The sequence below is a fragment of the Polyodon spathula genome, chromosome 31 (genome assembly GCF_017654505.1).
Source record: "Polyodon spathula isolate WHYD16114869_AA chromosome 31, ASM1765450v1, whole genome shotgun sequence".
NCBI classification, from domain to species: domain Eukaryota; kingdom Metazoa; phylum Chordata; class Actinopteri; order Acipenseriformes; family Polyodontidae; genus Polyodon; species Polyodon spathula.
In genome coordinates, this window is record NC_054564.1 from 63,517 (window position 1) to 181,040 (window position 117,524).

At 46.2% G+C, this 117,524-nt stretch overlaps 7 protein-coding genes across 18 annotated transcripts; 4 read left to right on the forward strand and 3 right to left on the reverse strand.

Annotated features, from left to right (window-relative positions):
* The first annotated feature begins 1,579 nt into the window (after window positions 1–1,579).
* On the forward strand, window positions 1,580–20,695 carry LOC121303213 (cGMP-dependent protein kinase 1-like). Of its 2 annotated transcripts, none has more exons than XM_041233769.1 (18): window positions 1,580–1,881; window positions 2,380–2,546; window positions 4,727–4,840; window positions 9,080–9,185; window positions 11,004–11,067; window positions 11,201–11,278; window positions 11,858–11,952; window positions 12,114–12,179; window positions 12,323–12,397; window positions 14,387–14,488; window positions 15,952–16,104; window positions 16,361–16,450; window positions 16,699–16,840; window positions 16,956–17,119; window positions 18,216–18,338; window positions 19,055–19,117; window positions 19,317–19,383; window positions 20,236–20,695. In XM_041233769.1, exons 1-18 carry the CDS (start codon window positions 1,580–1,582, stop codon window positions 20,332–20,334), a joined length of 2,070 nt encoding a protein of 689 aa, XP_041089703.1. In that variant the 3' UTR covers window positions 20,335–20,695. The 2 variants fall into 2 exon arrangements, with proteins under 2 accessions (XP_041089703.1, XP_041089704.1); XM_041233770.1 differs by having other exon boundaries at window positions 14,387–14,483; window positions 15,965–16,104.
* A 2,012-nt stretch (window positions 20,696–22,707) lies between these two features.
* Window positions 22,708–38,077, forward strand: LOC121303185 (long-chain-fatty-acid--CoA ligase 1-like). Of its 3 annotated transcripts, none has more exons than XM_041233709.1 (21): window positions 22,708–22,813; window positions 29,866–30,086; window positions 30,325–30,439; window positions 30,842–30,906; window positions 31,086–31,187; window positions 32,014–32,113; window positions 32,541–32,719; window positions 32,877–32,909; window positions 33,226–33,277; window positions 33,406–33,479; window positions 33,563–33,640; window positions 33,823–33,957; window positions 34,063–34,197; window positions 34,368–34,463; window positions 34,709–34,781; window positions 35,000–35,088; window positions 35,639–35,755; window positions 35,950–36,093; window positions 36,418–36,519; window positions 36,724–36,795; window positions 36,909–38,077. In XM_041233709.1, exons 2-21 carry the CDS (start codon window positions 29,874–29,876, stop codon window positions 37,047–37,049), a joined length of 2,115 nt encoding a protein of 704 aa, XP_041089643.1. In that variant the 5' UTR covers window positions 22,708–22,813; window positions 29,866–29,873; the 3' UTR covers window positions 37,050–38,077. The 3 variants fall into 3 exon arrangements, with proteins under 3 accessions (XP_041089643.1, XP_041089642.1, XP_041089644.1); XM_041233708.1 differs by lacking the exon at window positions 22,708–22,813 and adding an exon at window positions 23,896–23,980; XM_041233710.1 differs by lacking the exons at window positions 22,708–22,813; window positions 36,418–36,519 and adding an exon at window positions 23,896–23,980.
* Window positions 38,078–43,191: 5,114 nt separating this feature from the next.
* LOC121302999 (dickkopf-related protein 4-like) lies at window positions 43,192–50,066 on the forward strand. The gene is made up of 4 exons (XM_041233390.1): window positions 43,192–43,887; window positions 45,716–45,866; window positions 47,045–47,164; window positions 49,405–50,066. The coding sequence occupies exons 1-4, from the start codon at window positions 43,774–43,776 to the stop codon at window positions 49,707–49,709; spliced, it is 690 nt and encodes a 229-aa protein (XP_041089324.1). The 5' UTR covers window positions 43,192–43,773; the 3' UTR covers window positions 49,710–50,066.
* A 1,077-nt stretch (window positions 50,067–51,143) lies between these two features.
* On the reverse strand, window positions 51,144–66,922 carry LOC121303203 (DNA polymerase beta-like). Its single transcript, XM_041233759.1, has 14 exons — window positions 66,708–66,922; window positions 65,759–65,816; window positions 64,973–65,039; window positions 64,605–64,679; window positions 64,384–64,442; window positions 63,615–63,664; window positions 63,059–63,110; window positions 62,312–62,366; window positions 61,937–62,009; window positions 61,226–61,262; window positions 59,990–60,110; window positions 53,143–53,207; window positions 52,818–52,957; window positions 51,144–51,859 (listed from the first exon to the last, which is right to left on the reverse strand). The coding sequence occupies exons 1-14, from the start codon at window positions 66,766–66,768 to the stop codon at window positions 51,765–51,767; spliced, it is 1,008 nt and encodes a 335-aa protein (XP_041089693.1). The 5' UTR covers window positions 66,769–66,922; the 3' UTR covers window positions 51,144–51,764.
* A 1,029-nt stretch (window positions 66,923–67,951) lies between these two features.
* Window positions 67,952–75,374, reverse strand: enkd1 (enkurin domain containing 1). 4 transcript variants are annotated; one of them, XM_041233780.1, is made up of 9 exons: window positions 74,957–75,374; window positions 72,570–72,686; window positions 72,239–72,460; window positions 71,591–71,763; window positions 71,286–71,318; window positions 70,332–70,469; window positions 69,690–69,859; window positions 68,875–69,011; window positions 67,952–68,315 (listed from the first exon to the last, which is right to left on the reverse strand). In XM_041233780.1, the coding sequence occupies exons 2-9, from the start codon at window positions 72,652–72,654 to the stop codon at window positions 68,155–68,157; spliced, it is 1,119 nt and encodes a 372-aa protein (XP_041089714.1). In that variant the 5' UTR covers window positions 72,655–72,686; window positions 74,957–75,374; the 3' UTR covers window positions 67,952–68,154. The 4 variants fall into 4 exon arrangements, with proteins under 4 accessions (XP_041089714.1, XP_041089715.1, XP_041089713.1 ...); XM_041233781.1 differs by lacking the exon at window positions 74,957–75,374 and adding an exon at window positions 73,360–73,462 and having other exon boundaries at window positions 71,286–71,315; XM_041233779.1 differs by lacking the exon at window positions 74,957–75,374 and adding an exon at window positions 73,360–73,462.
* Window positions 74,032–81,291, forward strand: LOC121303215 (voltage-dependent anion-selective channel protein 2-like). 4 transcript variants are annotated; one of them, XM_041233775.1, is made up of 11 exons: window positions 74,044–74,204; window positions 75,386–75,552; window positions 76,020–76,091; window positions 77,005–77,054; window positions 77,794–77,796; window positions 78,891–79,043; window positions 79,410–79,462; window positions 79,691–79,918; window positions 80,197–80,347; window positions 80,473–80,530; window positions 80,829–81,291. In XM_041233775.1, exons 3-11 carry the CDS (start codon window positions 76,025–76,027, stop codon window positions 80,918–80,920), a joined length of 855 nt encoding a protein of 284 aa, XP_041089709.1. In that variant the 5' UTR covers window positions 74,044–74,204; window positions 75,386–75,552; window positions 76,020–76,024; the 3' UTR covers window positions 80,921–81,291. The 4 variants fall into 4 exon arrangements, with proteins under 4 accessions (XP_041089711.1, XP_041089709.1, XP_041089710.1 ...); XM_041233777.1 differs by lacking the exon at window positions 75,386–75,552 and having other exon boundaries at window positions 74,032–74,131; XM_041233776.1 differs by lacking the exon at window positions 77,794–77,796 and having other exon boundaries at window positions 74,045–74,204.
* Window positions 81,292–82,540: 1,249 nt separating this feature from the next.
* On the reverse strand, window positions 82,541–102,157 carry LOC121303214 (inhibitor of nuclear factor kappa-B kinase subunit beta-like). 3 transcript variants are annotated; one of them, XM_041233771.1, is made up of 21 exons: window positions 101,914–102,157; window positions 100,645–100,777; window positions 100,360–100,524; window positions 99,850–99,944; window positions 95,537–95,654; window positions 94,875–94,944; window positions 93,083–93,171; window positions 91,993–92,082; window positions 91,547–91,671; window positions 90,099–90,206; window positions 89,602–89,731; window positions 89,131–89,325; window positions 88,637–88,751; window positions 87,642–87,765; window positions 87,181–87,332; window positions 86,708–86,769; window positions 86,415–86,524; window positions 85,899–85,948; window positions 84,618–84,717; window positions 82,986–83,095; window positions 82,541–82,576 (listed from the first exon to the last, which is right to left on the reverse strand). In XM_041233771.1, exons 3-20 carry the CDS (start codon window positions 100,462–100,464, stop codon window positions 83,074–83,076), a joined length of 1,860 nt encoding a protein of 619 aa, XP_041089705.1. In that variant the 5' UTR covers window positions 100,465–100,524; window positions 100,645–100,777; window positions 101,914–102,157; the 3' UTR covers window positions 82,541–82,576; window positions 82,986–83,073. The 3 variants fall into 3 exon arrangements, with proteins under 3 accessions (XP_041089705.1, XP_041089706.1, XP_041089707.1); XM_041233772.1 differs by lacking the exons at window positions 82,541–82,576; window positions 82,986–83,095 and having other exon boundaries at window positions 84,368–84,717; XM_041233773.1 differs by lacking the exons at window positions 82,541–82,576; window positions 82,986–83,095; window positions 86,708–86,769 and having other exon boundaries at window positions 84,368–84,717.
* Between the last annotated feature and the right edge of the window lie 15,367 nt (window positions 102,158–117,524).

Below are 117,524 nucleotides of genomic sequence, written 5' to 3' on the forward strand. Positions count from 1 at the left end.
GAAAACAAATAAAACTTTCTCGACTGAAATGATAAAGCAACGCTAGGCAGCAACGCGAGTCTCATTTCTAATGAATACAGAGAAGCATCGTTATCTTAAACGTGTTCCAGAATCGGCTGTGGGAGGTATCCCTGCAGCTCAATATATAGTTGCCTGAGGCTGTATTTAAAACACGCCCCCGTTCGTGTCTCTTTTTTCTGTGTCTAAATAAGTTCAGAAGCTGGCTTGTTTGTGAAATAGAAATTAAATACATTCGATATGAGGACGGCAACGAACGCTTTGAAAGCGAACCTCATCTAAATTCTTCTGAGCTCACAGCGAAACGTACACGTGTGTGGAGAAGACGTGACAACAGCTGATCATTTCAATTCACCTGCGTGTACTCTTGCAGCGTAGCTGAAATGTGCCGTTTGTTCCGCAGACAGCAGAGCTGTAGCTATTCAATACGATTTGAAGTGCAAGCTGAGTGTGCACAGTGACACACGCCAGCCTGGACCGAAGAAACTGCATGGTTTGAATCTGATGAGAAACCACAGCCGCGGAAGCACTGAACTCCGTTCTTCCAACGCCGTGATACATAATGAGTGTTAATACGGGTCTGTGTCAGCTTCAATTCAGCAGCCTGGAATAAAACACCGAGGGATTTCTATTCCTGATCATCAGAAGTCTACATTGTAAGATGCACTGTGTTATACTGCATGCTGTATATTGTGATAGGTCGTTTTCAACTGAACATAATTTAACCTAAAATTAAATATATAATAAATGGTAAAAAAAAAAAAAAAAAAAAATATGCACAAACAATCATGCATTTATTACAGTATAGCTTCAGATTCATATTATTTTACACATATTAACTAGTCTAATCTTTCAGGTTTTCAATACTATCATTTTTAATCTGAGGTTTCAGTCAAATGTTTATATTTTCAAATTCAACTGAATATTTAGCATGTGTGAGAGAGAACACATAAAAAAGTGGATTAGTTAGAAACCTGGATTCATCAATCTGTTTTTTTTTTTTTTGCATTTGTGTGGCCAGTAGCTGTCAAGCCTGTTGTGATTTTTGAGATGTGTTAAATAATACAATATCTGGGTGTGTTAAACAACACTGCGCAGACCCCAGAGCACAGGGAGGTGTTGAACAGCGCTGTGTCTCTGGCAGGTGAAAGATCCCAGAGCACGGGGAGGTGTTGAACAGCGCTGTGTCTCTGGCAGGTGAAAGACCCCAGAGCACAGGGAGCTGTTGAACAGCACTGTGTCTCTGGCAGGTGAAAGATCCCAGAGCACAGGGAGCTGTTGAACAGCGCTGTGTCTCTGGCAGGTGAAAGATCCCAGAGCACAGGGAGGTGTTGAACAGCGCTGTGTCTCTGGCAGGTGAAAGATCCCAGAGCACAGGGTTGAACAGGCTGTGTCTCTGGCAGGTGAAAGATCCCAGAGCACTGTTGAACAGCGCTGTGTCTCTGGCAGGTGAAAGATCCCAGAGCACAGGGAGCTGTTGAACAGCGCTGTGTCTCTGGCAGGTGAAAGATCCCAGAGCACGGGGAGGTGTTGAACAGCGCTGTGTCTCTGGCAGGTGAAGATGGGGACACTGCGGGATCTTCAGTATGCACTCCAGGAGAAGATCGAGGAGTTGAGGCAGCGTGATGCTCTGATTGATGAGCTGGAATTGGAGCTGGACCAGAAGGATGAGCTGATCCAGAAATTACAGACGGAGCTGGACAAGTACCGGGCAGTGGTGCGGCCAACCCCGTCCCCGCCGGGCCAGCCAGAGCTGCAGGAGCAGCAGAGGACCAAGCGCCAGGCCATTTCAGCAGAGCCCACTGCACTTGACATTCAGGACATCAGCCACGTGACACTCGCCTGCTACTCCAAGAGCGAACAGTAAGATGCCAGCATGTTGTGTTAGTTTGGTTAGGGCACCTATTTAATAATGGACGTCTCACCAGGAGAAATCCCAGTCATTTCGGGTCAGATGTAGTTTATTTTATATTTTTGTCAAAAGTTTGCCCCACTTTTAGTTTTTGTCTTTGCAAACTTTGTGCAGAAGCAAACCCTTAGTAAATCTACTCATAGCAGCACCTTTAGCAGAGAGGGGTGTGTTTTCCTGCAGGTATTACAGGGCAATACAAAGACAGCCACCAATGTACAATAATATGAAATGAATTACTCATGATGTTAAAATGTATAATAATCTAAGCCCAGTGCACGGGAGTTTCAGCTGGGGCCTTAGTCAGTGTAATAACTTGCTTGTTAGCTGCGAGAAAGAAATGTGTAAAAGGTCTGAAGTGATGCTTGTGAAATGAAAGCAGCACAAACAGAAACGCGCAGCAAATGGGTTCAGCCACTGCTGTGTTCTCATCAGTCTCCCTGGACTCTCAGGTCCCGGCTGCTGATTAAAGGCGCGATCCTGGAGAACGACTTCATGAAGAACCTGGAGCTGTCTCAGATCCTGGAGATTGTAGATTGCATGTACCCGGTGGAGTACAGCAATGGCAGCTGCATCATCAAGGAGGGCGATGTCAGCTCGCTTGTGTACGTCATGGAAGGTAGAACCACTGCACCACAGGGCAGAACAGCCTGCGTGTGTGCTTTCGAATACAAATAGAATGTGCACATCCATTGGAAGAGGGAATTAAAGGAATACACTCCATCTTTCATGTTTCATAAAAAAGAGGGGTCTGGTCATTGCAAAGGTTTGAGCACGGGGCATTCAGAAAGCTACAGGGTCAAGGTATTGCTAGGAGTTTGCAGTCAGGGGTCAGTGAAAATAATGCTGTGGTGTTAATTGCCATTGCAGTTCAGTAGTTAAACTGCAGTCTATCTGAGTCGCATCCCTATCTGTTCATTCATTTACCTGTTAATTCATTGCCAGTTAAATTGCTTTGAAAAAGTAACAAGAAAAGCTTTTAATGCTAGAGAATGGCAAATTGATAGTGAATTACTAGTACCTTCTAGTCTGGTTTTTAATGCAACGTTCCTTTATTCACACGCACAAAAATACACAAGCACCCATATGCACACATCTCAACACACATATACACCGATGCACAAACAGACATGAACTGAAGTCTGCTGAATATGCAAGACTGTTCTTAAGGAAATCAATTGTTTGGGTCAAACAGGCTTTTAATCATTGGTCCAATTTGAAGCTGAGAAGTGGTGCATTCAATAGAAATCTGCAGTTGGATCTGTCATCCGCACATTGCCCTATTCAGAGCTTCACGTTGTCAAGGCCAGTGGCTGCCTGTCCTCGACACCCCCGTTGTTTTCTAAAAGCTGCTGATTTGGATTGTCACTTACAGCTGTCCCTGATGCTCCCTGACTCTCTATTACTTTCTCCCTTTTTATCCGCAGTTCTATCTTTTTAGAAGCATTTGAAAGAGAAACAGCAATTGCTTTTGTCACCTGTCCCTGACCTGATTTTAGAGTGAAATGCACAATTGAAGCATTGGATAATTACTTTCCAAGTCATGCTGCCTGTAAGGGGAACTTATATGAGTTTGTCAGCCCGTCGTCGTCACACCTACTACCGCTAACATCTCAGAAACCATCCAATATTATAGAAACCCGTCAGACTAAATCTGTTACTGACCATGAAACTGACCTCTGACCTTACAGGGCTGCTATATTGAGGTCATGTGATTGTAGAAGTGTCTGCTGCATCGAGACAGCACACTTTAGTTATTGTCTGAAGGTATTTCTGATTCTTTTACCAGTTAAAACACACCCATTCACTGCAGCACTGCTTAAGCGCGGGCCATATCAGTAAAACAGATCACATGGTTGAAATGAATGGTTTTTAGTGCTCTGCACTGTTTAATGGAAAACCAGGCACTTTGTGACTTTATGGGAAATGCAAATGTAAAGAGGTTTTGTCAATGGAGAAATCCTGGCATTGATTAAACCCATGAGTTATCTGTGGCAGTAATGTACTCAGGTAATGGAGTATTCATCAAAGTGTGATATTCTCATAACAGCTGACTGCTGTACATTCAACTGAAACCTCTTAATTAATTCCAATGGGATTCCTATTGGTCATTTAACTGAAACGTGAGCCCTTCAAATTCTCAGTGATTTCAACCTCGCTACATTGTTTATTCACATGCTGTCCTGGGCTGAAGCCAGACAAAGCTTTTCATTTACAGAAAAAACATGATAAAGCTTGGCTATTGGAATATGTGCTCTGAGTAATAAAGAGCTTCTCAATTCATTTCTGAATTAATGCTTTGCCTTTTTTTTTTATGCCTTTGCTGTCCTCAATTGAAAACATTGAAAAAGACTTCTACAGCTATTGACAAAAGTGTTACATCACCTAGAATTTCAGAACATAATAATAAAAAACAAAAACTATATGAACACAATTTAGATCTTTTATTTAACATCATGTAATCAAAGAAACTACAAAATGAGATCGCAAGTGTCTACCGTCTAATAGAGGCCATAATAGTAGTACAGTAGTATTTCATGTCAGATTTAGAAAGGTCACGTTTTTCCATTTTTATCAGTTTTTTGTTAAGGAAATGGAAAACTGCAATGCAGTGTGTAATTAAATATTTCAGTGTAACACTATTCAAGAGGTTTCATTCGACTTTAAGAAGCATAATTGGTTCATTCTATAGGGTGGTACTAAGACTTGTGGCCACAGCTGTAGTCGAAACATTTGTAATTGAATACATTTTGTTTTTTAGCATTTCTAAAGTTCTCTTTCTCTGCTGTCTGGTTTGAGAGGGGAAGGTGGAGGTGACCAAGGATGGGCTGAAGCTGTGCACAATGGGGCCTGGCAAGGTGTTTGGAGAGCTGGCCATTCTCTACAACTGCACGCGGACAGCCACAGTGAAAGGTAAGGAGAGGAGTAAGAGGCTTTGTGTGCACCACAGCAGATTGAAATCACAGCCTGGTGTTGCTAGGATGCCACTATTATAACTATACGGAAATAAGGGTGTGGATAGCAGTTTTTTAAATAACACTGTACATGCTGTGGTTTACAGGCTAGTACCATGCTGGGTATTTAATGATGCAGTCAGGGGGTGTTTCCCAAAGCAACACACTATGAAAGTGTTTGGACTAAGTAAAAAGTGCCATGATTCAAGGAAGAGAGCCCCTTTTGAGAATGACAGATGTCAATAGTGTTGAGATTCTTTACAGTAGTAATTTAGGAGCTTGTAAACACCGTGGTACATTTACTCCTTTCCTGGCTGCTTCAGGATTCTTCATTCCTCAAGCAGCCTCTCTCAGGTGGCTCTGAGCTGATATCAAAGGCTGGACCTCCAGCGGGAGAGAGCAGATTCTATCTCTAACTGAGGAGACTGCACATTGTGTCTAATGAGCTGGTGCATAGTGTGAACACATAGCGAGGGGGCAGTCGAGCGGGGTAGCAAAATGGAGAGAAAAACATTTCTGTAGCTCTGCTACATCTTTAACGTTAACTGCTATGATCCAGGTCTACCTCTCTACAGTGCAGGATCATTGACAGACATCATTGCTTCTCTTATAAAAATATATTGAAATAATTAGGCAGTATTAGTACAATAAACTGCAATGGTGGTGTGTCTATGTACAGTCACAATAACAATACAGCAAGGGACAGGCCAGGGTTAACTCTTTCACTGCGTTTCTCGAATCCCCAAAACAGGTTTGAGTAGCTGTGGGTAATTTTTTAGTAACAGTACCAAAAGATCGGACCTTTTCCAAGCTCTCCACACTTCCCAAACTTTTCAGCAAATCTCTAACGTTCAGAGTGAGGTGGAGAGGGAGGTGAAGAGTTAAATGCGTTTGTGTTTGCAGCAGCAGGCCGCCTCAGAACTCTCCTTTTCGCTCGGTGCAGATTGCTGCTGCTGTCTGCCCTGCAGTCCTGTTCAAGCAGCTTGTACAGAATAACCACTGAAGGTTCAAACTCCTGAACTGCACTTTCAAACCCACGCTCATCAGAAGCAGGGTAAACAGTAGCATATGGAGCAGGCTTTGCGGTTGAAACCAACAAGCTGCACAACAAGCCTGGTTTTACAATAGTGCTGCTGGCCACAGCTGGAGTCTCTAGCAGGGCTTCAGAGTAACAGCATTTCTAGGGACAGGCAGAGTTTGAAGCCCATTGTCTCACCCCCACTTCAGAGTGGGTCTCTGTTTCAGCTGCTGTTCTTTACCTCCCTCGCACCTGCATTCCCACAAGTGCTGCTGGTTAATGGGCTTATATAATACCTCACATGCACCAACACTTGCCACTGCAAAATGGTTTTACAAAAAAAAAAAAAAATCATCCCATGAAATTATTCTGAAGGAGATAGCCATCATTGTGGATGTTGCTCTGTGTGGGTGTACCCCAGATAACTGTTTCAAGTCTTTTTTTATCTCAGTGGTTTTAATATGCAGTGACTTGCATTAACCCACATTCACCATGGCAATTGAAATCTCCAGTTATAGTGCCACTGCCCTATACATGATTTGGCCTGAGATAATTTAACAGGATATTCAAGAATAGATATTTGTTTACATGAATTAAAAGGGTACCTTACTAATGAAGTTCATAGATGAGAAGTGACTTCAATCACCATGTTCGGCTTTTAATGTTTCTGTAGATCTCATGTATTAAGAATGCATGTTGGTGCCTCCGGTCCAAACAGTTTACAGGGACCCTTGTTGCTCTCATTAGGATTCTGTCTGCGTATCCACCAAAAAAAAGATGTATGCAGAACCCAGTCTGTTTCATTTTCAAACTGCTAATACTGCATGCCTGAGCCAGCCAATGTATTCCATTATTAATTGAAAAACATTTCTGCAGCAGAGAATCAGTGAGAAGAAACCATCTAATTTTCAACAGTGTTCTGAGAGATGTGAGACATGAAGCAGCCGGGCTGAGTCAAGCCGTTACTTGTTCTTGCAACAGCATCTGTTAACTGCATTGACATGAAATAAACAGCAAGATCAGATGCTGCACGGGCCACTTCAAGAGAGGCATCTGGCTCTAGTTTGCAAATAAGTGAATATCAAGTGAAATGAACAGAGCAGCATAGGTTCTGTGCTTCAGCTTTGATGCTACTCTCATACAGTGCGTATAAGAGCTCTCAAATTGCCTTGGGAGTTCTAAGCAACCCAGAGGTGCTGTACTGCTTTCATAATCACTTCATCCTAAAGGTTGCTTTACAGGACTGCACTGTAGGAATGCATCACAATAATGATATCCCAGCCACGGCAAACGCAGCAGCAGGGTTTCAGCGGGCAGTTGGAATAAATTCAGCTTCATAAGTAACTACTTCTGAATCTGAAGTAGAGGCTTTTGAATGCTGTTTATTGTGTGATTCCCTGCAAGGCGTAACTATCGGAGCAATACTAATGGCACATTAGTTAAAATAGAGCAGAGCACAGAACGTTTACACTCTTTCACTGAGTCTGAGTTGGTGCTTTTGATTATAGATTCCAGCAAGCCTCTCTCTCCTTTCCTCTCCTGAATGAATATAACACATTCAGGCCTCCCAAAGGCACTGGGAATCAGATGATAAGGCCAGCAGACAGCAGAGCAGAAATTCAGTAGTTTAGCAGCAGGATGAGCTGCCTGCTAACATTGGTGCTGGGTTGGAGAGACAGCGGTTGGGGTAAGAGGAGTGGGGTTGCTCCTATAGCACTATAAAAACATGGGCAGAGAAACCCATGTGCACTTCCATCTGATTCATTGTACGGAGCAATGGAGTCAGTATTCTAATCATGGTGTAGGAGACTGAGGGGCAGGGAGGGCAGCAGGTGGCCAACAGAAACAGGTCCACTTTAATCTGACTCTCTGCTCTCTGCTCTCTCTGATACAAGACTGTGGCTCGATTGATCTCTACTAGCGCTGAGAATTGTCCTTTAGGGTTGGTTCACTCCTACGTGATCTGGATGTCCAAGTATAGTAACAAGTAACAAAGTTGTGCAGCTCAAGCCCCTTGCGTTCCCTGTTTTTAGAGATAATGTTAATCATTTATTGAAGCTGGAGATGAGTCTGAGTGACTCTATGCTTAACCAATGGCTCGGGTGCAGTGATTGAGGAGATTAAACACATCCCCTTCCTGCAGGATTAGAGCATTCAGAGAGCCTGGGCTGTGCTGACAGAACCCCCTTGCAGGATTAGTGCATTCAGAGAGCCTGGGCTGTGCTGTCAGGATTAGAGCCAGAGAGCCTGGGCTGTGCAGGAACCCTTAGAGCATTCAGAGAGCCTGGGCTGTGCTGACAGAACCCCCTTGCAGAACCCCTGGGCTTGCTGACAGGATTAGAGCATTCAGAGAGCCTGGGCTGTGCTGACAGAACCCCCTTGCAGGATTAGAGCATTCAGAGAGCCTGGGCTGTGCTGACAGAACCCCCTTGCAGGATTAGAGCATTCAGAGAGCCTGGGCTGTGCTGACAGAACCCCCTTGCAGGATTAGAGCATTCAGAGAGCCTGGGCTGTGCTGACAGAACCCCCTTGCAGGATTAGAGCATTCAGAGAGCCTGGGCTGTGCTGACAGAACCCCCTTGCAGGATTAGAGCGTTCAGGGAATCTCTCGATACCTTTCATCTAAGCATCTTTGCTTCCAGAGGCTGATAAATGAAATCAGAGTGCCAGAATAGTGCAGGATCCCAGATCACTGCAGCTACTCAAGGGGAGTGGGCCTTATCAGGGTTAAAAATGATTCTCACTCAAACTCAAGTTTTACTCCTCTGACACTAGCATATTATTTTTCAATGACATGTGATGTGTTTATTGTAAACTTGTGTGTTAATCGGGGGCATGAACGAGGGCTCCTCCCCCTACAGCCCCCCTATATATATATATTAACAAAAGGTGCTTGTTAGAGCCATGTCACGGGATACATCATACCCATGCCATGAAGAAAGTACACTGTCAACCAAATGTTTAAGAATTGACCAGAATTCTTATGCAACCGATTTTGAACGCATTTTAGTATTTATATACTTTACACAGTGAAGTTTTTTAAAACATTTTTATTTCAAGTCTAAAGCAACACAAATAAACACAAATATGTGTCTTAAATCTGTTGCAAGATGTTAGTGTTCAGCATTTGGTTTCACAGTGAGGTTAACCTGCTGTCTCCCTCTCTCTCTCCCCGCATAGCCCTGACTCACACCAAGCTGTGGGCGATCGACCGGCAGTGCTTTCAGACCATCATGATGAAGACTGGCCTCATTAAGCACGCAGAGCATATGGAGTTCCTGCGGAGGTGAGTCTCCGCTGCCCTTCCTTTCATTCAGCAGGACTGCATCGGTCCAGACATGGGCAACTCACTTTTTAAACAGGAGAGTCCTGCACATCCACTTTTAACAGTGAAAGCCAGAAGAATATATATATATATATTATATATATATATATATATATATATATATATGTGTGTGTGTGTATATATATTAATACCTTGAATCTCATCATTCTTCCAAAACACAGTGATACAGATAAATCTAATAAATAGAATCTAATAAACCTAGCTCCATAGGCTATAAAGACAAACAAATACTGTTTAATATAGACAGCTGTTTAACATTCTTTATCAATGTATTCTTTATGGTCATTTCCTTTTTTTTTGTTGTTTTACAAAACAAATATTTCATTTATTTTGCAGTAAATTAAACAGTGTTTGTGGGATACCAGCTCACTACCCAGCAAGCTCATTATTATTAGTAGTCATTGTACTAGTGTGGCAGAATTGTTGTTGCAAACTTTAAATAACCAGTAGACTATAAATATATAATCTGCTTCAATATTTGACATAGTTATTAAATTGGATTCATTTATCCATAGAAATACTTCATGCCAAACCGCCCACCAGCTTTTAGAAAGGCTCGGATGCCCTTGGTCCCAGACTTTGGTCTCAGCTTGGTGCGCTCTTCAAGAGACTGGTTTACAGGGGAGTTAAAGCAGGGAACACACTTTGAATGTGTTTATGACCCAGGGAGCCCGAATATCCTGGGAGAGTATTTCACTTTTAAAGTGTTCTTGTTTGCTGTTGATTCGAGTCATTTTCAACCCCGCTCCTCCAGGTTTTTGCTTCAGCTCGTTCTCTTTTTTTATTTTGTACTGCGGATTGCGGATGAACACACACGAAATGCAATCACTGTAGCTGCATGCTGTTTAAAGTCGTAGAGGCTGTGTGTCTGGAAGTGCTGTCTTACTGTCATCCATGACCCTTGAAGTATCTACACAAACTGATGTCTCGTGGCACTACCTGCTCTTCAGCTATTGCAATTTTCTCTCTTAGCAGGAGATCATTCAGAAATCTGCTCATAAATTCAATAGCAAATATATTGCCAGGTCAGCCAAGCCTTGCATTTTTCAACATTAAACTTGGGAATGTTTTGTAACTTTCTGTTTGAGATCCTCTGTATTTAAAGTGATGCTTGCTTTGTGTGACTGTGATTAGAGACGATATCCATGCTGTAGACAGGTTTTCAATGCTGGGGCTGGCACCCCCATCCTCTCCCTCGGGTCAGTATTCACAGATCTGACAGCTCATTGTCATGGTGACCTATACAGGTCGTAGTTTATGTAAAGCAGGCTCGAGCTGCACCTTCCCAAGGGGCAGGATCAATGTCCCTATTTTACACACAGTGAACAGGATGCATATCTCAATCAGAAGTGCTTTAAAGAATTGTTCTGACTTTGTCTAGAACTTAACAGCTTGACATTTCGATTGGGGAGTCTTCATGAGGAAAAGGTCTTCCGTTAAAAGGATCGCTCATGTTTATGCCAGCCACATTTTCATAATGTTTTCTATCCCAGGTGAGATTCCTGCTGAGAGCATTGCTTACTGTTAACCCTACTGTGGGTACAATTCTTACCTCTCTCTCTGCCTATCTCACTCTGATCACACTGAGTGAAGCTGCTGTTTGAAATGTGGCAAGGCAGAACAGGTGTGCATTACAAAATTCATGAAAGATATTGAACACATATCAAGTAATATTATGAAAGAATCCCTTTTTCTAGCAGACCAGTTCCCAGTATATATGTGCTGTACCCAGTGTGTCTTGTCTTGCCTCTCCCACAGTGTCCCCTCACTGCAGGAGCTGCAGGAGGATGTTCTGAGTAAACTGGCTGATGTCTTGGAAGAGGTAATCTATTTTCTGATCCTCCATACCATCCCTTCTGGCATCTAGCATTTATAAATAACGTTTCGCACACAGCGTGTCCTCAGTAGGCTCTTTGTTTGTTTTATTTTTTTCTTTGTGATTTTCATGCTTGAAGACTCATTATGATGAGGGAGATTACATCATCAGGCAGGGAGCCAGTGGTGACACGTTCTTCATCATCAGCAAGGGGAAGGTGAGGAAGACAAGTGTTTTATCAGCTTCGAACCACACCTCATGAGTGCTGCTGAATCCCAGAGCTCGGTAGCAAATATGAATTTAACAAACTCCTTGAATGGATGTCTCTCTATATCTTCTTATCAAATCTAAGATGGATACAGCAGTCCCTCACTAGCTTAGTATTCTCCGATTACTGGCTCTCATTACCTGTTTTGTTTTACTGTGAGCATGTAGAGGCTCCCAGGAGGAAAGGAAATTGAATATTTTATTACTGCAGAAGCTTCCTCACAGACTAACTGCATGCAAAGCACAGTTCTCCACAGAGTCACAGTAATGTGATAAAGTGATTCCTTCAGATTACAGTGCTTCTAATTCTGGTGATCAGTGTATTAGCTTGGAGACCAGAAATAATTCAGTCTCAAGTTGCACAGAGCAGACTGTATCCCTTTACCTTTCGTGGTATTACATCACAGGTTACATTGTGAATATAGATGAAGTGCTATTTAATTGTAAGCATACTCTATCTCTTGCTTTCCACTTTGTTGGAGGAGAACATTGTTGCTCATGTTCCTGTTTCTAATGTCCCTCCCTGCAGGTGAGCGTCACCCAGCAAAAAGTGGCCAATGAGGAGCCTGTGTTCCTCTGTACTCTGACCCGAGGGGACTGGTTTGGGGAGCAGGCACTCAAGGGGTAAGGAGCCAACGCCAACCCTACAGGGCTCATCTATGGGTAAAGAGTGTTAGAGCAATGTGATTTAATTAACATCTGCTAATCCCTTCTAAACATCTGCTACCTTCCCCATCCCTAAGTAGCTTTGAAAACATGTAATTAACTTCCTGCTTTTTTTTAAGAGAGGACGTGAGAACGGTGAACGTTGTTGCTGCAGATGACGTGACGTGTCTGGTGATCGACAGAGAGTGAGTAGAGCGAGTGTGATCGAGGACAGATCAATGGGAAATTATACCTTGCAGTGGAGTCAGTGACAGGCAGCCGTGGTTATCCAGAATTAGGGCACTGTGCCGATGTGTCTCAGTGAGAAATATCTTCTCCTGTTTTCCAGGTCATTCAAGCAGCTGATTGGTGCACTGGAAGACGTCAACAGCCGAGTTTATGAGAGCACTGAGGCAAAAGCCAAGTGAGTGGGACTGATTGCATTCTCACTGCACAGCAACATGAAGTTCACGATGACTGGAAAATTGCTTCTAAAAGAAAGTCTGTTGAGCAAGGCAGAGGGGATGGCTGGGTAGTAAAAGAGGCAGCTATTCTCTTGTCTGAAGTTTTTTTTTTTTTACATCAATTAGATGTGTTGTTTCTCAGTTAGACAGCTTATGTCAACACAGCTGAACTGCCATTCCTACTGCCCAGTGTATCAGTGTCTCAGCCCACCTTACTATTAAACAAAAATAATAATCACACGCTAATTCCATTGTGGGCCTGTGTTTATTGTACAGGGAGGCCATGCAGTACCTCTGCACACTGGGGCCTCTCCACTCCCACCCATCTGCACACTGGGGCCTCTCCACTCTCACCCCTCTGCACACTGGGGCCTCTCCACTCCCACCCATCTGCACACTGGGGCCTCTCCACTCCCACCCATCTGCACACTGGGGCCTCTCCACTCCCACCCATCTGCACACTGGGGCCTCTCCACTCCCACCCATCTGCACACTGGGGCCTCTCCACTCCCACCCCCTGCACACTGGGGCCTCTCCACTCTCACCCCTCTGCACACTGGGGCCTCTCCACTCTCACCCCTCTGCACACTGGGGCCTCTCCACTCCCACCCCCCTGCACACTGGGGCCTCTCCACTCTCACCCCTCTGCACACTGGGGCCTCTCCACTCTCACCCCTCTGCACACTGGGGCCTCTCCACTCCCACCCATCTGCACACTGGGGCCTCTCCACTCCCACCCATCTGCACACTGGGGCCTCTCCACTCCCACCCATCTGCACACTGGGGCCTCTCCACTCCCACCCCTCTGCACACTGGGGCCTCTCCACTCTCACCCCCCTGCACACTGGGGCCTCTCCACTCCCACCCCTCTGCACACTGGGGCCTCTCCACTCCCACCCCTCTGCACACTGGGGCCTCTCCACTCTCACCCCTCTGCACACTGGGGCCTCTCCACTCCCACCCCTCTGCACACTGGGGCCTCTCCACTCCCACCCCTGCACACTGGGGCCTCTCCACTCCCACCCATCTGCACACTGGGGCCTCTCCACTCCCACCCATCTGCACACTGGGGCCTCTCCACTCTCACCCCTCTGCACACTGGGGCCTCTCCACTCTCACCCCTTTGCACACTGGGGCCTCTCCACTCCCACCCCTGGGGCTGCACACTGGGGCCTCTCCACTCCCACCCACTCTCTCACTCCCACTGGGGCCTCTCCACTCCCACCCCTCTGCACACTGGGGCCTCTCCACTCCCACCCATCTGCACACTGGGGCCTCTCCACTCCCACCCCTCTGCACACTGGGGCCTCTCCACTCCCACCCCCCTGCACACTGGGGCCTCTCCACTCCCACCCCTCTTCATACTGGGGCCTCTCCTCCACTCCCACCCCTCTGCACACTGGGGCCTCTCCTCCACTCCCACCCCCCTGCATACTGGGGCCTCTCCACTACCACCCCTCTTCATACTGGGGACTCTCCTCCACTCCCATCCCTGTGCACACTGGGGCCTCTCCTCCACTCCCACCCCTCTGCACACTGGGGCCTCTCCTCCACTCCCACCCCTCTGCACACTGGGGCCTCTCCTCCACTCCCACCCCTCTGCACACTGGGGCCTCTCCTCCACTCCCTCCCCTCTGCATACTGGGGCCTCTCCACTACCACCCCTCTTCATACTGGGGACTCTCCTCCACTCCCATCCCTGTGCACACTGGGGCCTCTCCTCCACTCCCACCCTTCTGCACACTGGGGCCTCTCCTCCACTCCCACACCTCTGCACACTGGGGCCTCTCCTCCACTCCCACCCCTCTGCACACTGGGGCCTCTCCTCCACTCCCACCCCTCTGCACACTGGGGCCTCTCCTCCACTCCTACCCCTCTGCACACTGGGACCTGTCCACTCCCACCCCTCTGCACACTGGGGCCTCTCCACCTCTCGTTTCTCATTCCAGGTTCGAGGCAGAAGCAGCTTTCTTCTCCAACCTGGATTTCTCTGATTTCCAGATTGTCAACACGCTCGGGGTCGGGGGTTTTGGCCGAGTTGAACTGGTAAGATTGCCACAAGGGGGCAGATTTATCAATGTCTGCAGCTGCAGTGCCGTTTGCTGTGAAAGAAAAAGCATGCAGCTAATTGATAGACCTTGATAACGCTGCAAAGCCAGCTCCTAACAATGGCACACTGCATCGTGTTCTTTATCTTTGTTGCTGCTATGCCAGTCTTGTCTGATGCTTCCCTGCAGTTTAATGCAGATGAGGAGGATTCATTAGGAGTAGGAATACATGGTTCTCTTCAACATATATGTTTCACATGATGTTGACACTAACAGCTTCAGCATGTGTCTGTGTAAGATTGCAATGCAGACGTCACTGTTATATCACAACTGCAGATATGTTCAGGTTTATTTATACTCGGCTCGGGACTGGATTAACCCATCACTGGCCCTAGGCAAGCATGCCCCCTATTCCTGAACAAACAGCCACACACACATATACATACACACAATGTTATATACAAACATACCTATGGTATACACAAACACATGTGGCCTCACACACACATGCACACGCACACACACACACACACACACACACACACACACACACACAGATATTAGTGTGATATATGTTGATATAAACACATTGGGAAACTTTATGAACTAGCCTTTGGGAACCCTTTACCTCTAATACAGGTATAAACCGGACATATGAAAATTAGATCAACCTTTTTAAGGTATTATGATACATTAAACGTTTGAGAAAAACCCCTAAATAAATCGTTACAGAATAAAAAACTCCAGGGGGTGTGCTAAATACATTTCAGAATAAAACCGGAAAAAAACTGAAGCCTACGTTAACTCCTGTAGCACATCTTGACAACAACTTTTAACCCCTTAAATACAATGTTACTTATTCAACTATAATACATACCGTTTTGGCCCCCCCCCCTTGAGTTCGGGCCCTAGGCACATGCCTAGTTTGCCTGTGCTTTAATCTGGCCCTGACTCTGCTCCAAGAGCCAACAGACGTTTGCAAGCTCTCTGTCAAATAACTTGAAACAAATGCCAAAGAGAGGTAAGATTATCAGGAAAATATTCAGTTTTGTGTTTGCAAAAGACAAACAAGCCACTTTAAAACTAAGTGGATAAACTTAGCAATAAGTTTAGACATGAATTTCCTAAATAATAATATAAGACATGGCACACGAAGAGGTAACAGTAAGGATTGTGTAAATGTGGAATAAGCAGAGTGAACTCTCATGGATTTCCACAGTTGAGGAGAGCTGGCTAACTCGCTGGGTTGTATACGACTGTCTCCATGAGTTAAACGACCACAGGAGTCGTTGGACTTTTTATATAACGAGTTGTATGGAAAAGAAGAATGTTTTCAAGGTAGATTCACCAGCTGAATTTGAAGATTGATTTTCCTTGCTTTCTGTCATTGCATTGGAAGGAGTGCTGGAATATGAAACGTTGTCGGATGATAGATCTCTCCATTCGTTATCTAATTATATGCCTACATGTCTTTTTCAGGTGCAGCTGAAGAGCGATGAGTCCCAGACCTTCGCCATGAAGATCCTGAAGAAGCAGCACATCCTGGACACCAGGCAGCAGGGCCACATCCTGTCAGAGAAGCACATCATGCAGGAGACGCACTGCGGCTTTATTGTCAGGTCAGAACCGGCCCCTCCGCTGTGCCCAGGCTTTTACAGATCCTTTATTATAATCAGCTCCCAGGGGTCTGATTTCCTTAATATTGAGTTAATATTGAGAACTGTTTAAAACATTGTGGAGTGATGAATTATAACCTGTACACAATTCATGGGCAGATCCCATGCATATGACTAGAAGAATCTTGTTCAGTATTAATTGTGAAGTGAGGAGAGGTAGCTTCTAACCTCTGGAATTAAACATCTTTACTATCTACAGGCTGTACCGCACCTTTCGAGACAGGAAATATCTTTACATGCTGATGGAGGCATGTCTGGGGGGCGAGCTGTGGACAATCCTGAGGGACAGGTACTGTCTCTGTCTATTATTATTATTATTATTATTTATTATTATTATTATTATTATTATTATTTTTATTTTTATTATTATTATTGTTATTATTGTTGATAAACTGGTTTGAGTGTAGACTGCACTGTTGATTGAGCTTACATTACTGTGCTGCTCTCTGTTGTAAAAGCAGTTTCAGATCGCTTTAGAACCCATTTATCTGCAGCTGTTTCCCCCGTGCGTGAGTTTCTCACCCCTATCTGCTTCAGGGGATCGTTTGATGATGTGACAACGCGCTTCTACACGGCTTGTGTGGTCGAGGCGTTATCCTACCTGCACTGTCGCAGCATCATCTACCGGGATCTGAAACCAGAGAATATCATCCTGGACCAAAGGGGCTGTGCCAAACTAGTAAAGAGGAACCTTTTCAATGTTTCGTTATTTAAAATTTATACTAGCAGTATCTAAAGCCGGACAGAAAAGGCTTTCCACAAATGACTTGACAGCCATCTTTGTGCTTCTGTAGGTTGACTTTGGCTTTGCAAAGAAGATTGGTTATGGAAAGAAAACGTGGACTTTCTGTGGCACCCCAGAGTACGTGGCCCCGGAAATCATCCTAAACAAGGGCCACGACATCTCTGCAGATTACTGGTCCCTGGGGATCTTGATGTACGAGCTGCTAAGCGGCAGGTGAGAGGAGGCTTGGTGTGGGAATCTGTGTGGGTGTGATTGGGTTTAAGTTAACATGTAAGAGGTGTGACAAAACTGCAATTCATAGTAAAGAAACTGCAATGGCTTCTGAGCCTTTTAAAATGACATCGACTGTAAGTAAAACATTATAAAAACAGGTTTAAAGCAAGGTAAATTCAGGGACCCTTCAAGGGTGTGTAATGTGTTCTCTATTGGTACTCCCTGAGTAACTGCATTGTGTCTGCATGTGGCAAAGTGGCTGGTAAGGGGAACAAGTGTAGCGGTGATGCGATGCAGGAGTGACAGGCAGACAACGGTATTAGAGTGAGAGAAAAAGGGTTCTTTAATTATAATCCAGGTCTGGTGACCGTAAAATAATAAATCCCAGTCTATACACAACAATGTGTAAAGCGCGGGGATAACAAAAACAGGGCACAGTCCCGAACCAAAACACAAGACGCGGTCACCAGTCCTGGGTGCGTGCAGACGTGCAGGTGCTCGGTGCAGACACAGCTTGTGTGGTGTGTAGTGGTGCTCCGGATCGTGCTGACCGTGGCGACAGCTCCGGAGGTGTGCTTAACTGTCTAGTGCTGAAAACAAAAACAGACAGTTACACGGACAGACACAACAATACAAAACACGAACACAATCCACTCTGAGAGCTCCTCTCTCAGTCCTTCTCTCTCTCCACTCTCGTTTAACCCAAACGAAGGAAAAGATCAGCGTTACCCTGGCCCCTATATGTAATCCTGCATGATATCTAGGTAAACAGTTGCAGCTGCCTTATTACTTGCAGCTGCTTCTCGTTTACCTTTCATATCAATATGGTCTTACAACAGAGTCGCGCTTCTTTCCAGGCTGACCCACTTCCCTGACCCAGAAATGAACTGTCAGGCCAGCCCTTCCAGATACTTCTCCTCTCGTTCTTTAGCGCCCTCACAGGTCGGGAGGAAGATTTACCACCAGAACTCATCTTTCCGTCACAGTGCAGGATGAGATTCTTGTGAAAGAAAAGACAGTCAGCCCACACTTCTCCTGCTCTGCAGAACGTTCATGTGCACAACTTTAAAAAACCTGCTTGTCTTGTTCCCGTCAGTCCTCCTTTTTCAGAGTCAGACCCAATGAAAACCTACAATATCATCCTCCGCGGGATTGACATGGTGGAGTTTCCAAAGAAAATCACAAAGAACGCAGCGAATCTCATCAAGAGACTGTGCAGGTGAGCAGACACTGGAACAGGACATAGACATTGCACTAGACGCTTTATCAAATCTCATAGAGACAGCAGACACTGGAACAGGACATAGACATTGCACTAGACGCTTTATCAAATCTCATAGAGACAGCAGACACTGGAACAGGACATAGACATCGCACTAGACGCTTTATCAAATCTCATAGAGACAGCAGACACTGGAACAGGACATAGACATCGCACTAGACGCTTTATCAAATCTCATAGAGACAGCAGACACTGGAACAGGACATAGACATTGCACTAGACGCTTTATCAAATCATAGAGACAGCAGACACTGGAACAGGACATAGACATTGCACTAGACGTTTTAATGCTAGCTCTTTATTCCACTCCAGCAATGTAAAGCATGGAATTTTCTATTTGTAACTGCTATGATAATCTCCTATGATTTTGCTTCCTTGCAAAGTCCCATTCCGTTTAGGAAAACTCACTGTTCATATTTTTAAACTAGCAAGGAACTGAGTAGGTACATGACCATTACATTTACATTCTGAGTATCCACTGCAGGGTTTGTGAGAATGTTGTTTTACTAATGAGAGGTAAGAAAATGTTCTTTAAACTTTGGAACGATATAAACAAGGCTGGTTTTGTGCAAGGTTCTTTCCTGCTAGTTAAAAGAAGCCCTCCTAATGCAGGTGAGCGTCTCACGGTGTCCGCGTCTGTGTTTGATTCACAGGGATAATCCCTCTGAGAGGCTGGGGAACCAGAAGAATGGAGTCAAGGACATCCAGAAACACAAGTATGGACGTGCATCAGCAGCCACAGTGTGGTGCCTTTCTAGTTAAAAAAACTTTGTTGAGTTTTTAACACAACAGTAATAGAGATGCAAGTGTGCAAATATGACAGTATATAATATGATACATGGCAGTAAGATCTGACAATATGGTAACATTACTGATGTCACACAAGCATCAGTTCTGCTGTCTGCTCTCTTTCAGGTGGTTTGAAGGGTTTAACTGGGAGGGACTGAGAAAGGGCACGCTGACGGCCCCCATCATCCCGAGTGTAAGGACCCTCAGCTCTTTATGTGTCATTAGCAGCGTTAGATCATGTAATGTGCAATTGTGAGTAGAGAGAGTGGGAGTGTTGTCAGGGTAACCCTGTGTCCTCATAGTGAATGTTTTAGTGGCTTGTCATCAGTTTGCAGTGCAGTTCAGTGCACAGTGGAGCCGCAGCCTACCCATGTGCAGTGCAGTTCAGTGCACAGTGGAGCTGCAGCCTGTCCATGTGCAGTGCAGTGCACAGTGGAGCTGCAGCCTGTCCATGTGCAGTGCAGTGCACAGTGGAGCTACAGCCTGTCCATGTGCAGTGCAATGCAGTGCACAGCGGAGCTGCAACCCGCCCATGTGCAGAGCAGTGCAGTTCAGTGCACAGTGGAGCCGCAGCCTGCCCATGTGCAGTGCAGTTCAGTGCACAGTGGAGCTGCAGCCTGTCCATGTGCAGTTCAGTGCACAGTGGAGCCGCAGCCTACCCATGTGCAGTGCAGTTCAGTGCACAGTGGAGCTGCAGCCTGTCCATGTGCAGTGCAGTGCACAGTGGAGCCGCAGCCTACCCATGTGCAGTGTGCAGCCGCAGCCTGCAGTGCAGTTCAGTGCACAGTGGAGCCGCAGCCTGCCCATGTGCAGTGCAGTTCAGTGCACAGTGGAGCTGCAGCCTGTCCATGTGCAGTTCAGTGCACAGTGGAGCCGCAGCCTACCCATGTGCAGTGCAGTTCAGTGCACAGTGGAGCTGCAGCCTGTCCATGTGCAGTGCAATGCAGTGCACAACGGAGCTGCAACCCGCCCATGTGCAGCGCAGTGCAGTTCAGTGCACAGTGGAGCTGCAGCCTGTCCATGCTTACTCTTGTTCCTCGTGCAGGTCAGCAGCCCTCTTGATACAAGCAATTTCGACTGCTTCCCTGAGGACAGCGAGGACCCACCCCCTGACGAGGACTCGGGATGGGACGCAGAATTCTGATTGGCCAGTACAAACCAACGCAGGAGAGCGGACATAGTGAACACAAAGCATGAAGCTGAATTCTGATTGGCCAGCAAGCACCCAGGAGACCAATCTGTTCCTGACTTCTGATTTGCTAGCAGGAATCACGCAGGGATGTGGGTCACAGAAACTATGGAGGATGCTGTCCGATTGGCTATCGGAAGAACGTGGGAAACAATCGTTGATTTCTAACCATTATTCAGAAAAAAAAACTCAGGTGGTAGATGCTTCTGCTCTGTTGCACTAAAATGATGGAGTGACCTGCCCAGTACTGTAAGGGAAGCTCCCTTGGCTGATGTTTTTAAATCTTGATTAAAACCACATTTTTATACTGTGGTGTATCCAGTTATCTAAAATGATATTCTGTTGTCTCTATGTGGCTTGTTTTATTATTTTTACTAGTTAGCATTATTTGACTTTATTTTATTTTAATCTTGTTCTTGTTGTTGTTACATTTACTACTTCATTTGTTTTTTATTTTGCTTTTTTCTTCATGTAAAGTGCTTGTGGCGGCCCTTGCTAAAGGCACCATATAAAATAAAGATCCATTGTTTGATTGATTAATTGATTGATATGATTGCTCCTGAAAAAAACATGCTTGGAGGGGTTAGAGACTTTTCATTAGACTGTGAGAATCTCTGAGCTGGATGCTGCTGTATTAAAAACTGGCAAGACAGTTTTGTAAATATAGGATGAATTTACAGTAAGTGTAAAAAACACACATTGCATTAATTAAACAATTACAATTGTAATAGAGTACCTGGGCTTTAAAAAATGCATGCTGAATTAAACACACTAAACCTTTATTGTGCTGCCAGGAGCTGCAACATGTTTGTATTGTGCTGTGAGGAGATGCAACATGTTTGTATTGTACTGTGAGGAGATGCAACATGTTTGTATTGTACTGTGAGGAGATGCAACATGTTTGTATTGTGCTGTGAGGAGATGCAACATGTTTGTATTGTGCTGTGAGGAGATGCAACATGTTTGTATTGTGCTGTGAGGAGATGCAACATGTTTGTATTGTGCTGTGAGGAGATGCAACATGTTTGTATTGTACTGTGAGGAGCTGCAACACATAGGTCTTATTTTTCAATGTTCTAATAAGAGAGATAGACTTGAAGCCAGAACGTGTAAGGAGCAGAGGTCTTCAATTCAGTGCACATTGCACCTTTGCTTTGAATAGGAAATGAAACTCGTAATGTTACAATTTCAAAGGTGTGCCTCAGTGTTTGCTACTAGTTTTGTGACCATTATTTTTAAGCAAATTTACTTTTACTTGAAGACAATTAAAAATATGTCACATGCTGTGAATTATAATGTGTTTGTTTGTAAGCTGATTGAAATGTGTCCGGTGGGGGGCTGCAGTTTAAAGTAAATATATTTTAAAGGTACATGCATTGATGCTGATCTTTCAAACACTCTGTGTGATGACAGCTCTTCAATTCTTGATTGCTCTCTGTGCCATTTTAAACTAGTTTAGCATTAAACAGGATTGATGTTTTATTTGGAATGCAGTATGTATGTCTGTACAGGCGCACATCAATAAAATCACTGAAGACCATTGTGATTACTTTGTGTAACTGTGAGCAGGGTGAGATTGTATTGCAATTGCAGGGGTAGTCTACCTGGCAATGGTAATACAGGGTGTATGATCTGATTAACGCCTAGGAACGACACCTTGAACACAATGAGAGCGGTCGAAGCATAAAAGAACACAATTACAGTTTTCAGCCACCAGAGGGAGCTGTGTGTCTAGTACAATTGTGAATTGAAGCGAGAGGTTCACACCGAGTCCTTCTATAGCTGTCTCTGGGAACTTTGTTAACACAAAATAAATACAGAAAAAAGATTATGCGGGCAAACAGATTACACATGTTCAGTATAGTTTCATCTGTGTTTCTTTGGCAGTGGTTCATCTTGAATGAATATTAGATTGCCATATTAGCAGAACTGTGTTTAATTCAGACGAGACCACTTCTCTCTGTTGGTTCTGCAGATTCTATTAAACCAGGTTCAGTAGCTGTCTGTATTTGTAAATCACATGTTGCTGACACTGTCACAGCTCTTACACCGAGACACAGCACGCCTGGGGACTGTTTTTTCATTCCATAAATGCGCACTGGTAGTTGCTGCCTTCTCCCATGCTCTTAAGTAAATGTCTCACTGCGGAGCGCACACAGTATCCTAGCATATGGCTATGTGTGGGAAAGAATGCGTTTTAGCGGAACTCCAAACTAAGCCTATCATCTGTTCTTCCCTAAACAAAATTGGGAATCAACAGTACTTCAGTACCGTGCTGCAGTTACGCGACGTCACAAGGAGGTGGTCTTTTCTTAGGTGACGTAACGTGGGCGGCAGGCGTTCTCTGCTGCACAGGGTTTTTTTTTCTTGTAAAGTTCTTTGCAAAGTTTGGCGCTGCGGCAGCTCGTGCGCGGTGTGTTGTATTGTCAGTCAGGTAAGTTGTTTTTTTCTTTGCTTTCATGACAAAAACAATTTGAGACACACGCAACAGAACAGTAATTGGGTTTTACATACAGTTAATCTCATTGTGTACTGTGTCTACAAAAAACAAAAAACAAAAAAAAAATGCATGTGTTGAGACCCCTAAGTGAGACCTGCGGGGTTCGCGTTGTTGTTGTGGGGAACTCAAAGTGAATGTTGATGCGGAGTAATTATGGCTTCAATTACATAAGTAGCCTTTTTTTATGGCAAACTAAAAAGGGGTCAATGCAAAATAAATCTTGAATAGGAAAAGAGCCCAATTAGCAAGTAAGCAGGCTGCTGCTTTGAATTGGGATTGCTGAAAATACTGGGAGTCGCCCCCCCCTCTCTTAATGCTCTGATAAAGTAGTTTGTTTTTTTCAAAGTTAAATATTTTTCGTTGTCAGTAAATGTGGAAAGCTCGCTGTTGGCGTTTATAGAAGGTGTTTGATTTTGACATTCATCACGCGTTGGCCGTATTGTTTAACATTCTGGAAGGAGCTTGATGCATAAACTATAATCCATCCACAAAAACAGGCTTTTCAAAATGGTTGGTTGTTCAAATTTCTCCTCAAGCAAAGCGTTGCTCACAGTGTTAAAGTTCAGATCCTACGCGGAGAGGTTTACAATTGAATGATGAATGACATCAAGCAGTGCTTTTTTGTTGCTGTTGTTTACCGAACAGTAGTCCGGTGTGTGCGCCTGTCCGTGTTGCTGAAGTGTTTGGCAGTTCTCTGTTTTCAGCCAGTCGATTATTCGCTTGTAACCTTGTAATAACATTTATCGTTTTTGGGTGGACTTCTTTTGCCACCAGCTGAATTCACGTAAACACTATAATGAATTTAAATGAACAGTGGAATACTTCTATTAATACCAAACGAACGACGTTTTCAATACCAGCCCCTTGGACATTCGCCGCATTAAGTAACACAAATTCTGTCCCACCTTGATTTAAGAGAGCGGGAGTTTGGAGCTTGTGTATTTGTGTTGGCTTGTGTGTTTCTGTTGGCTTGTCGAGTGTCTGTCTGCAGGTTTGCGTTCTCTTCTTCGCTCTGAGGTTACAATGACCTGATGAAGCCTAATACAATTCCAGTTGGATCACGTGGTCTGGAACCAAACCAAGGAGAATGTCCTGGGGACGGTAATCTGATTGCATTTTTATTTGCAGTGACTCGCCCTGGAGAGGGCTCAGTGTAGCAGCATTATAACTGCAAGTGTTCGTTCAGCTTGTCAATCCATTGGCCAGCAAGTTTGAACAAACCTGCATAATTGGTGCTTGTGTCCTCGGGAAGAACCCCTTCGAGTTTAGGGAATAATAATAATAATAATAATAATAATAATAATAATAATAATAATAATTCAATGTGGGGCAATGTATTTCTGAATGGTTGGGCTCTCAGTTCTCTCTGAGGTTGTATTTCTGAATGGTTGGGCTCTCAGTTCTCTCTGAGGTTGTATTTCTGAATGGTTGGGCTCTCGGTTCTCTCTGAGGTTGTATTTCTGAATGGTTGGGCTCTCGGTTCTCTCTGAGGTTGTATTTCTGAATGGTTGGGCTCTCGGTTCTCTCTGAGGTCGTATTTCTGAATGGTTGGGCTCTCGGTTCTCTCTGAGGTCGTATTTCTGAATGGTTGGGCTCTCGGTTCTCTCTGAGGTCGTATTTCTGAATGGTTGGGCTCTCGGTTCTCTGTGAGGTCGTATTTCTGAATGGTTGGGCTCTCGGTTCTCTCTGAGGTCGTATTTCTGAATGGTTGGGCTCTCGGTTCTCTCTGAGGTCGTATTTCTGAATGGTTGGGCTCTCGGTTCTCTCTGAGGTCGTATTTCTGAATGGTTGGGCTCTCGGTTCTCTGTGAGGTCGTATTTCTGAATGGTTGGGCTCTCGGTTCTCTCTGAGGTCGTATTTCTGAATGGTTGGGCTCTCGGTTCTCTCTGAGGTCGTATTTCTGAATGGTTGGGCTCTCGGTTCTCTCTGAGGTCGTATTTCTGAATGGTTGGGCTCTCGGTTCTCTGTGAGGTCGTATTTCTGAATGGTTGGGCTCTCGGTTCTCTCTGAGGTCGTATTTCTGAATGGTTGGGCTCTCGGTTCTCTCTGAGGTCGTATTTCTGAATGGTTGGGCTCTCGGTTCTCTGTGAGGTCGTATTTCTGAATGGTTGGGCTCTCGGTTCTCTGTGAGGTCGTATTTCTGAATGGTTGGGCTCTCGGTTCTCTCTGAGGTCGTATTTCTGAATGGTTGGGCTCTCGGTTCTCTCTGAGGTCGTATTTCTGAATGGTTGGGCTCTCGGTTCTCTGTGAGGTCGTATTTCTGAATGGTTGGGCTCTCGGTTCTCTGTGAGGTCGTATTTCTGAATGGTTGGGCTCTCGGTTCTCTCTGAGGTCGTATTTCTGAATGGTTGGGCTCTCGGTTCTCTGTGAGGTCGTATTTCTGAATGGTTGGGCTCTCGGTTCTCTGTGAGGTTGTATTTCTGAATGGTTGGGCTCTCGGTTCTCTGTGAGGTTGTATTTCTGAATGGTTGGGCTCTCGGTTCTCTGTATTTCTTCACAGAAGCCTGTGTCCTGAGGTTATATGGGTTTGTCTGCAGTGCAGCCCTGTTTAATTGCTGTGTGTGGAAAGAAAACCGGTCCTGCTAGTCACGTGTGTGCTAAGGGATTAAAGGGAAAGTGTGGTTCTATATTGCAGTGCATTATTTGTAGAGAATGCTGGAGAGATTGTGGCAAGCACAGAAACGCTGTCTCATTGGAGTAACACTAGCTGCTCTGCTATTGCACACGTCTTCATAATTTTAGATGCATGGTCTGTAAAGAGAAATACATTTAAACAGATGACCATGCACTGATCTTATACTGTACCTTTTAGTAATTCATATATCTTACGTATTTGTTAGCACAAAAAGGAACTTTCTTGTCTTGTTTTTAGAAAGCGTTTTCTGTAGCTGTTCTGCATTGTGTGTGAGCTGTGCCACCTGCTTATGCAGGAATTATCAGAGAGGAATGGTTTCTTGGCTAATTCTCTGTCACCTGGGTTTTGAATCTGTGCAAACGAAGCTGTCCAGACAGAGCGGAGTGTCACAGTAGCATGCCTCCTCCTCTGCTCGGATCATTTCTACTGATGCTGAGATTAGCATGCACACGTACTTACATTTATAGTTTGCAACACTGTGCAGAGTCATTGATAAGCTGTTAGTGAGAGGTGTTGGTTTGGTCTCAAACAGGGTAGCTCTGAATCACATGACCAGTTTGCAACAGTAATACTTTGAAATCACTTTAACCACAATACCTTTGCACCCCATACTTTCTGTGTGAGCGAGGCCCCTTAGTCCTCAAGAGAGCAGTGGGATCCTTGCTGTATCAGTGTGTGTTTAGGGGGTTCAGGGGCGGTGGGATCCTTGCTGTGTTTAGTGGGTGCAGGGGCAGTGGGGTCCTCGCTGTGTTTAGGGGGTTCAGGGGCGGTGGGATCCTTGCTGTGTTTAGGGGGTGCAGGGGCAGTGGGGTCCTCGCTATGTTTAGGGGGTGCAGGGGCAGTGGGATCCTTGCTGCGTTTAGGGGGTGCAGGGGCAGTGGGATCCTTGCTGCGTTTAGGGGGTGCAGGGGCAGTGGGATCCTTGCTGCGTTTAGGGGGTGCAGGGGCAGTGGGATCCTTGCTGTGTGTTTTGGGGGTGCAGGGGCAGTGGGATCCTTGCTGTGTTTAGGGGGTGCAGGGGCAGTGGGATCCTTGCTGTGTGTTTAGGGGGTGCAGGGGCAGTGGGGTCCTTGCTGTGTGTTTTGGGGGTGCAGGGGCAGTGGGGTCCTTGCTGTGTGTTTTGGGGGTGCAGGGGCAGTGGGGTCCTTGCTGTGTGTTTTGGGGGTGCAGGGGCAGTGGGGTCCTTGCTGTGTGTTTTGGGGGTGCAGGGGCAGTGGGATCCTTGCTGTGTGTGCAGGGGCAGTTCCTTGGGGGTGCAGGGGCAGTGGGATCCTTGCTGTGTGTTTTGGGGGTGCAGGGGCAGTGGGATCCTTGCTGTGTGTTTTGGGGGTGCAGGGGCAGTGGGATCCTTGCTGTGTGTTTTGGGGGTGCAGGGGCAGTGGGATCCTTGCTGTGTGTTTAGGGGGTGCAGGGGCAGTGGGGTCCTCGCTGTGTGTTTTGGGGGTGCAGGGGCAGTGGGGTCCTCGCTGTGTGTTTTGGGGGTGCAGGGGCAGTGGGGTCCTCGCTGTGTTTAGGGGGTGCAGGGGCAGTGGGATCCTTGCTGTGTGTTTTGGGGGTGCAGGGGCAGTGGGGTCCTTGCTGTGTGTTTTGGGGGTGCAGGGGCAGTGGGATCCTTGCTGTGTGTTTTGGGGGTGCAGGGGCAGTGGGATCCTTGCTGTGTGTTTAGGGGGTGCAGGGGCAGTGGGATCCTTGCTGTGTGTTTTGGGGGTGCAGGGGCAGTGGGATCCTTGCTGTGTTTTTGGGGGTGCAGGGGCAGTGGGATCCTTGCTGTGTGTTTTGGGGGTGCAGGGGCAGTGGGATCCTTGCTGTGTGTTTTGGGGGTGCAGGGGCAGTGGGATCCTTGCTGTGTGTTTTGGGGGTGCAGGGGCAGTGGGATCCTTGCTGTGTGTTTTGGGGGTGCAGGGGCAGTGGGATCCTTGCTGTGTGTTTTGGGGGTGCAGGGGCAGTGGGATCCTCGCTGTGTGTTTTGGGGGTGCAGTGGGATCCTTGCTGTGTGTTTTGGGGGTGCAGGGGCAGTGGGATCCTTGCTGTGTGTTTAGGGGGTGCAGGGGCAGTGGGGTCCTCGCTGTGTGTTTTGGGGGTGCAGGGGCAGTGGGATCCTTGCTGTGTGTTTTGGGGGTGCAGGGGCAGTGGGATCCTTGCTGTGTGTTTTGGGGGTGCAGGAGCAGTGGGATCCTTGCTGTGTGTTTTGGGGGTGCAGGGGCAGTGGGGTCCTCGCTGTGTTTAGGGGGTGCAGGGGCAGTGGGGTCCTCGCTGTGTTTAGGGGGTGCAGGGGCAGTGGGATCCTTGCTGTGTGTTTTGGGGGTGCAGGGGCAGTGGGATCCTCGCTGTGTGTTTTGGGGGTGCAGTGATTCAGCTGTGTGCTTCCACAATAGACTCTCTTTTGCAGAGAGTGCAATCCACCAGCGAGGGACAGGGCGGAATGCATTGAAACTCTACTCTTTACTAGCACACTGTGGGACTGGTCTGCTATGGCCAGAAAGAATCTTGCAGCATCTCTTAAAACCTGTTTTTAGTTTTTTGGGTGGGGTGCAGCGTGAATCATGTTTGCACTGCAAAAGAACCAATGAGAGATTCCTCAGCACTCGAGCCATCACCTTTATTTATTCAGCTTGTACTTTTGTACACAGTGAAAAATGAAGCTGATAATGGAACTAGATTTGTAACATTGTTTGTTGTTGTTGTTGCCGCCTTTTGAAAGTGTTCCGTTTCAGTGGCATTTACCTGATCGTGTTTAAAACCATGGTCTGACACTTTCTCCTGTCCACCTGATGCTCACTTCTGGAGTCGAAGCTTTTCTGCTCTTAATTATGAGGAATTCTTCAATCACTTAATGATTTGTCAATATTCTCCTGTGTTCAGGACCAATCAGGTCGTCTCTTTTTCACATGTGACGGTGCAGATCCACCTTCACTGTGTAGCTGGATAGCTGTGTGTGTTTCACTGTGTAGCTGGATAGCTGTGTGTGTTTCACTGTATAGCTGCATCTGTGTGTTTTTCATAGCCCTTTCTGAACAGGCTGCAGTTGTGTGTAAGTGATATTGAGCTGTGTATAATCTGATCTTCGGCTTGCAAAGGCTTTCTTCAGATTCCTGTGGTCATGTCACTAGAGTAGAGTTCTAGGGTATTGCATCATCCTCTTTTCATCCGTCTCCCTCCTTTCTTTTGAGCTGGCGGCTCTGCACCCCATTGTCCCAGCTGCCTGGCCCCCTTTGGGAAGTGGGTAAGAGGTCAGGCCATGCTGCGGAGAGACTTGGGAGTATTTGCAGGGAATGAAAGGGCCTGGAACTCATTCAGGGCTGGGATTTCAGGAGCCTGGGATCACACTGCCTTTTTACTACAGCCCATTTGAAGAGACAGAGCCCTATTCAGGTCTGCAGGATGATAAGTGGGAAACGATAGATCACGCTGGAAATGAAGCAAGCAAGCACTGTGGCCTGAATCCCACTCTTTAACATGCTTTCTGGGGTTATTACCGGGCACAGTGTTACACAATAGAGCATGCAAATATTTGAATGGATTCTGATCCCTTCAGATCTTCTAGTAAAGTCAGTAGTTGGATTAAAGACGGTGGTGAAATGTGACTCTGGTCAGTCACAAGGGGAAAGGATGTTTTGGAGAATTTTGCACAGTATGCATTTTGCAACAAGCTGCAATCCTGCTGAATGGTGATGCTGTGAGAACCTTCCTGAGTGTCGGCTGTTCACTGAGCCTCCTGCAGAGTGACAAAGAAAGCCCTCGCTTGCCAGTCCAGGCTGAACACCAGTGGTTTTGTTGATGGGGATCTGCCCTCTCATTGACAGCTGCTTGTTTACCTTCTTCCTGAAGACAAAGAATTCTCAGATCTGAGGATAAAGCCCTGCCTCTGCGGGTACCAGCGCTTAACAAACTTGTTTTTGCTTATTTGCCAGCTGATGATGGCAAGCGTTTGGTTGCTTGGACCAGAACACCAGTTTTTTCTCAGCCAGTAACTTTCTCTCTCCCTCCAGCTGCCTGCCCCTTCCCCTACAATAGTTGCAGTTCATCTGGAACAAGCTAGGTGTCAGTGTGGAGGCAGTGCAATCCCTCCGAATTGAACTGGCTGAGTACTCCATGATCAGTGGCCATAGCTCTTGTTCTGTGATCATGCTGGTGGATGGACAGTGCTGAGGCTCAATGTAGTGCCAGTATATAATGTCCCAAGTTGCTTAAATGCGATGCGTAGTCAGAGCTGAGATTTTGTATCAAAGCAGTATATGTAACGTGACTTGCTCCATGGTTGGGATTTCGGACTCCAGCATGTCTGGACACTAGATGGTTGGACTTCTTGTTCAGTGCTGTAGATGTAATCTCCTGTTATTTTATTCCCCAGTCGGCAGCATGCAGATCCAGGAGTTGCTGAAGAGCCTGGGGGCCCAGGGCTGCCTGTGTTTCCCAGACTTTGAGGAGATCCGAAAGTACGTCCACAGCCTGTCCACGCCGTCCCTGATCGGGCTGGGTGCTTTCGCCACTCTCGCTGCTTACTGGCTGGCCACACGACCACGACCCATCCGGCCGCCATGCGACCTGGAGCACCAGTCTGTACCAGTGCAGGTGAGAGGAGGAGTGGGGAGGGAACAGCCTGGATTTATGCAGGGGAAGGGGGAGGGAACAGCCTGACCTGTGCAGGAGGGGGGGAAGGAACAGCCTGGTCTGTTTGGGAGGGGAGAGGTAGATGGGACATTCTGATCTGTTTGGGGCACCATTGGGGGAGGTTGTGGGAATGGTTGAACTCCATGGTTACTCAGCGGTGCAGTCACTCAATCCTTGTGTTATTTTGTCTGTGCTGCAGGGGGACCCCAGCTGCCGGAGGTCGGCTCTTCTGAAGAACGAGACTCTGTTGGACTTTTACTACAAGGACACGAAGACGGCCTACGAGATGTTCCAGAGGGGGCTCCGGATCTCAGGTTGGGCAGATTTCTACAGACCTGTGCTGGTGTTTGTAGAGCCAGGCTGGTTCCCTTCAGAGGTAGCAGTGCAGACAAGGCCCATTCACACTCCTTCACGTTTTGATCACTTAAAAACACCAGCATGTCATTGCCCTGAATGTGGCAAGAGTTTCCGTCACATTGGACTCGCTGTCCATAAAAAGAAGTGCAGAGTGTGGAAATAATTAGGAATCCAGGATATTCCTGCTGGAAAGAAATGAACTGAATGTGGGAATGTTTCAGGCCTTTGTGTTCTTTGATGCTGACCTTGACAGAAGAAACAGCTCCATCTCCAGACAATGTGGGGACAGTAACTCTTTCAAGCCAGACAGACACAGAGTCTGCTGTCCTACAGTTTAATATCTATCTTTGTGTCTCCAGGTGAAGGACCCTGCCTCGGGTTCAGGAAACCCAAAGGTCCCTATGAGTGGATCTCCTACAAAGAGGTAAGAGCACCTCCCTGCCCCAGTGTGGTTGCCCGTGAAAACTGTGGAGACATCAATAGACTGCCTGCAAGAGGCCTTGCAGAGGGGATTCAGAATTGGCAGTCCTTGGTGTGGCGTGTGTTTCGTCCCCTGTGAGATTAATGCTGTCTGTTGTGTGATTGGTTGCTTCTTCTGTTCAGGTTTCGGACCAGGCTGAGTTCTTGGGCTCTGGGCTCCTGCACCGAGGCTGTCTGCCTTCACCAAACCAGTTCATCGGGGTCTTTGCACAGAACCGACCTGAGGTACCTAACTGTAACCTTCCCCCTTCTCTGTGCAAGCTGCTGCTCGCATGACTAATGAGAGCAGTTTTCAAACCATTATTATGAAACAGCTGGCACACTTTTTAGAGACACCAAAGTCTGCCCACAGCATTGTGCAAACATGATAAAATATTTGTCCTATGTCTCGTCTCTCCTCTGCTCCCTCCTCTCATTGCCCTGTGTCTCCTGTCATTGCCCTGTGTCTCGTCTCTCCTCTGTTCCCTCCTCTCATTGCCCTGTGTCTCATCTCTCCTCTGTTCCCTCCTCTCATTGCCCTGTGTCTCGTCTCTCTCCTCTGTTCCCTCCTCTCATTGCCCTGTGTCTGCTCTCATTGCCCTGTGTCTCATCTCTCTCCTCTGTTCCCTCCTCTCATTGCCCTGTGTCTGCTCTCATTGCCCTGTGTCTCATCTCTCCTCTGTTCCCTCCTCTCATTGCCCTGTCTCTCCTCTCATTGCCCTGTATCTCGTCTCTCCTCTGTTCCCTCCTCTCATTGCCCTGTGCTGCTCTCATTGCCCTGTGTCTCGTCTCTCCTCTGTTCCCTCCTCTCATTGCCCTGTGTCTCCTCTCATTGCCCTGTATCTCGTCTCTCCTCTGTTCCCTCCTCTCATTGCCCTGTATCTCGTCTCTCCTCTGTTCCCTCCTCTCATTGCCCTGTGTCTCGTCTCTCCTCTGTTCCCTCCTCTCATTGCCCTGTGTCTCCTCTCATTGCCCTGTATCTCGTCCTCCTCTGTGTGTGTCTCGTCTCTCCTCTGTTCCCTCCTCTCATTGCCCCGTGTCTCCTCTCCTCTCGTCCTGTGTCTCGTCTCAGTGGGTGATTGCTGAGCTGGCCTGCTACACGTATTCCATGGCTGTGGTCCCTCTGTATGACACTCTGGGTGAAGAGGCGATGGTGCACATTCTCAATATCGGTGAGTGACTGGAAAGGAGCTCCAGGTTTGTGTGCAGTCCTTCACCTCCTCATTCATTCGGCATCTCCCATAGAAACCAATGAACTGAGCATGCATTGTACATGAAGAAAACTGAAAAAAGACATGGATTTCAGCAATGTTGCAGCTGGAAAAACAAAAAAGCAAATATGAGAAATTCATAACATTCTTCTGGTACAATACAGGAATCGTCACACATTGTAGAAGGTAGGTCAAAATTCATAAGGGACCTTGGCTCAATTGTAGCTTCAGTTTGGCTTGTAATGGTCTCTTAGGCATCTATTATTTGGAAGAGATTTTTTTAAATGTATTTTATTTACTAGTATTTAAAGCTGACGTCTAGACTGCTCTATGACTCAGAAAGGCTGTCTGTCTGTCACTGTCCTGGTTTCACATGTTCCGTTTCTAGCGGAGATCTCCATGGTGATCTGTGACAAGCCTGAGAAGGCGGCGACTCTGCTGGTCAATGTGGAGCAGTCTCTGACCCCTGGCCTCAAAACCGTCATCCTCATGAACTCATGCAATACTGCCCTGCTGGAGAGGGGGAGGAACTGCGGGGTGGAGATACTGCAGTTCCGAGACATCATGGTGGGTCTGGCTGGGACACGGGCACAGTGTCTGCTGGAGTGTGTACTGTATTTGTCTTTGTGTACCTCCTCTCTCTCTCACACACATATATACAGGGCCTCACTTTATAAAAATCTTTCAGAAGTCCTTATTTGTCTCATTTTTTTCTTTTTCTTAGGAACAAGGTCGTCAGAATCACAAAGCCCCAGTTGTAAGTGTTTCTGCGAGATCTTGTATAATTTCTGCACGGCTTGCATGTGCGGGTCCTCCTGTTATATTGTTTGAATTTACAGCTTTACTGAAACAAACTGATTTAGAGGATGACAAGAGGCAGTGAAAATAATCTCAATCCCTTTATTGGAGAGAACTGTTTGGTTTGTTTTTTGTACGGGGGGGGTGCGGGACGGACGGACGGACGGACGGACGGGGGGGGGGGGGGGGCAGATTACTCAGATTTGCTATTTCTCTTTTGAATAGTTTTTATGGCAGCTTCTTTAAATGGAAATTAAACCTGGTTTTGTTTCCAGCCCCCAAGCCCCGATGATCTAGCTGTGGTGTGCTTTACAAGTGGAACCACAGGTACGTTCCCTACATTCTGAGTGAATCTTCCAAAATGCAGTATGGACACGCTGCCCCCAAGGCAGTGAGAGACATGTGTGTGTGAGATTGAGAGCAAGGTAATGAGGTCTCTCTCTCCCTTTTGACAGGGAAACCCAAAGGGGCGATGATCACTCACGGGAACATTGCCTCCAACACCTCGTCTGTGATCAAGATCCTGGAGGTGGGTGTGCGTTGCTGGGAGTTCTTGTACCCAGCCAGCCTCCTGAGTGACTCCAGCGCTTTGTTTGTGTTTCTCTCTCTCAGGGTTCATTTGTGATCCGCCAGGAAGACGTCACCATTTCATACCTGCCGCTCGCTCACATGTTTGAAAGGATGATCCAGGTAGGAGCTCTGCTTTCCTACACGTGAAACAGTGCTCTTCCAGCCTGTAGAGCGGTGCCAGGGCGCTTTGCTCCGTCCTTCAAGACTAACTCCTCTCCTCACTGATAGTCTCGGTGTCTGGGTGGGAATGTTCCCGGCTGCTTCCTGGGTTCTGACCCGTGCTGCTCTACCCTTCTTGGCAGGTCTCCATGTTCTGCCACGGCGCCCGGGTCGGGTTCTATCAGGGCGATATCCAGCTTCTCATGGACGACATCAAGACCCTCAAGCCAACCTTCTTCCCCGTGGTGCCTCGGCTTCTCAACAGGATCTATGACAAGGTTTTTTTTTTTTCGTTCTTGTGTTTCTTCTGTCTCGGTCCCTGCTTCCTTTGTTTTGGAAGGAATGCAGAGTCACGGCTCACTGTCCTGTCGTCTCACTCTCAGATCCTGGGAAGCGTCGCCTCCCCTTTGAGGAGGGCTGTCCTGCAGTATGCTGTGCGGTGGAAGCAGGCAGAGCTGAGCAGCGGCATTGTGAGGAACAACAGCTTCTGGGACCTGTTGCTTTTCAACAGGATCCAGGTGAGCCTTCGGACTCTCAGACCTCACTGTGCCAACCACAGAACTGTGAGGAGCACCAGCATCGGACTTTTCCAGTTGGAGCTCAGTGAGACTGCTTCATCTGGAGAAGAATACGGCAAGTGTTAACTGCAATGTCTAACTCCCTTTCCCGATGGTCCTCTCTTTTCCAGGCCAGTCTGGGTGGAAACCTGAGGTTTATATTAACCGCGTCGGCGCCCATCTCCCCCAGTGTGCTCACCTTCCTCCGGGCTGTGCTGGGCTGCTTGGTAAGACCACAGAGAGTGTGGGTTGTTTAATTTGCAATAATTTGCAGGCAGGTTCTGTGGTGACAAATGTAAATGTGTGTGTATGTGTATATAGTGTATGTATGTGTATATATATATATATATATATATATATATATATATATATATATAAAAATTTTATTTTACACACACACACATTCTTACTTGCTAAAGAACTCCAGCTGTGCCTCACCCCAGACCCTGTGTGGTTTGTCTTCTCCCCGCAGATATTCGAAGGTTACGGGCAGACTGAGTGCACTGCCGGCTGCACCTTCTCCATGCCAGGAGACTGGACTGCAGGTAAGGACACACCCAGCGCAGAAACGCAGTGCATGAGAGAGCAAGTCTCTGTGCATATTCTCTACATTTTACTCTGTCCAGTCTGTGCTATTTTAAGGACACTGAAAGCAGTACAATATGAGAATGGGGACCCATGCTGCATGTCTGTCTCGGGGTCTGTCTCTTTTATTGTTGTGTGTTTGTATGCTCTCCATATTGATCTGTGCTCTGACTCTGAGGTCACGTCGGAGCCCCGCTGCCCTGTGCCTTGGTGAAAGTGGTGGATATCGAGGACATGAACTACCTGGCATCAAACGGAGAGGGGGAGGTGAGAGGGGCAGATGCTCAGTGGGGCTCTAGCCTGGGCCACTCTTGCCCAGCGTGGATATCGGGGATACAAATTATCCCTCCTCGGCAGCCCAGGTTATTGATCCATAAAGGTCCAAGATGGACATTTAAAGTTTACATTGCTTTACCGTACAGATGAAAGATCATTTTAAATAGCAGACGATCGTAGCTTCTAATACAGAACATCCCTCTCCAGTCTCAGTCCTCGGCACACTTGGTTGGCTGCGAGTGTTTGATGAATTTAAATGCTCTGATGTGTCCCTGCAGAATGAACGTTTCTGAATGCCTCTATTTAGTTTTTTGTGTTTTATTCTCTAACCTAAGAGTGCCTGTGTTTTGTGTTGTGAATTCTAATAAGGGATGAATTTATTGTAAATTGTCTCTTGTCTCTATGATCATGCTTCTGAGAGGTGTTCCTTCTTCAGTAGATTAAAATGTGATTGATTTAATTAAACACAGCGAGACATTGTCACAGAGCGAAACCGATACACTTGCTTATCGCTCCCTCGTTCCTGCCTCTCTGTTTGCAGATCTGTATTAAAGGGCCCAGCGTGTTTCAGGGCTATCTGAAGGATGCAGAGAAAACGTCCGAGGCGCTGGACTCGCAGGGCTGGCTGCACACGGGGGACGTGGGGAAGTGGTTACCGGTGAGGCATGCTTTTATATATTCAAACTGCAGAGTCACAAGAGTCATTATCTGGGCTGATCCGGTATGTAATTCAATATGTTAACCTAACATTATTCAGCAGAATTGAGTTCCTTCTATAGGGTGATGCAAAACTTTTGTCAGTAGCGGCATGTTGCTGACCCGCCTGTTTGTTTAATTGCCCGTCTCCTTCAGAACGGAGCCTTGAAGATCATTGATCGGAAGAAGCACATGTTCAAGCTGTCGCAGGGAGAGTACATCGCCCCCGAGAAGATCGAGAACGTGTACCTGCGGAGCGCAGCCCTGCTGCAGGTGTTTGTGCATGGAGACAGTCTGCAGGTAGCGTGAGCCAAAGCACCACCCCTTTAATACTCTCCTGAGAATGAAACAAAGTGTAACGTTGGGTTGTGAAGGGAGGCTGATCTGTGCTTCGACCAGTATTGCACATTGAGATCTGATTTCAAATTTACTAAAACTAGAATAAACATGGATGGATTCACTTGAATTGTTCCCTAATTTAATTGCTGTTTTATTCTAGCTTTGGTACTACAGATACAATTTATTTCATGTTGCCGAGAAGAATGTGTTGCAAACTGTGAGGTAAGCATTTCGATTCTCTGGATCATTCAGGGTAACCTGATCCCATTTCATCCCGTTTCTCAGTCTCATCTCATCGGAATAGTTGTTCCTGACCCAGAAGTGTTTCCTGGCTGGGCTCAGGAAAAGGGAATTGTGGGATCGTATGATGAGCTCTGCAGCAATCAGGTAACTAACCCTACAGCCACTCTGGACTCTGGTTTCCGCGCCTGTGTTCAGATTGAACGCAGTGCTTCTCTGAACCGCGATCTGTCTTTCTCTGCTTTCCCTATTGGATCTCTCCTCACAATGCAATAAGGAGCATGTGATTCCACAGCAGCATACTGTGCCTTCACTGCTGTGCTAATGAGTTTCCTCCCTCTGCCACTGCAGGAGGTGAAGGAGGCAATCCTGGAGGACATGACAAGGCTTGGGAAGGAAGCCGGGCTCAAGTCCTTCGAACAGGTAGAGTGAACCCTCTGTCATTAGTGCTTTTCATTTGAGAGATGCATTGTGTAGTTCAGCTTGTAATCTGCAGTAAGGCTGATTTGAAATGTCGTTGTTCCCCTCCCCTCCAGGTGAAAGATCTCTACATTCATCCAGAAATGTTCAGCATCTTCAACGGGCTTCTCACCCCGACCATGAAAGCCAGACGGGCCGACATCCGGAAGCGGTTCCAGGGTGAGATCAGCAGGCTGTACTCCAAGTCTGCCCTTTAACCCAGCCTGGGATCAGACACTGGGGACGGGAGGGGCAGCTGCAGCAGCCCCTTTCCTGCCTGTTGGATTCAGTTAAAGAGAAGCTGCACAGCCTGGACTGCACTAGAAACCAGCAACATGAGCAAAATAGGAACGAGAGCCAGACAAGTGAAAACCTGAACACACCTAGAGCTGCCTCTTATTTAACTTGAAGCCTCTTTGGAATTTGAAAAGCTCCGGGACACTCTTTGTCAGGGAAGGGTGGTCACGTGTGTAAAAGTTGTGGAGGCTTCTCTGAGGGTGGCTTGCCCTGGTACGTTGAAAAATGTGCAATCCTGTTTCCAACCAGCCAGGGTTTTTTTTTTTTTTTTGCAGAACAGATCTGAACTAATCACAGTTTTTCTTTTTTTTTTCTAATGTGTTCTTGTGCAATGGAATTGTATGTTCACTAGTGTGCTTGCATGACCCCTCTGTCGTTTGGAAACGGCTGCTTGTGTTGCATCATTGCGTAGCCTGTACTATTGGGACTCTGTTAGCGGTCACTTTCTTGAGTTCAAGTTCAAAATCATTTTTGTGGACCAATTAAGTCTTCAAGTTCTCTGAAGGGAGAACAATCTGCAGTGAGTATGGGCGTGCCTTTGAGCTGCAGCTGTCCCGGGTCTGAGGTGACAGCTCCTGATTGTCTTGGTGTTTCAGAGAACTGCTGCTAGCGGCACCCTGTTGATAACCCACTGTGCTGCCGCAGCACCTGTATTAGGACTGAATTACACTGGGTGGCAGAGCCCTGGATCAGGCATAGGAAGTAGGATGCTCTTCCAAATTGTCCTGGAGCCCTTTAAGTTATTACCATGAACAAGGAGATTAACTGTTTACATGTGGCAGAGACATAGCCCCCTGACCATTTTCAATTATACATCTGTTTACCAGTTAATACCATATAGATTAGTAAATACACCTGCACAGGGGCCCCTACACGCGCACGCACATGGACCCCTGCACACACACACACACGCGCACGCACAGGGACCCCTGCACACACACACACACACGCGCACAGCAACGTGGCGTACGTAGTCCCTGCTGCCGACCACGTGTGTGGGTGTGCCGCACGTGGGACCCTGGGGACACACACACACGTGTGTGCACAGGAGCGGACGCAATACACAACACACACCACACACGTGGCGCGCGCGCAGCGCACGGACGGGAGGACTGCACACACACACACACACGAACGCACATGTTCCTGAACAGTGGCACCAGTAGATATTCACACTTCATACATTTCAATCCTGTCCTGAGTATCGTCTCATAAATGCTGATCTATATGCATGTATGTATGTTTGTTTAAATGGGAGGCAATGCTTTTTGATTGTAGTGTTTTGTTTTTTAATGGTCTAAAGCACGGCTTCTCAAACCTTTGTCCTGGATCCCTGCGTTTTCATTCCAGCTGAGCTGTCAGTTACTTAACCAGACTCTTAATTGAACTGGTCATTTGCTTAATTAAACCTTTTCACTTGTTTTCCCACTCTTAAACAATTGCACTAACTTGAAATCTGCAACTGTTTAAGAGCTGAAAACAAGTAAAAAGGTTTAAGCAAATGGTTAGTTAAATTAAGAGTCTGGTAGAGTAATTGAGAGCTCGGAAAACCAACCTGGGAGCGGGGTTGAGAAGCCCTGTTACAGATGGTGATTGACAGCAATTTTGAGGAAACCTGGAAAATAACACTTGCATTGCACAAGTCTGACCACAAGGGGGCAATGTTGTTCCATTAACAGGCCAGCTGTGAAATGTGCTGAATATGCATCGTCTCAGTGTGTGACAAAACTCACTGCTGAAAATCGCTACAATTGGTCCACTGTTAATATATGGTACTGCTTTAATGTTAGGAATTGCTGCTGTGAAGTTAATGGCATAGCCTTGACTAACCTCAGCGAGCAAGGTTCATCTTTCCACCCCAGTGAAGTCTGGATTGTATAAGTCATGGCAGCTTGTATTAATTGAATTATGTATTTTATGATATTTGTGAAATGACAGGAATACAGTATGTCTGTATGTAGGAATCCTGCTAGGGGATTTTAGGAAAGGGTTTCTCTGGGCTGTGGGTCACTGGTGTGAAGGGCTGGAATCTGAAGCGCTGCTAATGCAACAGGCTGCCACTGTCGATATATCGGGTAGAGGGTGTGTGAAGGTTTTAGTCAATAACAAATAATCAGTTGTAACAAAAGAAGCTATTCTACATAATTAGGCGTGCTATGCTATTGGGTTTCTCGCAGAGCCCCGCGACAGCGCCTCTGGTTGTAATTTCAGTGTAGGGTCTGTGTGTGCTGTATCACAGTCAGTCGCTGTTTTGTTGAAAATCTGTTGTCGCTTCTTTTCACTTTGTCTCTTGTGAATTTCAAAAGTAAAACAATGCAGAACTGGAAAGGTTTTCTTCAGCATCTTGTTTTGTGTCTGTACTGTGTCAATGTTTTATAGTAAACTCAATCCAGTTGGTCTGATCAACAAAACATTTAGGGGTAGATGTACAAAAGTGTTGCGTCTGTCGCAATCGATGCAAACCAGTCGCAGTGTAGTGTGAAATGCACTAAACAAACGCAGCGCTGTCAGCATCATTTTAATGAATGCTTTGCAACCGCAGTTCTTATGTGTGCTTTAGCCTTAAATGAATTCTGGGTGTTCCTGCAGAAATTTGCAAAAACAGGGTGGAGAAATGAGGGATCAAAAATATTGCCATGAGATGTACTAAAGCTGCAGGCAATTGCGATGCTTACAAATTGCATTCGTTTGTTAAGAACTTTTGAAAGCATGTTTTAAACAGTCGCAATTGTTGCTGGCCGTTCCCAGTCCATTTTTTCTTGTGTGTTGCCAGTTGTGCTCAATGCATTTCAGATGAACACCCAAGTACCTAATTTTCAGTAGTCAGGGTGTGCTTACAAGCCTTGAAAACACATTTCTATGTCATTTCTGGTTTTCCCAGCATATTGGGAGCAACAGACTGCAGTACACATGGATGTATTGACTCCTACTAGCAGCGCTGACGAGTAACTGTAACTAGGACCGTCGCGTATCTACTGGGTGTTAATTGGCCTAGGAACTAGATGACCAAGTTAATAATAATCCGAGTAATTCAAAATGGTTCAATTTAAAATTATCATTGTTTAAATTAAATTTTTTGTAACAAATGTACAATGCCATTAGCAAACGGATTTATTGTGTTACCAGTAGGCTGAAGGTTACGACAGAAGTCATCGCGGTTTTCATGCTGTTTTACACGCTGCAAAAGTACACTGTATAGGCCTACTGTACATTTACATATCCCCGGTTACATAATGTAATAAATGTAGTATACATTACAAATCACATGGGCGTATACCGCAGTATATCCACACACACACACACACACACATATATATATATATATACATATGAAGATTTTACTTCTGCCTTGTCTACCGTAACACATCTACGGCAAATGTAAATTGTTTTATATAATAATAAACCTAAGCCCTTTGCATGTGTAGACGTTATCCTTCGGGCACCCTCTGCTGCAGCAAACCACAACTCAGCTCCCGCTATTGCATTTGAAAAAAATGTCGCACAATTCTCGCTAAGATGACGCAAGTAATATTTAAATTAGTATATTGCGGCTCTCTTCATTAACATATTTTTTTCTTGGTACATACGACAAAATGTGCACTTTGCGAACTGGCCTAACGAAAATGCAAACTGCGGTATCTACCCCTTAGTGTGTCACTTCTTTGCAGGTGAACTCCACTACTTGCACTACCGCGTTCTGGCCACACGAGGGATCCCTCTTCAGAATCCATCTGGGCACACGCATGGTTAGACTAGGCTTCATGTAGCCAATACTTGGAGAATTACCAGGGTGTATATATTGCACTTTCCAAACTAGAATGTGAATTGCCAGGGTGTATATATTGCACTTTCCAAACTAGAATGTGAATTGCCAGGGTGTATATATTGCACTTTCCAAACTAGAATGTGAATTGCCAGGGTGTATATATTGCACTTTCCAAACTAGAATGTGAATTGCCAGGGTGTATATATTGCACTTTCCAAACTAGAATGTGAATTGCCAGGGTGTATATATTGCACTTTCCAAACTAGAATGTGAATTGCCAGGGTATATATATTGCACTTTCCAAACCCGAATGTGAATTTAACGCTGTTTGTAAATCTCGCTCTCAGCCCGCGGCCACGCCCCCTTCACCTGTGCCGCAGGTAATTCTGCAGAATGGTGGCGAGTCCCGTTTGGGCAGCTCTGCTTCACCAGGCCACATCAACCCTAAACCTGGACTGCCAACACTCCTAAATGAATCGATTTGCGGTACTAATTTGTCTGGTTTTTAAGACCTATTGGGTAACCAAAGAAACCTTTCAAATTCCAGTTCCCAAGATGACGCTGGCCGCCGCCTCAGCCCTATTTACAGGCATTGTAAGTTTTGTTTTTACAGGTGAAGAAAATTGGCGATCGAAATTGAGAATAATACGCTAGATTTATTACTAGAAATAGGTGGAAGTTGTACACAAAGGGAGCTCGCGTCTTGTTCAGTGAAAACGTTCCTGTGCTTGCGCTTGTGTTTGAAGATGTCGCGTTTCATCTTCTTGGCTGCTCTCCTCTGATCTCTCGCCAGAGCCCTGCTAATGAAGTCGAGCTGTGTCTTCTCGTGACAGGTGTTGTATAAACACGATTAAACCTTTTTTTAAATGACATTTCCCATTGAGTGGGTGAAGCGGAGGCTTCGTTTAATCCAGCGGTCTATGATTGAAGTTGAAAATCATTAGAATTTATTAAAAGACAGCTCAGAGCAATCGGATGTAACGCTTGTATATGTAATTTAAAAGAGGAACCGCTTTCTGTAATGTTTCATGTTTAACAACAAAGACGGATAATTAGTTCTGTCTTTTCACGCGGTCGAATGTGCGCAACGACTCCCTGGACAGCTGCCAGAGACTCTGTTGTATTGGTGATCGCATTCTGCACCTTTACATAAGCGAGGTGTAGGAGGCTTGTTTACGGATCACAAGAGGAAGGTATAAACCCGTTCAGCGATACTGATTCTCTCAGAGCTCGGATCAGCAAGCCCGAGTCTGGTCTGACTGAACGCATCCCCTCTGTCAAGTTAACGTGGCGATTTGTCTGCCTCATTAACAGGTGTGATAATGACTCCTTTTCTCGCTGTGTTTTGCGTTAGGATGAAGTCGAAAGGAATTTTCGGTTGCACTTTGTTGGAACTGCTCGTGTTTAAAAGGGATAAACAAAGATAAAATATTTCAAGCGCCCTTAGCCAGGAGGAACAGTAGATTTTAAGTTCTTACTAATTCAACACTTTGAGTTGTTTATTGTGTGAATTAACATTTCTTCCTAATTGATACTTGTTCGATAATGAGTTAATTAGATTAATTGTTCCATTATATTAATGTATAATTGTATTACTTTTTGCAAACCAACTGAAACCTTTTCTCCAAGTGTTATGTTTGAAATGTGTAATACTAAAATTAACTAATGGTTGAAATGATTTCCGCTTTTCTGTCGAATTGGTTTTGTTGACAGATCGACAGTTTTCTGTGGATTCGTTAGTCAGTAATATATCTGCCCGCACCCCCCTTCTCTCCAGCCGCTTACAGTCACATAATCGACCGAAACATCCAAGGGTGACGCCACAAAGGTTTTAAAGACACAGTTGTATCTGTACAGGTGCCATCAGTGTTGTATTAATTTAGGTCTTTCTAATTAGTGTCTACATGTCAAAATAAAGAGAGAGTTCCTTACTATGTATTGTTTATTATTTCCACGATTTAAATGGGATTTACAATGGAAGTCGTTAATTGGGGCTCTGTCGTTAGATAAAGGCTGCAGCGCTTGCGGTTGTTGGAAGGAATTTGCCCATACCTGAAGCAGGTACAGGAGGTAAGGAGCGGAAAGTAACAGAGCCGAGTGCAGGGTGGGGCTTCCCTGCAGGATGTTTACATGGATCTCTTTTAGTACTGAATACATCTCTACAGCATCCCCGCCTGTGCTGTGCGCCCCCGGGGGTCCTGATTGTATTGCGCTGTTATTAATCTGCTTTGGCAGGTTCGGTGAAGAAATAACAAACCCGTGACTGTGAAGGTTGCGCTGCAGGGCGGATTCCAGCCGGGCTGACGGCGCGCCGGTGTAGTGCTGCTGCGCAAGCATCGGTACCGCGGGCTGCGGCTTGAGGGGAAGCAGGCGATTAGGACAGTCTGCTCCCAGCCACGCACATCCTCGAGAGATTTTCACCAGCTGGTAAACTCTGCCTGCATCCCTCTTAAAAGACGATGATGAGGTAATCGGTGCGAGGAGACTCGCCGGCCCAGGCTGTGGTCCTTTCACAGTGGTTCAGGAGGAATGTATACATGGTAAATAATCACACTGTGTGAAGTCTGCTCGGGCTCCGTGTCTCATGAGCAGGGGGGGTCTCGGCGTCACAGGAAGGAGGGGCTCGAGTCGTAAGTTTGGTATATAAATACGGGTCACCGAGAACAGCCTCGAACAAACTAGGCTGTCTTCCTAGCTGGACGACCGCTCTTATTAGAAAAAAACGACGTATCAGAGAGAGAGAGAGGGGAATACATATATTTCAGAAACTAAAGTATTATCATTTTATCTAAAATCGTTTAATCGTATCAGCGGGTTCTGTTTCTTTAAAGTAGAGCACCTTGCACTTGTTTCTTTGTTTGGTTTTTGTGTTTTAAAGGATGGGGTTGGAGGGGGTGTTGGTGCTGTCCGTCCTGTGCTGTCGTGTCCATTCCCTCGTCTTGGATTACAACACCATCCGAGGGTCTGCGGAGGTGGGAGTGAGGAGCGAGACGGTAAGACCCGGGATGGAAGGCTGGGGGTCAGGTCTAGAATCACGTGGCTGTACCGCTGAGATTGCTAACTCTTATTTTACAAACAGATCAGATCTGTGGAGGCATTTGCTACCGGTAGAGGGTTAAAGTTGTTGTGAGTTTTAGTTTTTAACCCAACTATATTTAACAGGGCATGAGGCGTTAAGAGAATCGCATTCATGACGATCTCTACTGTCCAGCATGCGGTATGCCTGCATTTTAACACACTTTTATTTCAAACGTCCCTTAAAATTGCCACAGTAATTATGAATAGTATTCTTTGAAATAAAGTACACCTGTCAATGAGTAAAGTTGCTCAAAGGTTAGAAGAACTGGCTGCTGTGTTTGTGTTTTATAAAGCGGTTCACAAACTTGCCTTGCTGAGTCCAAGCTCCTGTAATGTTATAACTTACGCATAACGACCGCGGATGGAGGAACATCAACAAGGAGGTTTCTGGCCGCTCTGCTCTTGAGTCGAGTGAAAATAATTACGTATCTGATAGCATGCTGTACTATCTATCTATCTCTATCTATCTCTCTATATATCTAATGCTCGCAAAAAGATGATTAAACGGCATTGCTAATCTTAACCATTTCCATATATGTTTAGTTCCATACTATTATATGGTGTTCATCACAAGCTACCCGATTCACATCGCTTTAAAACTTTTTTTAAAAACATTTTTCTTTTCGAGATATTCCTTTTCAAGTATGATAAATACAATTAAATAAAATGTACACATTTGGCGCAGGTTTAAAAGCTGGAATAATCACTTTTTGTAAATTATGTCAACACGGGAGCAGTATTTGGCAGCCGAAGGGAGGTAATCTACATCGGTTCAAACGCTGTGGGACTCGTGAAGCCGTGTCGGCATCTATGACTTCTCCGAATGAACAGATATCAAACAAACCCTACCCGCGCAGCAAATACCCGGGTAGACCTGCTGAGCCAGGCGGGGGTTAGTGAAGTGTTCAGTGGAGTTCAGGCGCAGTAAGACGGGCAGTACGCAACAGAACGGCGCTCTGAGGCTTACATTCACTCTAAAATGAAAGGTAACTCAAAGTAATTTAGACACACACCCACTCACACTCAATCTATTAATACATCTCGTGGCGTCCCAGAAGACAATCTTCTATTCTTCATTTGCGTTCCTGCAATTGTAACTGTCAGGACGGGTATCACATTTAACGCCGACACCAGAAAAGCACAAAACAAAACTCCCACTCAGACACTCTGCCTCGGCAGTAACCTGATAGCAGGGTGGCGCTGCACCTGAGAGTCTTTGCTTATTAAAATTCAACCATTTTTTTCCCTGTTTTTGCAGAGCGGTTGCTTTTTATGTTCAGAGTACCAAGACAATAAGAAAGCGAGGGTTCTGAGTGGGGTGAATGGGGTCAACGGCCACCAAATATCTCCACCTCTGCACTTCATCACCCCGGAAAAAAACAACAACAAAACACTGGGTAGCGCTCCTGGCAAGTTTGCGAGACTCCGTTTCTTTGGAATCTCTTCCAAACACGAACAGGTCTCCCTGCCGCTAGCAGTGAAGAGGTGATGCAGTTAGACCGGTAGCGCTCTTGCTTGGGTGAGGTGGGGCGGGCTGAGCAGCCAGTCTGATTTGAATGTATTGCGCTGTGATCTGGAGCCCCGTGCTTCCCTGATAGAAGTCTATCTTTCAGGTGTTCTGGTTTTATTTTCGATACCAGCCGCACTGTCATTTAGAACTTGCAGGACCGGGTAATTGTTTTTCATGTTCTGTTTTTAAGGGCTTATGGTTCTGATTCTAAAGCATGTCTTATTCTATCGCAGCTGGACCGCTGCCTGACAGACAGCGACTGCGAATCCAAGAAGTTCTGCCAGAACACAGGCGGCGGAGAGTCGGTTTGTGCCGCCTGCCGGCCGCTCCGCCGCCGCTGCCAGCGCAATGCTACGTGCTGCCCGGGGACGCTGTGCATTAACGGTAGGTGGCGGGGATAATGCCCATTGCTGAGCCGCAAAGGATACAATGCTTATCCACGCATCTATATTATTACTCACAAGCCCGAATCTGTCATATGCAGTATTGTGTTGCCGGAGTGAGGGCTTCCTGCAGGATGTAATCGATTATATTCTCATGCAGTCTGTACACATTCTTAGCAGCTTTGTATCTGCATTTGTTATTAATATGTTAACATTTTCAAACAAGCCATATGTTGCATAGCGTTTTATATACTGATTCAACATGTAACTCGTGTCAGAGACTTTACTTACTGTAAGCACAAATGTGATGTATTAAAATATATTTATATATTTAGGTATATAAAATGTAAAGACGTGATAGACTACTATGTCTGCGGTTATAAAGAAGGAATTGAGTGGATTGAAAAGCCGGAGTTCTCCCTGAAATCAGTTTCTTGACCACAGACAGCCACGGGCTTGTCCGCCTGTAATGCGCTGCTCCCGTGTGTCACTGTTTCGCTAGCGTGGGTCCTGTTTCATGCTTGCTGGGTTGTTGGTGCCGAGCAGAGCGGGGAGGGCTTTGCAAGGCTGCCACCTGTCTTCGATTCCAGAGGTGTGAAACCGGGTCTGCCAAGAAGAAATGGGACTTTAGGGACTTCAGAAAGACAGACAACCTTCACAGCTCCAGACAGACAGACAGATGCGTGCTTGCAGAAAGGATTTCATGTTCCCATTGCATTTCTCATTGTCACCAAATAAGTGTAACCGTTAGAGCACCAAAAAGCGAATGAAGAATCAACAGCTCTGTCCAAAAGTTTAGCATCGCCAAGTATTTTAGGATCGAGATATGATTAAAAATCAATATATATCAACATCATTTTGATCTTTTATTTAACACCATGTAATCAAATGAAACTACAAACTGATATTGCAAAAGTCTACCAGAACCCTTAATAATGGTACAGTATTTAATGTTAGATTTAGAAATGTCTTAATTGGTCAATTTGAGGTTAAATATATGGAAAACTATAAAGCGGAATGCAATTCAATATGTTAACATAACATTATTCTGCGGGTTTCATTCGACTTTATGAAGCACAATGAGTTCATTCTATAGGGGATGCAAAACTTTTGGCCACAGTTGTAGTTCAGCATTGTGAGCCTGTATGTTTTATTTTATTTTCCGTTCGTTTGTCCCAGACGTGTGCACTCAGCCTGAAGAGGGTGGCGTGACGACCGGACTGGTCCCTCCCGTGACGCGAGGGAGGAGCGGACACCACACCCTGGAAAGCAAACCCAAAAAGCAGACCAATGGCAAAGGTAAGGGCAGACCCGGTAAACTCCTTACAGGCAGCTTGAGTACTTTGCTGCGATTGGGTTGCAACCCCTGGGGGTTCATGCTGTCCCCATGCAACTCCACCCCATCCCCTCCCCCCGGCCCCCAAAGTGGCGACGGTGTGAATCCAGGACAAACAAATCCTCGCCTGTGGACACAAACCGCCAGCCACCAAACCGAGCCGACATGCAAGAAATGTGCTGAGCAGCCGGGAAGGTATATTGTTAGCAGGGAGAGGGAATGGAAATTGGCTGGTAATTACAGGCTGCAGTTTGTGGTTCTGGAGCTGGGGTTGTTACAGGTTTTTTTGCAGCACAAGGTCCTTATTTTGGTCAGTGCTGAACTGAGGAATTTCAAAACAGTTTTTGATTTGATACTGTGTGCAGGAGCTGTTCACATACCTGCCAGTTAATTACTCACGTCATGTTTTTCTTTATCCTGTGATTTATTTTAGAGCAAGTATGAACTTGGTTGTACGCTTAGTGTTTTAGAAATTCAACACAAAATGAAATGTCTTTTTTTCAATTGTTTTAGTAAATGGGATACACGGGTAAGCGCAGCTCCGATGTTGTTGCCCTGGATTCTGTAAGGCTGTTTAGAGAGTGAGAAGCTTCTCCTCCAATCCAGACCGCAGCCAGCAGAGGGCGCAGAAGTGTCCCCCTCGACGAGGCGGTCCACTTTTGCCCTTTGGGAAACAGGTCTTATGTGACTTGCGGATTCAGATCTCTAGGACTGTTCTTAAAAGCACATCCAATGGAGGACACAAGTAGCCTGCGGACATTGATCTCCGGTGTAACGTCAACTTTTGCTACTTAATCAAAATTTGCTACCTTGTCAAACTCTGCTACCAGGTCAAAATCAGAATCAAAATTGCATGTGTAGAGCGCACTGTACCACCCTGACCAGTACGCATCGCTCCGGGATGAACCATCTGACCAGAGCCTGCAAACCCGCTTCGTACCCTTTCAGAGACTCCTTTGATCCGGCAACAAACCCCCACCCCGCTCTGCAGCGCACAGATCTGGGGCGAGGCGGGCTGCGTGATTTTATAGGTGGACTGAGAGCTAGCGATGCGCTTTTCAAACCGAGCGTTTCATTTCCAACCCATTTGAACCAACGGCACAGCCGCATCAATCAGTCGTTATGATTCATTTTCTATTGTTTGCACTTGATTTAAAGCATGCTTTAAATGAGTGAAGGGTTTGGTTATCGATAAGGCGCTAAATGCTGCATCAGTAATTCACATGTTTTGTGAAGGCAGTGTGTATTCTCTGTGCCGCTGTTCCACAGCATTCTTGTGTGTTCTCACCTCACGGCCCCCCTGACAAGCCTACGGCAGCATCCAGCATGAACTGCTAAAAGACTGAAGGCTCAGATTCTTGTGGCTGTTCTCAGATAAAACCGCAGAAATGTCTGTGGTCCCTGAGGCAGACCATAATGATTTCTAAAGCAACTTTTTTTCTGAACCAATCGTTCCCCAGACCTATAATTTCCTCGCTTGAAATAACATGTTTGGGGAGGAACCAACCACCTCAAAACATGCAGCCCCAGGGAACAGTAACAGTGCTGCACAGAGACCCCTTTCAACTACCTGCCTGTCGCCATCTCCTTGTAAGTTAAACACCAGCACAAAACATATACGGTGTCATTTTAAACAAGAGTACATATTAAATGGGGTTTCCTTCCTGTAACTGCCTTCATTAAAGGGACCAATGTAAGCAGCTGAAGCTCACTGGTAACAGCACAGGACAGCAGCCTACAAGGGACTGGACTCAAGTTCAACCAGTAGCTTAGCTGTGAGTACTGGAGTGCACTCCTGTATTGAAAGAAGCACATTTAAGAAACTCCTGTAGCCTATACCTTCCAGAGGAAAACGGTTTCATGAGATTCAAGTTTCAAACTTTGACACTGGTCTCATTCTGCTGTTATACACAGGCAGTCCAGCTCCAGCCAGGACAGTGTTTAATCCGCTGTGGACGCCTGACCTGTCTCTGTTGAACCCTGTCCTCTCTGTTTCAGGACAGTGTTGAACCTTGCTGTGGATGCCTGTCCTCTCTGTTTCAGGACAGTGTTGAACCTTGCTGTGGATGCCTGTCCTCTCTGTTTCAGGACAGTGTTTAACCTCGCTGTGGACGCCTGACCTGCCTCTGTTGAACCCTGTCCTCTCTGTTTCAGGACAGTGTTTAACCTTGCTGTGTTTAATCCTCCCCTCTCTGTGTTGCAGGGCTGGAGGGGGAGTCTTGCCTGCGCACTGCGGACTGCGCAGTTGGCTTGTGCTGCGCTCGGCACTTCTGGGAGAAGATCTGCAAGCCCATGCTGAAGGAGGGGGAGGTGTGCTCAAAACGGGGGCGCAAGGAGGCCCCCCAGGGTCGCGAGCTCTTCCAACGCTGCGACTGCATGGTTGGGCTCGCCTGTCGCCCCCAAAACAAGGGCGAGGAGAGCCGCAAGTCCCGCCTGCGCGTCTGCCAGGGACCCACAGGACAGGGCAACAGCGGTGCCAAGAGGCCCAACAGGAAGAGACGGCACTGAGCAGAATTCCAGGGACAAACCCCCCCCCTATGAACTGGATTCCTGACCTTAACGGCTTACTGTTTTTAAAATCAGGAACACTCATTTGAAAGTGGAATCATATATATTTGTTTTTGTTTTATTATTTTGATTTACAATTGTCACTTATTTCTCTCCTACTCTCCTAATTAAAATTTAAAAAATCATTGTTTAAATTTAAAATAATCGTTTGCCAATGTGTACAATGCAGCAGCGTGATTTATTGTGTTACCAGTAGGCTGAAGTACGACAGAAGTGCGCTCGGTTTTCATTTGATTTTACTGCTGTACTGTACACTGTATAGGCCTACTGTACAGATTTATATTGTTACATAATGGAATGTGTAGCCTACCCAAAACACATTGGCGTCATATAGGTGTGTGTGTGTGTGTGTGTGTATGTATATATATATATACATACATACATACATACAAATTTGTGTTTATTTTTTTGTTAAATCCATGCAAGTTGTAAGTAGCACTAGAGATTTCACTGTGATGTGTTTTGTTATTTCTGTACCTTGTATATTTTTCAATAGAAGAGAGGTGATTGTACCAAATGGCTTTTAAACGGCTGACATACAAGCTGCATTTCCAAAGGCTGGTGCTGCTGAGCTATTCACTTTTCTGTCTAGTATACACAGAATGCTGCACCGCGTCCTCTGTCCACACACTTTATTTTTTGTGAGTCTTGAACTCTGCTCTGTACTCATGTTTGTTTCCCCCACTCAGTGGTGCCCTGCGACTCTGCTTCGAACATTCCCAGCCACACCGAGTGACCCGGTCTGTTTAGCAGCACAGGCAGGGAACGTGGCTTCGCCAGTCTCTCTTGTATATTGTGTAAAAACTGTCTTGTTCACAGGGGGTTTCAAACAAGAGAGAATCATTGCAGCCCTTCCATGCACCATTCATTCCAGCCAGGCCCTGTTCACTGCAGCCCTGGTTCCTTTGGACCAGGCTGCTGTTTCTCAGCTGACCCCCAGTTGAAATGGCTCCTGGCTCCGAGGAGCTGTTGAGCCACCCAGTTGAATAGCGCTGTGATGGAGAAGCAGGCTGGAATGGTAGACAGAGCAGGAGGGAGCCTCGCATTCTGTTATGAAAACCTTACCGTTCCTGATAATGTCAAGTAACACTACATGGAATACAGACGCCATCATTGTAACACTGTTAACCACTTTACACATTTTAAAATGTGCCTTTTTAATATTGAAGTACCTATAAAAACAGCAAAAAGCGAGCAAAATCATTGCTGAATCAAGCAAAAGGGTCACAAACAGGCTTGACTGGCTTCGATGATGTAACTGCAGTCCGAGTCGCTGTGTACTCGGGCCCTTCCCTTTTCACTTCAAAGTTGTTTTTAATGTGTACATTTGTATTTAAATCCTTATTTTTCAATAAAACAATGACCCAAACGCTGTGTGTTGATGGAATTTTATTGGGGTGCCCCCTCAACTAACACCCAGTCTTCCTGCCTGTATCTTACTCAGAGCTGAGAGGAAGAGATGGAACTGAGAGGAAAGAGGCCAACTCTGAACACAAGAAGGGTTCCTAAATTCTGCCTGCCTTTCTTTCTTCATGGTAACTTGTTAAATAAATAAGATCACAATCCTAATTCAATGGGTAGGCTGGGAGTCTGGCTTTGTAATTAATTTTAACATCATTTGATCTCGGCCAGGTGATAATGAAAAGGCAATATAACGCTTCTACAACAGCAGTGTAATTACTGTAATCAGCCAGCAGGGGGCCTGTTTGTATATACTGCACATACCTGGCACTCCCACGCTGCTCTCAGACTCGTAACCAGATGGCAGCACCACAGACTGCTTATTAAAATAACATTTAAAAATGATAAAATATGAAGGACTTCCTAAGGCTTTAATTAGAAAGGATTAGGATGGATTATTGTTCAAGATAAATTTGAGTTGTGCAGAAATCAACACTCTTGATGCTAACCCTAAACCCCCACCCACTCAGCAATGCAATCCTCGCACACCCCACTTTGTTTCTTGGTCAGTGGGGGCTGGACGCTGCTGGACAATCACTCGCTGCGGTCCTTAGGCTCACGGTATCTCCACTCGATGTACTCAAAGATGTCCTGCTCACTGTCCACTGGGAGAGGCTCGCCGGCCACGCCTGCCAATCACAAAGGAGAGCAGATTAACCCTGCGTTGCCCGACCGCTCTGAACATCGCTAAGTATGCGGAAAACTACACAGCGCTGTGTAATTCACTATGTTAATTAGTCACATTATTTAGCAGGTTTCATTCAACTTTATGAAGCAGAATCAGCTCATTCTACAGGGTGCTGTAGGCTGGGCAAAATAAGAATTGCCATCTAGAAATTAAAAAAAGAAATAATTTCTGGTAACACTCCCTTGCACAGCAGTGACACTCCAGTCTTTATCTCTACTACTGGGCAAGAGAAGAGTTATTTTCACTGTTCCCTCGAGAAGACAGCTTTAAAATACCATTGGAAACTTTTCAAATCATTATTTCCCATGATTTCCTACCTGTCATTATCCCGGGGATGAAGAATGCTGTAATGACTGTGAAAGCCAGCTGCCTCCTCTGCAATTTTCCATTTCCTAGATTCGCTATAAAGCGTCTGACAGCCATTAGAGCCCCAGATAAAAGCCTCCCGTGACCCCATAAAACATGCACAGGAGCCACAAACACGCGCTCTTTTAAAAATCTCCCTTAGCTATTACAGGAAAGTTCATTTTCCCCAGGTAAAACCGATCTAATTGCCCTTATAGTGAGTTTATAGAGCTGGCACCATGGAGCCCCTTAATTCTACTCCCTGCCAGTTACTGATAATTAATACCGGGCTGCAAGCTGCTCTGCTGGGCTGGGCTGGGCTGGGCTGGGCTGGGCTGGGCCAGTGCTGCCTGCCACCCTAATCACTACCATGAGCTGGCAGCTTTCAGACTGGTTTGCAATGTAGGGTGCAGGCATGCTCAACCGGATTCAAGATATTGATCCTGATGAAACAGGCATGTATGACTAGTAGAGGTCTTGACACACGAGCAGCTGTTCCTGTTGCTATGTGAGATGCGAGTGAAGCGCCCTGGTACCCCCGTCCCTGCACTGACCCGTGACCCCCAGCGGGCGGATGGTGTACTCGTTCAGAGTGAAGCCCTTCTCCAAGGCGTGGGTCCGCATGTTCTTGTTGAAGATGTCGCTGCCAGTGAAGTACAGAACGCCGCAGTAATACTGATCCTTGGGGATCAATCTGCAAGAGCACAAACACATTAGAATTACAAATGCCATTCAGCTAGAAGCCCGAGTAGATGCATTTCTTGCAAAAAATAAATACTTCAATATTTGATGTAATCGTTTCTACCATTTTCAATACCTCTGTGATGTAAAATAGTGGATCAAACACTGTAGAAAAATGAATACGCCAAGGCACTGTACCTAATATCAATTCTGCGGTGGAGGTAGTCGGAGCCCTCATCATCATCTGACAGCTTGCACACCCCCTGGAAAGAGAGAGAGATGATCAGCTGGTTCGAATATGTACACTTTAGATCTGTAGATGCAGTACTGCTTTGGTCAGATTTTCTAGGAGCTCTTTAGTGGGAATCATTATTACACTGAAAAGCAATTTCATGCTTTTCAGAGTAATAATGCGCTGTGTTAATTCCTACCAGCCCGCTGTCTTCAATGGCAGATAAGCAGACAAGTCTACAGCCTCAGCATGCAGGACTCTACATTAGAGATGAAGGTCTGGGGTGTGGCGGCAAGCAGGGCTGGAGAGCAGGGAAGAGGCAGGCAGGCTGGGCTGGAGAGCAGGGACAAGGCCAGAGCAGGGACAAGACAGGCTGGAGAGCAGGGACAAGGCGAAAGCAGGGGCGAGGCAGGCTGGAGAGCAGGGATGAGGCGAAAGCAGGGGCGAGGCAGGCTGGAGAGCAGGGATGAGGCGAAAGCAGGGACGAGGCAGGCTGGAGAGCAGGGACAAGGCGAAAGCAGGGGCGAGGCAGGCTGGAGAGCAGGGATGAGGTGAAAGCAGGGGCGAGGCAGGCTGGAGAGCAGGGACAAGGCGAAAGCAGGGGCGAGGCAGGCTGGAGAGCAGGGATGAGGCGAAAGCAGGGGCGAGGCAGGGTGGAGAGCAGGGACAAGGCGAAAGCAGGGGCGAGGCAGGCTGGAGAGCAGGGATGAGGCGAAAGCAGGGGCGAGGCAGGGTGGAGAGCAGGGACAAGGCGAAAGCAGGGGCGAGGCAGGCTGGGGCAGACAGCAGGCTGCCGGAACCGTTTCTGTGTACTTCATGGGTTTTATTTTCGGGTGGTTAGATAATAACTGGCGATATTATAATTCCTGTGGTTTGAGGTTTCAATACTTTCAGTAATTGGGACGTTTCAGGAAATGATTTGGTTCAACCTCAGTAGTTTACAGCAATGTACCATTGACTCGCAGACAGAAGGCAAAATGAACAAGCCTCTATTTGTTTCATGTTGAGAATCTGGGTAAAAATGGGCTCAACACAAATCCAGACAGTAAGTTAGTGATCAAAGTGTTGTCTGTTGAGTCTAACATTATTTCCTGAAGGTTGCTATAGAGATCACTGCTGTTGTACGGAATCAGCTTGTGAACACACGGCACATTGTGTGATGTCACTGTGTCTTCATGAGTAAAGCTTTGTGATGTCACTGTGACTTCATGAGTAAAGCTTTGTGATGTCACTGTGTCTTCAGGAGAAAAGCATTGTGATGTCACTGTGTCTTCAGGAGAAAAGCAATGTGATGTCACTGTAACTTCAGGAGAAAAGCATTGTGATGTCACTGTGTCTTCAAGAGTAAAGCATTGTGATGTCATTGTGTCTTCATGAGTAAAGCATTGTGATGTCACTGTGACTTCATGAGTAAAGCTTTGTGATGTCACCGTGTCTTCATGAGTAAAGCATTGTGATGTCATTGTGTCTTCATGAGTAAAGCATTGTGATGTCAGCAATCACAGCAGGTGAATTACTGGGATTTTCAAAAGCAAAACAGGCAGATTAGTGGGATCCCTCCCAAAATGAGGAAATTCAGCCTCTGCTAAATGGTGGGGAGCGGGGCTGTGCTTTACTATTGCTTACCTTCTCTGCCATCCAATTACCTTCAACAGAATCACGGTGCACAGAACTCTGAGCTCTTCACATCCTGCTGAATAATGTTACGCTAACACATTGAACTACACTCGCTTTGCAGTTTCCCATATACTGAACGTTAAACCTGACAAATACTGAAAAAATTGACATTTCGAAACCTTACGTGAAATACTACTATTACCAGTAGACTTTTGAAATATAGCTTCTTTGATTACATGATAAATAAAATATCAAAATTATGTTCCTATAGTTTTTTTTTTGTTTTTTTTTTAATTAATGTCTCAATCCTAAAATTCTAGGGGATACTAAACTTGGTACAGTCCAAAGGGTAACCCCCCCCCCCCCCATTCTTAGTGCTGTCCAGCTCTGACCTGTCTGTCCTGCTTATCTGACATGTTCTCAGGTCCGCAGCCTGGTGTTTTTTCTGTTGGTTTGATTAGCTTGCTGGATGATCGGGTTGCTTTCTGCGTTTGGTTTTCTCTGCATGATCATGATTCAAATCAGCTGTTCCTGCTGGAGTCTTTTCAAGCCTTTCTCAACAGGGACTTTCAAAGCAGGGCAAGTATAAATCACGGCATTAAAAAGAAATATCTATTAAAGGCTGAGGAAATTACTGGTTTGCTGTGACTCCAAATTGGCACACAAATAATTGGCAGGTGCGCGGTATGTATTTCTAATGATTTATCCCCCAGAGCTCTCTAGCAGCCTGCAAGTCAAACCGGTAACAGAAACAGGTGAATCCAAAGGTAACCCTATTAGACTCCACTGTACAGCTCTGGCCAAAAGTTCTGCATCACCTAGAATTTTAGGATCGAGACATCATTTAAAATGGATATATGAACATAACAGATATTTTATTTAACATCATGTAATCAAAGAAACTACAAAAGCACATTGCAAAAGTCTACCGGAAGCATTAATAGTATTGAAATAGTAGAGTTCATGTTACATTTATCAGTTTTTAGTTAAGTATATGAAAAACTCCAAAGCGGTGTGCAATTCAATATGTTAACGTAACATTATTCAGCAGCTTTCACTCGACTTTATGAAGCAGAATTAGTTCACTCTATAGACAGTGTTGCAAACCGTTTGGACAGAGCTGTAGCGTGTACTGCAGGGGTTCCATCTGGAGAATTCAAAAGGAGGTGTAAGAAACTGCGTGTTAGTTTCTGAAACACATTCACATTTGAACACGTTTCACCACCAAGTGCCAGCGATGACGATCCCAAGAGAGGAGTATTTAAGGAGTGTGAAGGGAATCAAATAGGCCAGAAACACTCGGCTTACAAGAACGAGCCGACAGCAAAAAAAAATAAAAAAAAGATCTTCCAAGCATGAAGTAAACAAATTAATAAAACAGCAAATATGCAAGCAGGGAAGCGGAGATGCCAGTCAGCTTTAAAAATCTCACAGCTCTGTAAAGACGCCCTGCTGTAAAAACCATTCAATGCAACAGCTCATCCTTCACAGCCGGAGCCAAAATATTCTCTCCGGAAACACGTCCAGTTTACTGAACCTCGTTGCAGGTTCAAGGGCTGGCCACTCCCTCCCTGAGGCTCTTCTGCTCCCCTATTAGAGATAGAGAGCCCTGGATCCAGTGTGATTGCATGAATAATGGACCTACAGGTCCCAGAACGCTTTCCTGGAACGCACTGCATGGGGAATAATCGGCAGAGTTTGGTGGAATCTATTAGTCTTGTGATCTATTATAACGACATAATTAGGAGCGATTTCACAAGAAGACAGGCTGAATATACTGTATTATATAATATATATACACACACATGTATATATATGCGAATTACATCCTGTGTCAGTCGTTTTTCTTTTAAAAGAACACAGGGTATACGGTCCTCTGCATGTCTCAAAGTTCGCTCCTGTTTCATGTAGAGTGTAAAGGACCCACATGCTCCGTACTGACGGAGAGTGGGCGCACTGAGAGCCGTGATGCTTGCAACACAAAGCACTTTGAAGGGGAGGGCTTGCTGCTAATCACCATATCACATGAACAAAAGGCACAGGGCTGGGTGCGGCCTTTCATCCTGGAATCAATCTGACACAGCAAAGCTAATGACTGTTTTCAGTTTGCAGGCTGCTCCCCAGCTGGTGAACTGCTGCAGGCTCCCACACACAACAGAGGGGCGGCTTCAATCCCAAACTGGGGCACAGCGCTCGCCTCCTAATCCAAAACACGCTGCGGAGATTCCCGGCAGCTCCCAAAGGAAACGAACAACTGACTGTCGGAGTCACTTTTCTTTCTTAACCCCCTCCCTTTGAAAGTGTTTCCTCACTTTCTGATCCCAGATAGAACTCAATGATCCTCGATAATCTGATGCAATGACAGAGTGGCTCTGTACACCTCTGGCGAAAACTTTAGACTCGCCTAGAATTGTAGAATTGAGACAAAAAAAAACAAAAAAAACAGCTGAACCATAATTTAGATCGTTTATTTAACATCGTGTAATCAAAGAAACTACACAAGGATATCGCAAAAAGTCTAACGGAACCCATAATAGCAGCACAGTTGTATTTCATGACAGATTTCGAAAATCCATATTTTCCAATTTGTCAGTTTTTCTGTTAAGTATCTGGAAGACTACAATGCGGGATGTAATTCAATACGTTCACATAACATTATTCAGCAGCTTTCATTCGACTTTACAAAGCACAATTAGTTCATTCTACAGGGGGATGCAAAACTTAAAGCCAGCTGTATGTTTGGAAAACACACTGATTGCAGCATGCTGTCTCTTTATAAAACAGACTGTCCTGCCTGTGTTTCTGACGGTCCCATTGTAACAGTGGGAACGAGCTTGCTGTGCACCTTTTTAGCAAGTGTGGAGGGATCAGGAACATCTGCAAGACAGGAGATTCAGCTGCACTGGACCCTTCCCAGCACAGCAGATCGATTCACACACGACCGAGTCCAGTCTGTTGAGAACTGCAGCCACAACACCCCAGTCATTCTCACAGCACTTGACAGAGACAGTCAACGACTCATTCACAAGATAAACTGCTACAGAACAATGTTAAAACTATCCAGCAATGCAGAGCACACCACACACAGAGAGGGAGCTGATCACAGAGGTGCATGTTGCAAAGTGTTTGAAAGCCTTGGGGTGGGGAGACTGGCAGCCAACAGCACTATTAATAGAGAAATATATACCGCTGTGGCCAGAAGCATTGCATCACCCTGTAGAATGAACTCATTTTGCTTTATTAAGTCGAATGAAACCTGCTGAATGTTACGTTAACATATTGAATTACACACCGCTTTGTAGCTTGCCATATACTTAACAGAAGAACTGTATAATTAAAAAATGCTTTTGTGATATGTTATTGTTTCTACATGATGTCAAAAGATCTAAATTACTGAATCATTTAAAAAAAAAATAATTAAATGATGTCTCAATCCTAGACTTTTAGGTGATGCAAAACTTTACAATAAGAGACAGGTACAGCATTACATAAATGAATACAGAAGCTATCAAACACAAGAAATAAAGTAAATGAACCAATAGTTGAACTGTGGGAACGCTGTGACTGATGGGCATGATTGTAAACTGATCCCTAAAATTACTGCGGCTGGTTTTCTAATTCCGATTGCTAGCACAGGACAACACTGTATCAATCACCACTAAGAAGCTACACTTAAAACACCTGCAAAAACCTTCACCCATAACCTAGCCATCTCATTGAGCCTCGCTGTAAAACGAAGCCTGGCCAGGACTGTGGACGAAGCTGCTGCTGCCGTTACAGAATGAAACTTGTCAGCAGTGCTGGACGAGAAAGACAGTACGAGAGCTGAACACACAGGCTGCGTTTAATAACCCTGCAATTATGAAGCATTACACTTTCAACATGTGTTTGACCAATATTGGAGCCAGCTGCTTCTAAACACGACCCTTAAACACCCTCCCACCACAAAAATGAATCTGCATCCAGCGTTTACCGACAGCAAGCCGTGCCTGCAGTTCTGTTCGAAGACGTTTCATTTTCCTTAAGTAACGTTTTCACTCTTAACTGAACTGCAATGGTGAGGCGAGCTGCGGTTGCTTCTTGTGGACTCCCTGCTTCTCCAGGGTACAGTACACAGCTCCTGGGCCATGTGTGGCCTCCTGGGCAGCGGCTAATATTGAAGGATGTGCTGGAAGGGAAGGACTCCGCTGTTTGGATTCAGCACAACAGCTGTCCCCCCCCCCCTTGCTCCTCTCATGCCTTCAGGTCTCAAGTCTATTAGTTTAATCTGAGGTATCTCATCTCTGTAAATGGGGGTCCTGAAATAAAGCTGCATTATTGTGACTTGTGTAGGCAGAATCCAGCGTAGACGTGAAACCCGATAACATTCAATTGACATGAATTCCCTTTTAAAATAGAAGATAGGAAGGGCCTCCAGTCCCTCTGATTATAGATAATAAGCCACAGAATCAGACAAAAGCCGAGTGTCTTCCCAAAGCCACACCAAAGAAGCTGCCTGGTTTGTTTTTTTGTTTTTTTTAATTCTGGCAAAACTTGACTTTACAGAGAAACTCAAAACCCTGGAAATATACCTGCGGGCCTTTGCGTGTGGTTCATCCAGATATCTCTTTACCTGAATCACACAAGCAAAGCCTGTGTTTCTGAACACACATACTCGCTATTTCATCGCTTCCTTTAAAACAAACAAGTGTTGGGTTTTATTGGGTAGAAAGGACAATAATAAAAAAAAGAATGTTTAATGAAAGTTTCAAAAGAGCCCGGATTGGTCCTGCAGCCCTGCTTTCACCTCACATGGCTCTAGAAAACGAGTCAAGGTGCTGCAGTGGAACCCACACCAAACCAGCCCCTTCTCAAAGCAAGTGAGCGACAAGATCCGCATCACCCTACAGAATGAACTAACTTTGCTTTGTGAAGTTGAATGAAACCTGCCGAATAATGTTACCCTAACATATTGCATTACACACTGCTTTGTAGGTTTCCATGGACTTCCCGGAAACATTTCGAAACACTACTGTACTGCTAGTACGGCTTCTATTAAGACTTTCTCTGCAATCTCACTGCTTTGATTTACATGACGTTAAATAAAATATCTAAATTTTATCTAAATATCTAATGTTCATATAGTTATAGCCTGGCCTGTGTATTGTAGTGTTGCACAGCAGGGATCATTCTTTATTATTTGACTCTGGTACTCACCATGAACTTGGTCTCCCCCTTGGACAGAGTGTCGGTGATGAAGCCAGTCCCTTGCAGGTGATCCACGATCGCATGCAGCAGCTTGGGCTGGAAAACAAAAAGCAGCCCCGGGAGGTTAGGGCTGGTTCACCACCATCGAGCGAGCGACCCTGAGATCTCCAGTCATGTGACCAGTGAGAGCGACCCAGAGGTCTGGAACACAGACCTGTTTATAAACTGCATTACACTGGAACACACAGACCTGTTTATAAACTGCAGTACACTGGAACACACAGACCTGTTTATAAACTGCAGTACACTGGAACACACAGACCTGTTTATAAACTGCATTACACTGGAACACACAGACCTGTTTATAAACTGCAGTACACTGGAACACACAGACCTGTTTATAAACTGCATTACACTGGAACACACAGACCTGTTTATAAACTGCAGTACACTGGAACACACAGACCTGTTTATAAACTGCATTACACTGGAACACACAGACCTGTTTATAAACTGCAGTACACTGGAACACACAGACCTGTTTATAAACTGCATTACACTGGAACACACAGACCTGTTTATAAACTGCAGTACACTGGAACACACAGACCTGTTTATAAACTGCATTACACTGGAACACACAGACCTGTTTATAAACTGCAGTACACTGGAACACACAGACCTGTTTATAAACTGCAGTACACTGGAACACACAGACCTGTTTATAAACTGCAGTACACTGGAACACACAGACCTGTTTATAAACTGCATTACACTGGAACACACAGACCTGTTTATAAACTGCAGTACACTGGAACACACAGACCTGTTTATAAACTGCAGTACACTGGAACACACCTGTTTATAAACTGCACACTGGAACACACAGACCTGTTATAAACTGCAGTACACTGGAACACACAGACCTGTTTATAAACTGCAGTACACTGGAACACACAGACCTGTTTATAAACTGCATTACACTGGAACACACAGACCTGTTTATAAACTGCAGTACACTGGAACACACAGACCTGTTTATAAACTGCAGTACACTGGAACACACAGACCTGTTTATAAACTGCATTACACTGGAACACAGACCTGTTTATAAACTGCAGTACACTGGAACACACAGACCTGTTTATAAACTGCAGGAACACACAGACCTGTTTATAAACTGCATGGAACACACAGACCTGTTTATAAACTGCAGTACACTGGAACACAGACCTGTTTATAAACTGCATACACTGGATATCAACTGCACTCGACTCTGCACCTGCATTCAATCAACACGATATGGGTTCAATTGACACAGTTCACAGGGCACTAGCACACACACACACAGAGATACAGAGACACAGAGATACAGACAGACTCACACTTCATCATAATGTTGCATTTACTACCTCTATGAGTGCAGGACAGGTCCTGCTGAAACCTGCACACGCTGTGAATGATTTACTTTATTTCAGTAGAAGCTGTGTTTCCGTTTGCCAGAGCCTCTCTGATCTCGTGATTCATTATGAGGTGCTTGGGGAAGCCTAGCCCTGGAAGCACTGTATAAAACGCATTGCTGCGTTTGCCAGAGCCTCTGTGATCTCGTGATACATTATGAGGTGCTTGGGGAAGCCTAGCCCTGGAAGCACTGTATAAAACGCACTGCTGTGTTTGCCAGAGCCTCTCTGATCTCGGGATTCATTATGAGGTGCTTGGGGAAGCCTAGCCCTGGAAGCACTGTATAAAACGCATTGCTGTGTTTGCCAGAGCCTCTGTGATCTCGTGATTCATTATGAGGTGCTTGGGGAAGCCTAGCCCTGGAAGCACTGTATAAAACGCATTGCTGTGTTTGCCAGAGCCTCTCTGATCTCGTGATTCATTATGAGGTGCTTGGGGAAGCCTAGCCCTGGAAGCACTGTATAAAACACATTGCTGTGTTTGCGCAGAGCTGACCTCTCCTGAAGCTGCCGCAGACGGTGCCAATGTACTCTGGATCCAGCTTCTCCAGCTCGCTCAGAATGAGGTCCTGCAAACACACGGGGAGCAGCATGAGCCCCACTGCAGGACAGGCTCAGCTCATGAACGGGAAGCTGCATTCACCTCTACAGCACTCTCTGCAGTGAACTCACTCAAGATATAACTATAATTGACAATCTAACCCAGCTCTGACAAGAAATTAGTCTGGACAAGAAAAAAAACATGGGCAAAGTTTCATATGTATTTATAATGAAATATCCCCATATAGTGGCCAAATGAAAGAATTCCAACGAGAATTAGGGTTCACTGAAAGAAAATTTCCAGTGTGCTGGGGGGGGGGGGGAGACTCACCTGCATCTTCAGCATCTCAGCTCTGGGGATTCTCTTCTCAAAATCCTCAAAATACCTGAAAGTTTAAAAAGTTATACACACATAAACATAATCTAGACCTTTTACTTACACATCATGTAATCAAAGAAACTACACAATGTCACAGTTTTCAATTTTTGTCAGTTTTTGGTTAAGCATGTGGAAATCTGCAAAGCGCTGTGCAATTCAATGTGCTCGTTCCACTTCGTGAAGCAGAGCTCAGTCTACACGGGGGTGCACTGCTTTTGGCCAGAGCTGTGCATATATCTATTAATCCTCTTTGTGTTTATTTCAAGTTAAACATTCACACGCTGTGTTTTAGGACTTGTTTAAATGTTTATTTTTTTTTTTAATCATCAAATCTCTGGTTACTGAAATAATGATGGCACACCGTGGAAAATATCATTAAATTGAGAAGATATAACCCTGCAAGACCAATATTTAATGGAGCAGATGTTCAGCATTTTAAAAATGTCAATCTCCTCTTCACACGCTCTCACAGTGTACAGAGCTTAAACCCCCTGGAATAGAGACTGAATAAGAATATATTGGGGTATGGCTCCACCTGCTGGCCAGAGGCAGTAATGCATCGGAAGTTAATTTGGACAAGACTGGTGCTTTAGGGAACATTTAAGAAAAACAATTCCAAAATCTGCTTCAAATTCAGGGACCGAGGGCAGGATTAGATCTGCGAGACAAACATTTAAGAAATAAAACAAAACAACGTACTTGAGGCCAATCTGCTGATGATGGTTGAGCTTGTGTTCAATCTTCTTCAGATCTAATGTTTCAAAAAGAAATGAGAAAAAACCCTGACGCCCACGAGCACAGCGCTGCACTGACAGCATGCAGACACAGACAGACAGACACACAGACAGACAGAGACACGCCCACGAGCACAGCACTGCACTGACAGCATGCAGACACAGACAGACAGACACACAGACAGACAGAGACACGCCCACGAGCACAGCGCTGCACTGACAGCATGCAGACACACAGACACACAGACACACAGACAGAGACACGCCCACGAACACAGCGCTGCACTGACAGCAAGCAGACACACACACAAACAGACAGACAGACACACCCACAAGCACAGCGCTGCACTGACAGCATGCAGACAGACAGACAGACAGAGACACGCCCACGAGCACAGCCCTGCACTGACAAGAGACACACCCACAGACCGACACAAACACACAGACACACAGACAGAGACACACAGCCCAGAAACACACACAGACACACACACACACACATAGTGAGGCTGTAACCCTACCGTCCAGGGTCTTCACTCCCTCCTCCACAAACTTGCGGGCTGCAGCGGGCCTGGGGGCAGAGAGGGGCAACACGACGTTTCAAACACTGCTGGCCATTGCTCTGAAACACTTCCCAGGGATTACAGGTCAGGCCTGGAGGCGCCACGTGTCCCTGTCCTTGTCCCTGTCCCTGTCCCTTGTTAGACATGTCGCTGTTCTCAAAACTGAAATATAGTAGAACCCCTGAGTTCCGAACACCGAACTAACCGCTCTGCCGGTCAGCCCACTTTCAAGCAATGCAACCGCTCAGCCAAGAGGCGTGCCGGTCACGGAGGAGGCAAAACCACTGTGCCAACACAGGCATCCAGAAAGGTGGGGCACACTTCAAAGCAAGTACAGGCAATTCTACGAGGAGCACAGGGTTCCTCCCCAAACCACAGGAGCCTGCATGACTGAGTGTTTGTGCTACAGTTACAATTTCAATGCCAACTTCAATGCAGCCTTTCTCCATTTCTAGTACTGTTTTAAAGGCTGCAGACCGATAACCACGCGAGTACTGCATGACCCTGCTGTATCTTGTACTATTGAGATTGAGGGTGTGGACACAGAGTTCTCAGAGCTGCAGACACATTTCAGACTTATGAGCAGACTCCGTTCCCAAGGCGTTCGTAACTCAGAGGTTCTACTGCAGCAGTGACTCTGTGTGACCTCTGAACCTGCAGGCACAAAGACATTGCTGGACCTCGTCTCCCTAAGGAAGCGTTCCGCCCAGGCCAGCCAGATCCTTACCCAATGCCTGTCACTCTGGTGAGGAAGTTGATTGAAGAGCTGGTGTCATCGTTGCGGATCTAGGGAGAAGCAAACCACACAGACGCTCACACCTCGTGCATTCCTCTGGGCGTCGAGGAACAGAATTACCACATCACACCTCTGCTGGGACCTCGGCAGTAAACCATGGAGCCAAAATCCACAGCAGTGTAACGACTGCACTTCATCTGCCACACGCTGACCTTCTCGATTTTCCGGAGCTTCCCGGTGGACAGAAACTCATCGATCTTCTCTGCTATCTTCGCACCAACACCATCCTGGGGGGAACATCCAGTCGTTACAGGATTATTAATGTTTGATAATATCCAGTCGTTACTGGAGTTATTAATGTTGGTAGCTGATCAATAAAGCCATCACAGCAAACTGCACCCTGGAGACAAACACCCACATTTGGCTTCTTGTATATTTCTTGGCAGCAGTTAAACACTCAGGGTAAACTCTAATTGAACACTACTAGCTACCCCTAGTCTGCAGCCAGGATTTCGGTTTGATACCCACATTCAGAAGAGGAATCCCCTCCTAGCCTCCCCAGCCCTCCCTCAACACTCACCAGCTTCTTGGCTTCGTTTCCATTCTTTATCTTGTCCGGGTACTTGGAGATAACAGAGGCAGCTTTCCTGGGAGGAGAAGCATAACGAAGGAGTCTTTAAACACGAAGCCTAAAGTCTGAGCTAACCCCTCCTTATCCAGAGTCTGAGCTAACCCCTCCTTATCCAGAGTCTGAGCTAGCCCCTCCTTATCCAGAGTCTGAGCTAGCCCCTCCTTATCCAGAGTCTGAGCTAGCCCCTCCTTATCCAGAGTCTGAGCTAGCCCCTCCTTATCCAGAGTCTGAGCTAACCCCTCCTTATCCAGAGTCTGAGCTAACCCCTCCTTATCCAGAGTCTGAGCTAACCCCCCTCCTTATCCAGAGTCTGAGCTAACCCCTCCTTATCCAGAGTCTGAGCTAACCCCTCCTTATCCAGAGTCTGAGCTAACCCCTCCTTATCCAGAGTCTGAGCTAACCCCTCCTTATCCAGAGTCTGAGCTAACCCCTCCTTATCCAGAGTCTGAGCTAACCCCTCCTTATCCAGAGTCTGAGCTAACCCCTCCTTATCCAGAGTCTGAGCTAACCCCTCCTTATCCAGAGTCTGAGCTAACCCCTCCTTATCCAGAGTCTGAGCTAACCCCTCCTTATCCAGAGTCTGAGCTAACCCCTCCTTATCCAGAGTCTGAGCTAACCCCTCCTTATCCAGAGTCTGAGCTAACCCCTCCTTATCCAGAGTCTGAGCTAGCCCTCCTTACCACAGAAGTGTTTGTTTGGTTTTTCTGCCCAGGGCCCGGGAATGCGCGTGCCTACCTGTATGCGTTGTACTTGTGGATCGCTCTGTTCACATTCCGCTCGTAATTGGCCAGCTCTGGAGAAAGAAAAAGGAATTCCAGAGTTTTTTACATCAGTTTGATCACCCGGTATCAACGTCACAGATAAAAGGGCCATAGTTCAGAATGCAATCCCTACTGGAATATATTGGAAATGGACTTGAACCATGCATGAATAATAATAATAATAATAATAATAATAATACTAATAATAATACATTAACCCTATAGTTGGTGCATACTATCAGACAGGGTATATTGTATGTCTTTTATAATAACTTGCATTTCATTTGCTTGCAAAATAATAAAGTTAACGCGCACCAATATCGTTCCTGATTGGCTAACTACCTTCCACCAATCAGAGCAGCAGCACTGGCTATTTAAAATCAGGAAGCAATAGTGACGTACACGATCTGCTGTGTGCGAATCCCAAACAGACCACTGAAAGCAAATCGATCGCATTTCATTCTGAACAGCGTAAACCACAGGACCATCTTACTACTGACTGTCGTTAAAACACATTCACATTGGACACAGTTAATACAAAAACACAAAAAACACGCACGCAAAACGAAATTTAACAAACATTGTGTACTTTGCTTTTTACACCGGATTATAGTGTCGGGAAACGATCTCGCACAAGCGAGACATGCAATCATACAAAGCTATAGCAATCATTGTCCCTCCTACTACTAATGCAGAAATCGACTGGGACAGAAAAAAATCAACCATCTGCAGCTGTAGATATTTGCATTTCAACGCATCGCGCGATGCAGCGTCATGTCAAACATAACGAACTGCCCCCCCACCCCCCGTGTATTTATTTTTTTGCACAACCACAAATATATGATATGCATAAAGATCTAGCAAGCAGCACTAGCGAAGTACTATAATCGGACCACCAGACCAGCGGGGCACCGATTACTTACCTGTCAGGAAATCAGTAATGCCTTCGTTCGGACTCTCCTGCGGGGCTTTTCGCTTGCTCATCTTGCCGTGTGCCGTGTAATAGGCGAGGCGATTTTATATAGATATTAAAAAAAAAAAAATATCCAGTACTGAACCAAAATAGAAACGACCCTCACAAGCAATACAAAAACAGTCAATGTACTGCACGGGAGTGGAGCTCACACGACGCACTGCGTGATTGCATCATCGCGCACATTGTCACGCACGGCTAGCGTGTATATAGAGGGCTTTCACAGGGCGTGTCACAGCACACGTTGAAACATGGGCAGACATTTTAAAGCGATGATCTGGTGCAGCTGTATTCCGAGACTCAGTTATTGAGTAAAACAAACCACTTAATCCCGACTGTTCAGTCTGCATAAAACTTTACTGAATTGAGTTACAGAGGCATGGACTTTAATCAAAACATAATCTTTTATTATTACTGTATATTTTAAATAATACATTCACAGCACAGTAAAAAAAATACTATTTACGTCTCTAATTATACAATGTATACTGTACCAGATAAAACTGCATAACATATAATTATACATCTATGATCTCATATTTACAGCAATACCAAAAATTGAAGTCTAAACAACGTTTTGTAAAACCATAGTCTTTACCAACAAAACCAGTAAATGAAATAATCCCAACAAACACAGAGCAGAGAAGGTAATATACATCTGAATCAAAATCATTAGCTGACAGTTCCAGTGCTGGTTTAATAACTCAGACGTTATGCGTCCCAGCCTTCAGGGTACTGCAGATAAAGAGCTGAGAGGGCACTGCAGATAAAGAGCTGAGAGGGCACTGCAGATAAAGAGCTGAGAGGGCACTGCAGATAAAGAGCTGAGAGGGCACTGCAGCTAAAGGACGAGCATCCTGGCTCAATACAGCTATATACAATTATTGAGCAGTTCAGTGTTTCTTGGAAAGAATTTATAAAGTAACATACGGGAAGAATTCTCCCCAAATTCATGTTTTTTTGGGGGTTTTTTTTGTCAAAAACGTTCTTAAAAACATTAATCTTTGATACTACGGTTCTGGCCAAAAGCGTTGCATCTCCCTATAGAACTAACACATTTTTACTTTGTTAAAAGTCGAATGAAAGCTGCTGAATAACATCACGCTAACGTATTGAAGTACACACAGCTTTGTAGTTTTCCAGATACTCAACGAAAACCTGACAAATTAAAAAACGTGACATTTCAAAATTTAACATGAAATACAGTTCTACTATTACGGCTTCTGGTAGACTTTTGCAAATTATTTCTCGGTGATGCAAAACGTTTGTCCAGAGCTGCTCAGAGCGGCCCAGTGCCCTGTAGAGGCTGCAGTAGTTAAAAGAACTGATCTGGTTGCTGAGGACAGACTCAGACTCAGACGCGCTGCTGCGCAGCTGCCCGCGGCCCCCTGTCAGGTTCAGGAGTCGACCTTCACAAACACTTTGGGTCGAGAGAATATCTTGATGGCTTCCTCCACCTCGGAGAGCTTGCTGTCCAGCTCGGCGCGGCGTGTTTGCACACTCAGGGTGTCCGCTCTCACAGGCAGCCGGAGCAGCTGCTGGACCAGGTCCTGCTGGGCTGTGGAGAGAAAGGACGAGGTGGGCAGGGTTCAGCCAGGGGGGCACATTCTAGAGTCAGGGCACCTCATACAGAGCCAGCAACATTACATTCTGGTGCCAGTCCACATGTTTAATTAATTTTGTATGTATTCCTTAGCAACCATAGATGATGGTAGTTTCTCACTGGGTCTGGACAAGTTGTGAGGGGAACTTGATTAAGGTGAGGTTTGATAATTCAGCACTAGCAGGGTCTCTAGCAGGGCAGGCTGGGGAACTGTGAAGCAGGGCAGGCTGGGGAACTGTGAAGCAGGGCAGGCTGGGGAGCTGTGAAGCGGGGCAGGCTGGGGAGCTGTGAAGCATGGCAGGCTAGGGAGCTGTGAAGCATGGCAGGCTGGGGAGCTGTGAAGCGGGGCAGGCTGGGGAGCTGTGAAGCAGGGCAGGCTGGGGAGCTGTGAAGCAGGGCAGGCTGGGGAGCTGTGAAGCAGGGCAGGCTGGGGAGCTGTGAAGCAGGGCAGGCTGGAGAGCTGTGAAGCAGGGCAGGCTGGAGAGCTGTGAAGCAGGGCAGGCTGGGGACCTACTTGTTTTGAGGGAGTTGAGAGTCCCCTGCCGCTCACTCTCGGGCATCCTGGTGTGTCCGGGAGGCATGGCCGGGTCGGGCTGGTTCCTCCGGCGCTCCTCTTCCTGCTGCTTCCACTCAGCCCTCCGCTCTTGCAGACTGTGGGGTGGGGGGCGGGGGGACAGGTGCGACAGTGAGCTTCATTATTTGAAAAGTCAATGGCTTTAACAATCTGATTCCCACACCCTCAAGACCCACCTGCTGAGACTGCACTTGTAGAGCTCCCGATCTGCCCCTCTACTGCACACTGCACTACTGTTACATCGATGTAGATGCAAACTGTCTTTATCCTTACTTGTTACTTGTTATCTCCTATCGTATTCTAGTAGTATTTGCACTCACTGTAAACTACACTGTATTTAAATGCTGTCTTTGCACTGTAAGCTTGTCCTGCCCTGAAACACCTGTAAATCACCTTGGATAAAGGCAGCTGCCAAATAAACTACTACTAATAATAATAATAATAATAATAATAATAATCCTCACTACCACGAGAGAGAAATCAGGGTTGAAAGGAACACGTGGGCTCCTGAACGCAAGGCAAAGGAAGGAAACCGTGCATGCAGGCCAGACGTCACTAAAGAGAGTTTTCTTTTCTTTCCTTATTGTCAGTCAAAACTGGCTTTAACACCACTCAATCACAAACAGGCTCTCTGCTCGGAGCATCACGACTCTAAATGAAGTGGGGTGCTTGTCGGTGGCAGGATGCCTTGGTCTCAGTGCGAGACTCAGATCCCCAGAGTCCTGACAGAGACAGACAGTGGTCTTGCTGCTCACTACTGTGGGACGCGTCCCTTCTGGTTGGAGTCGTATTCCCGCTGCTCCCTCCTCTTGTTCTCCAGCACCTCGGACAGAGACTGCAGGGACTTGGAGCGCCGTAGCGCTGCCTGCCTGGCGTTCCGCGCGTTGTGGCTCACAAAGTTGATGTTTGTTCCTTTCACCTGGATCTGTAACGCCAGAGCGGGGCGACTGTGAACATTTCATTTGATTATTAATAGATACACATACAGCTACGGCCAGAAGTTTTGCATCGTCCTTTAGAATGAACACATTGTGCTTCATGCAGTCGAATGAAAGCTGCTGAATAATGTTAACATATATATTGTACTTAATGAACAACTGACAAAAATTTTAAAATGTGACATTTTAGAAATACTACGGTACTACTATTGTGGCATCTGGTAGACCTTTGCGGTATCATTCTGTAATGTATTTGATACACGAATAAAAGATCTAAATTCTGTTCCTATAGTTTTTTTTAATGATGTCTCAATCCTAAAATTCTAGGTGATGCTAAACTTTTGACCAGAGCTGCACATAAAGAAGACTTTTACAGCTTTATTTCAAGTGTTTTAGGTAGGGGTATGGGTAGTTCCTCCTCGTTTCTATCTCCAGTCCTATTGCCCTTCCTGCTCTCACCTCTGCCGTGGGGCTGCCGTCACCGCTGGATTTTGGGGGGCTCGGGGACGGAGAGCGCTTGGGCTGCACCCCTGATCCGCAGAGGGAGTGCGCCTTCAGGTAATTCTGACACTCCGGCTTCCTGGGGGGAGACATCTCCTAAACAAAGCAAACAGAGCGGCCTGAGGGATGAGTGCTTTGGTTCAACACAAACACTCTTGGGTCTCCATCCCTCCAAGAGCATGCAGGAACACTGCCGGGTCTCCATCCCTCCAAGAGCATGCAGGAACACTGCCGGGTCTCCATCCCTCCAAGAGCATGCAGGAACACTGCCGGGTCTTCAGCCCAAAGCAGAATCGGGCTTCGTCGGTCGGGCTGCTGAACGTTATACGGAATCCAAGCACTGCAGCATAGCTGCTTCGCATTCACAGTGTACTCCATGCACACGCACACACAGCCAGGCACATACAGCTGCGGCCAAAACCATTGCATCCCCCTAGAGAAAGAACTCATTGTATTTCATAAAGCTGAATGAAACCTGCTGAATAATGTTACGTTAACATAGTGAATTACACACCGCCGCTTTGTAGTTTTCCATATATAGTAGTTAACAAAAAACTGACAACAATTTAAAAAATCTAACATGAAATACTACTGTACTGCTATTATGGCTTCTGGCAGACTTTTTTTTGCGATATCATTTTATAGTTTATTTGATTACATGATGTTAAATAAAAGATCTAAATTATGTTCATATAGTTAAAAAAAAATGAATAAATGATCTCTCTAAAATTGTAAGAGATGCAAACCGTTTGGCCAGAGCTGTGCACTCACATGCATGACACCGACGCACACACATTGTAACCCTTGCATGCTTGTGCACACGCCTACAACCCACCACGTGGAAATGCTTTCCAGATTGAGCTGCGCTCTTTGTCTCGTCAGTTTTATGTTTAATAAATCACAGCTACTGACCTCATCAAAGGGGGGGGTGTCTGCCTGAAACTGCTGAAATAAAGCAAAGGAAAGAAATCACTGTCCACACCCCAATACACTGAGAGTGATGGACACTGTCCACACCCCAGTACACTGAGAGTGATGGACACTGTCCACACCCCAATACACTGAGAGTGATGGACACTGTCCACACCCCAATACACAGAGTTTTATATCAAGAAAATAGATTTCCTGAGAATAGAGACCCAGCTCTTTTACACGCAATGCATCATCTGCAACAGCAAAATCGTGACTACAGCCTGAGGGCTCTGTACGGGTCCTACCTGCAGCTGGGCCATGACTTTGGACTGCACTCCCTCGTACTTCTGAGACTTCCAGAGCGCTTTCACGGGTTTGGGTCGGGCGCCCTCGCGCTCCTGCTCCTTCTCCCGGCACCGGCGCTGGATCTCACGCAGGCGCCTCACGTTCTCCTTCTCGTGGTTCCGTGGCTCCTTCTCTGTTCAAGCCACAGACGGGACAGCACCGGGGTTACAACCACACAGCACAGCACAGCACTGGGAGATGATACAGAGTGTGTGTTTACTTGGTGGAGATGATTGCGAGAGTGGGTGTTTACTTGGTGGAGATGATAGAGAGAGTGGGTGTTTACTTGGTGGAGATGACAAAGACAGTGGGTGTTTACTTGGTGGAGATGATAGTGTGTGTTTACTTGGTGGAGATGACAGAGACAGTGGGTGTTTACTTGGTGGAGATGACAGAGACAGTGGGTGTTTACTTGGTGGAGATGATAGAGAGTGGGTGTTTACTTGGTGGAGATGACAGAGAGAGTGGGTGTTTACTTGGTGGAGATGACAGAGAGAGTGGGTATTTACTTGGTGGAGATGATAGAGAGAGTGGGTGTTTACTTGGTGGAGATGACAGAGAGAGTGGGTGTTTACTTGGTGGAGATGACAGAGAGAGTGGGTGTTTACTTGGTGGCGGGGGGTCAAGTCGCAGGGAGACCCCCTGGAGCTGCAGCAGTCTCCCCACGGTGCCCCTCTGACCTCTCTCCAGGATTTCCGTGGCGTTGGGGCGCACGCGGGGAGGGGGCGCTGGCCGGGCACTGTAGCAGGTGGGGTACAGAGTGGGGTCCGGGGCCAGGGGCCCGGAGAGGAAATCTAGCTTCAGGGAATGTCCCTCTAGCCTGCCTCGAGCTGCAGGGAGAGAAGGCAGAGTCACTGACACAGTGATATTCTCTATATAGCGCTGTTAGAAATGCTTTGCTGTTACCAATAGCACTGGTGTGATTCCAGCGAGCCTTACCAGACATGGGGCGTTTGTAACACTCCGGGAACAGCGATGGGTCTGGCGGGATGGGTCCACATATCTTAGAAGCCCCTTCCGACATCTTTATTGGCCTCTTCTGCTGCTGCTGTGCGACTGAAATTGTATTTAATTTAGTGAAACATAATAATAATAATAATAATAATAATAATAATAATAATAATAATAATAATAAACAGCAGTACAATAGATATTAATGCAAAACAAAAAGGCAAGAATGAGAACCTGATTCACTTTGTCTCTTCCTTGCAAGACTATTATTATTATTATTATTATTATTATTACAATATCGATCCAGTTGCAGACTCGAGCTGCTTTGCTAGGCTGAACTCTGCGGTGTTCTTATAGTTTTGGAAAGTGTGTCGATGCCAGAGACACATGCAGGCATTCATAACCTCTCGGGCCAGTACGATCTCAATCATTAACAAGCATTTACAAAGCAGGCGCGTCGCTTTCAAACTGTCACTTGCACCGCATCCCTCGCTTCCTGTGCTATAATGAACGCACTTCATTAAAACTCCATTTTTAAAAGTCAAACAGCTGTGGGGATAATACCACTCAACTAAACACACACTGTGAACACATTAATAAAAACAGAATAAATACAAACAAACAAACAAACAAATAAATAAACGCGAGCCCATGCTATCGTGGCCTCGTCCCAGTGGGGGCCAAGCCTTCATTTACAGCACTTTATAGAGAAACACAGGATTTTTAAAAGCAATTTAAAAAGTTGTAAATAATAATAATACATAATTAAAAAGTTTACCTTGACTGCCTGTATTCCGTGAACCAAACTGTCTACCACACACACAAAATTAATGACGCCACCAATCACCGTGGCAACCGCCGCTTCTGGTGACGTAGGGCACTACTTTCCTGATCGGGTCAACGCGTCACTGTGCAGCCTCTGTGTCTGGCTTTCTAAAGGGCTTTAAAATGTGTATTTAAAATATATATATATATATATATATATATATATATATATATATATATATATATATATATATATATATATTATATATATATATTTTTACTGATTAACATAAAACATGTTAGTTTAGACGACATACGCTTCTGACGATAGTAACCTTTATTCGCATCATACAAACGTGAGATCACTGTTACATGCAACTGTGCTGCCCGTGACATTATGCCAGAGAAATTATTGTACAGTGTTCAGAATTTCAGTTCAGTGTGTTTAAAATTAAATTAATTAAAACGCTAATTAAATAAATACAAGATTATTTAATTATCTTCAGTCAATTAAAAAAAATGCATAAAACGTGTTTTTTGTAAGAAACGTATAAACTCTTGAATATATAGCTAGCTCGATATACAGTATATTGATTGCTAGTGTACTTTGTGTGTCTCTCCAGAGGGCTGTAGTCCGTTACGGGCGTGCCCAATGACAGTGAAGCAGGGGTTGCGCATGCGTATTAGAAGCTACTCTTGCGCGTTGGGTGCATTTCTCCTTCAATCTGCCCTCCCTGAGACTCGCAGCCGAGACCAGAGCCGGGCACCGGGCGAGCGAAACACCGGTAAGGACGCGCAGAGGGGGATTGGCAAGGGGCTGAACACAGCGGCGTGGCTTTTACTTCTGAAATTGAGCAGGTAAAGTAAGGGTGTGCGCCTGCAAAGCGGGTTTAAGCTGTCAGCCACGGTAGAGCCAGTGGGAAAGGCCTGGAAAAACACGCGAGGTTGGTTTTGCTGCCAGGGTAGTGCCGGGTAAGGGAACGGCACGCAAGGTGTAGGCTTGCCTCGCAATGGTGTGGCCTTTCTGCGCAGAAATGACAGTTGCGGTCACTGGTGGCCTGACAGCTTACTGGTTTCCATACCAGAAGGACTGCTTTTCTGATTCTCTCTCCTCTCTCTCCCTCTCTGTCTCGGAGCTGTGTACGCCTCGGTGTGTAACGTGTAGCATCGCCAGATCCTCTGCGCTCCCCTGCCTTTTAAACTGTAGCGACAAGTCACAATGTAGCGCTGTGACAATGGCCGGTGTGCGCAGTGAGAGCGACAGTGAGGAAGGGACGACAAGCCGCACGACGTGCCGCGACCCAGAGAATGACATTCAGGGGTTAACCGGAACAGTGGTGGTTAATGACAGGATTGTATAATAATACATTATTATTATTATTATTATTATTATTATTATTATTATTATTATTATCTGAAGAATTTTCCAATTAGACAGCAGCTGAGCTTCCGTGTCTGATCCCCCGATCCGTGCGATTCCTGGCAGTGCGGGGGCGGGCGGGGTCATTTACTGTGCGTTTAAAAAAACTAGTTTGCTACCCATTGCTACCGTATAGAGAGACGTATAGAAAGCGGTCGCTGGCGAGTGTCACCCGGTGATGCGAGATTACCTGATATGAGACTCGGGCTCAGCAGTATAGACGGGAACGTTCAACTGCTAGTCGTGCCCTTTGTTCAACAGGGCTGGTTGTCTGTAAAGGAGGGTCACATGGACCCCGTTTCGAGTTCTGTGCGGACTAAATCTAGCACAACGCCGCGGCTTTGGTTTCATGAGACACGGCTGCTCATGTCAGTCAGCTGCAGCGCTAGTCCTGGGTGCTGCTGGGTGCTGGCAATGGCAGGTTTTCATTAGTCGATTAAGCGCTGCTGTAAAGCGCGCATTTGAACTTGTTTGTCCATTCTGCTGTCAGGATGCTGGGTTTCTCAAAACCAGATGTGTATAAGAAACTGCCTCGGAAGCAGTTGTATTTCATTTCTCCGATGCGCTGTGGATTAGGTGCTTGATAGGAATTAATCAGCGATTCATCTTCTTTCTATAGACTGCAGTGCTGCAAACCACACTCACTCACTCTCACAGGTCCAGCACCTTTTCAAGTCCCTTCATTACCGAGCCGTCTGTGTGACCTTGTGAAAGTCAGTAAGAGAAAACCTTCAGCCTCACGGGGTCTCTGGAGAGCCCATTGCTGTGGAACCTCCTTTGCATCAGGTGCCTGGGTTTGCAGTGATGAGGCTGGGTTGTGATTGGCTGGCACTGTTGGTGGGGCTGTGCAATTGGCTGGCAGTGGCGCGCTGGTGAAAGTGATGGATGGTAGCTGAATGAACAAGACTGTAGTAGCAGTAAAGACTAACGGAACCCATGTGGTCAAGGCCGCTGAACTGCAGCGAGAGATTAGATTTCTAAATAATGTGTGTGGGAGACGCAAGCCTTGTGAGCTTCTGCACACAGATTAATTCCTCCTGTTACCACGGCAACGTTTATTACATGCCTCTGCTGAATTGATCGGCTCTTACGAGCGCAGCGTGGCACCCCCAGTAGAGTTTGGATACGGATTCTGTGTTGAAATTAGAGTCCCAGTACAAGCTGTATTTGCTTACACAGCTCTGCAGACCGAAAGTGCAGATCTGAGATGCATTCCCATAATCCCCTGCACTTCTCCTCTGCTCTCTTCACAGACACCATGGCAGTTCCACCATCATACTGTGACTTGGGAAAGTCAGCCAAGGATATCTTCAGCAAGGGCTATGGTGAGTGGGAGTGGGAGTGGGAGGGACGGACTCCATTTCAGTGAAAGGGGGTTCTACTGTCCCACTGTATTGCAGGGATCTTGTGCTGTGTTTGGATGTGTTGGTCCTTTTTAAGGGCCAGCCTTGTGAGATGAATCCTCCTCTTTGTTTTTATAATAATGCAACGCCTTGTCGCAGGTCGACCCTCTCGGGTGTGAGGCACGCCTGCCGCTGGTTCAGTGGACCTGAATGTGCTGCTTCGTTCAGACACGCTGCCTGTCTGTCAGTGTCACGGCTGACCTTGTGCTGTCAGGAAACTCGCTCGTTAGAATCTCAAAGCTGCCGTCCCTTGAGACTGGACTGCTTAGCCCAGAGCAGGGTCAACCCCTCTAGATCAGTATTGAGACTCTGCTCTGCTTAGCCCAGAGCAGGGTCAGCCCCTCTAGATCAGTATTGAGACTCTGCTCTGCTTAGCCCAGAGTCACCGGGAGACCTAGTTTGAGGGGCTGTACCAAACCCCAAGTCTCCCTGCCTGGTGTACCGTGCAGTGGCCAGAGTCTCCTTAAACCAGGTTCCTCCATGCTCCCTCGGCTTCAGTTCTTGTAATTTCCAGCCTTGCTGTCAGCAGGGGCCTTTCCGTTCTGCATTGCATTCGCACTTCCCTTCACACACAGAGGCCGGGCAGTCCCTTAATACAGGGGCAAACCGAGCCACAGCAGCTAGCTCAGACAGCTGGATATAATCTGTCAGAGACAGCTGGAGCTTCAGAGCAGAATACTCCCCGAAATGTTGTTCTCCCAGTATCAGGAATGTTCTCTGTGTATCTTCAGAGGGGTAGTTAGCTCCTACCTGAATAACCTGCCCCTGACTTCACTGTGAAGGCTGTCTGTCTGCAGGGATGCATCCACATCACTCCTCTGTGTGTTTTTCCCAGGCTTCGGGGTCGTGAAGTTGGACTTGAAGACCAAGTCTCAGAGCGGAGTGGTGAGTATCGCTCCAGAGAGCATGGAGCTGGGGACCCCTGACTCTCTCCAGAGCAGGAGCTTTGTAGGGTGTGACCTGCAGCGCTGGGGGGACCCCTGTGAGCATCATTGCAGGGTGACCCCAGCTCCCACCCTCACAGTCGCTTGCATGAAGGCTGCGTGTCATTTCCAACGTACAGCTCTGGCCAAAAGTTTTGCATCCCCCTGTGGAATGAACCCATCCATGCAGTCGAAACAAAGCTGCTGAATAATGTTTACATGTTGAATTGCACACCGCTTTGTAGTTTTCACTTTAAAAATTGAAAAAATGTGACATTTCAAAATCTAACTTGAAATACTTCTGTACTGCTATTAAGGCTTCCGGTAGACTCTTTTTTTTTTTTGCGATATCATTGACTAGTGTCTTCGATTACACAACGTTAAATAAAAGATCTAAATTACGTTCCTAGTTTTTTTTTTCTTTAGTTGCGTGTCAATCCTCAAACGCTGGGTGATGCAGAACGTTTGTTCACAGCGGTAGCCTCTGTTTAAGGCGACGATGAATTTAACCTGGGAAATGATGTTTTGCAGCGAGGTGGGTCTTCCTGACTCCTTTGTGCACACTGAGTCTCTGCACCTTGTGTTGTCCCTGCTGTGTTTGAGAACGAGCCCCTCTTTTGAAGCGTGCTTGAACACTGCACTCCTAACCCTTGGTTTCTCCTCTCTTTCCTTCTGCCTCTTTTTGGACTGGGATGGTTCAGATGGTAAGGTTGTGTTTGTAACGGCTGCTGTACTGTCTGGACATTGCATTGCAGAACCCTCGCTGTGGAATAAACAAAGACTTGTAAAAATATACACCGTGTGTTTCTAAATTAGCGGTTTTAAAAAAAAAAATCTAAATAGCTTTCTTCACAGATCAGAACAATATTTAATATCTGCCCAGCACAATTTATTTTAATGTCTCCAGCAAAGCATGTATTGGTGGAACCCCAGCGCTGGTGTGTTCTGGAAAGCTCTGTCGGTTTGTCTCTTAATCTCTTCCTTGACTGTCTTCAGCCCTGCTTCCTCACGCAGTAAGAGATCGATTTAAAAGTCATAGCAGCGCTAATCCAAGATTGGATCTAAACAGACCGAAAACGCTTTGGGGTTGTTTGGGGAAGGCGAGAACAAGCGAGCTGTCTGGCAACGTGGCTTTAACCAGTGAAACCCTTTATCTCAGCAGTACTCCCAGCAGTGTCTGTCAGTGTTGCAGCCTGGGACCGAAACATCTCCAGCCCCTGTGCATGTGTTTTTTGCTTCAGTTTTGTCTATCGTGGGTGTGTGTGTGTGTACGAATGACTTACCCTCTGTGTGTGTGTGTGTGTACGAATGACTTACCCTCTGTGTGTGTGTGTGTGTGTGTGTGACTGTGTCTCTGTGTGTGTGTGTGCGCGTGTGTGTGTGTATGGATGGCTCACCCTCTGTGTGTGTGTGTGTGTGTGCGTGTGCGTGTGTACGAATGACTTACCCTGTGTGTGTGCGTGTGTATGGATGGCTTGCCCTCTGTGTGTGCGTGTGCGTGTGTACGGATGGCTTGCCCTCTGTGTGTGCGCATGTGTACGGATGGCTTACCCTCTGTGTGTGCGTGTGTGTGTGTGTGTGTGCGTGTGTATGGATGGCTTACCCTCTGTGTGTGCGTGTGCGTGTGCATGTGTACGGATGGCTCACCCTCTGTGTGTGCGCTTGTGTACGGATGGCTTACCCTCTGTGTGTGTGTCTGTGTGTGTGTGTGTGCGTGTGTACGGATGGCTCACCCTCTGTGTGTGCGTGTGTGTGCGCGTGTGTACGGATGGCTCACCCTCTGTGTGTGTGCCTGCAGGAGTTCTCCACCTCCGGCTCTTCAAACACAGACTCCGGGAAGGCGACGGGGAGTCTGGAGACCAAGTACAAGATGAAGGAGCTGGGCCTGACCTTCAACCAGAAGTGGAACACAGACAACACCCTGAGCACCGGGGTCACCCTGGAGGACCAGGTAGGCTTCCCGCGGCTCGAATAGAAAGCGCTCTCATTGGAACTTACTAATAATAATAATAATGCCATCTTCGTTAGTCAAATACTTCATTTTAAAGTTTTCAAACCCTGTTTCGCAGTACTGTTTTACTTCTATTAATGACCGTAAAATTGAGCAGCTGAAATTCAAACAGAACTGATTTAAAGGGAACTCAAAGCCTTAAATGAAATAGAATAACTGAATTATATAGATATATATATATATATATATATATATATATATATATATATATATATATATATATATATATATATATATATATATATAAATAAATGTGTGTGTGTGTGTGTGTGTGTATTATATATAATAATGTTTCTTTCTCTACAGTTGGCGAACGGACTCAAGCTTACCTTTGACACTTCATTCGTACCAAACACAGGGTAAATACAACATCACTGTGAATGTGTGGACTGTCTCTTTAATGTGTGTTTCAGTAGACTTCTGTAGATCCTGTTTAAAATCAGCGCCAAGTAATAAAACCTTTTATTTCTTATGATTATTCAATGCACTTTAAACAACAGAAACTTTCTTTATCCAGGGCTAAAAAACCCCTGATTTTCTTCGCTCGCTCTCGTTCCTAAGAGATGGTCTTGTTGTGTGTCTCTCAGTAAGAAGAGTGGTAAGCTGAAGACTGGGTACAAGCGTGACTACATCAACCTGGGCTGCGACGTGGATTTCGACTTTGCCGGCCCTGTGATCCACGGGGCCGCTGTCGTCGGCTACGAGGGCTGGCTCGCTGGCTACCAGGTGGCCTTCGACACAGCCAAGTCCAGGCTGGCCCAGAACAACTTCGCCCTGGGCTACAAGGCAGGAGACTTCCAGCTGCACACCTGCGTGTGAGTACAGCGCGCCGCCCCCTGCTGGCACTCGGGAGAGAGCTGCCCGAACCAAGCAGCATCGCATTACTACCGTGTCATCGTGCATACAAGTCATCTTAACCCTAAATTGTTACTTCTTCTCGCCTGTTGTGTTCTAGTAGCATTTGCACTCGCTGTAAACTACACTGTGTTTAAGAATTGTTTTTGTGCTGCCCATTTGCCTTGGATTAAAGCATCTGCCAGTAATAATAATAAATAAAACTTTCTTTTTTTCTTCTCCTCCTCTGCTTTCACAGCAACGACGGGACGGAGTTCGGCGGCTCCATCTACCAGAAGGTGAACGACAAGCTGGAGACTGCAGTGAACCTGGCCTGGACCGCGGGCAGCAACAACACCCGCTTCGGCATCGCAGCCAAGTACCAGCTGGATACGGACACTGCCATCTCCGTGTCAGGGGGAGTCCCCCTCCCCAAGGGGGGACTCCCCCTCCCCGGTCTCGCTCGCTGTACGAGGAAGCGCTACTTGGGAATCTTCTCCTTCTGAATGTCTCTCTATATCTGTGTTCCCTGCAGGCCAAAGTGAACAACGCCAGCCTGATCGGAGTAGGATACACCCAGACCCTCAGGCCAGGTATCTTTCCAACTCTGCCTCCCGCTGCAGGCTGCCAGCTGGCATGTGCAGCACTGGCCTGAAGCTTAGCATCGCCCTGTAGAATGAACTGCTTGTGCTTCATGAAGGCCAATGAAACCTGCCGAATAATGTTATTCACATGCTGAATCCCACACGTGTGTGTGTCCAGACAGCACAGCTCCAGCACTACCCTGAGTTTTAGCCTTGCTGTAACTGCAGTCTGTGTGCGTCAGGCAGGCAGTTTAATAACGGATCGTGTAGTAAATCGTTTCTTTTTTTCCCCTCTCGCCCGTGACAGGAGTGAAGCTGACTCTGTCTGGTCTGGTGGACGGAAAGAACTTCAACGCTGGAGGTCACAAGATCGGTCTCGGGTTCGAACTCGAAGCATAAAGAGGGGGCGTGGGCCAGTCTACCCCTTCAGAAAGCGCTGGGACTGATCTGACTCCCCCTCCCCCACACACCCCTGATCTTCAATTTGCAGCATCCCGAACCCCTCGCACACTAACAGGCGATTCGGTTTCATTCTCAACTTTTTTTTTTTTTTCCTCCAACAAAGTGGAAATGTTTCGATTTTTTTTTTTTTTTTTTTTTTTTTTTTTCTTTCTTTTTTTAACTCCTTGGTGTTCAGCCCTTGTGGAGGGAAGCCTGGGTTTGTGACGTGCCACAATTGCAGCCCTATTGCAATTTTAAATTATTACCAAATTATTAACCTGTTGTGCTGGGAGCTCCGAACTTGAATTAAAATAAAGAAATGAAAACAAGATGAGTTTGCACTGAGAGATTTATTTTGGTCTCCGTTGCCCCCTGCCCTAAGCCAGTAAGCTCCTCTCCTGTCGGAATTCACATTGCATTAGATTTTCATTACCTTTCAAGTACAAAAGCAGTAATCCTGGGTTTAGGTGGGAGTCAAAGGTCGGAGTGGGTTGAACAGAGAACTGGGTTCCAGGAGATCCTGTTGTTAGTAACTTCTAGACAGCATTTAATCCTGCTTCACAATCTTCATCACCAAACTAATTTACAGGGCAAAAAAAAAAAAACCTTTATATATATATATACAATGACTGCAATACCTGTTAATAGAAACAGACTCCCTCCCACTTCAAACATACAGTAACACATACAAGCTATAAGTAGCAATATTGTAGGCGCATTGCATTGCATTGCGTCTGTCAGGAATCTCCGCTTCTCAGTGTGAGCCAGTAGGACCAATGGGATGATTGCGTTGCCGGGTTTCTACTCCTCGGTTTGGAGCCATGGTAACCCGACAGAAACGGCAACATAATAACCAGTCCTTAACCGGAAGCACGGAAGCTGCAGTACCAGACTCTCTCCACAAGAGGGTGGTGCTGCTGCACACCTCGGGGAAATGTTCAGTGTTCTCGCAACCTCTGGTCTGTGCACTTTCGTCAGTCAAGGCAAAGGGGACCACGTACAGTACACTGTGCTGCTCCGGTTCTTTACAGACTCTCCTGTGCCTCGAGCCTGGAGAGCTCCTCTTCGTACAGCCAGTCCCACTGCTGCAGGACCTGTGACACGCAGACACCCGACTCAGTTACACAGCAGCAGGGAGTACTGGATACCACTGGGCTCGGCTTGTTGAGGTGCTGCTTTGAGCTGAGGGAACACGAAGGCACTTTTCTTGTTCCAGGGACAGCGGCTTGAGACCTCGTCTGAGGCAACCCCTGAGGTCTCCCCTGGTGTGTCATGCAGTGGCCTGAAACCAAGGTCCGAGCAGCAAAGCCACTTCGTGTTCCCTCAGCTTTAGAAGCTCATGGAAACCCAACATCCTTGATTAAGGGAATGTATCCAGATTAATTAGATGCACTTGCACAGGGCCCCTGAACAATTAAAAAACAATAATAAAAATGACCAACATGATGAAAACTAGGTGCATTACAATCAGAACTCGACCCAAATTAACAGTGCACATAAACGTCATATTAACTTATATATATATAATTCAAAACCCACAATTCTGTTAAAGTGCTGCTGTCACCCAAGCGTTCAAGCGCCTCTCTCTCCTTGATCACCAGGAGAGAGTCGTCTCTGCAGAGACCACAGCAGGGAAACAAACACGCTGGTTAATATCCTTAGTTCTACTCTTCCCTCCCTCCCTCCCTCCCTCCCTCTTTCCCCACTGAGGTGCACAAGGAATCGAGAGGCTGTTCAAACAGGTTTCTTCTTAAAAAATACACTTGAGAGCATCTCAAACGAAATTGACAATTTGGATACAAACCTGTCATTAAATTTTAAAACCCTGATGTTTCATGCAAAAAAATAATTGCAATAAAACAACAAAAGTCAGCATTGTTTTTTACTTGTGTGGGACACACACACACACACACACACACACACACACACACACAAACACACATGCACGCATGCACGCATGTCCCTTGTACTCTGAAGGATTCAGTTGGGTTGTCCCGAAGCCCGGTTTCCCAGTTCTGCTCACCTGCAGCGGGTCTCATCCGGCAGTGTCCTGCTCAGGGATCGCCCGGGAGAGACGAGCTGGGACGGGGCTCCCCCCTCTGGGCTGCCACTCAACGGGCTGCGCACCTTACTCTGAAAGAGAGGCAGCGGCTGTTATTGCTATCACCATCGTCAACGTCACTGTGCAGGGAGAGTGACATTGTCATCAGCAACAAGAGAAACAGGAAACCACGACCACCCTGGATCAGGATCACGGCTTCCAGCTACAATCAGTGCAAAGAAAAAAATGACATGAACAGAATTTAGATCTTTTATTTAACAAACTACACAATGATATCGCAATAGTCTACTGGAAGCCATAATAATAGCACAGTAGTATTTCATGTTAGATTTCTGACATTTCTCAATTCATCAGTTTTTCTGTTAAGTGCAATGTTTTTGTCCAGAGCTGGGTCTGGCTGCATGAGGACACAGGCTTTTCACTCACACAGATCACTCACACAGGGGGGGCCCCCGGGGGGACTCCTGAGTGTGTCTGTAGGGGGGTGGGGTGCGGCAACGAGGGGGTCCAAGGGCCCGTGACAGGCCACCTTGAGCAGGTTCCAGAGCTCCTTCTGCCTCCTCTCCTGCAGGCTCCAGACCATCCTTTCACTCACACTCATCTGCTGAAGCAGCCCCTCCACCTGGGGCTGCAGCTCCATCACCTTCTGCCGGCACACCACCGTCTTACTGCAGGGGAGCAGGAGGGGAGTGAGCCAGGGAAACAGCAGGGAGACCGCAGGGAGACCGCAGGGAGACAGCAGGGAGACCGCAGGGAGCAGCACTCAGGGACTGCACCCCCCGTCATCACAAACACTCAGCTCAAACACAGGCGTGGGCATTATAGTGTACCTCAGGGGAGCGGGAGGGGAGTGAGGCAGGGAGACTGCAGGGAGACAGCAGGGAGACAGCAGGGAGACAGCAGGGAGCAGCGCTCAGGGACTGCACCCCCCGTCATCACAAACACTCAGCTCAAACACAGGCGTGGGCATTACAGTGTACATCAGGGGAGCGGCCACATGGGCTCCACTCCAGTCCTGGTCTTTGTTCCAACCCTGTTCTGAATTGTTTAACTGAACCAGTTAAATAAACCTCCATCCAGACCCTGAAGTCGTTCCTTCTCATTGTATCTGTTAAACAAACCTGGAGTGGAACGGCCCTCCAGGACTGTGACTGGACACCCCTGGTCTACGCTGTAGTGCAGTGCACAGTGCTGCAGGATTTCTTCGCTGTTTTTTTCTATAGGCAGTTAACTGCTGTATAAATACAGCTCTGGCCAAAACTTTTGCATCGCCTAGAATTTTAGGATTGAGACATAATTTAAAAAAAAAAAAAAAAAAAAAAAAAAAAAAAAAAACTGTAAGAACATAATTTAGATCTTTCACGTAACACTGTGTAATAAATTAACTACAAAATCGCAAAAGTCTACCTGAAAGAAGTCACAATAGCAGTAGAGTAGTATTTCATGTTAGGTTTCGAAATGCCACATTTTTCCACTGTTGTCATTTTTTCCCTGTGAAGTATCTGGAGAACTACAAAGCGGTAACTGAAAGCAGAACGGAGCTCCCCTGCAGTGCATGCTGGTCCCACCCCAGCCCGGCACAGCGCACATTACCTGAGGTGTGTGTAGAAATCCTTCAGCTTCTTCTCGTAGATCTGCACAGCCTGAACCACGAGACGCACAATGTCCTGGCAGTCACCGGAGCTGCGCTGGTCTGAGGAGGGAGAGGAGCTGTAACAATTGCAAACAACACAGCAATAACTAGCACTCGACAAAGAGGCTGTTCACAGGGTTAATGATTCAGGGGCTCCTCCGACACGCTGTTCACAGGGTTAATGACTCAGGGGCTCCTCCGACACGCTGTTCACAGGGTTAATGACTCAGGGGCTCCTCCGACACGCTGTTCACAGGGTTAATGACTCAGGGGCTCCTCCGACACGCTGTTCACAGGGTTAATGACTCAGGGGCTCCTCCGACACGCTGTTCACAGGGTTAATGACTCAGGGGCTCCTCCGACACGCTGTTCACAGGGTTAATGATTCAGGGGCTCCTCCGACACGCTGTTCACAGGGTTAATGACTCAGGGGCTCCTCCGACACGCTGTTCACAGGGTTAATGACTCAGGGGCTCCTCCGACACGCTGTTCACAGGGTTAATGACTCAGGGGCTCCTCCGACACGCTGTTCACAGGGTTAATGACTCAGGGGCTCCTCCGACACGCTGTTCACAGGGTTAATGACTCAGGGGCTCAGGGGCTCCTCCGACACGCTGTTCACAGGGTTAATGACTCAGGGGCTCCTCCGACACGCTGTTCACAGGGTTAATGACTCAGGGGCTCCTCCGACACGCTGTTCACAGGGTTAATGACTCAGGGGCTCCTCCGACACGCTGTTCACAGGGTTAATGATTCAGGGGTTCCTCCGACACGCTGTTCACAGGGTTAATGACTCAGGGGCTCCTCCGACACGCTGTTCACAGGGTTAATGACTCAGGGGCTCCTCCGACACGCTGTTCACAGGGTTAATGACTCAGGGGCTCCTCCGACACGCTGTTCACAGGGTTAATGACTCAGGGGCTCCTCCGACACGCTGTTCACAGGGTTAATGACTCAGGGGCTCCTCCGACACGCTGTTCACAGGGTTAATGATTCAGGGGCTCCTCCGACACGCTGTTCACAGGGTTAATGATTCAGGGGCTCCTCCGACACGCTGTTCACAGGGTTAATGATTCAGGGGCTCCTCCGACACGCTGTTCACAGGGTTAATGATTCAGGGGCTCCTCCGACACGCTGTTCACAGGGTTAATGATTCAGGGGCTCCTCCGACACGCTGTTCACAGGGTTAATGACTCAGGGGCTCCTCCGACACGCATTTCACAGTGAAGTGCTGCTCTTACCTCGAGGCTTCTCCCTCAGTCTGCGATACAGCTCCATGGATTTCGCCTCTCTGCGGGGGAACAGGTTAGAGAGTCAGTATCTGACCTGACTGTCACGCTGCCCTTAGTCTGTCTTCCACCTGCACCTTGAATTACTGAGCTGAACCCATACAGGCTTGGTGGTCCTGTGGTTAAAGAAAGGGGCTTGATACCAGGAGGTTCAAATCCTAGCCACTGACTCGCTGCGTGAGACCCTGAGCAAGTCACTGAACCTCCTTGTGCTCCGTCCTTCAGATGAGACGCAAAACAAGCGAGGTGCTATTGGAAGAGACTCTGCAGCAGCAGCGGTTGTTGATGAAGCAGAGTTCACCCCCTTAGTCTCTGTAAGCGTCTGCTAAATGACTAATTAATAATAATTAATATAACCGCTTTCCTGGTCAGTGAATCAGTGAAACCTGGATGAATTCTGCAGGCATGCTGTCAGCGTATTTGTCCTTTGTTTCGTGCAGCCCTCCCTCCTCCCCTCCCGGGACTCACAGCCCATCGAGTGTGTCTCCGTATTTCCACCCTGACGGAGTCCTCTGCAGATCCACAATGTCGGTCTGCAGCGCCATCATCTGGACATCCAGGTGAGTCACCTCCTCCATCTGCAAACACAAAGCAGCCGTGACTTCCTTCAACCCCCCCCCCTCCTGTGGTTAAAGAAAGGGGCTTGTTTCCAGGAGGTTCACTAGTGCAGAAATGTAACTATTGTATTAAAGAATATGCCATCTGAGGAGTGGTTGCACTGCCTTGTTTGGGATCCTGAGTGCGCTGTTCTGAGCCCCTACCTGCCCACAGCTCAGCGCTGCCTGCTGCATCTCCCTCCAAGCTGAAATCATCTTCTCTGAGGCTGCAGGGAGAGAAAGGAGGCTCTTCTATATCCTTACATTGGAAGCAATGCCTGACCAACACTCGCTAAATAACTGAAGCACGATCATTGCAACTGCCATTCACAGCAGGCCGTGCGAATCGGGTACAAGACTGAGCCACTCCAGATTTTACTATGAACACAGTAGCTCAGCTCAGCTCAGCTCAGCTCGCAGTCAAACCTGGCTGCCTTGTATCTGAAATGCCCTTCCTGGCTGTGGCAGGTTGTCTCATCAGTATGGGACAGTGCTGTTTTGTTTCAGTCTCCCTTCTGCTCAATAACTACCCCCGTCTCCCTCTCTCCCATCTCTCCCTTTCCCTCCATCCCTTCCCCTCTTCCTCCCTACCTCCCCACCATTCCTGCCCCACCTCCCTTCCCCTCTCCCTCCCTCACCGATGCCGCTGCCCTTCTGCTCCAGGTACTTCTCCATGTCCAGCTGGATGCTGCTCTTGAAGAAGTCCAGCTTGGCCTTGAGCCGCTGCTGCATGGAGATCATCTCATTCTTCTGCTTGGACAGAGTGCCATTGTGCCGCAAGAGGCTCATACTGATGACAGGAGAGGAGAAGAGAGGAGAGAATAATGAGAGTCAGGCTCTGCAGGTTATTGTATATATGTATATAAATGTATATATCTGTATATAATGCAGGGATGGATAAAAGACTCCCGTTGCACAGCAGTTTTGCCCACTCCAGCTCAAGCTTGATTAGCCCCAGTGTGTCTAGGTAACAAGTTCAGGTGTGTCTGATTATTAAACTCCTGGTGAACCCAGGAATGGATCAAACGGCTCTACAACGGGAGTCTCCTTCCCAGCCCTGTATATATAAAGTACAGTGTGCCTCAGTGAGGACCCTTACAGCGCTGCTTTCTGCCCCTGCTGGACGCGCTGCCAGTTCTCCTTCAGGGTGTGGGTGGTGTGCCATGCCTGGCTCCACATGCGTCTCAGCGGGCTGTACGGCAGCACCTTCTCCGGGTCTGTCTCTGTGCCACGCAGAACGAGACAAGCACAACCCAGGGGTGATATTCAATCAAGCTGTTAGGAAGCTCCACTCGCCCAGAGATCCAGTGCTAACCCCGACCCTAACCCTGTGCGAGACCCTGAGCAAGTCACTGAACCTCCTTGTGTGTGTGTGTGTGTGACCCTGAGCAAGTCACTGAACCTCCTTGTGTGTGTGTGTGAGACCCTGAGCAAGTCACTGAACCTCCCTGTGTGTGTGTGTGAGACCCTGAGCAAGTCACTGAACCTCCTTGTGTGTGTGTGTGAGACCCTGAGCAAGTGTGTGGAACCTCCTTGTGCTGAGGGACACCTGAGGAACACACAAACCTCCTCTGGGGACTCGTTCAGGTGACTTGGAGGAACACACTGAACACGTTCAGTCTGGGACCAGTGAGTGACCCTGAGCAAGTCACTGAACCTCCTTGTGTGTGTGTGTGAGACCCTGAACAAGTCACTGAACCTCCTTGTGCTATAATAATAATATCAGCCTGGAGAGCCCCTCCATTGCTTTCTATACATTATAAATATCGGCTATGTGTGTGTAAGACTGTACAGCTCTATATTTACATATTTATATATATATAGACACACGCACGCACGCACGCACACAGCTATGGTAAAAGCGTCACCCTACAGAATTTTTAAATTGACACCATTTAAAAAAAAAAAAAAAGTTTATGAACGTAACTTGGATCTTTTCTTTAGCATCGTCACTGTAACTACTAACTACAAAATTATTTAAAAATAAATAAATAAATAAATCCCAAAAAAGTCTACTGGAAGCCATACTATCAGTACAGTAGTATTTCGTGTCAGATTTCGAAACGTTTCATCAGTTTTTTTGTCTTTACTCACGCACGAACTTGATGTTGTCTGGCACGGGCAGCTGGCTGAACTGGGGCTCGTAGCTGCTCTTGCTCCTGTCGAACAGGAAGACCAGCGGCATGTCCGTCCGGCGGCCATCAATCAACTGCAAAGAGAAACACGTGGGCCACTGAGACACAGAGGGGGCATACAGAGGCCACTGAGACACAGAGGGGCCCACACAGGAGCCAGTGAGACACAGGGGGGCACACAGGGGCCACTGAGACACAGGGGATCCACAGACACGCAGGGGCCACTGAGACCAAGAATTAACAAGTTGTTGATGCTGAATCCCTGGGATCCTTTACCCGTCTTCACAAACTTCAGAGATCAATCAACTGCGAGTAACCGGACGAGCTCCGATGGGCTGAACGTGTCTCTAGCGAAGCTCACAGTGAAACATCTCAGACCGCTCTGCAAAGGGACCCCTGATCCCAGCCCTGGGTGACTGGCTAACGGATGGCTCAGCAGGGGGATTGTCTCACCTTGTAGTCGACGGCGCACTCTGCAGCCTCTTTCTGGGGGTCGAGGGGTAGCCCTGCCTCCAGCAGCAGCTCCTGATTGGCTGGTTCGATGTGCGTCTCCATGGCGATTCGCTCCTGCAGCTCCAGCACACTGGTCCGGTCCGTGACGGGGAAGGTGTGGATCTCAGCGCTCACCATGTTGAGCACATGAACCAGCTAGCGGGAGAGAAGTGGAGTTTAAAAACCCTGAGCTTGTTACCTACACACAGGGGGCTAATCTACACATATTCAAACCTGGGATAGGTGAAAGTGCTCTGCAATAGGCATCTTACTCCCATCTCGCCTCATACCAGCTTGATCAGCCCCAGTGGGTACAGGTAACAAGCTCAACTGAGTGTCTTATTAAACTCACAGTGAAACCAGGAACGGATCAAACCGCTACGCAGCGGGGGTCTTCATTCCCATCCCCGGACAGAGAGACAGTGAGCTCACCTTCAGTCCCAGGATGTCATCCAGCGCTTTGAAGCAGCCGTTGGGTCCGTACATGGGGTCTGTGCCCCTCTTCTGGGGGTTCCACTTCAGCATGGTCTGCAGCCAGCACTCCATCTTCACCAAGAGGAACCTTGGGGAGTGGCGGGGCTCGTTTACAAGGGGGTCCCGACACAGCACAGCAACCATCACAATAATCATCATCATTCTCATACTAATAATCCTGGACTTGAAACTAATTCAACATAACAAAATAAAGTGATAGGAAGGCCAACTTTACAGAAAGCCATTTAAAATGATATATATATATAGTGAGCTTTTAGTAGCCTACAACCAACAGTCAGTAGCAGCCAGCATGGCAGCTGACTGGACACTGGGAAAACCCTCCAGGACCTGTGAGAAGGAATGCCTGTGCCAGATTGCATCCCGGCTGGAAGAGTGGTTCCTGAGACACAGCCGGTGCTGTGCGGAGGGCAGGGAGCTGGGGTGAGGGGACCCACCTGTTGAGGTTGTTGGGGTAGGGAAGGTGTTTGGAGAACTTCACCTCTCCACTCAGGTCTTCATAAACCACGATGTCATCTTCCTGTTTCTGCTTCAGCTTGGTGTGCCTGCCCAAGAGAGCAGCCCGGTTATGAAAGACTAGGCGCCCCCTGGAACTAGAGGCATTCACACCTCTGCAAGGGTCCAGCCTACTGGGGGCAAGACCAGCACATGCACACGCACACATACACACGCACACGCACACACAAGCACACACCCTCCTTCTAATGGGACCGTGAAAAGAGCCATGAGGCATTCAAGTGCCAGAGTATTGTATTGTGTGTGTTTTCAATGGTTTGCAAGCAACAGGAAAAAGCTGTTTATGGATATATAATCTTTAGAAATAGCTAGCAAGTGTCTTTTTTGTTTTTTTCTTTTCTAACAGCTTTTGAAAACAATACGGAAACGGGTGTTCCAGCTTTATGAAATTGAGCGGCTTAAAACAAAGGCGAGTGTAATGGAATCAAATCTTGGCACAGCCAGGATTGGAATGCTGTGCTTCCCTCCTGGGGTCCTTCTACAAACGCACTTTAACAGAAAACCATGCCAGACCCGTCCAAGTTCTCAGAAATCCAGCAGAACAGCCTGAAAAACAACTGCCCACGAGGGACCGAGAGCAGAGAGGTCACAGCCCAGCCGCGCCCAGGAACAGGTTCTGAAAATTTAACTCATGCCTCACTGTCACTGTTTAAAAAGGAGGTGAAGTGAACGGGCTGTTTGCTTCATTGTATTCTGTGGTGGAAATGAAGACTCCCGTTGCATAGCGGTTTGATCCATTCCTGGTTTTGCAGGGACTTTAATAAGAAACTCTCTGGCTTGTTACCTATACACACAGTGACAGTCTCCGCCCTCACCCCGCAGTGGTGGAACAACCTTCCTACGGGTGTCGGGACTACCCAGTCCCTGAAAACCTTCCAGCACCTCCTCAAGACACAGCTCTTCAGACAACACCTGCAAAACTCTTCCCTTCTGCACTATCCAGCACTTCAATGCACACTAACTTGCACTGATCTGCTCCCTATTTTACTGTATTTAATCCTGCACTGAACCCAGTCTCTAGTATCTTGTATTTCACCTGCACTTGTATCTAACCCTGACGTAACACTGTTCTCTGCTCCTGAGCTGCCCCGATATCAAATCGTACTGGGTTTTGTATTTGCTCTTATTAGGGCTGAAGTCATTGTATTTTGTATCTTGCTCTTAACTGTACTGTAATTCTTGATATGTATTTTTATATACAACTGTAAGTCACCCTGGGTATGAAATAAATAATAATAATAATAATAATAATAATAATAATAATAATAATAATAATAATAATAGCTGGTAGTAAAACCTGGAGAGGGTGAAACTGCTATGCAATCGGAGTCTTATGAGAGGGGATCTGTGAGGGGCCAGAGGCTCGTACCAGGGCACAGGCTGCCAGGTGGGTAGGAAAGGTCTGAAGCCTGTGATGCACTCGAACACCAGGGTGCCGAAGCTCCAGTAATCCACCGTCACTGTGTACTTGCGCTGCTCCAGCAGCTCCGGAGCCTGGGAGGCAAACACAGCCACGGGGAACAGGGAGAACATTCGCATTAACCAAAGACATTAGTGTTAGGGTTATTATTGCAGTCTCTGTGCCATCACTGCTACCATTAAACTTTGGGGCTACATTCTTATAAAAGACATTCACTTTGTATATTTACGCATGCATTTTTAATTTTTTTTAACAAAGGAAAAATTACCCCCTGTCCGATAAGAGAACCCAAAGTGATTCCAGTAACCTTTCTTAACAAGGGGGCCAATGGATCTGTGCGGTGAAGGGTTAGGGTAAGGGTTAGGGTAAGGGTAAGGGTGGCGCTGGAGCCTCACCAGGTACTGCAGGGTTCCCACGAAGGAGGTGCACAGGCTGCTCTGGTCCAGCTCCTTGGCGTAGCCCAGATCAATGATCTTGTGGATCAGCTGCAAAGACAGGGAGATACAGAGACAGTGACGCACTTTACAACAAAGTCTGCCTTATTATTATTATGATTATTTATTTGGCAGACACCTTTATCCACGGAGACTTGCAAGTACAGGGCAGCACAGGGTTATGATCCAAAATCAATATTTAAGATGTGAAAACGCATCACAGCATGTCGGTACTGTCTACATTGTTACGCATTCCAGCAATGAGTGATTTTGGGAGGGTGGGTCACAGAGAAGGAAACAGTGGGGCATCACAGAGTGGCATGCCACAGACGCCAGGTCCCAGCACCGGGGGGAATGGAAACACGAAGCTGACTGACGTAAAAGAGCAGAGAGGCTCGGGGACGACCGATCAAACACATCTTAAATTCCGTGACAGCGCTCGGTGACCTTTGGTTTCCAGGAAGCAGTTTTATTGTTCCATGTTTGCTGCGTGGGCCTCCTGATAACAGTTGGCTCAGGGTGGGAGGGAAGCTGAAATGGCATTGGATGGGGGGGGGCATGGTCCCAGGGGAGCTCGAAACAGCGCTGTCCGGGCCAAACCATACAGCCTTAAAGAGAGATGAGGCAGCAGAGCTGAACAGCAGCTCCATGAGACAAGTTTAAAACCACCTCACACCTTCCATCATCCTTGTGGAGTTCAAGATTTGTCACGTGGCTTTACAAGTCTCAATGTTTGTTTTTTTTTGTTGCAGAATTTTCCAGAGCCCTGTTTCCCACTGCACTGTAACGATAATGCATGACTTCTTTTATTTAGGAAGCTCAAAACAACACTTTCTGTAGCAGAGATACCCCTTTCATTCTTAAATAACCCTGATGTTCACATCGCATGTGTAAACTGGGGCACCCAGGGGGCGTTTTCAAAACAGCACGGGCTTTTAAATCTGAAATGCCCGGGTTGAGCAGCTGCAAGGAGCACAGTGAAGCGGCCTGGCTGCTGCCCTCGCTGTGTGCTCCGCTGCCTCTCCCAGGAGCTCGAACCCGGCTCACTCACCCGCTGCTCCCCCTGCTGGAGCACGATGTTCTCCGGCTTCAGGTCACGGTGGATGATCCTGTTCTCGTGGAGATAGCGCAGCGCTGAGGCTGAGAGGGAGAGAAAGAGAAAGAGAGAGGGAGAGAGAGGGAGGGAGGAGGAGTGAGAGAGAGGGACAGTTACATTCCTTCTTTCCTTAAGATTTTCAAGCAGAGTTGATATTTAGAAGCTTGCTGCCCGTGATAAATCCTGGGTAGGCTGGGGAAGAGACCAGCCCTGTGTGGCTGCGTGGGAGTCTACAGCTATGGGCAAAAGTTTACCCTATAGAAATGGGACACTTTGAAATCTAACAGGAAATACTACTGAACACTATTAGGGCTTCTGGTAGACTTTTCTGTGATCTAATTTTTGTATTTAATGTCTCTTTTGGTGGCAGCTGTAGCTATGGAACACCATGCAGGTTAAACACTGTCTCTAATTACTTGGCATTTTGCTGCATCCACCCCAGTGAGCGTGTGCGATGCTGTGCGTGTTTGAGTGCGCATGTAGAATGCACGACCCTGGCGCTGTATGCGTGTGTTTGAGTGCCCGTCTCCCTGTGACCTTGAACCCGTGACTCACACAGCTGGCAGGTGGGCATGCTCACTGTGACCTCATCCCAGCCCCAGGGGGAACTGAAACGGCTGCAAGATTTCCTGAGGAAACCAACCCAAGATTCCCTGACTAACGCCCTCTGGGGTCCAGGAATTCTGCATTATTATTATTATTATTATTATTATTATTATTATTATTATTATTATTACTGTTATAGCAGTTTGTTATTTGCAGGAGTTACTGACCCCGTCTCTTCCAAACCGCACTCTGAGATCACAGGACGCGGAAGGAGGGAGGGCTTTTTCTTGCAGAGCTCCGAAATTATGGGATGCTCTTCCTTCGTTTGTCAGGGAAGCTGGGACCGTTACAGTTTGCAAGTCAAGACTAGAAACACACTTTTATAAAACGGCTTTCTTATCTGCGTGGGTTTTAACGTAACTTTGCTGCTTTTGTGTTATTATGTGTAATCTGAGATTGAAACGGTCTGATTGTGGCAGTTGTGTGTGTGTGTGTGACCTGCTATACAAATGCATTGTGGTTTGTTCTCTTTTTCTGTCCAGTGCTTTGCGATACGTTTGTATAAAAAGCGATACATAAATGCAATAAATCAATAAATTAAATATTGCAGAAGTGAACTGGAAGCCATAACCATAGCACAGTATCTCACGTTAGATTTTAAAATGTCTCATTTGTCAAAATGTTTTCATTAAGTATCTGGAGAACTACACAGCGGTGTGTAAGTCAACGTGGTAGAGAAACGTTATCCAGCAGGTTTCCTTCCACTTTATGAAGGAAAATCACTTCATTCTATAAGGTGATGATGTAAAAGGTTTGGCCACTGCTGGAGAACAAAGCAGCGCAGTCACCTCGCTGCTGATGAAGTCACGCTGATGTCACGGTGACTCACGACTGCCACGGCAGTTCCTGCCGGGTTATTTCTGACGGACAGGTGGGAGGAAGTGGAAGTGACAGGGACTCCTTTCCCCCTCATGGTTAATCTGCCAGCCCTCCACCCTTTCTCCTGCTCTGACTTTACTCAGCGTGTCTGTATTCTGTGAGGAAGAGGATGGGTGTGCCTGTGAAAATGCTTCCGCTGCTTTCCGGATGACTGCTTTGCTAGGAGGCTGTGGGATGGGTGTTTCTGTTTTTACTGTTTAAAAAGCTTGTGGTGAGAACGGCAGAACCCGGGTCTCCAGCCCTCTCCTCAAAACTGACTCACCGATATCTGACAGCAGGATCAGAATCGAGCCCTCCCGCATCCCGCAGCAATTATCTAGAGTGTTCACGTACTGAGAGAGAGAGAGAGAGAGAGAGAGAGAGAGAGAGAGAGAGAGAGTATCCAGCCATCGCTCATAGTTAGTCAGACCAAAGACGTATTAATAGGTATAACAAAATCATTTAAGTTCTCGAATTCCAAATTATACGAAACCCTTGTTTTATAAAACCACAACTTACCTTGCGCAGCCAACACCTCCTTGAGCAGGTCCCCTCCCTGGCACTGCCCCCCTCACCTTGCGCAGGTCCCCTCCCTGGCAGTGCCCCCCTCACCTTGCGCAGGTCCCCTCCCTGACAGTGCCCCCCTCACCTTGCGCAGGTCTCCTCCCTGGCAGTGCCCCCCTCACCTTGCGCAGGTCCCCTCCCTGGCAGTGCCCCCCTCACCTTGCGCAGGTCCCCTCCCTGGCAGTGCCCCCCTCACCTTGCGCAGGTCCCCTCCCTGGCAGTGCCCCACTCACGTTGCGCAGGTCTCCTCCCTGGCAGTGCCCCCCTCACCTTGCAGAGGTCCCCTCCCTGGCAGTGCCCCCCTCACCTTGCGCAGGTCCCCTCCCTGGCAGTGCCCCCCTCACCTTGCGCAGGTCCCCTCCCTGGCAGTGCCCCCCTCACCTTGCGCAGGTCCCCTCCCTGGCAGTACTCCATGGCGAGAAGCGGCAGGTCGTTGGTGTTGAGTTTCTGCAGCCCCTCCGGAACCTCCCGCGCTGCCACCACGTTGACGTGATTCAACCTGGAGAGGGGCGAGGGGAGAGGGGCGAGGGGCAGGGAGGTTAGGGGAGGGGGGCTCAGCGGGGTTGTAGGCTTTATGTGCCCGCACACAAACACACACAACATACAAACTACACAACAGAACACACACACAAACAAAACACACACACACAATTCAAAATCCATTCACAAACACACAACATACAAACTACACAACAGAACACACACAGAAACAACACACACACACACACACAATACAAAACACAAACACAAACAACAGACAAACTACACAACAGAACACACACACACACAATACAAAACCCATACACAAACACACAGCATAACTCAACACACTGGTACACACAAACACACACACTACACAACACACAAAACACACCACACTCTCGCATAGGTGTGAGATGTAATGCATCCTCAATTATGTGTCCAAATAAACAAACAAACAAATAAATAAATAAATATTTATCAGCCCCCAGTGAGCCGGAGTGGCGGCTACACCTCTCCAAATTCACATTCAGCTTCACCATGGAACAAACATCTTCAAAACAGCAGACTTAATACCAAGAATGCACACACTGTTACAGGTCCCTATAAAGCTGTTTCTGTGGGATGCCGTGTCGCCGCGGTGATGGGTGCTCCCCACCCTGGGCTCCCCACCCATCCTGCTGCTGCAGAGAACACAAAGCCTCCACACAGACCTTGGCAAAGGAAGATCCTGATTTCCCACAAACCTGCAGGAAACAATGGAGCTTTATTTGCGCTGATAATCTATCATCCACCGCTGTGGTTAAGAACGTCGCATCAACGAGAATTTCAGGATTGAGAAAAAAAGAAGAGAGCGACATTAACATAACTGAGATCTTTTATTTAACACTGTGTAATGAAAAGAAACTGCACAACGACACTGAAAAGATAGCTGACATTTTGAAATGACAATTTTATGCATACGGAAAGCTACAAAGCGGTGTGCGATTCAATATGTTAACGTGGCATTATTCAGCAGCTTTCGAGCAGAGCGCGAAATTCAGCAGAATTTAGAGCTTCACTTGATGCATGCAGAGTACAGATGTAAAGACGCTCACAGTGCAACACAGCTGGAGCCATTCCAGGTCTAACTGTGAGCTTACAGTAAGGAAAGTCCCACTGCATAGCAAATTTAGCATTTCAGGTTTTACTGCAATCTCGGTAGGACTCTGTCAGCCTGCTTGGGCAGCAATGTACCTGTACAATTGAACTTGGTGGTCCAGTGGTTAAAGAAAGGGGTTTGATACCAGGAGGGTTCAAATCCCAGCCACTGACTCGCTGTGTGAGACCCTGAGTGAGTCACTGAACCTCCTTGTGCTCCGTCCTTCAGACACAAAACAAACGCGGTCCTATTGGAAGAGACTCTGCAGCAGCAGCGGTTGTTGATGAAGCAGAGTTCACCCTCTTAGTCTCTGTGAGACGCGTTGGATAAAAGCATCTTCTAAATTACTAATTAGCATTAATAATAATAATAATAATAATATTAATAACTATTACTATTCTTCTTCCTCTGCCCCCTCTATTAATGTGCAGCCAGCATTATAATAAGAAGGCTGTCCTGGAAAATGGAAGAAGCAGCACCCTAAAGATATATTGCTTTTGTGTTTTTGATTTGCGTCCGAAACTCTCCTGACTCTCACACCACACTCCTAGTCTCTCCTCGTCTCTCCCGCCCCACACAGACTGTGGTTTGGTCTCTGGTCTCAGGAAGCCTGCCACACAGATTATATGACTCTGTTTACCAGGAGCTGGGGACCACTGTGCACAGGGACCTGGCACAATGCAAAACACACTGCTTTAATTGCATTTATTTTTAAAAGACGTTGCACGGCTGTACTGTTTATTATGATCTAATTATGATCAGTGAGTAATTCCCTTATTTGGCTCGTGGAACTGTGTCTAAATGCCTGAGCTGGCGTTTTCACCCTCTAGCATCCAACCGCTTGCAGCACAGTTTGTCTGCCCCAGGACCGAGCACAAAGAATGACGCGTCTCCCCTCTGCAAAGCACCCCTGCACCTCCACTCTGAACCCAGCAGGCTTGCACAAGGGTGGCATGAAACTGAAGACTATTCCTTGTACAGAACAGCTAATCAATACTGGCAACAAAAACACATGACCATCTCCATAGTAACCCCACCAGAGCAGAAGCTATTTCACTGGAATGCAGAGTCCAGCGAAGGACAAAAGTTTAGCATCACCTGTAATTCTAAGATTGAGATTAAAAAAAAAAAAATAGGAACATAATTTAGCTCTCATTTAACATCGTGCAATCAAAGAAACTACAAAATGATATCGCAAAAAAAAGTCTATCAGAAGCCATAAGGCTGGTACAGTATTTTATGTCAGATTTGGAAATGCCATGTCTCTGAATTTGTCAGTTTTTCGTTAAGTTTCTGGGGAAACTGCAAAGCGCTGGTGTGCAATTCAATATGTTAACCTTGTTCAGCAGCTTTCATTCCACTGCATGAAGCACAAGTTCACTCTATAGGGGGATGCAATGCTTTTGGCCAGAGCTGTACAAACGTTACAGATTTATGGATGTCACTTGAAAGATTTTAGGTTGAAGCCCCAGGCGCTCTGAACGTAGTTTCTGAATCTTTTCAATTTAGTTATTTTCTTTTATCTGCTGTATTGTTTTGAACAGTGACACTGTGTGCAGACACAGGCTTCCCAAAACAACTGTGCAGAACAAGAACGAAACTAACAAAACCTTGAAGCGCCGCGCTGAGTGACGAGAGAGGTATTCTATGTGTGCAGCCTTGCCCTATTCTCAGATAAAGGGGAGGTACAGCGCTACAGCGGCAGACATCTGTAAACAGCAGGGTGAAAACTAAACAACACAACACTCGTCAAGGTTAGGAAGCAGACTTCGGTCCTCTCAAACCTCTGATTGTCTGAACACGCTTGGCACAGTTCAGTTCTTCACTGCATCTCAGTTTAGCGGCATTCCAGTGTTCGCAGAGTTAACCCTTTAAGGTGCAAGGGAGAAGTGAGTCCCGCTAAATAAAACAATGCTAACTTTCTTCATTTCTGTTTTGCAACAAGGTTTTGCACGAAACAACGTGAGTTTTAAATGCACAGACAGGATGGGTCTGGTCGGTCGTCCGAATGGTCAGTTTCCTCCTTTTGATCCCCGAGTCGCTCTCAAATGGATTTTTCAAGAAGAAACCGTTTGATGAACAAGCACTCGATTCCTTGTGCACCTTCAGGACTCAAGAACAGATTTACAAGCAGCCTATTAAAACAAGACAAGCTAGTGAAATTCTAGTACAAAAATGCACTCAAGACCAGCAGCTCTGAGCAGCTGACCTGGGTGCTTGGCATTAAAGGGCTGTGGATGCAATTTACTGGACTGTGTTTTGATGTGATTGTAAATCATACTTTAAAAGAAAGGCAACCCTTGAAAATGAAATGCTAAAAAAAAAAAAAAAACAAAGGAAAAGTCTTCCCTGGCTGCGGAACACCCCTCCCAGCGTCGGCTCTCCGGTTAGAAAGATCAAAGCTCTGCAATTTGAGTTTTTGTTTTTTTCTCCGATTCAATTCTCTTTTCAGACGCTGTCTGAACCACAGGGGAGCCCAGCCCCAGCGGGACCCCAGAAAGCACGTCTCCAAAACCCCAAACCCCCAAACCATAACCCCGCGCCCACATGCTGCCGCCCACACGCCTCCTAGTTGTGGAAATCACTGCTAAAAGAGCCAAACTCAATACCAGAGAGCTCTTATAAAACCATACCACAAAGAACAGTATTAATAATACCAATGAAAAAAACTCTGCTTTTACTATGGGACACTTTTATAACAGTTAGTTTACCATATTTTACCTCTCTGCGCTTTACAATGCTTCCCTATGCTTTACCAGACCTCTCTGCGCTTTACAATGCTTCTCTATGCTTTACCAGACCTCTCTGTGCTTTACAATGCTTCCCTATGCTTTACCAGACCTCTCTGTGTTTTACAATGCTTCCCTATGCTTTACCATCCCTCTCTGTGCTTTACAATGCTTCCCTATGCTTTACCAGACCTCTCTGTGTTTTACAATGCTTCCCTATGCTTTACCATCCCTCTCTGTGCTTTACAATGCTTCCCTATGCTTTACCATCCCTCTCTGTGCTTCACAGTGCTTTCCCATGCTCTCCCTGTGCTATGCTTTCACTTTAATAAGAGCTCGCTCACTTCTTCATGATCTGAATCTCCAGGCACCACCTCTCGCGGTTACGAAGGCTCAGCTCCTGACGACACTGCTTGATGGCGATCTGCTCCTGTGTGTCCTGGGAACGATGGAACAGCGTCTGTTAGTTTATCGGCCACGCTGGGGGTGTGATGAGGTATCAGGCAGCTCATATACAAGCTCCCTCTGTACAGTGCTTTATTTCACTTCCTGACTCAAAGGTAGTTATACAGAATATTGTACCTGAACAATCTACAAAGCACTGGTGTGTAATTCAATACGTTAACGTCGCACTATTCAGCAGCTTTCATTCGACTTCATGAAGCACAATCAATTCATTCTATCTACAGGGTGATGCAAAACTTTGGACGTATAAAAATGTAAATAAATAAATAAGAATCTAACTGAAGCAGACGCGTTGAAAAGTGCCTTCACACCAGCAGAAACTAGCTGACTCGGGGGCTTATAGTTCTACAAATGGGATTCCAGTGCGATTCTTGCCTGGCCCGTCGTACCTTGTTCTGCCATCGCATGACGTTTCCAAAGCCCCCCGTCCCCAGACGCTCCTTCATCTCCCAGGGGCCACTGGTCTGAATCTGCTGGGGGGGGGCGCGACTCATCCTGGCAGAGCTGGGGTCACGGAGAGGAGTCCGGGAGGACACAGAAACAGTGCGCGCAGTCTGCAGTACAGGCAGGGATGGAAATAAGGCTCCCGTCGCACAGCAGTTCCATCCATTCCTGGTTTTACCAGGAGTTTAATAAGACACACCTGAGCTTGACACCTATACACTGGGGCTTACTTTAAAACCTGGAATTGGGTGAAACTGCTATGCAATATGAGTCTTATTTCCATCGCTGCAAGGTGATTCGCACAGCGGATCTGGTCTCTTAAGTCTGTCTCCAGCCTGCATTCTTTGCATGATGTAACTGGAGCTGAAATAGGACTTATTTAGCAGAGCATTCTAGAACAGAACACAGGTAACAGGAGCTGGAATAGGACTTATTTAGCAGAGCATTCTAGAACAAAACACAGGTAACAGGAGCTGGAATAGGACTTATTTAGCAGAGCATTCTAGAACAAAACACAGGTAACAGGAGCTGGAATAGGACTTATTTAGCAGAGCATTCTAGAACAGAACACAGGTAACAGGTAACTGGAGCTGCCATTGCAAGTCTGAATGATTTTTCTATGGATTCATTTCATATGGATACATGGTGTCACTCAGGATTCCCTCGTAAGGAAAGTCTCTTATTAAAACTGACCACTGGAATTCTGAGGATTACTATGCTGTTAACACAGTGACAGGCACGTACCAGAATTTGAATTATTTTGTTGTACGGGCTTTGTCATTCCCCTCCGAGCTTTTCTGTGCATGCCTATGCCTTACTACGCTTATTACGCTGCTGTGTGTGTCTGGTTTTTTTTTTTTTTTTTTTTTTTTTTTACTGTGGTCAACTTTTACACGTGCAGCTGTACACGTTTGGGGGGAAAAAACAAAGACTGAATCCTACATTAAAAAATGATAACGTGTGTATTAATGTATTACATTGTACTGCATTGTGAACAGAATCTGCCACTCGGCGGCCGGGTCAAGCCCAGCTCCCATGCCCTCACGCTGAGAAAAAGCCCCATGCTCTCTCACGCACAGTCGCCGCCAGGATATAGTTTGCGCTTTCCGGACCCTGGCAAAACACTGGCATGTACGTGAGCCATGTTCACCAGCTGCACTGACCCTGAAATCAGTGTTGGGCTGAGCGAAAAAGAAACGAATATTATTTAGGATCGGCCCCTCTATAAACATCCACAGAGAAATCAGCAGACCCAGCGCGATTTAACCCCTTAAATACAAAAACCAACCATTCCCTCTGGATCAGATCAAAGTCTGAACAGGCCAATAAGAAGCCAAGTACCTCACTGACTTAAAACAGCACCAGACTTTAGAAAGTATTCTACCTCCGTCAGATATTTCAAACGGCAGAAAAAACAGACTTTATAACGAGTTTCGTTTTCTGTTGTTTTGGTCCCCCTTTTACTTATAAATAATAAATAAACGCGCGTCGCTACTTACCGTTGTACTTCCTGGCTGCTAAGCGCAGCTAATTTACAGACCCGTGCCTATTAGAGGCTTAAAAGCTGCTCATGTTGTTTTGTTTAGCAAAGATGTAACATGCCAAATTATTTCCCGTGTGTGAGAGGGCTATATAAATGCAACGCTTCTATAATTATTATGTACTCTTGTCTGATTGTAAAGCTCTATATTCGCCAGTTTCACTGCTCTAAGGTAACTTCCTGAAACTTTTTTTTCTGGTTTCCTGGTCCTCACGTGGACAGTGTGTCTATCTTCTTAAAGAAATATAGTGCTTTAACCCTCCTGTATTAGGAGGGTGGGGGGGAGAGACACAACAATCTGTGCAGGTACAGGTATGCACCCCGAGACTGCTTGCGTGTCAGGCATCGACTGAGATCCGACTCACTCGAGCTTAATGCTCAGCCCTCCATGCTGTCTCTGATGAGTGCCTGTGTGAGTATCAGTTCAGCCCTCCATGCTGTCTCTGATGAGTGCCTGTGTGAGTATCAGTTCAGCCCTCCATGCTGTCTCTGATGAGTGCCTGTGTGAGTATCAGTTCAGCCCTCCATGCTGTCTCTGATGAGTGCTTGTGTGAGTATCAGTTCAGCCCTCCATGCTGTCTCTGATGAGTGCCTCTGTGAGTATCAGTTCAGCCCTCCATGCTGTCTCTGATGAGTGCCTGTGTGAGTATCAGTTCAGCCCTCCATGCTGTCTCTGATGAGTGCCTGTGTGAGTATCAGTTCAGCCCTCCATGCTGTCTCTGATGAGTGCCTGTGTGAGTATCAGTTCAGCCCTCCATGCTGTCTCTGATGAGTGCCTGTGTGAGTATCAGTTCAGCCCTCCATGCTGTCTCTGATGAGTGCCTGTGTGAGTATCAGTTCAGCCCTCCATGCTGTCTCTGATGAGTGCTTGTGTGAGTATCAGTTCAGCCCTCCATGCTGTCTCTGATGAGTGCCTGTGTGAGTATCAGTTCAGCCCTCCATGCTGTCTCTGATGAGTGCCTGTGTGAGTATCAGTTCAGCCCTCCATGCTGTCTCTGATGAGTGCTTGTGTGAGTATCAGTTCAGCCCTCCATGCTGTCTCTGATGAGTGCCTGTGTGAGTATCAGTTCAGCCCTCCATGCTGTCTCTGATGAGTGCTTGACGACGAACAGGAGAGGATGATGTCACTGATTTCAAGGACTCGGAGGATGTGAAAAGCAGCTGCAGACGCTTCTCCCAGTTATTTTAAACACGAGCCAGCAGCGGCACAGCGACGTGAGAGAAGCTTAGTTCTGTTAATCTAGCCTCCCCCTTAATAAACTCCTAGTATTCCTCTTAATAAACTCCTAGTATTCCTCTTAATAAACTCATAGTATTCATCTTAATAAACTCATAGTATTCCTCTTAATAAACTCCTAGTTCCCATCTTAATAAACTCCTAGTATTCCTCTTAATAAACTCCTAGTATTCCTCTTAATAAACTCCTAGTTGATCTCTTAATAAACTCCTAGTATTCCTCTTAATAAACTCCTAGTATTCTTAATAAACTCCTAGTATCTCTTAATAAACTCCTAGTTGATCTCTTAATAAACTCCTAGTTGATCTCTTAATAAACTTCTAGTTGACCTCTTAATAAACTCATAGTTGACCTCTTAATAAACTCCTAGTATTCCTCTTAATAAACACCTAGTATTCCTCTTAATAAACTCCTAGTATTCCTCTTAATAAACTCCTAGTATTCCTCTTAATAAACTCCTAGTAGCCCTCTTAATAAACTCCTAGTTTTCCTCTTAATAAACTCCTAGTATACCTCTTAATAAACTCATATTTGACCTCTTAATAAACTCCTAGTATTCCTCTTAATAAACTCCTAGTATTCCTCTTAATAAACTCCTAGTAAATAAACTCATAGTATTCCTCTTAATAAACTCCTAGTATTCCTCTTAATAAACTCCTAGTTCTCCTCTTAATAAACTCATAGTATTCCTCTTAATAAACTCCTAGTTCCCATCTTAATAAACTCCTAGTATTCCTCTTAATAAACTCCTAGTATTCCTCTTAATAAACTCCTAATATTCCTCTTAATAAACTCCTAATATTCCTCTTAAGAAACTCATAGTATTCCTCTTAATAAACTCCTAGTATTCCTCTTAATAAACTCCTAATATTCCTCTTAATAAACACCTAGTATTCCTCTTAATAAACTCCTAGTTCCCATCTTAATTAACTCCTAGTATTCCTCTTAATAAACTCCTAGTATTCCTCTTAATAAACTCATAGTTTTCCTCTTAATAAACTCCTAATATTCCTCTTAAGAAACTCATAGTATTCCTCTTAATAAACTCCTAGTTCCCCTCTTAATAACCACCTGTCATTTCACTAGCTGCAATGGTGGATATTCCAATTCCAGGACATTGGGAAAAGTGGTCAAAAAGGTACATTTACAGTAGATGTAACCTTTCCCATTTTCAATGTAACAAGCGTGCAGTGTCGCTGTGTTCCATTATTATACCTTCCAGTCATTCGTTATTGCCAAAATGTGGATTTTCCTAAAAACCCGCAACGTCTCGACAGTGACGCACAGCTTGAATTTCACAATGTGCTACTACAGGACTGCAGTGCCAGTGCTACACCTGTTCTGTGGGGCAGTCTTACCTCTGACTCTGTGATTTATGGGTTCTTGGAAGTTACTCAGAAGCCTCTGCTGATAATGGAGCTCTGCTGTAATCGGTTATTTATGTTAGCAAGCCAGCCTGCAATGAGCTACAAACAGAACAGCCTGCAGTGAAACAGAGGATGGCAGTGGAGTGGATGCTGTTGAAATTATCCATTCCCTGTTCTAAAAACTGTTAAAAAAACAGTCCAGCTTTGATCTTCTTCAACGAATCATTCAGCAAACAGAAACACGACAGCACTTACACATTATAAAGCCCCCCCCCCCCCCCCCCCCCCCCCCCCCCACACACACACACTTTTTGCCCATGTCACTGGCTCGTCACTTTGCTATTTAAGAACATAAGAAAGTTCGCAAACAAGAGGAAGCCATTCGGCCCATCTTGCTCGTTTGGTTGTTAGTAGCTTATTGATCCCAGAATCTCATCAAGCAGCTTCTTGAAGGATGCCAGGGTGTCAGCTTCAACAACATTACTGGGGAGTTCATTCCAGACCCTCACGATTCTCTGTGTAAAAAAGTGCCTACTATTCTCTGTTCTGAATGCCCCTTTGTCTAATCTCCATTTGCGACCCCTGGTCCTTGCTTCTTTTTTCAGGTCGAAAAAGTCCCCCTGGGTCGACATTGTCAATACGTTTTAGGATTTTTAATGCTTGAATCAGATAACCGAGTCGTCCTCTTTGTTCAAGACTGAACAGATTCAATTATTTTAGCCTGTCTGAATGTGACATGCCTTTTAAACCCGGAATAATTCTGATTGCTCTTTTTTGCACTCTTTCTAGAGCAGCCCCCAGTATTCCCAGTGTTCCCCCCTGCAGAATCCCAGCAGCACCATTAACAGACCACAGCGCCACCAGCAATGGCAGCGCAAGCACTGCCCAGCTGTCCTGACAGGGGAGCACACCGCCTGGTAGTGCAGGGCTTCTTTGTTTTTCTGAAAAATATTTCAAAGCTCTGTTTGAAATGTCCGCTCCAGTACACTGGGGTTAGAGATCTGTTCTCTAAATCAGCGAAGCCTCCTGTTCTTAGCTTACATTTTGTAAATCGTGTATTTCGTCCAAGATTTATCTGCAAAAAATCCAGATTCAGCTAAATACGTAAGCGTGTGACAAAAACATTTAAAACCAGTCTATAAACACTGTGAACACTTAGCGATCGTGTTAAATCCAGGTTTCTAACAATTCCGTGAATTAAAATTATTTTTTTTTTAACTTGGCAAGTCAACATTTAGCTAACACTTCTAACAAATAAATCAATGAAAAAATACATGCAATTTAAATCTTTTTTTATTTTATTTTTTTAACTTGGCAATTCAACCTCTCAGATAAATCTGGAAAACATTATCGTTCAACAATTAAATCTAAGAAAACATGAAAACACATCTGAAAAAATAAATACTGAAAAAATAAAATATGGCTTTCCACTCTATATATATATATATATATATATATATATATATATATATATATATATATATATATATATATATATATATATATGCACGGGGGGAAGTAGGCAGCAGGGCTGGTTGGTGACGTAATCACACACAGTAACAGAAGTCCGATATCCTTGCAAGGGAGCCGGCTCTTTTGTGCATCTATCGGTGCTATGCTGGAGTACGAGAGGTCCCGGGTTCACGCCCACCCTTCGCCTTTGTGTGGATTGCATCGCCCTGTGTGATGAGCCTGCCTGCGTTAACCAAGATCGCTACACTATATATATTGCCAGCTACGGGTATAGCTGAAATGAACATGCAAGCCCACACCCACTGGCGTGTCGCTTCGCTTCTATTTGGATGTGCGGTACGCAGCGCCACTCCAGCGCGTCTATACCCAAGAGTTAATTCCCTTTCCTGGATCGAAAAAAACAAGTACTGCATAACATTGCACTTAGCATAGAAATCCCCTCCCTCCCCCGACTGTAGATCTTACCAAATACAAAGAAAACAGCTGTGTGTTTGGAAGAGATGGGAAGCGAGACATCAACAGAGGAAGGGGAAGAGATAATAAGTTAGAACAAACATTTCCATTTGACTTGAACTACTTAAAAAGGGAATTTAGATATATAAAATCACAGCGTGACTTTATGCGTAAAGTCATAAAAAGTCATAAAGTAACAGCATGTGTTTATGCGTATTTGTGCTGGTGTGCGTGGGTGTACTTTTTATCTGTATATACACTGTGTGTGTAAATAGTCAGTGATCTCACTGGACAGTTTCACAGACACTGATTATGCAGCAAAACATCCGGCCAGTATGTCTTGTAGCTCATATGGTGATTGTTTTTCATTTAATAAAGAAAGCAATGCAAAGCACATCAAATGAAACAATCAACAGTCATATTAATTAATGAATTAATTGTGCGATGTGGCTATCGTTTCCTGAAGCACTTCTGCTGGTTCAGCTACTCTTTGCAATTGTCTCTCGCTGAATGCTACCATAATAAAAGACAGAATAATCTGATTATTTAATATATACAGTATAGGAATCAGACAGGGATGCTGATAACTCACAGTATAGGAATCAAACAGGGATGCTGATAACTCACAGTATAGGAATCAGACAGGGATGCTGATAACTCACAGTAAGGAATCAGACAGGGATGCTGATAACTCACAGTATAGGAATAGACAGAATCAGACAGACAGGGATGCTGATAACTCACAGTATAGGAATCAGACAGGGATGCTGATAACTCACAGTATAGGAATCAGACAGGGATGCTGATAACTCACAGTATAGGAATCAGACAGGGATGCTGATAACTCACAGTATAGGAATCAGACAGGGATGCTGATAACTCACAGTATAGGAATCAGACAGGGATGCTGATAACTCACAGTATAGGAATCAGACAGGGATGCTGATAACTCACAGTATAGGAATCAGACAGGGATGCTGATAACTCACAGTATAGGAATCAGACAGGGATGCTGATAACTCACAGTATAGGAATCAGACAGGGATGCTGATAACTCACAGTATAGGAATCAGACAGGGATGCTGATAACTCACAGTATAGGAATCAGACAGGGATGCTGATAACTCACAGTACAGGAATCAGACAGGGATGCTGATAACTCACAGTATAGGAATCAGACAGGGATGCTGATAACTCACAGTACAGGAATCAGACAGGGATGCTGATAACTCACAGTATAGGAATCAGACAGGGATGCTGATAACTCACAGTATAGGAATCAGACAGGGATGCTGATAACTCACAGTATAGGAATCAGACAGGGATGCTGATAACTCACAGTATAGGAATCAGACAGGGATGCTGATAACTCACAGTATAGGAATCAGACAGGGATGCTGATAACTCACAGTATAGGAATCAGACGGGGATGCTGATAACTCACAGTATAGGAATCAGACAGGGATGCTGATGACTCACAGTATAGGAATCAGACAGGGATGCTGATAACTCACAGTATAGGAATCAGACAGGGATGCTGATAACTCACAGTATAGGAATCAGACAGGGATGCTGATAACTCACAATAGTGACTGTTTTTTTTTTTAAACTTGTATCAGCAATGACACCAGAGCAATTTTTCAGTGTTAACACGGTTTTCAAATTTAGGATTGCAGTGCAGAGTTTGACATTATTACAGATGACGGGACAAACCCCATTCAAGTTCCCAAAGTTATTACAGACCTATAAATAACTCAGCAGGAATGTCCATCTCTCTCTGTTCTGTATTCTTGCAGCTGGCACGGGCTGGGTTGTACAATGCAGGAAATATCCGTACTTTAGCATTGAATGTTTCCTCCATTCCTACAAGCAGATTTCCTGGTGTCACTCAGTACTTGACTCAGTAGTCGAGTGCTATTGGTCGAGTGCAGGCGAATTTTTGATATAATGGATTTCGATGCACCCTCGCGCTCCAGGGCATCCCGCTGGTGTGAATCACGCCTTCACACTCTGACTTTTTAGAATGGGTTTGTTAACATTTATGTATGTAGCTAAATCTGGACTTTCTTTTTTTTGTTAAATCCAAGAAAAATACATTTTAAATCCGGAAAAAAAAACAACCTGTTAAAACATCAGGGCTTTTATTTATTTCATTGATTTTGTCCACTGGGCGCCCCTACATGGAAGCCGTCATTTCGGCTCTGTTCACTGCAGCTTCACTGACGCTGGCCACTTCAGCCAACATTTCTCCGGTTCTACGAGTCCTGCAGTGATCGTTAACGGCTCGTTTGAAAGGTAATACATTGGGCTAATTAGCTGTCACTTATGTATTTATTTAAAATGTTCTATCCTTTAGTCATAGTCGCTCCCCGCCTTGACTCATCGCACCCCCGTCCTCCCTCCCCCTTTGCACACCACTGCTCTAAATGACTTGCAGGAAGAGCGATAAAAAATATATAAATACCAAGGGCTCTGATTCCTGTTCCGTGCCACCTCGTGGATCGTTATTGCCTGTTTCACAGTTCAGGCAGTAATCCTGAGGCGATCAGTGCACCAGAGCGGGCGCTTTTTAAACAGCTTTGAAACAGAGTTCAGAGTTCTCAGAGTAAAAAGTTGTAGGGGTGTTAGCAATAAAAAAAGAAACAACAGGGGATTCAAAGAGTTGTAGCAACACGTGGGGACGGGTGACGCTGTGTGTGTAGCTTACTCTCTAACGCAGGAGTCTCCAACCCTGGTCTTGGAGAGCTAATGTGGCTGCTGATTTTCGTTTCAACAAGTCTCTCGGTTACTTAATTGCACTAATTGTTGGCTGAATTAGTCAAGGTTAACAGGCGTTCCAGAGCCTTAGGCACTGCTGATCTAAAGACAGCTATAAAAGCTGCTGGATTGGGGCTCTCCAGGAGCAGGGTTGGAGACCCCTCCTCTAAGGTGTTTCATGCAACCAGCGTCCACGTTCTTATTGGATATAACCAGATTGTTTTTTGCAGTGTTGGACTAGACTTGTATTCCACACTTTTGGCTATGCTGGTGACCTAACATTCCTAGCGGTTGAAACCAGGACACTGCGCCTTTAAAGAGTTGTAAAATGTGTGCTTTTTTTTAATTTCTCCCACACAGAACACCAGCAACAGCAGCAGCAGTAGCCAACGAGAACGACTCAAAATAAAACCGAGGGAAACTCCAAAATAACAAACTTGCCGAAATGGAACAGTTTGAGGAGCCGCACCCTCCTGTCAGGATAAACAAAGCACTGGCACAAGGGCAGGAGGTTAAAATAAGGAACAGAAAGTGGTTGCCCATTAAAATAATAAAGCTGTGTTTAATTCCATCGCACCAGCCTCTTTGGAATTATTTAGCCTGTGAGTGGTAAACACAGAGTCTGAGAAAGTGTAGCGATGCAGTGGACCAGTGGAGATCCCGTTAGCAAGGTGTGTTTGTGCTTTACGGCTCTCTGCTGTTCCCACGGTGACGCGCATCACGGGAAACTTGCAGGAGGGTGTGATGCACCTGTAAACACAAAGGAACTCAAGAAATTTCTTGTGCAAGAATAAAAAACACAAAACAAACCGTGATGCTGATTCACCGGAAACAAGATAAGGAATGCAAAATTATGGCAGGGTGTCTGTTTGAATTACTAGCACCCCCCCACACCAACACCTACATAGGCTATTTTTAAACCAAGTATTTAATACCCTTCACTCTTAGCAATTGTGACTCTGGAAAATGCCCATAAACCATCGACCTGGCAGAGTATGCTCTGCTCTGTCCTTTTAAACCTGAATCCTGCAGGGACTTCATGAGAAAAATCACAAACCAAACAAAGCGTTTGAAATGCTTTGCATATTGCAAGGATCCTCAGACTAGACTTGAATGCCCTGTTCTTTGTTTAAAGACTGTTAGCAAAAGAGCGTTTGGAAATGTTGTCTGCGTTTAGAGAGCCGGCCCAGGCAAAAGAATAAGGGCCACAGACACCCCCTCCCTTAAAAACACTGTAGAAATGTTTGAGGAATAGCAAACATATCAGATTCCTCTAACAGATAGTGGTTAAAGTCCAGTGTTTGTAATCAGAAGGGCCCCGGTTCAAATCCCACCTATGCCACTGACGAGGAGTGACTGACTGTGTGTGACCCTGAGTGAGTCACTTCACCTCCTTGTGCTCCGTCCTGCGGATGAAATGTTAAATCCATGTCCTATTGGAAGTGACTCTGCAGATTACAGCCTGCCTCTGTAAAGCGCTTTGTGATGGTGGTCCACTATGAAAGGCGCTATATAAAAATAAAGATAGCAGTGAAGTGACTTTCCAGTAACACATCATGCATATTGCCTCCTAGAAGGAGTTATGTACCGTAGTTATAATTCACTTAGACTCAGTGCAGAGGGTATATCTGTTGCAATCTCTGTTATTTAATATCCAAGACACTTGATTGCTTTACATAGGAATGTTATTTTAAAAGGATAGCTGTACAGAAGTCACCTGCCATGGAATTCCGGACCACTGAGTCCAATGATGTCATAGCAATAAAGGTTCTGGAATTTCATTAAAAATGATTACAAAGCAAGAAAAAAAAGGGGGATGGAGGAAGAGACCTCCCTATTGTTCCAGTGTCCTGCTGAGTCACTAAGGATATCAATTCCAATTGAATCACCCAGTCTGCACCATGGCAACCCAAGAGAGAGGGCTTTGTGTCATCATCACCTCCATAGGACATGCTCTCTGAATCTATGGGCAGTGCAGTGAGACAGAAACAAGCCCAGGGGGTGTGAAAGAGAAGCAGCGTTTGTTCAGAATGTAATTAGCTCAATTAGTCACCAAGCAAATGTAGGCAGGATGTGCTGATACACTGTCTCTTTGATTCTGTGTTATTTAATTCATCTAAACACTGTCAGGTCTAAATACTGCCATGCTTTGAACATTTTACAGCTGCGGGCAACAATGTAGCATCACGATGTAGAATTAACTCATTGTGCTTCACAAAGTCGAATGAAACCTGCTGAATAATGTTATGGTAACACACTGAATTGCACACCAGCGCTTTGTAGTTTTCCAGATACTTAATGAAAAAGCGACACAAATTGAAAACATTTTGAAATCCAACATGAAATACTACCGTGCTACTCTTAAGGCATCCAGTAGACTTTTACGAGATCATTTTGTAGTTTATTTGATTAAAAGATCTCAATTATGTTCATACAGTTATTTCTTTTTTTAAATGACGTCTCAATCCTGAAATTCTAGGTGATGCTAAACTTTCTGTCCGCAGCTGCACTTCTTTCCATAGAAGTGATTCCGCTGAAGAGAGCTGGAGACACAGCTAGCTATTCTGTACTGAATGCCTTGGACTGCCTCCAGGTACCGAACAGAACCCACCTGCCTTTGTTTCTGGGATCCGGATCCAAGCAGCTGTTGATCACAAAGGCCTGACCTATCAGCACCTCGGTAAGGGTTCAGCTAACTCTTCGTTATCACTTGAGGAGCTCAAGAGAGCCACTAGCTGTTGAGAGCAGATTTCGGTAAACTGCATTCCTCAGGAACGCAGTCTCTTTGGATAGAAGTGTCTGCTAAATAACTAATTCACAATAATAATAATAATAATAATAATAATAATAATAATAATAATAAAATAGCAATGTGACAAGACAGTGCAGATCTCTGTTACACAGTAAAGGAAGCAGCACTGGAAAGATCAAGACTACTTCAAGAATTAATTCATCTATTGAAGTGTTGTAGCACAAACTCAAGGGCACCCTGCATTATAACACCTTCAGACAGGGGAGCCCCTCAGTATATTCAAACCCATACTGAGAGGTAGGCTTGTGAGTCGCTCACTGAATTTTTAGGATGTTCATATTTTCAAGAGCTGGTTTATCCTCTAACTGTGTCCAGAGTTTACAGACAGTGTTTTTGTAAAGTTTCCAAGACCCCTTTTGTCTGTGTTTGATTACTGGAGCATGCTGTGCAGTCAACGTACGCAGTGGCGGCCGCCAAGCTATAAGAATGGAATTTTTTTTCTAAAATAAACAACTGGTCACGCTGAGGTAATATTTACAGACAAATATTCAGAGTGTGAGTCCATGTCTTGCTGTACACCATAAGAGTCACAAGACTGAAACCATCTATTAGTCAACTCCATCAGACAAGACTGCAGCGTCATCTGTGTCCATCAGTTATTGATAAATGAAACAGCGCCATTAACCATTCATTTTCCTGCCTCAATAAAGAAGGCTCCGTGCTCCAGCGGTTACAGAAAGGGGTCTTGATACCAGGAGGTTCAAATCCCAGCCAATGACTCGCTGTGTGAGACCCTGAGCAAGCCGCTGAACCTCCTTGTGCTCCGTCCTTACAGAGTCTCATTAATGCGCTGGATGAGTGGATGAGCGAGTTAAGAAGCTGAGTCCTGGGGACTGTCCTCAGATTTCTAAACAAGGGACTCATGCTCCCTCTTAGTCTCTGTCCTGCCTGGTATACCTACTGATGCATCGGATCACAGAAGAGCCTGCAAAGTGAAAAGGCGTCCCCTTCCTCCTCTCGTTCTGAATGTACTGGGTGTATAAATCCTAGTGGGGTCTCCTTGAGCTCTGTTCAGAGTCACATCTTTATACTGCAGCCTTGGGGCTGCGCACCAGACCTAACTTTACAGGCGACAGGAGAAATAACGAGGGCTACTTGTGCTGTTTGCCACAATCAGATTGAGCCGATAACCTGTGCAGGCTATAGAGAAGGACAGGGAGAGATCAACCCAGGGTGAAGAAAGGTGAACCAAACTCACCTGGGATGCTGGGAACTGGATCCCAGGAGAAGTGCTCGCCTTGAGCAGAGATCGTTTGGGAAAGAAGAAGACTGAATCTTACTTGATTCCAGAATCCTGCTTGATTCCAGAATCTTACTTGATTCCAGAATCCTGCTTGATTCCAGAATCTTACTTGATTCCAGAATCCTGCTTGATTCTGAAGCAGTAAAAAGCAGAGCGTGGGCTGTGTCCACAGCATCAAGGCAGGATGCAGCCTGCCCACTTCTGTCACTGAATATTCGGGTAGAAAAGGCTATGACAGGATGCGGTTTAGAGATGCTAGCACGACATTTAAATAGTAAAGGTTTTTTTTTTTCCAAATAGCAGTGTCGTCTTTTTAAATAGACTCGATGATCTACATCACCTTCTCAAAAACAGTGTGATAGTGGCTAAAAAGTAGAGCCACAGTTACCATAGAAATAAAATGTTGATTTAAAGATTGCTGAAACCAATCAGGAGAGAGAGAGATGTCGTGCAAACAGCAGACCTCTGGGGGATGAGGACAGGGACGGAAGGACAGGAACTGCATGTGGTAAATGAAGCAAATGAATACCCTATGAAAATAGACATTGGCTGTAGTCGACCGGATCTATCCCAGATATCATATTAATGTGCTCAGCGTGTTGACTGACACCCAGCTCTCCGCTGATCGCAGCTTGTGATTCTCTGCTGAATAACAGTGCAAGTCATACTTTAGTTCATGCATAGGAATGTGTGAAGTTCTTATGTTGTATTGATCTGAACACTCAGAGACAGACGCTGCAGTGAAGCACTGTGCCCTCAGAGCTGTAGTGCTGTTCCCTCGGTGCTGTAGTGCTGTGCCCTCGGTGCTGTAGTGCTGTGCCCTTGGTGCTGTAGCGCTGTGCCCTCAGATCTGTAGCGCTGTGCCCTCAGATCTGTAGCGCTGTGCCCTCAGATCTGTAGTTTTGTGCCCTCAGATCTGTAGCATTGTGTCCTCAGATCTGTAGCACTGTGCCCTCAGATCTGTAGTGCTGTGCCCTCAGATCTGTAGCGTTGTGTCCTCAGAGCTGTAGCGCTGTGCCCTCAGATCTGTAGCGCTGTGCCCTCAGATCTGTAGCGCTGTGCCCTCAGATCTGTAGCGCTGTGCCCTCAGATCTGTAGTGCTGTGCCCTCAGATCTGTAGCGTTGTGTCCTCAGATCTGTAGCGCTGTGCCCTCAGATCTGTAGCGTTGTGTCCTCAGAGCTGTAGCGCTGTGCCCTCAGATCTGTAGCGTTGTGTCCTCAGATCTGTAGCACTGTGCCCTCAGATCTGTAGCCTGTGCCCTCAGATCTGTAGCGCTGTGTCCTCAGATCTGTAGCGCTGTGCCCTCAGATCTGTAGCGCTGTGCCCTCAGATCTGTAGCACTGTGCCCTCAGATCTGTAGCACTGTGCCCTCAGATCTGTAGCACTGTGCCCTCAGATCTGTAGCACTGTGCCCTCAGATCTGTAGCACTGTGCCCTCAGATCTGTAGCACTGTGCCCTCAGATCTGTAGCGCTGTGCCCTCAGATCTGTAGCGTTGTGTCCTCAGATCTGTAGCACTGTGCCCTCAGATCTGTAGCGTTGTGTCCTCAGAGCTGTAGCGCTGTGCCCTCAGATCTGTAGCGCTGTGCCCTCAGATCTGTAGCACTGTGCCCTCAGATCTGTAGCGCTGTGCCCTCAGATCTGTAGCGCTGTGCCCTCAGATCTGTAGCGCTGTGCCCTCAGATCTGTAGCGCTGTGCCCTCAGATCTGTAGCGCTGTGCCCTCAGATCTGTAGCACTGTGCCCTCAGATCTGTAGCGCTGTGCCCTCAGATCTGTAGCACTGTGCCCTCAGATCTGTAGCACTGTGCCCTCAGATCTGTAGCGCTGTGCCCTCAGATCTGTAGCGTTGTGTCCTCAGATCTGTAGCGCTGTGCCCTCAGATCTGTAGCGCTGTGCCCTCAGATCTGTAGCGCTGTGCCCTCAGATCTGTAGCACTGTGCCCTCAGATCTGTAGCGCTGTGCCCTCAGATCTGTAGCACTGTGCCCTCAGATCTGTAGCGCTGTGCCCTCAGATCTGTAGCGCTGTGCCCTCAGATCTGTAGCAGTGCCCTCAGATCTGTAGCGCTGTGCCCTCAGATCTTTAGCACTGTGCCCTCAGATCTGTAGTGCTGTGCCCTCAGATCTGTAGCGTTGTGTCCTCAGATCTGTAGCACTGTGCCCTCAGATCTGTAGCACTGTGCCCTCAGAGCTGTAGCACTGTGCCCTCAGATCTGTAGTGCTGTGCCCTCAGATCTGTAGCACTGTGCCCTCAGATCTGTAGCACTGTGTCCTCAGATCTGTAGCGCTGTGCCCTCAGATCTGTAGTGCTGTGCCCTCAGATCTGTAGCGTTGTGTCCTCAGAGCTGTAGCACTGTGCCCTCAGATCTGTAGCACTGTGCCCTCAGATCTGTAGCGCTGTGCCCTCAGATCTGTAGCATTGTGTCCTCAGAGCTGTAGCGCTGTGCCCTCAGATCTGTAGTGCTGTGCCCTCAGATCTGTAGCGTTGTGTCCTCAGAGCTGTAGCGCTGTGCCCTCAGATCTGTAGCACTGTGCCCTCAGATCTGTAGCGCTGTGTCCTCAGATCTGTAGCATTGTGTCCTCAGAGCTGTAGCGCTGTGCCCTCAGATCTGTAGTGCTGTGCCTTCAGATCTGTAGCGTTGTGTCCTCAGAGCTGTAGCGCTGTGCCCTCAGAGCTGTAGTAATTATGAACTACGGAAGGTGACATAGCTGTTAAAATGTGGGGAAAAGGAAGGGACTAGGGTGTGCCTGATGTGCAACCTTATTTGTTTGAACTGCTGGCAATGGCATAGATGACTGTGCTTTCCTCCATATCCCACATTGTGCAGGAGAGAGAGAGAGAGAGCGAGAGAGCGAGAGAGGGGCTAGTCTACATAATACAGCTTTCGTTGAAGATCCCAAGAGTGTCAAACTGCTACGCAATGGAGCGCTCACTGTATAGCACAGTCATGTCTCTCTGCCCTACACATCGATTGTGACTAACATGTGATTAACAGATTAGAGCCGCAAACGTCACAGCGGGTCCCATTGACAGCACGGCGTCGCCACCCTCACTTCCAGTCAACCCTAGATGTACTAGATGCCTCTCCATCACTTCACAGAAACGCGATTCCCACCCACTTATCTCGTCACACGAATCAGCCAACACAAATAGGCTGGCTCACGTCTGACATGCCAGACTTCGCTCGCTGGTACGGATACAAACACAGAGCAATTTTTATTAGGAGCAGAATCTCTGCATTTGACTCCTTACTAGGAAGAATCCTGCTCGCTGGTCAATGGGAGTGACCCAAACCTCTAGTGGACCAGCCCTGACTGGCCAGGCCTGACTCTGCTTAGCCAGTCAGCCAGGGCTAATATTATTATTATTATTATTATTATTATTATTATTATGAATGAGTCATTTAGCAGAGGCTTTTACCCAAAGCAACTTACAGAGACTAGGGGGGTGAACTCTGCTTCATCAGAACAAGTCACTGGACCTCCTTGTGCTCCATCCTTTGGACGAGATGTAAAACAAACGAGGTCCTATTGGAAGACACTCTGCAGCAGCAGCAGCAGTTGTGATACAAAGTGCACACCCTCGCTTTGGATAAAAGCCTCTGCTAAATGACTAAATAATAATATTGAACACCCGAGACAGGGTCGAGAACAGGTCACAAGGAAAGCACCTATAGGATTTCCTGTGAACTTAATATGGGCTTGAGGAAGGTGCTGGGAAGACAAAGAAGACATGTATTACAACACCACGCCATGCGTTCTATAATGCTTTTCAAGTGGCGTCTCTCTGACGAGGAACAGTTTCAATAAGCAAACGTCACGGGGTTTTTTTTTTTTATTATTAATTACAGAAATAAAAATTAAAAAAAAAAACCTTGGTTCAATGTTTATATCTTGAGCAAACAAAGTCGTTAATTTCGCAATGTCCCATCCCAACACACCCGAAGAGCAGAGAGGCGTTAGGATGTGGAGGCTTCTTGCTCAAAAACTGATTCGTGAAGAATTGCACCTGACACAAAGGTAATTAAGAACACCGTAAAGGGGAGGGGCAAAACCATTCCCTCTACCCCACCGCTGCTGCCAGCAGAAAAAAAGATCAATAATGATATTAATAATTACATACTGCAATGAAACAGCTTTAAAAAAAAACAATTGTAAATATCTGTGCACGTTTATTAACTATATATTACATTGATTCTCGTAAAATATTACAGTGTTCTCATCTTACAT

What these genes read in the sequence shown, in the direction of transcription:
- LOC121303214 (XM_041233771.1), bottom strand. Translation starts at nt 100,464, where the DNA reads ATGAGTCGCGCCCCCCCCCAGCAGATTCAGACCAGTGGCCCCTGGGAG. An exon ending in GAGATTCAGATCATGAAGAA is followed by an intron (nt 95,655 to 99,849) that starts GTGAGCGAGCTC and finishes GCCCCTCTCCAG; the next exon opens with GTTGAATCACGTCAACGTGG. An exon ending in AGGGAGGGGACCTGCGCAAG is followed by an intron (nt 94,945 to 95,536) that starts GTGAGGGGGGCA and finishes TCTCTCTCTCAG; the next exon opens with TACGTGAACACTCTAGATAA.
- LOC121303185 (XM_041233708.1), top strand. Translation starts at nt 23,911, where the DNA reads ATGAAGCCTAATACAATTCCAGTTGGATCACGTGGTCTGGAACCAAAC. An exon ending in GAGGGGGCTCCGGATCTCAG is followed by an intron (nt 30,440 to 30,841) that starts GTTGGGCAGATT and finishes TTGTGTCTCCAG; the next exon opens with GTGAAGGACCCTGCCTCGGG. An exon ending in TGCAGTTCCGAGACATCATG is followed by an intron (nt 32,720 to 32,876) that starts GTGGGTCTGGCT and finishes TCTTTTTCTTAG; the next exon opens with GAACAAGGTCGTCAGAATCA.
- enkd1 (XM_041233780.1), bottom strand. Translation starts at nt 72,654, where the DNA reads ATGTCGGAAGGGGCTTCTAAGATATGTGGACCCATCCCGCCAGACCCA. An exon ending in AAGTCATGGCCCAGCTGCAG is followed by an intron (nt 71,319 to 71,590) that starts GTAGGACCCGTA and finishes GCTTTATTTCAG; the next exon opens with CAGTTTCAGGCAGACACCCC. An exon ending in TCTCAACTCCCTCAAAACAA is followed by an intron (nt 68,316 to 68,874) that starts GTAGGTCCCCAG and finishes TTCTCTCCACAG; the next exon opens with CCCAGCAGGACCTGGTCCAG.
- LOC121302999 (XM_041233390.1), top strand. Translation starts at nt 43,774, where the DNA reads ATGGGGTTGGAGGGGGTGTTGGTGCTGTCCGTCCTGTGCTGTCGTGTC. An exon ending in TGGGAGTGAGGAGCGAGACG is followed by an intron (nt 43,888 to 45,715) that starts GTAAGACCCGGG and finishes ATTCTATCGCAG; the next exon opens with CTGGACCGCTGCCTGACAGA. An exon ending in AAAGCAGACCAATGGCAAAG is followed by an intron (nt 47,165 to 49,404) that starts GTAAGGGCAGAC and finishes TCTGTGTTGCAG; the next exon opens with GGCTGGAGGGGGAGTCTTGC.
- LOC121303213 (XM_041233769.1), top strand. Translation starts at nt 1,580, where the DNA reads ATGGGGACACTGCGGGATCTTCAGTATGCACTCCAGGAGAAGATCGAG. An exon ending in TACGAGCTGCTAAGCGGCAG is followed by an intron (nt 17,120 to 18,215) that starts GTGAGAGGAGGC and finishes TGTTCCCGTCAG; the next exon opens with TCCTCCTTTTTCAGAGTCAG. An exon ending in CTCATCAAGAGACTGTGCAG is followed by an intron (nt 18,339 to 19,054) that starts GTGAGCAGACAC and finishes TTTGATTCACAG; the next exon opens with GGATAATCCCTCTGAGAGGC.
- LOC121303215 (XM_041233777.1), top strand. Translation starts at nt 76,025, where the DNA reads ATGGCAGTTCCACCATCATACTGTGACTTGGGAAAGTCAGCCAAGGAT. An exon ending in GGGTCACCCTGGAGGACCAG is followed by an intron (nt 79,044 to 79,409) that starts GTAGGCTTCCCG and finishes CTTTCTCTACAG; the next exon opens with TTGGCGAACGGACTCAAGCT. An exon ending in CACCCAGACCCTCAGGCCAG is followed by an intron (nt 80,531 to 80,828) that starts GTATCTTTCCAA and finishes CGCCCGTGACAG; the next exon opens with GAGTGAAGCTGACTCTGTCT.
- LOC121303203 (XM_041233759.1), bottom strand. Translation starts at nt 66,768, where the DNA reads ATGAGCAAGCGAAAAGCCCCGCAGGAGAGTCCGAACGAAGGCATTACT. An exon ending in CTGAGATGCTGAAGATGCAG is followed by an intron (nt 62,010 to 62,311) that starts GTGAGTCTCCCC and finishes GTGTGTTTGCAG; the next exon opens with GACCTCATTCTGAGCGAGCT. An exon ending in AGGGGGAGACCAAGTTCATG is followed by an intron (nt 53,208 to 59,989) that starts GTGAGTACCAGA and finishes CTCTCTTTCCAG; the next exon opens with GGGGTGTGCAAGCTGTCAGA.